The 144,179-nt window shown below is 43.6% G+C and overlaps 1 protein-coding gene across 2 annotated transcripts; it reads left to right on the top strand.

Annotated features, from left to right (window-relative positions):
• The first annotated feature begins 28,277 nt into the window (after positions 1 to 28,277).
• On the top strand, positions 28,278 to 118,921 carry zeb2b (zinc finger E-box binding homeobox 2b). Of its 2 annotated transcripts, none has more exons than XM_073462390.1 (10): positions 28,278 to 28,506; positions 29,776 to 29,915; positions 95,730 to 95,981; positions 101,473 to 101,541; positions 104,475 to 104,663; positions 106,236 to 106,450; positions 109,434 to 109,542; positions 110,277 to 112,288; positions 114,795 to 114,897; positions 116,739 to 118,921. In XM_073462390.1, exons 2-10 carry the CDS (start codon positions 29,843 to 29,845, stop codon positions 117,308 to 117,310), a joined length of 3,594 nt encoding a protein of 1,197 aa, XP_073318491.1. In that variant the 5' UTR covers positions 28,278 to 28,506; positions 29,776 to 29,842; the 3' UTR covers positions 117,311 to 118,921. The 2 variants fall into 2 exon arrangements, with proteins under 2 accessions (XP_073318491.1, XP_073318490.1); XM_073462389.1 differs by having other exon boundaries at positions 114,795 to 114,975.
• Positions 118,922 to 144,179: the final 25,258 nt, after the last annotated feature.

Genomic DNA, 144,179 nt, shown 5'->3' with positions numbered 1-144,179 from the left:
CCATTTTTGTTCAAAAAACTAAAGATGCTTAATTTTCGACTGGTTTCTCCTTCCTTAAACTGTAGACGACAACTTATAGGAAATCATTCTTTCTAATGAAGTGGAAGACAGAAGCATATCCCTGTTGATGTGATGATGAGTTACCTTTCAGGCCTGGGTTAAGTTCACACATCTCAGCGCTCGCTCTGGCTGAGTGCCACGCACACTGCTTAGCGGGAATCTCAAATTGAACCTAATCGCTTCTCCAGTCACCGTGTTTAAATGGTCTTTTCGCCAGGTTAATGGGATTTCCGTTGAAAGGTCTGCGCTCGACGTCTAAAGTGTTTCAGACAATCGCAATGAGCTCCGAGTCAAGTGTGATTAACCCGCTGACCCGCCTGTAGCCATCGCGCCTCCGCTCCCTCTCAGCTCCACTGGAGCTGTGTTCGAGTCAGGTCAGATTTACGTATCCGGATGTAAACAAGGACGAGGTGAAACAAAGAGGAATGAGAGCAACGGATAGAGAAAGTACACCCCAGATTTCAGGGAACAGGGCCACAGCTAATGTTGAGCTTACAACAGTCTTTCTGCTGCTGTTAGTGGGGAGTTAAAGGATCATTCTGCATTATTACAAGTAAAGCAGGGTGTCTGCAGGTCCTTTATAAGTCTTAACATGTCCTAAATTCAATACCACCGTATGGGATCACATTTACACTACTTACCTTCATGATTACCCGCAATTTGAGAATAAGAAAACATGATTTGTCCAAAAACATGGTCAGATTTGGTTAAAAATGGTAATGAAAAGCATTAAATGTAACTGTCTGATACCTGTAGACACCCTGTAAAGTCTTATTTTCAATGTTTTGGAAATTACTCAGAAATAGTAACGTTGCACCTGTCGGTTTAATTGCAGGAGTCAAACGCAGTGGAAAGTACAAGCAGTCAGGCAGTCAGAGGGGTTGTTACCATACAAACATAATCCCCATGTAGCCAAAGAGACAGTACGACAGAGGTGAAGAGGAAAATTAATATGAAAAGAGTCTGCTGTTTTCCTGATTTACTGGCTCAACTTTGACTCCAAAAACTAAAGTCTCAAAAATGATTTGTATGATGTTTTAAATCCTTAATTACTAAAAGAGGTTGGCAGGAAAATATTGTTTGATCAGTCTAAAAATACAAACTGTGTTATTCTTAAAACATTTAAAGTCACTCTTAATTCATTCTTGTTGGTTCTGGGCACATTTTTCCTGAACAATACGTAACTTTTACCAACATTTACCAACTTGCACTCCCCTTCTGTTTGTTCTGTTAGCTGATTATGATAAACAAAATGTCCAGAACTGAAAATAACCCAGAATCATCCATCGTCAGAGTCAGAGTTAACTCCTGATTCCTCCACACTGAAGCCAGTTTATTCATGTTTCTGTGATGGTCTGTGATATTTCTCTCTCTGGCACCAACTGCCACAATCTTGTTACTTAACTCAGAGTATGTTGTCTAACTACCCAACCCTGATAATGGAGCGAATTGTTCCGCATCGATCCACGCAGCGCCGTCGTGGTGGTGGTAATCATCCGTTTGTGTGGGTCAGTGTCTGTAATGATTTCTCTCTTCTTCTGCCCTCTGACCTTCATGTACTGTATAAATGTGTGTGTGAAGTGGTGTGTTATTGTTGAGCATTAGCCAGTGAACCGTCTTTTTCACATGTCATGGAGGCAGAAATGAACGGTGTTATCACCTCTGATGGCTTCCTCTGCCTGAGTGTTCACTTCTTTCTGATTCGGTCTGTCAGTGAGGCTTTGCTGCTGCTTCTTTTACCTTCATTTATCCAGTGAAGACTTCCCGGATGTGACAGCGTTGTTTTCTGTTGGCTACAGAGAGAGAGGCCTTCAGTATTCCAGTAAAACCAAACAAGTCATTCATCTGGTTGAATAAATTCCCTTACAGGAACAAATCTTGCTTCTTGAAACGTGGCTACTGTCCAAAGCAAAAAAACAACTGTAGGAAACCCAATTTGACCCAGAAACCCTGAACTCTGGTGCTACGACAAGGCAAAGTAAAACGGTCGGTTGTATTAAAAACCAGGCAGGTTTTGTTACTTACTGATCCCGTATAAAGAAGGCCGGTTTTTGAAGTCCTTGTGATGAGAGGAAACCGACTTCCACCGACACTGGAGCGCTGTCCATCCAGTGAATACCCGTCTGCTCACTCTTGTTTTACCTCGGTTTCTATCACTCTCCCTCTTCACCTTCTTTGCCTCCTCCATCAGTGAGTTTCCACAGTTATGCCAGGGACCAGGGAAAACAGTGCCTCTTCCTGTTGCAACGTAGATGTGTTTCCTTCGTGCCGTACTTTGACTTTTCATTTTGGCCGGGTAAAATCCTTCCCGGCTGTCGACCAAAAACTTGTAGGGAACCAATCTATATGCGGATGGTGTCATTTCTCTACACTCTTACACTGTGCAATCAGTATTTACTTCAGAATAACACAGAAAAGTTGTCTATTGCCAGTCCAAATTGGACCCTAGTCCCCGAAGTGGAAATGCACCGAGTACCTCCAGAGATTCCTAGTTCCTGCTGTTGAAATACCTCCTTTGTGTTGCTGCATCCACTGAGCATGAATCATACAATTCTTCTAAGACCTTATTATCACACAGTTATCATAAAGTAATGATCAAGAGAGTTGGTGCAACATTTCTCTACAGTTCTGCACAGGCCGACATCTGAGATGCAAACCCAGCTCATTTCCACATTTCCTAAGGACCCACTTGACTTTGACCTCTGCAGGTCAGTTCTAAACTAACTATGTGCAACAAATGACTCACATGGATGCAGATTATAATCACAATCAGACAGACAAAAGGAAGAAAATGTATAATCATATTTGAAAATAACCAGACCTAACAAAAGGCCGAACCTTATTCACATCAACCGTCCTGAGTCAAACCCAATGGGTCCAAACAAAAGATCGTGTTTCGGGGTCTGTTTTGTTGCGCTTAGCTTCTTGGCTTTGGCAGAACTCTTCAACACATACTTACTCTTGTGGTGATTGTACTTGACCAAAGTGTAGAAATACTCCTTTTCTCCCACGGTCCATAACTGCTCGGATGAAGGCCGGTTAGCCAGAGGTCACTGCTAATGAAAGCTTGCATACAAAGTGTTGCTCCTATTTCCAGTGAAATCACTTTGAGTTTTATCTAACAAGACTTTTTTAGTAACATCTCACTTTGTATACATACCAGCCGGAGTGGAAGATATCAGGTAATATCTCTGAAGCCTAAAGCGTGTCAGCCAAAGAGTTAAGACACACCTACTTCCCATGGAAAATTGCCATCATTTGTTTTAATTTGGTACTTTTTGATGTTGCCTCAGTTGTCAGTGGATATCTCGTTTGGGAGGAAATCTTCACATGTTCACTTCAAACGCTCCAGGCAAAGGATTTCTCCTCCCTTTTTGTCAAAAGTAGCTTGCTTTGGAAATTAGGGTTGATTCTGTGACAGCTACGGCACACATGTGAGAACTAGGTCACATAGTATTTAGATTACTTACTTACCACTGCTTAAAGACGTTACTCATGCCCACCTAGTGTGTTAGGAGCATCTGAGTTATTCCATCAACTCCTGTAACTGAAGGGTTTTAGAAAAATCAAACACAACATGATGATTTTCTAGTGAAGTCATCTTAAATGAACCAATTTAGGAATGAAGCCCCCTCGCAACGAAACTCTACTCATCAAAATCCTTTCAAAACTGATATTTAATGGAGTGAATTTAATAATTGATTGTGGACTAAAATATCTGAGAACAACTTTGACATGATTGTTGAAGAGGATTAATGAAAGCAGCAGAACTTCAGTATGTATGTAACTGTCATTTTTACCATCAAAACAAAACAAATCCATCTCGTTGGTTGGGTTTCCGGGTGTAATGTATCTGTTATCTGTTATAAAGTTGTGTGACAGGATTTTTGGGGGGTTGGCAGTGAACCCCGATTTCAGGAAAGTCTTTTTGGCGGCCATGTTGGAGGCTTTTAGCTTAGCGAAGTGTGAATTGTGTTTTCAATCAAAACAAAACTCACCCATCTTGTTTGTTGGGCTGGGTTTATCCATGATCAGTAGAAGGTTGTCGAACCGAATTTTATTTTTGGGTCGCAGTGAGCTCCTCCTTCAGGAAAGTCTTTTTGGCGGCCATGTTGGAGGTGTGTAGCTCAATGACATGCTAGTTCTACTTCAATCTAAACGGAGCGCATCCATCTTGTTTGTTGGGTTTTCAGCTTTAATTTCAAAGTAATCTTCAGCAGTTGCGTTAATGTTTTTGGTCGGCAGTCGACTCCTACGACAGGAAGTGTTTTAGGCGGCCATGTTGGAGGTTTTTTTTAGCTCACTGAGTGGCTAGTTGTGTCCAAAACTGATCCAACCGTTTAGGTTGTACGCATTATTTGCCCAAATATATCACTGATGTTCTATTAGCATCAAAGCCTTATTGTAGAAGCTAGTGTAGAAGCTTGTAAATATTATGTATTACTTGTTTACCTCAATTAGCTTGCTAATCATTCTTTCATCATACCAAACTGTTTAAGTTAGGCATCACTTTCAAGAAAATCACTGTCATGAAAACTTAAATGCTTTCTGTTATTTGCTTTGCAGGAGGTGATTAGCTTTTTCAAATGGTGGCTCGTGTTACTTAGAGAAAAATGTTAAACCGCTGAACTATTTACATTACAAAAGTCAGATTTGGGGGGAAACAGTGAGGGCATGAGGATCAGTTTCTAGATTTTCTGTGAATTTCATGTTATGTTATTTTTAGCCATGTTATGCTGCGTTCATGTGCCGGTGGGAAAGTCTTACATTCAGGACTTCCATGCTGGGGCGTCGGTGTGAGTTTGTACTGCTGCTGTACTGTAGCTCTGGACTGAATCTGTTTAATTCTCTACAGCTGAAGTCAGCCGAGCAGCTTAAGTATAGAAAAGGATTTCAGATACGACTCCCGAGCCAAGTCTGCTGTATTCAGTTACTAATGTTTGCGTTAACGGTCCTGGCTCGGAGCGGGTGACATAATATTTGACATGAGATGCCAAGTGTGAGAAAGTCTGTGTGTAAAGTGTGTGTGTGTGTGTTTTGTTCTCCTCAGGGTGTGAAGGTATTAAACCAACTGGCAGGATCAGTTGAGAGCCCGTCGACTGATGTGCCAGAACAGATGCACAGGTAGAAACACACACACAGGAACACACATTCACACAAGTGTTCACATGGATATTATATTATATTGTCTTTTGTTTTCTTTCCCTTTGATTTATTCATTTTTTTTCTTGCATTTCCCTCTTCAAAGGTTTTTTGTAGCCTTCTCTGTCCTTCCCTCATGGGCTGTGTTTTCAGAATAAGAGGAAATGTTAATGCATTTCATCAACACACACAAAAACATAGTGAAAAGGTACAGAAGCCAGTTAATGACAATGTGATGGGAAATAAAAAACATGATCCTGTTAGTCCTTTATGAACAGAAACTTTGTCAAAGTAATAACTTGATAATAATAACAATAATGACTTAGTATCACAAGGTAATGATTTAGCATCTTGAAATAATGACTTAGTATCTAAAAAAAATGACTTGGTATCTTAAAAAAATACTTAATATCTCAAAATAAGGACTTAATATGGCAAATTAATGACTTAGTATCACAAAGTAATGACTTATATCACAAAGTAATGACTTAGTATCACAAAGTAAAGACTTAGTATCACAAATAATGAGTTAGTATCTCAGAATAATGACGTAATATCTTGAAATAATGACTATGTTTCTCAAATAATGACGTAATATGCCAAAAATAATGACTTAGTATCTCAAAATAATGACTTAGTATCTCTAGTATCTCGAAATAATGACAAAATAATGAGTATCTCGAAATAATGACATATGACACAATAATGACTTAATATCTCGAAATAATGACTTAGTATCTCGAAATAATGACATGATATGACACAATAATGACTTAGTATCTTGAAATAATGACAAAATATGACACAATAATGACTTAGTATCTCGAAATAATGACATGATATGACACAATAATGACTTAGTATCTCGAAATAATGACATGATATGACACAATAATGACTTAGTATCTCGAAATAATGACATGATATGACACAATAATGACTTAGTATCTTGAAATAATGACAAAATAATGAGTAAGTATTTCGAAATAATGACAAAATAATGAGTAAGTATTTCGAAATAATGACATCATATGACACAATAATGACTTAGTATCTTGAAATAATGACAAAATATGACACAATAATGACTTAGTATCTCGAAATAATGACAAAAAAGTATTTTGAAATAATGACATGATATGACAAAATAATGAGTAAGTATTTCGAAATAATGACATGATATGACACAATAATGACTTAGTATCTCGAAATAATGACATGATATGACACAATAATGACTTAGTATCTCGAAATAATGACATGATATGACACAATAATGACTTAGTATCTCGAAATAATGACATGATATGACACAATAATGACTTAGTATCTTGAAATAATGACATGATATGACACAATAATGACTTAGTATCTTGAAATAATGACAAAATAATGAGTAAGTATTTCGAAATAATGACATCATATGACACAATAATGACTTAGTATCTTGAAATAATGACAAAATATGACACAATAATGACTTAGTATCTCGAAATAATGACATGATATGACACAATAATGACTTAGTATCTTGAAATAATGACAAAATATGACACAATAATGACTTAGTATCTCGAAATAATGACATGATATGACACAATAATGACTTAGTATCTCGAAATAATGACATGATATGACACAATAATGACTTAGTATCTCGAAATAATGACATGATATGACACAATAATGACTTAGTATCTTGAAATAATGACAAAATAATGAGTAAGTATTTCGAAATAATGACAAAATAATGAGTAAGTATTTCGAAATAATGACATCATATGACACAATAATGACTTAGTATCTTGAAATAATGACAAAATATGACACAATAATGACTTAGTATCTCGAAATAATGACAAAAAAAGTATTTTGAAATAATGACATGATATGACAAAATAATGAGTAAGTATTTCGAAATAATGACATGATATGACACAATAATGACTTAGTATCTTGAAATAATGACAAAATAATGAGTAAGTATTTTGAAATAATGACATGATATGACACAATAATGACTTAGTATCTTGAAATAATGACTTATCTCGAAATAATGAGTTTCATGATGCTAAAATAATGACGTTGTGTCTCAAAAAAGTATAACCCTTCCCAAAATAATCACTTAGTATGTGAAAATAATAAGTTTATTATTAAACTATCTCAGTTTTAAATAATAATGATGACACTAACTCACTTCTTTGACAAAGTTTCTCATCTCGTGCGTCCTTTTCTTCATCGTAGTGTCAGACATGTGCTTCCCTAAAAGGTGACGACATTTTCATTGCTGTCATTTTACTGTTAACACGAGACTTTAATTTGAGAGGCGGCAGCTGTTATTTAAAAACTATACTTGTGAGGACATTAAACTGATAGCATTCATCCTGCAACTCAAGCCTGAAGTTGTACGCTTAAAGTGAGAATGAGCCAAAATGTCATCACTTACAGCGATTGTCCTTAAAATTCCTGAGGGCAAGAACACACACTCCTACACACACACACACACACACACACACAATCGTCCACACTACACACACTATTTCCCAACAGGTGCAGAAGGAGATCAAGTTGCAACACTTTTCTTCCTCCCCCCCGTCCTCTTCTTCTTCCCGCCTCTCTCTTTCTCAAATTAATGCCAGCGAGAGCGGCTTTAGAGACATTTCTGACGTGTGTGTGTGTGTGTGTGAGGGGGTGAGCAGGGAGGAGGGGGGGTCGCTAATAACCAGGCAAGGTACACTAATCTCCGATGGCAACATTTGGTTTACCTTAAGCTGGAGGGACAGCTGTATTAAAAGCAGGAATTATCCTAATCAGTTCAAACTCCATCCTCCTCCCTCCCCTCCTCCCTGCTTCACCTCTTTGCATATAAAACTTCCACATTAGGCTTAAGAGTACAACGGCTTAGCTGCTGTTCGCCCTACATCTGTCTTCTCCCCGTGACGACCAATCAGAAAGGTGGAGGGTTGGAGGATGGAGGGATGAGGGAGGAAGGAAAAAAAAAACAGGAAGGTGGTTCAAGACGGAAGAGGGAGAGGGGTGAGGTGACAGAAGAAGAGTGAGGGTTGAGAGTGATGGAGGTATTTTCATTTCAGCTCCGGGGGAGACATTTGTGAACAGTTTTTAATGGGTCATTGAGGAAGTAGCCTGAGACATGTTAGAGCACACTTCACAGGGTAATACTCTGCTTTTACTCACTGTACAGTTATCTGAGCTGCACCAGTGATTCAGATGTTGCACACAAAAACAAAATCAGCTTATATCTACGACGGGTTGTTGCAGATTAAACTACCCGACACTTTAAATTAGCTCCAATTCGTCTGCTACAACAAGAAAATGCTGGAAATCTGTAAATGCATCCATAACAAAAGTATCATACCACCATACATAACACATATACTGAAGAAAATGATGCATTTATAGTTAATTCAGCTTTAGTTAATACTTATTTCACTGTTCACAAACAATGAAGTGCTTTATAAACAAAATAACTAAATAAAATTGTAAAGTTTATTGATGCTTTTCATAAAATGTTACCGAGTAAACAGGTGGTTGGTAGTTTGTAGCTGGACGGGTGTGTCAGTCAGTTGCGATGAACAGATAAATGGGTCAATAATGTAATAATGTGATATAATATAAGTAAGTATTTCATGATAAGGACAGAGGAGCCTGTTAGCTGTAGCTTCACCAAACTCCCAGCTTCATACTAATGGAGGACAGAAGTGTCTTGTAGTTTTTGTTTATATAAAAAACCTGTTCTGCAAATATTTCTCTTAGTCTTGTGATCAGAAACATTGATCTGAAGCTCACTTCTGAGGCTGTTCTGCAAATAGTTTTTGAATAAATGATAAATATAGAAACTTCTGATCATCCAGCTTCAGCTTCAGGCTTAAACGAACAGATATGGATACTGATAATTCAGTTTGTTGATGGTGTACTCGCTCGTCCCTGATATTCAAGTTGTGCCATGAAGAAATCATCGTATCTCTCCGACTCAGGATCATGGATGTGTGCTTTTTCTGGCATCCCATAATCTAAAATGTTCAATACTTATAATACTATTTCCTTTTCATGACAGTTATCAGTTTCTCCTTTTTTTTTAAAAGGTTTAATTCATTTCTTGACCGGTCTCATGCTGTCAGTGCAGGTGGCCTAGCTGGGTATTCATGTAACTGTAATGTAATTACTATGAATAGATGCGTATGCTTGTGCACATACAACATGTCAGGTTTGAATTTTGACATGAAGTGGCTTCCAGGTGTGGATGATTTCCCAGAAAGTATTAAAACGTATTATGTTATTAATCCAGTGCAGCGAGGTGTCACTACGAGTGAGATCTTGAACCTGTTTTTCTGTGTATGAGGTATGTGTACTCCAGACCTGTTCCGGCTGCACTGCAAACAGCTTCTATCTGGCTTTTTCTTTTTTCTTTTTTTGCCTCTCTCCGAGGCCCTCGGCACCATAAATCCGACTGATTACTCCGCACCCCTTTTGCTTGACTGAACCTTCACAATCAGCCGTGGCCGCCAACAATGAGGCCCTGATGAATCAAACATCCATGGCATTAGTTTCACCTTGCTGCCCCTTTCCCATGCGCCGCCGCCTCTTTGTCAGGCCCCGGTTTGATGAGAAGGACTACTGACACTGGCTGCACCTATTGATAGACAATTCTGTAAAGACGGACCCCAACAACCCTACCAAACCCCGGACGCTCCTCCCTCTTCTTCCCCCAGCTTTGCCCCCAAAAATAGGCGACAAAATTTGATTGGAGCACGGCGCTGAAACCCCTGCTGTCTGGTTTGCAGGAGGCTTTGTGTTTAGTTTTTGTCTGTAGGGGAGCTTTATCACAATTCCTCAATATTTTCCAAAGAGACTGAACTTTTAGGGAATAACCCATCAACACACATCACCCCCTCTTCGAGATGTAAACGCATCCAGACCAGGTCTCATGAATGAGGTCGTAAAATGCAAACACGTACGTGTCCTCATTAGATAGAGGACATGTGACAAGAGACAGGAAGCAGTATGTCGTGTGACAGTTAAGGGGGGCGGGAGGGACGAGTGTGGATGGACGAATACATTTACCTTCATCACCAGCAGCACGAGTTCAGTCCTGAACTCATAACTCGTTTCTACTGAGAGAAAAGGGAAAACTAGAAATTAAAAACGTTTTAATTGTCCAATTCTCTCCAAATATTTTACTTAAAAGTTAAATTCAACAACACAATGGAAGAGAAAGCGTCCCATAATCTGCATTTTACCTGAAAGTGTAGAGATATTTAAAATCAAAGTGCTTTATTATGAAAAGTAAAAGTACTGCAGTATCTTTCCTTTCACTTTACTGATGAAAAAGTCACATAAGATGCACTTTTGCATGCAGCTGCCCCGTTTTTTGCAGGTATTTTCTTCAAACCTTCACATTTTAGAGCTCATTTTATGTGCATTCACAGTTAATCGTGTCTTTTCACAGGCTGTCAGATAAATTGAGTAAGTACTTAAGTACTTCACATGAGTAAGTGTATAATATTCTTAAATAGTTTGACATGACGTCATCACAAAGATTCAATTCATACTTTTATAAAATGATCCTTTACTGATACAGAAACATCAGCTGATTTTTAAAGCTGCAATAAGTAAGAATTCATCCTCAAAAAAACAAATAGGGGGGAGTAACCGCTAATTGTTGCTAACTGTGGCTGCCAATAGCTAGTTAGCTCAGTTAGCCGTGCAACTTGCAGTCCAGAATGCACAGGAGCTTTGAACCAGGACGGGTCACAGCTAGCTGGTTAGCATGCTAACATAAGTAGGTATCTCTTCAAAATAATACATAAGCACAACGACGTCATATCAAAACTGTTATTTCTTCAAATTCTGCGGATTTTTTTAATGTTTGCAAATAAAAGTCTTACATGTTGCACCTTTAAGACAAGATTCATCATCCATTTAACTTTTTATCCCTTTTTATTCGAGTGTTTTTCTGTTTGAACCTTTTCCTCTCTTCTGCCGGTAGATGTAGAAGTTTGACAGTCCAGTACTACGACCAGTTTTGGAGTTATGCGCATGTAATTTCACCAGATTAGACTTAAAAAACACGCTGTTGTAACAATAATCCAAGCAGAATGCATGGCAGAATATAAAACCTCAAATATATGGTTCCCCTCGTGCCTTAAAGAAGTCTAACTGTCCTAAAAATGTGCTGATCCTCGGAAACTTTACGTGCAAATTCATCACCAAGTGTCACTAAGTTCTTTATTAGCCTCTGCAGCCAGTCCGGAGGTGAAGAAGTGGTCTTCTGTCTTCTCTAACCATAGTTTCTGCTTCTGCAGTGTGGAGCAGGCAGGCAGCCTCGGCCACGCTGCGCCATCAAATCACTAGCAGAAGATCAAACCCTAAATGTACTGTGAAACTGTTTGGGGCCACTAACAACTCGTACAGAGAGAGAGATTGGCAAACATGAGTGTGTGTGGGGAGAGAGAGAGAGAGAGAGAGAGAGAGAGAGAGAGAGAGAGAGAGAGAGAGAGTTGCTATAATGCTCAAGGCTGCTTATAATGAGAGAGCGAGAGAGAAACCCCAAACACTGCACACTCTCAGCAGTGAAAGCTCATCCAACGTGCGACCCACAATGTTTTATTCATTGAGATATATTTGATTATATTTGAATTTAATTGACATTTGGAGATAAATGAAGAGTTTCATTCCAAAAATGAGACATCCACTATTTAACAAAATTAACACCTTCCTCTTAGAAAAAGTGATGACGGGCATGAAACTAAAAAAAAAAATCACATTCAGCTCCGTGTTGAAGTCAGACGCGTCGTTACTATTGTTTAACACCAAAAATAAGCTTTAGGCGTAAAATATGTGAATGCTGGGAAGAGGTCAGGCATATTTTTTTTAAGTCAGTGTGTACTTTATGCCTCTATTCTACAATAATTGTCCTGTTTGCTCCACTGACACCTTTAGTTACTAGTTACTTTGCATAGTTAGATTATTTTAGCTACAGCACAATCATGAATCAACCATTTAAATCTAATATTATAATATGTAATATTCTGAAATACCATTTTACTTTAGGTACTTAGTAAGTATTTGTAATAAGTATATTTATGATGCTAGTACTTTTGTGTTTATTTGCTGCCATCTGTGCCCATGAAAGACAGACAGCTAACGCTATTTGTTAGCTTTGTTCTCTGTATTTTTTTTAAGGAATACTGACTGTGCAGGAGGTTGACAACAAGTTCACGGTGTTGAAAAAACAGGAAAGAAACATTCATGTCAGAAGTTAGAAGTCGGAGTCAGAAAAACCTGGTTCTGGCTTGGTTCGCCATTGTTAGCTAAACCAGTTGATAACACGTTACGCGGTTTCATACGCGTACGAACACCGTAGCAAGGTGTCCACAGATAGAAGTTGGACTGTACTGTGTGTACAACTGACTTAACACGACGACGACTTTCACTGATGTTGACACTCGTGGCTGCCATCTTGGATTTTGAGGTCAGGCTCGGTGAGGTTCTTCCAACTTTCCGAGTCAGAAATCTGACTTCAGGAGGCGTTACAGTTAAAATTTGGACTGGGAACTCGGAAATTCTGACTTCCCGGTTCTGTCTTCCCCTTTCCGAGTTGTTAGCTAGTTAGCCTAGCTTGCTAGCTCCTCCTAGATGTGAAATGTATGTAATGTAGTATTCAACTTAACCAACACCCACCCATGTGTCAAAAAATGGAAAAATGTGCACAACAACTAGCTGTTTCCACCTTTATGCTAAGCTAGGCTAATCTCAATCATTTCTAAGAAAGCAATCGATCTGGAGCTGGTATATATGCAGAAGGAAGGTCAGCGGGTAGCCTGCGCTGCTGCGAGGTTGGACTGATATCTAAAGCCTCCTCTCAGCTGTTATGAATTTATTTTCACTCTTCGTCAGGTGAGTCGTGTCCAGGCGACATCATTATTCATTTGTCAGTATTTATCCGCCAATTCATTCTCTGTTAATTGTGCTGAACGTTAAGTCGTCAGAATTTGTAATTCATTCCTGCTCAGACGCTCCAACTGGAGGTGTGTAGGCTGGTCTCTGCAGGGGGTTGTGTGTTTGTGTGATGTGGGCTGATGGCTAACAGAAGGTCCATAGCTCTCCATATACAGTATGAGAGAGTGTAGGTCGGTTATAGTAAAACTACTACTAGCAAAAAAACGATGTCACCGTGGTTCTGTGGAGAACGTTTTACGTGTTAAGCACCGTAAATGTCTTCGAAGCCTCTTGTGAAATGGTACTTTGGATCGCCCAGGCTTACATTCGAGCTTACACGCGGCAGAACCGTTGTTGTAGCACACACACGGACGTTTGGAGTACTTCCACGGGATAAAAAATCCCTCTTTGTTCGGGATGATGGCTTCCCTTCAGTCTCAACATGTGTCCGGCCCAGTGAGGTTTTAAATCTGCCCACCTGTCCACACGCTAATCCTCCCCAGCCTTATTACAAAACTGCGCAATTAATTAAGGGCTCAATCGTTGGGATTAGTAACCTACATTCAATTTGATACTCATATCAGTAACTCAAGTATCCACTAAAAGTATGTTTTCCAGGATTTAGGGGGGGAAAAAAAACCATTGGCTGCAAACTGCCTCAAATATCATAAAACTCCACTTTGAATCGGCGCCAGGAGAAGGAAAACAAAACGACGAGAGGTGGGTTCTGAACAACAGCAGTGCTATTCTCGTTTACAGTGGCATTACGGAGATTAAGATTATCTCGGCTGTATGTTTACGGCATAATGAAACAGGCCTGATATAATGACCATCAAATCTGGATTAGGTCATTCACAGCAGAGGAGGGGGGGGGGAGTTTATTCCGATGATTATTGTGAGCAGGCTGCGCCGCAACACAATCCCCGCCTTGGCTGACGTATGCCTGAACACCTCACACACACACACACACCTATACAAACACACACACACACGTAGCTTTTAAAACACACCAACTTTTGTCTGATAAATTCATTTCTCACCCTGCAGCTCTTCTTACTCGCTTGTATTGTCGTCTATCACGCTGCTGTAAAAATGAAATAGCAGCGCAAAGTAACTGCCGTCTAAAGGTGTGTGTGTTTACGTGTGTGTGTGCGTGTGTGTGTGTGTGTGTGTGTGTGTGTGTACAGGGCCGTTACAAAAGCAGGTTACGGCGGCACAGAAATGACACGGTGCAACAGATGATGGGCATTATCCCATCAACCTGCTGTTTCTGTACACACTCTGTCCCCTCTATGTTCTCTTTGAAAGGACAGCAGGAGTGTGTGTGTGTGTGTGTGTGTGTGTGTGTGTGTGTGTGTGTGAGTGAGATGGGTGAAGGAAGGGGGAGGGGGGGGTCCTTTCACACACCCAAACACACACAGCCTCATGCACGCACACACTCTGCACCTGTCACAAACAGCCTGTCAGAGCAGGAGAAAAGAAACTTCAGCCACGAGGACGAAGAGCCGAGGGAAGGATCGTCTGTTTGAGCCCCGGACCAGATCTGTAAGAGCCGTGACTGATTCAACTCAACTGATTAAAGTGTTTCGTACTAAAAAAACGTGTTGTTTTGAAAGATTTAAACACGTATTACATCCTCCGACGTGACGTCACAGTTACACTCAGACAAAAATCTTGTCAGCTTCAGTTTTCAGAGCGAGGTTTTAGTCGGGGAAGCAGCACCGTGGCTTTATTATCACCTCAGATTTATGAAGAAAGTCATATTTGGTGGTGGTAGTTTGGGGAGGAAAGATCCGACAGAGCTTCCTTGTTTTTAAGTTGCCAGAATATAGTCGGACCATCTCCAAGCAAAACTGCAACAACAGCCTGAGATCTACGATGATGACTAGTTGGTTTATATGTATATTTTATGGTTTATGTCACAGTGGTTGGCTAAACTTCTGGGTTTGTAGCTCCAGACCTTTTTTTTTTGTGTGTCGTGCCGTCTAGACTTGATGTAAGGGATTCTCCTTCGAGTTGTGGTTCAGTTTTGCAGTTTGCGTCCAAGCCAGGCGAACATGAGCTTTATGAACAATGTTTACACGTTGCCTGGCTTCAATCCTCTACCGTCGCTGTGATCCCGTCTTCCAAGAAGTTTAGGCCTTTAAGCTTCGGGTTAGAGGATTTGTAGCTCACAGGTGTGCTAGTTACAGATTCTTAGCTTGGGCTTGTTTTTTATCCTCTGCATCTTTTATGAATCGAGCATAAGCACACCTTTGGAAAGGTCAAGTATAAATCTAAGAACATTTTCACAAATGAGGCCGCAGTTAGCAAGAAATTGGAGGTAGGGACGGGGCTTATTTTGGCTGAAGTAACACTTGAGCTGACGCTGGAAATATGAAGCATGCTTGATATCAGATCCGGACGTCCCAGATGAAGTCAGGACCGTGTGGAGGCAGTTAAATTCAGTCGTTCAACCCCGTCACAGCAGGTGTGGAGACGAGGCTCCATCACAGACAGATATCCAGCTTTTGATAAAAGGACAATCAGCAAACTGGAGAAGACGTGCAAATATACAGGTGTAAACCTCGCGTGTAATGTACCTCGCCAGAAGGTTAACTTCCCTGCCTGTAAATTGCCCACCGCCTCCCCCCTCCTCCCCCCTCCGCCACCTCCGCCGGACAATAGGCTCAGCAGTGGCCTGGTGATTGCCTCCTTTCAAATGGAAATGCCGGTCGCCTCTCTTCTGCCAGGTTCCCCTAAGCAGTGTACAAATTACAGTTTACAAGGCATGGAGGAATAAAAAAAAAACAAAAAAAAACGAGCAGATAGACAGAAAACGAGAAGGTGGGAGGGAGGGCGAGCAAAAAAAAGCAGAATATCTTTTCTCTCGCTGTTTTTTTTTTCTTCTTTTTTTAATTCGACAAAGTGACATGTAAATTAGCCTTTAAGTGCTCCACTCGGGGACCGTGATCGTGCCCTAATTGTCACAGTCAATTGTGGCCAACAGTCTCTTCAATCCAGGCAGCTTTTGACAACAAGCACGCCAGGATCAAAAGACGAATCATCGACTCCCCTCCCGACACACACACCGACACACACCGACACACAAACGCTCTCTTGTCTGTGTTTTTTAGGCGGCTACAAAGAAAAAAATGGTCAAAAGTGCGAGGTGAGAGTGATAGCTTTACCGAGTAAGGATAGAAAGATGGCAGGAAGTGGTGAACACAACAGCAATTTGCTTCCTACACCAGCTTGTATCAACACTCCCCCCCCCCTCCGAATCCTTTCAGCGTCAAGATAACAAACGCCACGGATGACAATGCAGGAAAGGATGGTATGTCTAAAAATGAGCGGTGGAGGTATACAGCGCATCCAGCAGACCGTGAACCGACTTTTCTCCAAGTCCTACAGGGGCCATAAACTTTAGCGGAGGATGAAACAGATATTGTTTGTCTGAGGCGCGCCGCTGAAAAATAATGCAAACATTTGAGGGCGCAAACAAGCAGCAAAAACCCCTGCAAACTCCCGGAGTCTTATCGAAGAGGCCAAGGGGTTCAAAGCTGACTTTTCTCTGCAAAGTTCTGCCACAGCAGGTGAAAAAAAAACATTAGTTTGCTGCCTCCTAGTTTAAAGTAAGTGATCGTTTGGTTCAGACACACAAACACGCTCGCACACTTCTTTTAGCCGTGTTTGGAGGCAGTGCATCGAGTGATAGTTAGTCTGGACGATCGTAGGCGAAGTCTTGGAAGTCTTAAAAGTTTGTTTTACTGCACTGTGTGGTGGTTATTATATGTATCATACATTTAGTTTGGTAACACTTTATTTGAAGGAGTGGCACGGAGTCTTTTCTGATTGTTTACGTGTTTGAAATGTCCTTATAATGATAATTTGACAATTACCATCTCCTCTGGGAAGGCTTGCAAGGTAGCAGAACCTGGTTGTGGGGATTTGGACCCATGTTGTGAGGTCGGACACTGATTTTGGATACGGTATGGGTCATTGTCGGTGTTCCAGTTCATCTGCAGGGAGTTGAGGTCAGGATTTTTCCAGTTCTCTCCCATCAAACTGGGAAAACCATTTCTATATGGAGCTGTCTTTGTGCATGGAGCATCATATTGTTATTGTTAATCTGTGGATCATTTTCTTAATTAGATGTCGATAAGATTAGATGTCCACAACTCAAAGATTTTTAAGTTTACTGTCATGGAGGAGTCAAAAAACTATAAAAAAATATACATCTGAGGAGCTGAAATCAGAAATTTCAGACATGTTTTCTCAAAAAATGACTCAAAACAAGTAATTTATTGTCAGAATAGTTAGCAATGAGTTTAATAGTAGGCAACAATTTGATTCTTCAACTAACTGTTGCACCTCTAGCTTAGATCAAACCATGAAAAATGGGGGTTAGGTCGCTGCAACGGTCATGTTGCTCTGGAAAGAGTGATAGATGTCATTTTTGGGAGTCAGTCACAATCAACCTATTCAGTCCTTGTTAGTATGACGATGTGTTGTTCTAAACAACCCCGAAGATCAATCTGCAAATGTTATTATCAATGCGAATGACGCATTCAGCGAATTATGTTTCTTAATGACCAATTTGCTCCGCCAAATATATCTTGAAAGGGAACGTAATTGCTTCTTGGATGTTCAATGGAAACTTTTTTCCAAGTCCAGGATTTAGTTTTTTTGTTTAACTGCACATCAGGAGGAGGTTTCAGGCTCGTCCTGCAGAGACTCTGACAGCGGAGACGAGGCTTTTCTGACCTGTGGCCCGTGTTTTCTTAGATATAGTTTAATGAAACACTTGGTTAAGTTTGGGGAAAGATTGTGGTTGTGGTTAAATGTTGAAAAAGTCGGTCCTGGCAAAGTGCATCGACTTTTTCCAATATTTAACCGCAACTGTAATCTTTCCCTACATTCAGCTGAGTGCTTTGAGTTCTTCCCAGCAAAGCCATAAAAACATGGATCATGTTGTTGTTGCCAGGGGCTGATATTGTAGGATTATTGTTCATGCAGCGTATTAACAGAGAGGATTTTGAAGGTATTTTCATTATAAATTTATATGAAAAAAGACAAAATAACATTTCTTACATAACATATTTGTAAACAGAAAATAGTTGTGAACTAAAGGACACAAAGTTGCTGAAAGAAAAGCTTTAAATGAATATTTTTAACATGTTTTTAAGTGTTAATGACGTGAGTGTTCATAAGCACACACGTACGTACGTATGCATGTAGGTAACATTACGTTACGTACATGTAGTAACTTATCTACGTAAGTATGTTAAAATAACTCACTGTCGACAGCCCTGAGCTTGATGGACTCTTATACGACTTCACCTGACTTCCTCCTTTGCAGCCGTGATAATTACTATGTCCACTGGAGGTCGCCGCCTAACAAGAATAAGCTTTCACAGTCTAATGAAGACGGACTGCTTTCCAACCAGGCTGCCTTCACACCTGTTGGACGATGCTGCACCTCCAGTGTCTCAGCTCTTCACTTGGTGAGTAAGATGTTATCATAGCTGATAGAAATGGATGCTAAGCTACAAAAGTAAGTGAATGTGAATGTTTTTTCATTCAGTTTTAGTCTTGTGAATTAATCTGCCTTCATTTAAAGGCACACTATGCGAGATTTGTCGGTCGCTGTCTGTAAAGAAACCACCTAAAGTTGACTGTTGAGTCCTGAACACAGCAAACAACAGGTACTGGTTTTAAGTGATGACTACGATTGTTTTTGTTCCTGCATACTATCCCTTTAAATAAATCCTGGGTTTAAAATGGAAAATGTTTGTTTTTTTTCCTTTTCCTAAATCTGGATTTCATGAAAATTCCCCTTTGAATTGAATCACGAGGTTTGGTCGCAAAACATGAAATCAAATCATCATTGTGCCTTTCTGACTTTATAAGTAAGCTCTTCCTTGCTGCTTGTTCACGTATCTGCATGTGTGTGTGTGTGTAGTTGCACTCCTACTTGTGATTGCCGGTCTTGTTTTTCTAACCTTTATTTAAACGCAGTCAGTTTACGAGCCCTTCTCCTCTCGTCGCAGCGCATCAGACCGGCCTCAGAGCGGTTCATGTCGAGAGATCTGAGTGGAAAAATCTGTGAGAGCCGGACAAGGCTCGAGCAGATGTGAGTTAGATCTTTTTAATTCTATCTTTGTGTCCTGAGAGGATGTAAACTCATATACAGTGGCAGATATTAAGAGCACGCCGATATGCAAATGTCTGTCGAGATTAGAGCTACAACAATTATTCAAATGTTTGATTAATTATTCATCGGAGACGCCGTCAATTATTCATTTCAGCGAGCGATAAGTCGTCTTTTTCTTCCTCCTTCTTCTTCTTCGTCTTCTCGGAGTGAAAAGTTTTCTTGTGGGATCAATCAGAATCCCAATCAAAACCATTTTATTTGTCAAGTACAGTAAATGTGCAGGATTTGTTTTTGGTGGCGCTGTGAACAGAGACTGCAACCGGATCAAGCATCAGACAGTCGGACTGTGGAGATCACGTTACGTGTGTGTGTGTGTGTGTGTGTGTGTGCTCTCTGTCTCGTTACAAGATGTTTGGACCATTTCTACTAATGATTAGTTCAAGTACTCGCAGTTTTCAGGGCTGTAACTTGTGTTTAAGCAGCCGATAATTCAAGCGGTGTCTTGGTTTGCATGCATATCATCTGTCATCTTCCTCCCCATCTCTGCCCCTCGCCTCTCTACTGTCGACTGTCAAATAAATGCAAAAAAATAGTCTTCTTAAAGGAGCAGTTCACCCCAGAATGAAAATGATCTCCTCACCCCATCTCGATTTAAAGTCAGGTGAAGTTTAGTAGTTCGCAAAACATTTCTGGAGCTTCACAGAAGCACAACAGAGATGCACGACCTCTGTTAACTATACTGTACGTTAGACGAGGGTTATTCAGCTGGTAGCAATTTGCAATCTCAACACTAGATGCCACTAGATCCTAAACATGGGACCTTAAAGCCTCAATTTACAGTATGCAGCTGCGAAGCTACAAGTGTTAGCATACAGCTAACTGCCTGACCGTGCATCAAGGGTATAGATAAGGTAGCTGCAGGCCGAGCTGTACGGAGCCGTTTTATGTTATTTCCAGCTACTTCAGTTGTTCAGGAGAAGCTGCAGAAATGTTTTGTGGACTACGTAACTTCACCTGAGTTGTACATTTTGGGGTGAACTGTTCCTTTAACAGAGACTTAACAGCATAAACACATCAGCTGTAAGAGATTATTGAAAGTTATTAGATGAAAAAAGCTCCCCTGTTGAAATAATTAAGTTAAATTAAGTCTATCTGAATTCTTCTAAATGTGGTGGACAACATGTAGAGTGAAGTTGAATCAGCACCTCGCTGCATGCTTCAGACTGCGTTAGCTTTAGCTAGGTGTCCTTAATAAACCGGCAGCTGAGGCAACATTCAGCCCTGAGAAGACTTCATGTTGTGGTTGAATGTGTCGAGAAACAAACTTTAATACTGACACATCAGGAGCTTCACTCTCAGGCCAGCGATCAATACGAGGGAGAGACGCGGAGGGAGAGAGTGATGTTAACTCCTCCGATCCTTCTCGCATCATGATTAAAGTCTCTGAAAGTGGAGTCATCAGTCTGGTGATAGCTGCGAACACATAATTACATCTGTTCAAGTGTAATTTACTGCAGGACATGTTATACGTTCACATATGTTCGCTGAAAACCCAAAATATCTTCACTCAGGGTTCACTTACTGTGTTTTTTAAGCTTTTAGAGTGGAGTTCTTCGTGTACAGATAGCTCAGATGTATTAATAATAATTAATTTGATTACATTTTGTCATTTTAAATGTTATATTTGTTAAAAGTCGAACATTTGAGTCGAAATCACTCCAGTCGAAATCAAAAGAATAATTGTGTAAGGTGAAATAAAAGGTGCCTGATGACACTGAAAAGAAAAAGTTAGATTTTATTCAGCCGTCTTTCCCAACTTGTTGTTTTTTGGGAGCCACAAAGCTTCTGACCTCTTTCTACAGAAACAGAAGAGAGAAAAACCACGAAGCCGAACACATGATATGTTTGTCTTTTTCTTCTAAGTGTCTCGGTCGAATAAGTGGTCATTTGTAGAAGCCTCTGCGCCGTCTTCAGCTAACAAGAGCAACATAAAAAAATCAATACTTTTTTGGTGTAAGCATTTGTTTCTGCAGCAATCTGCTATGCAGCCGTCTTGTTCTCTCTCCGCTAGCCTCCTCGTCCGACTGAGAGATCAGAAATGCTCAGAAAAGAGGAGTTTTTTCTTCCCTCCTCTCTCTCTCTTGTTTCTTGCTCGTGGCGAATGTAAACTAAATTCATTTTGCATGTTTGAGGAGCTCCTCGCAGATCACACGCTCCCAGCCTTCGCCTCTCGCTCTTTAATTGTCCGTCAATCTCTGGGAGTTGTTGTGGTGTCGAGGCTCTGGCGGTGGCTATCACAGAGCCAAACCCCGGCGAGAGATTGTCGAGTTTGATGTTGCAGCGCTGGGAAAGAGCCACAAACAGGCGCAGAGGAGATGTGATCTAGGATACTCCGGCTCCTCTGTCATGCATTCAAAAAAACCTCTGAAAACGCCAACAACAACCACCGTTATTTTAATTAAAAAGAGGCGAAACTCGCTTTCAGGGGCCGAAGCACAAACTGTACGCTGAGGGTTTTACACTCGAGAGGCCGAGCTGCAGTCACTTGACAGCTGTTTTCAATTGCAGAAGTGAATTTTCAAAAAATGTCCAAACGCTTTCTGGTCAGAGCAGCTTTGTTTGATTCTCTACATCACATGAAGTGGTTGTAATTGTATTTACACCGACTCCTCCAGCTCAGGGCTACAAACAGAAGTTGTTCTCCTCCATACACTCGCTAATACAACATAAACATGTCAGTTTATGAAGTTACTTCACATCTACTGGACGAACCAGAAGGAAACATTATTATTTCTTGGTGTTAATTGCATTTCCACCAAATGATCTGTGCAGAGGCGATATCTGAATCATGGTGACGTGTTTCACCCCCCAAAAATGCCCTCTTACTTCACGTCTGAGAGACGTCATATGTCAGAAGCCATGCGTGATGCAACTGCTGAGAAAAGCAAAAGCCATGAGGACGAGGTGCTGTGGACACGAGTCTGTATTGTTTACGGCTGCGTGATGGTGAAGAAAAAATATATCATGTGATTATTTTGACAGATATTGCAGTTGAGATGATTCATGATTTGCGGGAACGATCAGTTTTGCATCACAATTTAAATGATCTGAAAAAACAACTATTGAAATTATGATGATGTGACATTTGTTGGGGTCTGGAGAACAAGATCTGTAGGTAGAAATAGAGATTTAAAAAAGGCTCTTTACTCCAGTAAAAGTAATAGAGTACAGGCTCTGAAATGTACTCAGAGCGTCACAGTAAAAAGGACATGTGGGGTCAAAGCTACCTGAAGCTCATATATAATTAATTCAAAGACATTTAAAGTTAAAGGTAGAATCAGTAGGATTTGTCCCAGCTGTTCCTGAACAGAAATAATCCATAATTCCCCTCAAATGCATCAAACTAAAGTAGTGAGCCTGTTTTGAAAATGAAAGAGGAGTGAAGAAGCTGTCAGAAAAATAAATACTCAAGTAGAACAGACACCTGAGAAATCCACTGAAGTACAGTAACAAATCATTTGTAATCTGTTACTTTCACATAAAATTACAGCTGCTGGGATTTGGATATTGCACCGGGCCATATTGCAATTTTGATAATATTTTGATTATCATGCAGATATATGAAGTTTTCCAGGCTTGAGAATAAGTTCATGTTATTCAGTGAGGCTGTAGATCCAACACTGCATGTCTCTGTGTTCTGATCAGATCTGATCGAGTGTTCGGGACATGAGGTCTCAGGAAAATAACTAAAATAACTTTAATTTAAGACGATGTAATGTGCAGATTGTATGAGATCAGGAGAAAGATGCATAATTGTGCATCAAAATTCATTTAATCTCATTTACTAGTTAACATTTCTTGGTGCAAGCTACTTTTTCAGCTCATTTTTAAGTAACTATGTTTCACAAAGAGGTACAAGAGTAAATGACACCTGTGGGTCCGATACAACACAGAACTCAATATGTTTTACTACATTTTAATAGAGTCACAGCTCTGTTGAGCCTTGTGTTCATACGACACTCAGCAGTGACACTCAGACGGCCTCTTTCATGATCACATTTTACTTATCAGAGAGAAAATTCATCACGCTCTGACCTCAGCTGAAATAAATCCACATCACTTCTCTTCATCTAAACTGGAGGCGTCACGTTAGACCGATACTAACTGTGATATTTTAAAAATGAAATATTGATACTGCGTTTACAATACACACATGAATATATTGTGTAAATAATGGCTTTATTTATTACCTTTCACATTGTTTTTTTGTGCTATAAAACAAAACCTTTTGCACAGTTATGTTTTCATCTCCACCTTGTTTTTTGAGTTTTAATTTTGATATAGATATCACAATAATATTATCGTCATGGTGAAAATCTGATTCTGTCAGATTTTTCTAATCTAAACCTTTAACGCGTCTCCTAAACCCGATCCTAAATAAGCTGCTTAAAGAAGTTCTACCTCTGATGAGCACTTTTCTACTAGATATCCCTGTTACCTCATCTCAAATCTACAGCTGTGGTTTATCAGAAAGAGTAAACTGACTTTAAACTAACGTGGCATTTTAATCAGATTCAGTTTAAAGGTACAGAAGTGTACGAGTGTACGAGACAAAGCTCTGCGTCTTCATTCCCCCCCCCCCCCCCCCCCCCCCCGATAAGAATGGAGCTGTGGAGGAGAAGCTGAATCACTGTTTTGTTTGGAGAAGTGTCAGATTTGTTTGTGCCAACAATTAAAGTATGAACTGTTGGCTCGATGCATCAGCTGCTGGCAGCTCTGAGCCCAAGACATCAGCGTAAGTATCGTATAACTCCAGTCACATCATCGGTGCGGCTCCGTGTTACGCTGACCTTTGACCTCCCTCGCTGCTGGTTATTATGTGTGACGTTATGTGAATCTCTAAAATCAAAATGTAAATAAAATGACGCTTCTCTGTGTAATTTCAGACCCTGGAAACATCAAAACCTGATGTTAAATCCTTGAAAATCCTTGACCACCTCTCGATGACGACCTGCAGCACCAGACCTGGTAGAGAAAAGTCACGTTTTTAGACTAAATACACTTCTTTGAATTCAGCATCCTAAATCATCAAGATTATTAATTCCTCACGTCGTAACAGGTTCGGTGGAGCTGCTGGCTGTTTCTCTCAGAGCTCAGACTGGGCATAGATTCATCTCTGGATGCACCACGACGTCATGTGACTCTCACAGATCTAAATTAGGCCAATAATCAGGGACGCCTGGCGGCTGAGTTGTTGAATGCACAAACGTATACATGCAACTGTGTTTCAGTCCCGAGGCGTGTTCTGCCGCTGTGGCGTCTCTCTCGCTCTCTCTCTCTGTGTGTGTGTGTGTGTGTGTGTGTGTGTGTGCTTTATTCTACTGTACACCAGCGACGGCAACAACAACAGGACAAAAACATTTATTATGTGTTAATACAGGATGTCTTTTTTAGATGAGTTATTAAAAATCAGACACGAGATGGTCGGTCATGTTTGATTTGACCTGATTTAAGAAACCTGCTGTCAGATTTCAGTTTTAATGAATTTTTTTTGTGAATTTCATACTTTTGCAGGATAATATAAAAAATCTCAGCTTTATTTTACCTGGAAATGTTAAAATTTGTCAAATTCACCTCAAGAATTTCAACCAAGCTGCAAAAAAAGCCTCTCCAGTGGTGCTGCGGTGACCTCTGACCTCCTTACTTTATGCTTTTTCCTGCCCGTGATGTACATCCTGAATTTTAAAAAGCCTGTGCATGAACAGGATGGACTGTGAGAAACGGAGACATTCAGTCAGGACCGAGCAGCTGACAGTGTAGCAGCGAGCGTACGTGTCTGTTCTGTAACTTGACGTACAAACAGAAGTCGTAATTCGACTCACATTCTCTAAATGCTCGGAAACATTCCTGCAGCCCTCGCTGCACCGCTTGTGTTTGTGTTTACGCTGTCAGAAAAACTAGAAGTGGGCCTCTTTTCTCTTCTTTTCTCTTCTTTTTCTCCTCACACACACTCACAACGCACACACACACATTGAGGCAGAGAGGGAGAGAAAATTAGGATTATAATCTTGGTAATCAGCAGTCACGCCTGAGGCGGACAGCTGCAGAACTGCAGAGCTCCAATTTAGGTGTTGGACATTAAAAACCATTAAACCCAAGTGAATTTCCACTTATTGATTTTTGCGGGGCAACATTTCAACTTGAGGAAAAATAAAAAGCACGGCGGCGGATGTGAGGGGCTGCGAAGAGCTGCAATATTTTATTTGGAGAGAAAAAAATAAAAACACAAACATACAGATAAAAATAAAACACAATTCATTAGAAATTATTTGTGATTATTACAAATGTGTGTTTTCAGACTCTTCGACTCATAAATTACAATTCTCTAAAAAACATTCTACACAATCAGTTTTCCCTCATGATTAATTAATTTAATCACACTGACATCTGAGCGTCAACACGTTCAATCTGAAATCAAGAAATCAAAAAATATATATATTATATATTCATGCATAAGCTGTTTCTGTTCCCACCCTCAACTCATTTAAATCAATATATTCATTAAGCACAAGGTCCCCCTATAGGTCACACACCGACTGTAATCCGTTTTCACGGTGAATATGCGGCCCCCTGTGCGCGTAGAGGTGCCACTCCAGGCGCGCACGGATGAATGGGACACAGAGCTGGAGCTACGGTGCTAGTGTGTGTGTGTGTGTGTGTGTGGAGAGAGAGAGAGTGTGTGTGTGTGGAGAGAGAGAGAGAGAGAGAAAAGGAGAGAGAGTGAGAGAGAGTGCTGGACTGCTTCGTTTACATGCAGGCACCGTGGCAGTAAATTACGCATGACAATAATTCACCCAGGACTGGATCCACTCTCGACCCCCGAGAAAAATGGGGAGGCAGAGCGGCCTCACCCGGCTCCTGCACCTCCACCACCACCTCCACCTTCTTGTTGATCAATAAGAAGAAGAAGGAGAAGAAATAAGTGACGTGAAAGAGAAGAAACTAAAAGAGAAACTTACCAAAAAATACTTAATTTGGCGTTTGAGTCCTTCCCGTCCAAGAGTTGGAAAGACAAACAAAAGTTTACGATATTTATATAATTGTAATAATATAATTAGCATATTATTAATAAAATAATTATAGAAGTATTATAAAACAAAGTATTCCTCAAAAAAACACCAGAGCAAGCGACAAAAATCCAATGAAAAAGCTTAAAACGATTTAGTTGTGATTTCTTTTTGCTGCATCTGATTGTTTTTTTTGGGAGGATGGGGGGGGGGAGGAGGAGGAGGAGGGTGGAGGTGGGGGTGTAAGGAAGGGAAGAAGGGGGGGGGGGGTGCATAAACCAGTTCAGCCCCTTGATTGATGATTTAATTAGCCATACAGTGGCGAACTGCAGGAGGACAGGACACAAAATAATACTTTATTTACATAACCAATCACGGCGCTGCAAAGGTGGAGCTTCCTCTCTCTCTCTCTCTCTCTCCTCTCTCTCTCTCTCTCCGTGTGTGTGCGCGCGTGTGTGTGTGTGTGTGTGTCAGACATGGCCGAGATGGTTGACTTCTTTAATAAATGCGAGATTCATCCTGTTAAGTGGCGTCCAGCACGAAGAATCACTCTAATAATCCCGGAATATCCCCGTTGATGTTCCTACAATACTCCTGCGGGGACCCGCTGTGTGTCTCTCTGTAGTGACTTTACACTCACTTTATTGTACTTTACGGCTCCTTTAGTGTCATCTGAATATTCCTACAGAGGCTGCAGCTCCTCTCTGTCACTGCTGGATTACAGTGTGTGCAGACAGAGGTGCGTAATATCCCGCATTTTTTGATTTTGGAGTCATTTTCTGTTGTTTTTTTTTTGGTGCGTTTTCGCTTGAAAATGACTTGTGCAAATAAGCAGAAGCAGCGAGAATGTATTTTCCCTCCAGAGTGTGACTGTGTGTGTGGAGTTTACGCGCATTCCTTATTATGATGTACCTGCAAGCACGCGCTCACGCTGCAGGTACATCACAGGTAATAAAACAGCAATAATTTGGCGTTACGCAGCAGATGTTTTTAGCTTATTTTTCGCACAAAAATCAAAATATAAATTATTGTACAGGAGCTGAGGGAACATGTTCAGTTTTGATGAATTCTTTAAAACAAGTTAAATCACAGCAGAGCAAATGGAATCACTCACATGCAGGAAATTACGCACAGGACAGCAGAATTTCTCCTGGAAACAAGCGGAATTGTCCCAAAACACAGCACATTTTTACGCACAAAAAAAGAAAGAAAAGAAACAACATTTTTGCACTAAATGACAGCGTCCTGACAGACATTTTTTGCAGCGTAGATAAAAAGCCCAACGTCCCCAAACCTTTTGCAGTCGCAGCCAATTACAATAATGAAGAATATGTGGAGTCGCCTCCCCACCCCGGCTCCCTGCATCCCGCCGTATCAACCGTGCCATTTCTGCAAATTAAACGGAGTGGAAATAAGAAATAAAAGAAAAAAATCCTTACATGATTGCGGTCGGCGTGGACGCGCTCCAAGTTTCTCTCCCCCCATCCACTAACACTAACACACGACACACACACACACACACACACACACACACACACACTGATGCGAGGAGAAAGAGGGGGAAAAACACACACTGTCGCCTGTTTCTTTGCTCCGCGTCGAAGCCCGACATAGTTGGTTTCACTCAAAAAGAGAAGAGATGGAGGAAGAGAGAGGAGAGTGAGGGAAAGAAAAGAAGAGAGAGGGGGGAGAAAGAGAAGGAGGAAGGGAGGGGAGAGAAAGAGAGAGAGAGAGAGAGAGGAAAAAAAAAAAAACTTCAACCCAGAAGATGCTCACGTTTGGCTCTCCTCAATTATCCCCTCCCGTGAAGATAGGTGGCGTGCGTTTCAGGGGGCTTCTCCTCTGTGTTACACGGCAAAGAAAAGGAGGTGGAAAGAAAAAAAATGTCATTAGAAGAGGCGTAACACGTCAGTCCCTACCCAGGTTTGTTTCCTGGAGTGGGTGTAAGACATCAGTTGTAAACCTGCCCTAGCAGGAATAGCGGTCCCTCCCTCCTCCCAACTATTTCTAAGGCTTTATTTCTAAGGCTTTATTATCACCGGTGGAAAAGGATCCGCTCACCGACGCGCTCCGGTATCATCCTTTCCTCGCAACTCCTATATCCACGAGACACCTCTTTACACCCCCCCACAAAAAAAACAGGTATGTGCCTCCTTCACTTTTTTCCATTTCTCGCATTTTTCACAAGGTTTGGACGGTAAACTTCTTTCCCCCCCGTGCCAGAGTTGGAGCTCAACTTTTTGTCTTACCTGCACAGGTGGAGATAGGTGCGTTTGTTTTCATTTTTCTTCCCCCCCACACCTTCTTTTTTTATTCCAACTCCGCGGTGTAGAGGCGTCCTGGAAGCCGGGGAAAGTGGGCTTTTTGCGGGGCGTTTGGCGCTGCGTTCATCGCTGTATCCTTGGGAGGAGAAACAGCCGATATGCATCCCCGTTTTCTCCCCTCAGCTTGTGTTATATTAGCGTCTGTTTGTGTGCCCACAACAAACAAAACCTCTTGTCAATATTCACTTCTCCTAATAACGGTATTTGCGCTGATAAATTAGCAGGGCGAGCCGAGCGATTTGAGTCTTATCCGCTTTTGTTTTACGCGCGATTTGCGCCTTAAAGATTTTTATTTCTCGCAGTCCGGACTCATTTGGCACGCTCAGACAATTATTCCACATGTGTTATTTATTAGCTGCTGACAAGAAAGGGCTCGGGTTTTAGTTTATTAAACCTTGAAGTGCAATTTTCTCAGGCGAACCCAAGTGTTTATTGAAGTTCTCTGACTTTTAATCAGACCACAGAGTAGAGGGGGGCTCAGTCCAGGCTTGGGGCTCAGTCTCGCTGTTGCCGTCTCCAAACGCGGTGAGCTCTCTTGGATCTGACCCTAAAAATCTGACAGAAATTTGATTTATTAGCCTGTTTCGCGTTCTGTGCCAAAGCCGGGCTGAAGGGCGCAACAAAACAACGTGGCAGTTTTTAATTAAAATAAGTAAAATGATTTAATTCTGTTAAAAGTGGAGAAAAATACGAACCGGACTGTGAAACTTTCCTGAATGAATTAACAGTAAGTAGATTGTTTTTCCTCCTCGACGGGATGAATTGTGGTTTTTCCTTGTAAGAGAAAATATTATTCCCTTCTTCTTCTTCTTCCTCTTCTTCTTCCTCCTGCTGCTCACAGAGCTGAGAGCCGATCAGCTGAAAATCTAAATTAGATGGACACGGATCTCCCTCGCCGCTCCTTCTCATACTTTCACCCACGGCTCCTTTTTCCTTTTTTTTAAAAAAACAATCCGTCCCTCCATCTCCAACTTACATTTGCAGTTTCTTGTCGCGCGTCCGGCGCAAGTGGACCTCCACGCTAATATTGTTGGTGCTGCTCTCTCTCTCTCTCTCTCCCTGTGTGTGTGTGTGTGTTTCCCGTCAGATATCAAGCTGAAAATCAAGGAATCGAGTCCATGCGAGCTGCCATCTGATCCCACACACACTTATCAATGAAGCAAGAGATCATGGCGGATGGCCCGAGGTGTAAGAGGCGAAAACAAGCCAACCCGAGACGGAAAAACGGTAAGAAAACCCACAAACGAAGCAGTCGAGGAGGTGGAGGGGGGGTTGTGTTTTGGATGTAAGCCCGGGTTGAAGGTTTCCACTGCGGGTTCGGGGGTGTGTGAGGGTCCGCGGCTGGTGCTGGTGCGCATTGCTGCCTTCTCCCCTCTTTTTACGCAGGGATAAAGGGACCGCTATCCGGCAGAGAAACTGTGCGTAAATGCGTCCGTGTCGCAGCCTCACACGAGCCTTTGGATTGTGTGTAAAAACACAAAAAAGAGAGAAATTAAAATGTGTGTTTATTTCGCTGAGGTTGCGGAGAGGTTAGTTGGAAACTTGTGGATGTGGGGGGAAAGTTGTTGGTGCCGGTGGCTCGTTTTTCTCGCCGGGACAAGATCCGCCATGGGGGGACTGTGCAGCGCTCACTCAGAGCGACGCTGGCTGAGGGGCAGCACTCACGCTGCTCGGTGTAAAAGTCCAATCTTGTGACTTGAGTTGTGGTTTGCTTTTTAATCCTGGCATGCGTTAGCCGTGGTGTTTTTTTGTCTTTACGTGTGGGCCTTTACATCACCTCCACATGAGGCACATTTCAGCTGATTCACCCCCCAACAGTGTGGCTGTTTTCCGGGTGGAATAATTCACAGGGAGATGGCATGTTGGTTGTTTGCTTTAGTGCGTTTTTTTTGTTTACCTCTCATGTGTCAGTTTATTACAGTGGATGCATCATATATATATAAATCGGATGACACGTCCCGATAAATGCTGGACATTAATTGGGTCTGGACTTGGAGCGCTGGAGAGATTTGTTGCTTTTCTTTCTCCATTTGACTGCACAGTTTCCCACAAGAGGCAAATCTGCAGTGACATTTCCTGGCCCCGTTATTCCTGATTATTCCATATAGGCTCCAAAAGCTGAAGCAATGTGTGTGTGAGAGAGTGTGTGTGTGTGTGTGAGTGTGTGTGTGTGTGTGTGTGTAAAACATCGAGGCTGTGATTCAGCTGCTCACATTATTTGCTTTCTCCACAACAGTTTTTTTTAAATCTCTGCCCCCACAGGTTATTTATCTAGATCAGATTTCATTTATTGATCGCACAACCAATCGATGGCAGACAAGCATTTTGTTCCACATTAAATAGCACAGGAGCAGAACAGTGGAAGCTGCAGATCTCCAATAAATATATATATGTGTATGTATGTATATGTACATTTGCAGTTGAGGAGGAATAGAATAATAGCACACATTTGGAGACATGACAGCCTGTTCAGAAGCAGCCACCTGTTTTCAGCAGGGAGAGAAACCGGTGTTGGCTTTTGTACCAAATGTAGCATTTGATAAAATAATATTAGCAAAGCAAATATAATTTTCACACCCTTAAAAACCTGACAAGAGACGGCGAGCTTTGGCAGAGTGTGTAAAGAATATTTTTACCTCGTATAAAAAAAAAGAAACGTCTCCCAATCCAGGAGAGTGTACATTAAAAAAAAATAAAAAAAGATTTAATATCTTTTATTTTTTCTACCCCTGTCTGATGAAACCCCTCCTCCCCCTCCTCCTCCTGCCTCTTCCCCACTCCTTTCCCTCCCCTCCTCACCCCCTATCCTCCCCCCTGGGAATGCAGAGGCTTATTGAGGCTTGGCCACTCTCTCCTCTCTCCTCTCTCTGTCTCCCTGCCTGTCTCTCTGTCCTCTTCCTGCCTGGCTCTGTGGAGGGATGGCAGGGCAGGGCAGAAAAAGAGAAAAGCGTGTGTGTGACGGGCCCCGGCAGGAAACTAACACAAAAAAAACACACAAAAAACGCCTCGAAATGCACCAAGAAATGCACACACACACAGAGAAAAGGCTTTTTTTTTTCTTAATTCTGTCCTCCAGATGGACTCCAGACTCGTCCGTCTCTTAAGTAACGAATCAGATGAATATACACAAATGTGAAATGTGAACAATTAGAGCTAATTCCTCTGTTGGTGCTGGTGTGTGAGCAGAGCATGTTTTGATGTAAATTATAATTTGCGTGCCACCTGTAATTATTTTCCTTTAGTTTTTGATGCTCTCTGATTAAATTCCTCGTCCCCTCGCAGAAAGAATACCTCGAATTGTTGGGATTATTATTATTTTTATTTTTTTTCAATATGGAAGAGGGCATTGCAGCATTCTTGCCAATTAGTATTAATGAGGCGTTTGCTCACTAAGTTGTCTAACCAATGACATTCTCATCCAGATGACTGTTGGCCTTCAGGGTTGGAGGTGCTACAGTAGCTTCGCTCGCTCACTGCCCGGCCTGTCATGTGGTATTTAACCACAGTTCATGACTTATCCCCCTCCTCGTCCAAAGCCTTCCTGCACGCCGCTGCGAAAAGCCTCTGTCTTCCAGCTGATGCGCTCTGAAATGGCAGCAAATACTTAAAACCTGAGAAATTACATTTTTTCTCTCCCCCCCCCCCCCCCCCTCCTTCCCTACTGTTACACCGCTACAAAAACCCCTTCTCCTCTCCTGGTGTGAAACTTGATCTCGGCAGCGTGAAGTGTTTGAGAGTTTTTGGCCCTCGCCAGGTGTTGCTTGTCACATCCAGCTGTGGGCGCCCAACAGAAAAGGCGCTCGCACACCTGTCCTTTATTTTCTTATTACCCAACCGGCGCGAGCATCAAAAAAAATAAAAGACGCAGCCTGTTTAGAAAACAAATGGTTGTTGATCGTGTTGTTGTTTGATGCCGACTCTTTTGTCTGAGAAAAAAAAGATGAAAGAGAAGATACAGATGTTGCGTAATTTTTTTTCTTAGAGTGTTTTCCGTAAACTCGGCGTCAACCAGTTTTTGAAGAAGCTTCTTTTTTTTTATTTTCCTCGGCACCCCAGGTGACATTTCGGTGTCGGGACATACCCTCGGAAACGCTCCGATTACATAATCTGAAGAAGAAGAAGAGGCAGAAAGACGAGGCCAATCTCCTTCTCCCTCCCTCCTCTCTCTCACGCTCTTCCTCTCTCTGGCTGCTGGAGTTTGATATAATAGTCTGAATGTGGTTATCACAGATTCACGCTTAAGGTGGAGGAAAAATAGGGGGGGGTAGCCTCGCTTTCAGTCCCAGACAATGCCACATTTCTGCCAGTCTAAACAATTCGTCCATCTCTATTATTCCTCTGCCTTTTTTTAAAGTTGTGTTCGCAGCTCCCGCGGTAGAAAACAGGGAGGAGGGTGGTTGAGGGGGGGAGGCAGGACAAGGTGCTGCCTTTCTTCCTCTTCTTCTCTCGCCCCCCCCTCCTTCCTCTTTCCTGCCTTGTCCCATCCACCAGCCTCCCTCCCTCCCTCCCTCCCTCCCTCCCTTCCTCAAGGTAGGGGCAGCTTTCTGCCACCGTCATGAGTAAAAAAAGGGGGTGGTGGAGGGGGGACGGAGAAGAAAAAGAGGGGAGGAGGAGGGCAGGTTTCGCAGGGCGCTCGCGGACAATTGATTGTCAGTGGTAATGTGTTTCATTTACATGTTTATACCGTCAATAGTGGCAGGGGGTTGTCCACCGCGCCATTCACTCGCTGCCATTCCCATACGGGTTGGCAATTCAGCCAAAGCAAGACACCTTCCACTCCTGATGGCTTCCTTTTTATTTATTTCTCTTTGGTAGGAAAAGAAGCAGAGAAAAGTGTTCTGCGGTGCATTCATGTTGAGGGAAATAAGGGATTATTTTGTTTAAGCAAGTGAAATAATTACTGTGAGATATTACAGGGGCCGGCAGGATGTCGCTGTGCAGCAGGGGGGCCTGTTGTGCTCAGAGTGTCGTGGTGTGCAGGACCGGCAGATAGCCGGGGATGGAGTATTTTTATAACGTCGGGCCTCGTGGTCGAATCAAAATAGACACGTTCCAATTACCCCATGTAAAACGGCTAGCAGGTTTCCCTCAACGCAGGCTAATAAGGAGGCATATTTGTCCTGTCACAACTACACATTGCACTTTGGCGTGCTGCGTGAGGCCTTATTATTTTTTCCGGAGCGTACGGTAGCTTTTTTTTTTTGCATCACTTGATTTTTTCTTCTTCTTCTTCTTCGTCTTCTTCTTCCCTCTCCCTCGGCTGCAGTCGTCACGAGCTAAATATATCCATCTGCTCAAAGTGTGTGAGTCAAGTGTATATAGCCAAGCACATAAAAATGAATGGACTTCCCCCCCTCTTACAAGATCATTGTGATTTCAAGCATGGCGTCGGTGTATATAGGAGCAGGAGGATGTGTTCCCTTTGGGTAACAGTGTCATTTCTGAAAAGGGAAATATTTCTTGTCAGGAGGTGCCTGGAGTATTTACACTTATTGTAATTATTTTATTTTATTATATTGTGCGTGTGTGTGTTGAGAGAGAGACAGTGCAGATACAGTCGTCGCAGTGTGATATCTTCGGCTTTTTCAAGCTGATATGTTATTCAACAAATCCTCTAATATGTGCTTTCCACAAGGAATTAAATCAGGAATGTAGCTCAGCAACAGCAGCTTCGCTCCCCACACACACACACAACAGCAACACACATGCACAGTTTTTTTCACGCTTTGATAAGGCAGATAAAAGCAAATAGCATGGCTTGTGGCTGTACACCCCCCCCACCCCCTCCTCCAATACTCTCCAACACACACACACACACACACACACACACAAACTAATGATCATCTCAACTCCATCCTGGACACTGGACAGAAAACTTCCATCCCTCCTCCTCTTCCCCCCCCAAAAAAAAAATCTCCCAAAAAACATTTTTGACACATTTCCTCCTTTTTTTTTTTTTTTTTTTTTAATTCTTCCTTTTTTTTTCCTCGTTCTTCCTCCGTCGACCGCCCTGCTTGTGTGAAGATATTTTTCGCCTGGCGGCCAGAGAACACACACTTGCAGAGGCACCGCGAGCCCGGACCCCTGACACCGCGGGTCTTTGGAATGCCTTAGGTACGATTTCACTTTCGCTCACATCAATGCTGACCTGAATGCCTTTCATATCTGATCCGCCGTGTCTCTCCTGGTAAACATCCCCCGGGGGGAGAACAAAGAAAGGAGCTCCTCTTCTTCTTCTTCTTCCCTCTTAATCACAATTCAGCCCCCTTTCGCCGCCAGCAGCAGGGCTACACATTTGCATTCAGCATCAGAAAAAGGGCCTGAGATGAAAAGGGGGGCGAGGAAAGAAAAAAAAAAAAAAAAAGGAGAGCGAGAGAGGAGAGGAGGAAAAAAAAAGAAGAAGAAGAGGAAGGGAAAAAAATAGGGAAAGGGTGGTGGTGGTGGTGGGTGGGTGGTGGAGAGAAATAACTAGGGTGTTTGTGGTTGTTTGTTGGTCGTCCCCTGGTTACAAGCCTTTTATAGCCCTCCCTACTCTAGCAGGGACCCAGGCCCCTCCTGACAGACAGATAGTGTTACGAGATGGCATGCCCACACTATTCGTGGCGACTCACACTTAAGAAGAAGAAGAAGAAGAAGAAGAGAAAAAATCCTCGCTACGACCGACTGGATTGTGTCTTAAAGAAAAGGCGAGAGAGGAGTTTGGGAGCAGGTGTCTTCGCGATGCGCTCCGAAAAACTTCTTCGAAAAAATGTAAAAATGTCGGCGCACTTTCCCCCGAATTCCTTTAATGCACCACGATGATTTTTGTAAACACACACAATACGGTTTTTACGTGTTATCAGAGTGATTAGCAGGATATCTTTATCATCTGATTCCCACGATGGATGTATGCAAATCTTAAGCAAAGATGGGGAGATGGAGGAGGGGAGGTGTGGGTGGGGGGGTACCTCATGTGATATGGATTCCAGTTTTCTTTCTTCCCCTTTCTCTTTTCTTTTCCTCACCCAGAACTTTTTTTTTTTCTCCTTTTTGGTTAAGAAGAAGGATTATCGGTACACCTTCCCTCCCTCCTCCTCCTGGCCAAGCTGCGCAAGGATTTAGGCAGATTTACTTCAGCAAACACCTTTGGACACTGGGGGGAAAGTAGGAGTCTGTTTGCAAAAGGGGCCTTTTGTTCCGAGAGGTTCTGGATAATGCCTTACCAGGCAGCCATGATATTAACCCGTGCTTTGGAGGAATCGGGGTTGAGGTGGCGGTTGCAGGAGGAGGGAGGGGGGGTTAACTCTTTGTATGACAACTCTTTGCTGTCCGTGGCCATCCATCCCTCCTTTGTAAAAAAAATCTCTCTAAGCTGCCTTGCTTGTGCTTGTTTTGGTAAAAAAAAAGAAAGAAAATTCCTGTGATTTTTCTGATGGGACCGCTCGGTTTTTGGAAAAGCTGCAGAAGTTACAGTGTATTTAGGGGTGATGCACACTCACACACACAAACACACACACAAAACACACACACACACACATACACAGAGAGAACTGCCACTGCCAAGAACGATGAAAGCGAGAGCGGTGGCTGGGATCCGTTGCCTGACTAACACCGAGGCATGAATCAGCCAATAGTGAGCCAACTCTGCCCCTGTGACTTCCCTTTATGTTTAAACGGCAATAATGATGCATCGTCCAAAACAATGTGGTGACACAGGCGGCGACGACGTGGCATTCCCCGCGTGCTTTTGGCCTTAATCTTTTTGTTTTTTTTGCATTTTGTTTATGCATCGTAGAAATAGAAGGAGAAGGCAGTCGTACATGTAAACCAGTGCTGAAGTTTTTTTTCCTGCATGGCAGCTGAACTGTTGCTGAACTCCTTCTTCTTCCCCCAGAAGGAATTGCCTCAGAAAAAAAAAAAATCAGGCTTTTGCTCGCCTTTTAGCCACTTGAAACTATAGCGAGCGCTCGGCTGTATCCACTCGAGATGTTAAAAGTTAAATTACGCCCTGATGAGCTTCAGTGTTTGGGTCTGCTGCTGCTGATTGTCTGGAGGTGGACGAGTCAGGACGGTGTGAAAGAGGCAGGGATGGAGAGTGATGGAGCAAAGGTGACAGACTTCAAGGTGGCGGCGGCGTTCTGCCTGTCGAGCCCTGACCCGCCTCCCTCCATCCATCCCTTGTTTTTTCTCAGGATTTGACAGGTCGCATCAACTCCCCCCCTCTTTTTTTACGCCTGTTCTGCGACACGCCAGTCTAAGTAAAGTTGCAATGCAGTCAGATGTCTTTCTCCTGCTTCCCTGACTTTATTTCATGCCTTCTTGCTTGTTTTCTCCTTTTTTTTCCTCCTCCCCTCTCATCCTCTTGTTTTCTCCTTTCACTCTCTGCGATTTTGACAAAAAAAAGGCAAACACAGAAATTGAAACTTCAGTGGTCCGGCAAATAATTGCATGCATTTTAGACTTTTTCATTTTACGTGTGTACACTCTTTACCCCTAAGCCGACATGTTTTATGCATTGCGTAGGAGGGGGAATGCATTTTTGAAATATCATGCCTCATTTGAGTCTTTCTCGAGTGAAAATGCAAAGTCTTTATTTGGCCCATCCGTTCCGTCTCGTCCTGCTGTTTGCACTTATTCAGTTGCTGCGCCGCAGTCTCGCCTGTGATTTTTCGACATTTTTCCACGCGTTCGACTTTTTTTTCTCCCATTTGCGAGGGAGTCTGGGCGCGACAGACGACAGGTTGCTGAGCAGGTGTAAACTAACATTCGGATTTCATAATCAAATGGCAGGGGGGCGAGAAACAACTTTAAAAACACCTTCGGTTGCCGAAACAATGGTATATGTGTGCATGTGCATCCGTCTGGATGGCAACTGCTCCACCGAATGAAATGCAGTTTTTAATATCCCTTTAATCCACGTATACCTTTCAGATTTACACTTTTTGGAATGATATTTTGCTGATTTTACGGTGTTTACTTCGGGTTATTTGATTAGTGTAAAGTCTCCCACCGTCTTCCTGTAGATATCGCTCGTGTTTGGTCGTATTCAGGACAGGTCGGGTCAAATGTTTTGCCTTTAACAAACTGGATTGTGTCGTAATAGAGCAACAGAAGAAACAGATATAGATTAAATCAAAAGGAGGCTCGCATCACAGCTGGTTGGTGCTTGTGTGTGAATGCAGTCCTGCTCTGTGTGTGTGTGTGTGTGTTATCGCTGCTGTCAAGCGTAAAACAGGCCACAGCTTCATGACGTTTCCAAGGAAGAAGGAGCAAAAAAAAAAAAAGTAATCACCTCAATCGCCCATTAAAATGATTTTCCCCCTCCATTTTCCCCCTCTGTGCGGCAGCTGCTTCAGAGATGACACCTTTGTGCAAACAAGTGTTGAAAGCAGCCTCCAGTTTTTCTGCTCTGATGTCGGCACCGCTGATCTGCAAGCGCCGCTCGCTGCCACATGTGCACACACACACATTTAGGGAAACGCTCACACACGCGCACACACACACGTGCACGCTCTTTGATGTATGTTTGATTGTCGGGTGGAAGAGCTCTTCTGGCAAGGTCACGGCCGCGTGGAACAATCAATAACAGATCACCAGATTAAGGCACGGTGACATCTGGAAATCTAGGCCCTCTTTCCACATACGACTCCACACATCTCGCAGCGCACCGTGCTACCTTTAATTCAGGATAATAGAACATGCTATTTGATCAGGGCTCGCTTTCTTACTTTGGTTCATTATTCAGGAGGTGTCCCGCTTCCCCTCGCCACCTAAGTGCACCCCTCTCGCTACCTCTTTCTTTCTTTTTTTTTTATTTAACGAGGGCTTGTCTGCTTTCGTTTGTGCTCCGGTTTCCCCACCGTCTCGCGTGGAAGTAAATTCAGATGTGTTATCTCAATTTAATTGCAGCCGATTGCCAAGCGAGATTAGGACGAAAATTAGGTCATTTTGCGGTTGCACAAATTTCACTCACTTCCACGCTTTTCATCTCGCCGTTGATCAAGCACCTTCTTAAGCGGAGGTTGCAGGGAAAAGAAGAGGAAATGGTCAGAAATTACGCTCTGGTCCTCTTGTTATTCAAACATACATTTAACCTTTGGCAAGAGTGAGTCAAGGAGAGCTGAAACATGGAAGGAGGAGGAGGTGGAGGGAGGGGGGAGCGCATCTTCCCCGTTAAATGTCATCTGTGGTGCAGTCAGTGGACATGTGTAGCAAAGTCGACCCTGTTAAAAACTCTGAGAGGTGAATTCACGTGTTAATGAGTTGTGACTGGAGAGGGAGCCCCCTCTCGTGTCCCGCCGCTGTCAAACGCGAATGTCAAACAAACACCTCCTCAGGTAGCGGGGGGATAATCACACCGACAGGCCTGTCCTCAGCCTTTCTGACACGCAGGACAAACAGGGGCTGAGGCTGCAGCACGGAGGAGCTTTTCCGTGGTTTCAGGGCTGCAGCTCGGCTCTGGGTTTTGGGGCAAGGTGGTCAAGCAGGAGGTCAGGGATTTACGGGGGAAGTGTGTTTAATACGTGACAGTAAATTAAACACTGGGAGGTTTTGAGTCCTGACAGGGCCGAGCTCTTTGGGGTTGCGGTTGTAGCTTTGGTTTGGGTGACAAAGCAAGAATCTAGGATTTGGTTTGGACGAGGCACTGGAGCAGAATTTCAGGGATGGATGCTTTGTGATTATTTTCATTATCGACTTCTTAAAGTCATGATGAAGTGATAAAACTGAGGTTTGAGCGGTTGTGGTTATAATTTGATATTGACGCCTCAGTTTTTTGGCTCAAAGGCGACTGATTGACGACTGAATTTGAAGCTGGCTGCAGAGGGCTGGATGGGTATTTCCTGACCTAGAAACCTTGTGGGAGATTGGGTCAGATATGGAGACTGGAGCTCAGATTAGGCCTTGTGACTCAGCCTGATCTTTAGTTTAGGTCAAGGCTTTATGACTCGAGGGCCTGAGGTTGTTTTTTGGTTTAAATGTTTTGTACATTCTGAGTGGTTTCGCCTGTGGGGATTGGTTTTGAAGTCAAGGATGCGACTCTGCTTCTTTCTGTCTTTTTCTTTCCTGCATTGCTGTATTTTAAAACTTGCAGAATTTGTTCTGTTGCACCGTGAAGTCATTAGTTAGACGCCTTAAATGTGAATAACGAGAAGGAGATCTTGTCTAGTTTAGCCAGAAGTCCATTTTAGTTCATTCTCGGACCTTTTCTGCCTTCAAACTTTGCCTTCCGTCTGGGCCTCCCGTGCATTTCCCCCCCACCTCTGCTTTCATCTGTCCCACCAGCCAGCCAGTCAGTCAGTCATCTAACCAGTCAGCCCACTCTAATTACTTCTCCCCCACCCAAGGGAAGCTACTTCCTTATCGCCCGGCCGTCTTGCTACAGCATTCCTGAGATAAATTCCCCACCACTTTGTTATTCTTACTACTTAGGGGTATTGGAATTAGCATGTCCATCAAAGCGGACCTTGTACTCTGCCTTTTTTCTCACACCCCCCCCTCACGACCTTATCAGTGGTCATACATTATAGCCGGGCACGGGACGTGCCCACGGGCTGCAGAGGTGAATAACGGACAGAGGTATCGAGCCGTGTGTCTGACATCAAAGACTGAGGGATGACGGAGCGATGCAAATGTGCCGCTCGTGGCGCTTTTGCTGCAGCCTGGCCTTTTGGAAGCGCAGGTACTTGAGGGCTGCGTGGTTAAAGGATTCGTCAGATTGCACTCTGCGGTCCAGGTAGCTGCAGCGCATGTGTCCTTTCATATCCTGTGTTTGTATTCAAGGGAAAAACGGTGCATTAAAGAGCTCCCCGCGTTGCCAAAAAGCTGTCATTTTACACACCGAGTGAGTCTCGCAACCTTTTAGCCCCTTCATACCTGTTTAAACCTCCACTTGGCAATTTCAAACACGCACAAGCATCCCTGGGTAAATAATCAGAGCTCCATTCATCCCTGCAAACCCCACTTTTTTTTTGCAGATGTGCGGGTTTGATGGAGCTTCCTTCCTTCCTTCCTTCCTTCCGCTCCTCGCCGTATGTTTCCCAACATGGTTTATACCTCAACAGCAAGCAGACGCCGCCTTATAAACTGGCAATCACAGTATCCCTAATGTTATTACTTTTCATAATTAGTTACAGCAACACTCATTCCACGACTGGCGGAAAGGAGTATTCCTTAGTAATTAAGGTAATGAAATATTCATTTATGCTACCTTTTCAGCAGTCTCACAAATGAGCCAGCCATGCTTAATGTCCGCCCTGCCTCTGATTTTATTATGATGGCAGACTGGCACATCTGCAATTAGTACTCGCACTGACAGTTAGCGTTTTTTGCGCGGGGCGGTAAGCAGAGGGAGGTGAGGTGAAGCGGCAGAGGGGTGGGTGCACCCTGGTGTGATAACACGCCCCCTCCGCCACCTCCCTAGACCCCACCCTCCTCCTCTGGCAGCCTACTCCACTAACCTTTTTTTTTTGCTTTTTTTTTTTACCTTTATCACCCATCGTCTCCTCCCCGACGGAGAGGTTACCTTTTCCCAGCGGTGCGAAATCGACTTGACATAACTGTTCATCAGTTTCAGTCCCCCTTCCCTCCCTCCCTCCCTCACTCCCTCCCTGCGACTCCCCACCCTCACCCCGAGGTAGTTTGCATCAAATCAGGCCCAGTCAAGCTTCAAGTGGAAATTGGCAGGCCAGAACCTGACAGTGGAGGAGGGATAAAAGAGGGGAGGGAGAGCTGAGAGCAGGCGGATCGCACCAGTGGAAGCCTGAACTACATCCAAGATGGTGATCGTAGGGTCAAGTTTTGGGGTTAAGTGCTAATAAGTCAGTTTAAAATCAAGGCTAATTGAGCTAAAGGCGACGCTGTTTGCTTTTATGACTGAATTACACGAGCGTAGTTTGGATTTCTTGACCATTTTTTTGCAATTCAGTGGCCACAAATCCCCACATTTCTCTGAAATACTCCGCTGTGTGACTTTTATTATGAAAATTTCCATGAATATTAATCACCGGCGTTTTATTTTGAAGTTTGCATCATATTTTTTGAGGGCCTTTCAATTTTTTAAGAGGGACGCACTGAACATTTTTTGAAAATGGCTGACACTTGCAAATAATCACACATGTTCGCCAGGCAAGTGCACATCTGCACACACACACACACATAATGACACATGTCTGCACGCACACATCCAGATCTGCATATTTGGACACATACTCAGACACACACACACACACGCATAACCCTACTATATATATATCACACGCAGATGTACACAGGCGACACACACACTCACACACGCACACACACACACACACACACACACACACATGCTAATTGGCAGGCAGACAGGTCGCAGCAGACGCAGATGTGCCGTTTTTCGTTCGTTTTTTTTTTTTTTCCGAGGCTCACCGTGGCCCTCGGAGGGAAGCAGATAAGGACTTTGTGATGAAACTTTTAGTGAATCTCGCTGCTCCAGTTCTGTCGGCGCCACGTCACAGAGCTCAAAACGCCGCCGATCCTCCCCCCACCACCCCTCACAGCTGCTATATATTCTTATTAAGTGGGAGAGCGTGAGGATTATCGTGTTTTTATTCATTTCTTTCTCCCTCCTGACCGTCCACATGCACATATTCCAACTGTTTTTGCCCCTTTGACGCTTTTTCACTTCACTTTCGCACCTTTTTCTCTCTTTTAACTTCTCTTTCTCTGCCTCCACCCTCTTCATACCTCCTGGCACTTTTCTTTGCCACCTTCTCCCTTTTTCCCTCCTTCTGTCTTAATCTTTCTCTTCCCTCCCACCTTCTCCCCACCCCTCATATTTTCCTCCCTCCCCTCTCCTCGCTCCCCGCCTGTCCTGAGCTTTGCATGTGCTCTGATGGGCTGATGGCCGTTTTCGACAGGGCAGCATTGAGGTAAAACGGTGTGACGGCAGAGTTTTGTTAAGCCGAGAACAAAGGCTCAGAGATGCCGGGCCAAGCCATTGTCCCGCGCCCGTATTGGCCTTGCCACAGTTTTGCAGGATTTAATGCTCTGTTTACCTCCAGCCAATCGCCACTAATATTCAAAGAGGGGGCTTCTTCCTTTTAGACGCACCTCAGGATGATTTAAGATAGACCCATAAAAAGATGGCAGCTTTGACAAAGAGCAGAAATTCTGACCTTGTAGTCCAGAATCTTTGAGATATAATGTCAACAGAGGCCTGAAGTGTGTTATCGTAGGTTTATTTTAATTCTACAACATCTTTTTTTTTATCAAATTTGAATCTGCAAACTGCAAACACTTCAGTAAAACCTCCTCTGACACACTTATGTTAAAGATGACCGCACCAATTTTAGCCTGCGAAGCCTCCTCGCTAAGTGTGTGTCACTGTGACCGGGAGAGAGATATGAAGCAAAGAGTGTGTGTGTGTGTGTGTGTGTGTGTGTGTGTGTGTGTGTGAGAGAGAGAGAGAGAGCCAGTGTGTGTGTCTGGTCCGTTGGAGTTCCCCTGCATGGTCTTTGGGCAAACTGAAAGCAGCGCTCAGTGGGATTAGAGAATGAGTGTTGCTGGGGGTGGCTGAGGGCGGAGGACACAGCACAGGAGGATTCTGGGAGTTTTTTTTGTTTTTTTTTATCTGGCCCTATAGCAGGAACTTTGCAGGGATCACTATAGGTCTTCTATAGAGGAAAATACTGTTTCTAAAACAGTGCATCCTGAACAATCCTGAGAGAACAACTCTTGAAATAAAACCAAAAAACAACCAACGAACATTTAAACTTTTGTTTGGCCTCAGTATTCCCAGTCCGTCCGACATGTTTCGAAGTTGAACGTTACGAATAAACTTTTATTTGAAGGAAATTCTGCTGAACGTCAGCTTCAACAACCACGCTCAATCTCCAAATTAACAGGCTCGCGCTCCGAGTAAAACTTCCCGACTCGAAGCTAACGTAAGCTTTTTTTTTTTTGTGCGGCAAACGGCGTCTTCCATTACCAGCCGAAGAAGCGGGGCGTGTGTTTTTGTTTTTTTTACTGCGACAGTCACTCTGACATTAACATAAAAGCGAAGTTTCAGAGAACAAGGGGCAATAAACGCGGTCGAAAGCGCCGTCATCGAACCCAATGATATTTTCACGAGCACATAAAGATTATGAGTCCATTCCAGTAGCACCCATCTGTGCTTTCATTTGCGACTATATGCTCAGTAGTTAAAGGGGAAGGCTGAGGAAAGTGAAGGGGGGGGTGACTTTCATTTGGTTAAATAGTTTGTTAAGGTCAAAAGAGAAGAGTGTAATCCCCCCTCCGGATGATTGACAGGCGAGGAGGTTGGCGGCAGTTGTTTTTGGGGAGGGGGGAAGCAAAGAAGACACTTCCTGACAAATCCTCTCCGTGCTGCTCCGGCGATTAACGGGTTAACTAAATGAAACAATTTGTCAACACACAAACTCAGTGTTTCCAAACCTTCCTTCTCTTTCTGCTGCTGCTTTTTTTTTTTTTTTGCAAAACAATTACAAAATTACAGTAGATAAAAATTGAACGGCGCCAGTATTTATGCAATCAACATAACGAAGAAACAAAACAATTTAATGTGGAAAAATCATCATTCATCTGCATTATAATTGCTTCTCTTTCACATCTACGGGGATGGTTAATTAAAATTGTGATTAAATGCGCCTGCACTGCCTAAGATGTCTTCCCCCTAAACAGGTGCTACAGAATTTAAAAGTAAAGAGAAAAAGCTAATTAGCATTGGAAATTGAGAAATTGCCTGCAAGAATCAGTGTTAATTTCAGTCACTGATGAGGTAATTTATAAAGGGGGAGCGCCGAGGAGTCTGTGCAACACGAGAGATTGCAACACCGACTCCCCCGCCTCCCCCCCAACCCCTCCACATCCCTGCTTTCCCAGCGTGCAGGTGAAGCTGTTTGGAAAATATTGGAGCTGTTTGCTATTCCGTCTTCGTTAGCGTCGGAGTTCATCTGTGGCCTAGAATAAACACCCAAGACTAAATAATGATATGTAAGGGCATTACACTACACATCAACACACACACCTTTCCCTTAGAGGAGATAACAAAAAAAACAGGCAGGAAAAGTGCCAAGACGTGGAATAAGGAAATGCACGAGGAAGCAGAGGTTTATCCAGGTGGTAAAATAAACAGCCGGGTCCAAAAGTCTGAGACCAGATCGTCTCATAAACCTGGAAATAATCAGAAGATTCAGAAAGTCAGTGTCAGAAGTTTTTAGGGCATCAAATCATGTCTAAACTAAAGGTTTCTAAGAGGCAGTGTAGGAGCTCGAACACGCTTTTTGGAAACTTCATCCAAAGCACGATCCGGCAGACCCAGAGTGACCACACCCTGAGGAGATCAATACATCGAGCTTAAAAGAAACTTAATCACCGATACAGGATCTGCGAAATAAAGAACACTGATTACTGTCAAATCATGCTGGAACAACATCAGGTTTTGCAGTAACTTGTGGAATCCATGCCGGCTCGATTACATGCTGTCATTAAAGCAAAAGGGAGATTTTATTCAAAGATGCAACTTTTTACTCAAACCAATAAGCTGATATTATCATTTGTAATGAAAAAAATTCTATTACACTGAAAACGAGTCGTATTTCGGCACCAGTGGTCCGTACTGTACCTCCCCACATCTGCTGCTGCCACACATCTGTGAAAGAGAAAAGATACTTCCTCATTGACAACCTTTAAGTTTTTAATTGTAGCTTTCAGGGGTAGCTGTAATGTCTTCAATACAAGTTAGGGAAAACACAACATCAAAAATTGCGGTGGTTTTTCCTATTGGACGCCGCCGGCGCTGCTCAGGATGTTGGCCGCCGTCCCCTGTCCCGCTTCAGAGTTTCCAGAAACTCCACAGATACTGCTGATCTCCAGCTCCCCCCTAGTAATTACCTGTCATTGTCCATCATTATAGTTGGCCTCGGAGAAATGTCAGGGCCTGGAACGAGCCAAACTGTTCCATCATGTTCAGAACTTGGCCACAACTGGGTCGCAAACTCTCTCTGCATTCCCCGTTATCTTGTCTATCTGGAAATACGAGTTTACGAGCGTCTGTCGATGCTTCTCTGGTGACAAAGACCGGCTCAAAAGGTTCATTTGATGGTTGACCTGATTTGTCACTACAGTTGATTTTGGAAGAACTTAAGTGGAGATGACACCGACAGCCGAAGTTCTCACAGAAAATTGGTGCTCCTGATCCACGGGGGGGTTCTGGACAGGTGGGAGAACGGGTTGAGCTAGCAGGCCGTAGGTCATTAGGCTTCCACGGCGGTGAAGCTTCAGGCAGCACGAGGCTTAAAAAAAAAGGGGAAAGCCAATTTGCTGAGACATACTCTGTCGACCTTTCATCATAACTGGGGCCTTTTTCTTTTAGATTAAGTCCAGTGAGCAGGACTCAGCTGCCTGTCAGCCCCTTAAGCCCAACCCCCACCTCCTCCTCCTCCACCTCCTCCACCTCCTCCTCCTCTTCACTTTTTAACAATCGCTCTCACTCAGCCTCAAAGCTCCACCAACTTTCTACGGCTGCTATGTGACAAATCGTCTACTTTACGCCCCTCCTGCCCCCCTCGGATTCTGACATCCAAGCTGCTTGTCGCTGAATTCTCTCATCCCCAAAAACTTGAGGTGTTTCGGGTTGTTTTACAAAGACAGGCATAGTTCACATGCAGCAGAGGTCGGAGTAGGGTTCTGGTTAGGACTGCAACCGACATTTGTTTTCATTGTCAACCAATTTGTTGATGTGTTGGTCGATAAAATGCCCAAGGTGACGTCCTCGAGTGTCTCGTTTTGTCCACGACCCTGACGATATTCAGTTTTCTGTCACAGAGTCCTAAAACTTGTACATTTTTCCAGAAAGAAATCGATGAGAGTCGTCCCAGAAATGAAGGGTCAGGTGGGGATATCAAACCCAGCCTCCTCCGTGGATTTGAAAACAAAGAAAACAGGTTTTACGTTTGACGCTAACTGCACCGGACTTAACTCAACACACAATAACTTCATGAACTCCAACGACCTGTCAGTGGGTTAGCCGTTATGAACTCCTGCTGCCGAGCCAAACATTGTTCAAACCCACGAGAAAGAGTCCAAGGATACCAAATATGTCAGGGTGGATTTTTGGGGGAGATGTGTGGAGCTGTACGGTGAAGTCTTGGATCGTACTTTATTGATAATACAGAATATATATGAAAACTAGGGTTACACTCGTTCGTGCCGCCAAACAAGCCTGAGAACATAAAGGAATGTATCTGAACTCTTTCCCTCGCAGCAGAGCTCCTTCATGATTATTTTATTTTATGATTTCTCCCCCTCCTCTCTCCTCTCTCCCCTACATCCTTCCCCCTTCGTCCTCCTCTCCTCTCTCCTCCGCCCGAGTCACTCGGCTGAACAGGTCAGGCAGTAAGTGACAAGGTATTTCGTCGTTTTGTGAACCTTTGCCAGACTGATTGTTCGGTGCAAGTGTAGTGTAACTGAGCCGCTTGTAGCTCGCCGGAGTGTGGAAAATAAGATCGAGGACTGATTTTTTTTTCTTCTCCTCTCCCTCCTCCCTCCCTCCCTCCCTCCCTCTCTGTCTCTCACTTGGTTTTACAACAATGTGAGATAGTAAAATAGATATCCACTGGCTCGGCGAGGGGCTCCCGTGCGCCGCCGTTGCTGTCGCTCTTCATACATTTCCGTTCCACCTGACAGCCCGCTGCATTGCTCCAACATTTACACTCGCACCAGTTTGACCCGTGACCACTTGTATGCTATTACCGCTGAGGCTCGAGCAGCACCGACTCCTCCTGTGTTCACCCGGGTTATGAATGTGAAACCATCCCCGCGCTGCCAGCACCGGTCGGGGGAACCTCTTGTCGACACGTTTCTGCACCAGTGACACCAAGACAAATTCTAGTTCTGTTTCTGGTTAACCGACTGGTGATTCTGGGCATTTTTTATAGACTCAGGCTGAGAGTATCTATGCCTCGTCTCAAGTATTTTTCCTAAAGTTAAATTGTTTTTGATTTTATTGCGCTGCAGCACAGATTCTCCGGTCCGGAAACAGTTTAAAGATTTAAAAATTTCCTCCTTGTTTTAAGACAATTGTGCAATTTTTAGGACTCATTTCTAAACAGAAACGACTTCAGCAGATGGAAACGTTTTATTAACTCACTCTTTTCTCAGTATTTTACAGTAATTCTCAGACTTTCAGATGAGATTTAAATCTGAATATATCATTATGTCACTCAGTTTTGAAATTTGCTTGTAATTTGATGTTTTTGTCTTCACATGTTCGTGCTCGGAATAGTTCCTCTAGCCTTAAAGTGGATGTTTTACAGACGTGTCTCTTGTATCTAGTGACATTTACTTGTATCAAGTAAATGATCATCCTTTGAAAGCACTAGATTATCCATTTATACTAATCTAAATTTCAGATTATAACACTCGCTTGGATCTTCAGTTTTTTGCAGTGTCCAGCTTCTTAATGTGAATATTTGTCTGGTTTCTCTCCTCCTCTGTGACGGTAAACAAGATATCTGAAGACGTCATCTTGTAGCTTTTGGAAAACACTGATTGGCTTTTTTTTTTAGCATTTTGTGACATTTTATGTAGCAAAAAAATCGAGAATCAAGGAAATAACCAGCGGATTAATAGAAAATGAAAATAATTGTGAGTTACAGCCCTAATTTTTAGGTTTCTAACTTTATTCCAATGAAAAAACAACTAAGAAAGTTTTTAAAAGTATTTTCTAAAATGTGGATACCTGCTTTTAGAAATTCATGTTTTTAAGTTTCTGGTGATTTTTGTGCATTTTCTAGGAAGTGCTAGAAGAGTGAGTGTTGTTTCAGTATTTATCTTGTGGCAGATGAGCTAAACCATCTTGTGTGTCGTCCTGCGTTGTTTATTACTTAAGGCACAGTTTGGAGACGAGGCTGTGTTTGTCAGAGAAATTGATCCTTCAGCTCGTCTCTGTTTTTGTGATTTAAGAGGTAGAAAGGATCTAAAATCATGCTGCTGCTGCCGGATGCTTATGGAGGCTTTTAACAGGGATCTCATGTGATGTTTGTGTGGATGTAGCGGTGGCAGGGTCGCACTTTAAAAGGGGATTTCTACAAGTTCAAGAGAGAAACAGAGGAAAGACCTCCCTACAGCTCCTCCGGGAGAGACTCGTACGACGACACCGAGGGGAAACAATCGCTAATATTAGGAGGAGGAGGACGAGGAGGAGGAGGAGGAGGAGGAGGAGGAGGAGGAGGAGGAGGGAGAAGTCACACACACAAACAAAAGAAAAAAAAAAAAAAAACCTTCAGTTTGTTTATGTGCACATAATGCGAGTCTGTGCGCCCGGTGAAGCGCCGCAAATGGGAGAAGTATGCGTGGGTTTCTCAGGTAACAGGATTACGTGGGCACATAATTGATCCATTTGGGGGAAAAATGACAGGGCTCTAAAGAGGCCTCGGCTTTGGAAATGGAGTTTATGAAACAGGCATTCGTAAATTCAAAGGAATCAATATGTCAATTTTATTACATCTCCGGGCCAGATGGGCATTAAAGGCACAGCTCATCCCTCTGCCTCTCAACCTCTCGCTCTCTCTCTGCTCTGTCAGCTCGTGCCAGAGGTCTCTCTGTCACTGTCGTACTCTCTCTCGCTTTTTTCTGCGTTTTCTCTCTCTATCTGTGAGCGTTTGCACCTCCCTCCACCCCTCTCTGCTTCATCCTCTCCCTGACTGTGTTAGACTCCATCCACACTGAGTCACCTGAGTATAATCTGCACGTAAAATGACCCGGAAACAAACGACTGCAGCTGAAGATCGTTGTGTCGATTGTTTTCTTGGTTCTCGAATTTCTTGATTTGAGTCGAAACGTATCCACATTTTAGGAAATGCATGAAAAAAGTTGATAAATCATCAGAATCAGATTAAAGTCTTAACAATCATGGCTGCAGCTAAAGATTATTTGTATAAATGATTAGTTATCACCTGATAAAATGTCAAAAATAATGCAGAAAAGCGTCAATGTGTGTTTCCTAAAGCCCGAGACGACGTCCTCGTGTCTCAATAGTCACATTTAAGAAGCTGGATTTAGAGAATTTTGACTTTTTTCCTTTAAAAATAATAATTGATCATCACAACAGTTAACAGTTTCCTAACTTTGCTGCCACGCAGATCCAAACCAGGCTTACGTCATTATCAGTTTTCACTGAAACATGAGGTCAGCGTTCCAGGATTCAGCCAATCTGGAGACAGTTTTCATAAAAGCCGTCGTCTCGCTTCCTCCTCTCCTCCTTCCTTTCCTTTTTCTCTCCCTATCTACAAATGTATTTCTGACAACCTCCCCCCTCCTCCCCTCTTATCTCTCTGTCTCTTCCTCCCTAATTCCTCGTCTCCCCTCCTTCCTCTCTCTCTCTCTTGCTATCTTCTCCTATGATGTGTACATTATCAAGGTCTCTGTTAGTGAGTCAAAGGTCCTCAGTGGCCATTTTGTGGCCGAGATTTTTTGCTCGGTGTGTGTTTCCATCCATGCGTGTGCACGTGGAGGAGGAAGCTGTGTGTGTGTGTGTGTGTGGTATCAAATATCCCTGTCCAGGCAAATGCATCAGCTGAAATATGTTTGTCAATGCGGCTGTTGACTCAACACTATTATTCTTAAGAAGAAGCCGTTTACAACGGGCGGCGAGCACAATAAACTGTTTCAAAGCTCGGCCAATAATCGAGCTTTAAAAAGGCGAGAACGGGGAGAGAGAGAGTGGGTGGTGGTGGTGGTGGTGGTGAGGGGGGGCAGATTAAGCATTCTGCATTTCCCTCGCTAAAATATTCACGTTTCATTTAAATACAACGGCATCCCAGGCAAGATTTAATTACCATCCAGAGCTATAATGCAAATGAATAATGCAGCAAAGACTGATGCAAACGGATAGAAATATAAGACTGCAGCGTTGAGGTACGTCCAGGGGAACGAGAGGGAGGAAGAGAGGAGAAGGGGTAAAGGTTAAAAAATACTTACTGGTGCTCAGTTAGAGAGAGAGAGAGATGGACAGGAAGGAGGAGAGAGGAGGAAGAGGAGGAGGAAGTAGAGGAGGGAGGGCGGCGGCACAATTACGAGGCCCGGCTTCCCAAACGTTTGCCAGGATTTTCCCCTTCTCCCATTCCAGTAGTTCATTTTTTGGAGTAAGTAAATAATAAGAAGTTGGTGATGCTTGCATTTTTAATTCCACCCCCTCCCCTCGCCGCACTTTTTTTTTTTTTTCTGTGTTCAGTTCACTGACTGACATCTGCTATCAATGCTAAGCAGGTGTTCCCGTGCAAACAGACGTGCCCCTGTTTGTGTTTCGCCATCCCCGCCACCGTGCACCCAAATGAGCAACGTGATTAAGAATCCTGTAAATTTTTGAAAGGAAACGGATGGCTGCCCGGCTAGAACGTAATTACACCGCCGCCGACATCCGCAGCTCACCGCTGCAGCAGCCAGAGCCAAAGCAACAGCAGAGAATTAATAATATATAATGGCATCTTTCCTTGTAATTCATAAATGAAATAAAATGAAGGAGGAGTAACCGCTGATAAGTTTTTTTTTCTTCTTTCTTTCCCCTCTCTCTCTCTCTCTGGGGGGGTGCAGGGGGGGTTACAGCAGCAGTGGCAATTTTCAGAAATTGAGTCGAGACGATCATCTTCCACGATGCGTTAACTCGACTCGGGGTGTGTTAGGGGAGCAGCGAAGACCGATTTCTTTCTTTTACTTTCTTCTGCTCCTTTTTAGCTCATTTATTTACTAAATGAGGCCTCGGCGTATGTTCCCCTCACTCTTTCACTCTCCCTGTTTTGTCATTATCCGCTTTCACTTCTTGCTGTATGATCATACATGCCTTCGCAATGGACAATTAGCTACGATATCTCAAGTGGCAGCTAACTTCCTTCCCTTGAACTTCAAAGGCAGTCGGCACATTAAGTTTTGCAGTTTCTCCCATTTTTTTTTTCTTTCTCGTGGGCACAGTATGTGTCTTCTTACCTCCGCTGATATAAGAGTTGGGAAGATGGTACATTTAATCGACAAACGAATCAGAAAAAACAAAAGAAATTTCAGTGGATGAGCACAAAATACAAGATGAGGCCGAGGAGGAGGGGGGGGGGTGCAGACGGTAACCTCCAGGGAGGAGAAACGAGGTGAAGCAGGAGCAGGAGAAGAGGAAGGTAGCGTGACACAGGCCAACTAAAAAACCTCTGACGAGACCCGTTTTGACAGAAACCGTTTTTTCCGTCCTAGCGTGAGAGAAAGATGATTATTTTTCTGTTACATCCGTCCAAAGATTATAATCACCCGGGCTGCCAGGTACGACATCATCTCGCTTTATAGAGTGTGACATACATGATAGAAACCTGGTGTAAGTGCAGAAGGGACGTTGTAAGACATGTTATGGGACGATGGCCGCCACGCTCCACCTCCAACGCAGGGGGGATTTGTGGAGTTACCGGAGCCTCGTAATGCACTTTTCACCCAATTTATATCCATTTCTCAGTGTGTATGACGGTCCAGGCACCTTGGCTACTGTTTCCTCCCACGGCAGCTATTGATAGCGGGCTGACAGACATTGTTTGGACAGTGAAAGGTGCGCCTCCCTGTAAACGCTGGCTTGCAGAAGGGAGGCGACACTCCTCTCCTGTCCCCTCTAATCAGAGCCAGAGATGGTTGCATCCTCCCTTTCGGATACACGATAATTACCCTTCTCTGTGAACGCTGGGGCTTCACTCTGAGACGGGGAGGGACAGACTCTGACAATTATATTAGGGATGTGTGTGTTTGTTTCTGTGTGTGTGTGTGTGTGTGTGAATCCCTGTTCGCTGCCTTGTAGCTATGTTTCCCCTTGCCACAGCTGAAAGAGTTAGTCCCGAGCTCATGATATGAAATAATAAGGTGTAGTTATGTGTGCGGCTCCCGACTGTAGCGGGACAAACATTGTTTTTGTCTGTTTGCTATCTCTATGAAGAGCTGCTGTGGCAGAGATCAGTGGGTTTACTGTATGTGTTGCGCAGTGGGAAGAACAAGGCGCTGACACAGCTGGGGTGAGAGGGTTCAGGTCTATTTGGGAGAACAATGCTGGAGATGTGAACATTTCTACATAAATTTAGTGCAGAAAAGTGACGATATCTGTCCATTAGAAGTCGCAGCTCTCTGTACTGCCAGGGTGTAGTCGCACCGTGTACTGAGACCCGATGGACTCGGAGTCTATTATGACACTTGTGCCGTGAAGCTGGAGAAAGTTTGGCTGCAGCCAGCGACTCTGTGGTTCGGACGGCTTCACCAGTGAACATTAGCCGCTAACATGTAGCTTTGTTTTTATGTTGACCTGCAGGATGACGCCTCGCACAGTGATTAATTGATTTTAATATCTGTTCTTTAATATTATGTGCTATTATGACTATTATTGTCACAATCAAGTCTGATATAGTCTGATATATATAGTATATAGTAGTGTGGCAAGACATAGTATAAAGATTATGGTTTATTTCAGCATACAGTAGCATAGTATAGCATAGCATGCTATAGTAAAGTATGTTATAATGTATAGAAGTGCGTAGTGTAGGATAAGATAGTATAGTACAACATTTATTATAGCACAGCATGTTGTTAGCATAGCATGATATACTGTATAGCTGTATAGTATTGCATGACATAACTGAAGCACAGTAGCATAGCATAGTACAGTGTTATATTGTGTATTAAAGCCTCATGTATTGCCATGCATGGTATAATATGGTATTTTACAGTATTATATCTAAAAATATACAAGTATTGTGCAGGATAGGTTAGCATAGCAGAGTACAGAATAGTATAATGCAGTGTTTTCTTGTATGTCAAAGCCACAGTGTGAATTAACCCAGTGTTGTATGGTTGTAACCTCATAGTACATCTTGTACTTCAGTATCTTCCCTGTGTTGTCGTGTTGCCTGTGAGTGTGGTGTGTGGCAGCAGTGTTAGCGGGGGAACAGGGCTCCTTCAGAGATGATACAGCAGCACACAGAGTACTGTTGTAACCTATAGAGCGCCTGTATAATAGTAGCGACTGTCATTGAAGGAGAAAGACAGCACAACTCTGTCTCAACTATCTCCCTCTGCGCTCGTCATCGTGTGCACACGGTGTTTTTTCCTCCTCCAGCTGCTGGGAGATGATTCGGGTCACCGCGGGCTGCCGGGTGGAGGAGGGGCTGGGGGGGGCAAACTGACGAATCAAGGGGGCAATTGTGTCTGGTGCCAGTCAGTCGTAATTAAGAGCAGGATCAGGGGGTGGACGCACCGAGACACATGCACACTGATGGACCTCGGGACATAAAAATCACATAAATACACGCATGCACGTAGACATATACGTGGACGTGCACGCACATGCTTAAGCCCAGGCCCCTCTATACAGAGCAGCTCACCTGAAAATAATCGCTGCGAGGGGCAGCAGGGGATGCAAATGAGGCCGGAGGTTAGCGTGGGAAAAGTGGAGCAGCGTAGCCTGGGACTAGGTGATCCTCCGGGCAGGGGGCCGGCCTCAGGAGGGGCCTTTGTTTCCAGCCTCCGTTTAAAAATGCCCAGCGTGCACCTCCTCCTCCTCCTCATCCCCCACTCCTCTATCACCTCCCCGGCCCTCCCTGTCCGGGGCCAAGCAGATAGAGAAAAGCAGTGATATATGGCTTGTTTAACAAAGGGAGGTGTGTGTGTGTGTGAGAGAGAGAGAGACTCAACATTCATTCAGGTTATTTTCATCTGAAGTGACAGATTGGTTTTATCAGTCAGATGTGGAATTATGGAGACAGATACGCACATTTTTAGAGTCAAACTGCAGATGGGTGATATTTTTGTGCTGATGCTAAATATTTGTGTTTCGACATAGTGAAGAATGAGAATTATTCAGTGTTTTATCAGGATTTTTTTTTTTTTTTGTCTTGTCAGCATTGAGAAAAACCCACTGTTGGACATCACGGGAGGTTAATTTTGGTGCATTTAGCAGAATTACTCACAACAGAAAGCAGAGTAATGTAAGCTAGCTGAGATGTGCATGAGCAGAATCAGGAACCTTCAAAGGGGTCGAAAGATGATTGACAAGTCAGAGAAGAAGAAAAATAATGTTAGTTTTTTAAGATTTTGCCTAAAATTCACATGTATTTCCTTTTCTCTTTCTCTTTCCGGTACCGATCCACCTCCACCTGTTCCTCTTCGCTCCAAAGCAGGTAAGCACTTCAACTCCCAGCTCCTCATGCATGCCACATTACGTAAACAGCACCTGTATCGCCTCCTTACACGCACCAATCATCGCACAAAACCATCATTTCACATAACACACGCACGCGGATGGCGGGCGGCATGAACCTGGCCATCTAGCCCGGGCTCGCCGATGAATTCCTGAGCTATAACGAAGAGGGGAAATATTGCTTTGCGAAACAACACGTTCTCATCAATATTCAAGGAGTTGAATACGAGTGGAGCTGTAAAAACGTGTGTACGAGGGGAGAAAAAAACTCTCCAAACAAGATGCTCAGCGGCGGCGTGAATGTAAGAGCGCTGGTTGCAACCTGTTTGACGGCGCCGCGGTGGATGCTGCTCGCACCGTCCTCCAGACGCCCGGCCCGCTGTAATACCTCTCTCTCTTAATTATTATTTATTGGCACTACCTCTGGCTTCTCCTCGCCTCTCCTCTCGCCTCCCTCTGTCCCCTTTATCGCCTTTCTAAATAATTTCTACAAATGAGGAGGTTCTTCTCCGCTGCATGCATGCGCGCACGCATCGCATCGCATAGACGCAGCGCTCAGCTTTCACTCATCAAAGTTTAATCGAAGCCCGCGTTTTGGTTTTTTCGAATAAAGCACACTTAAAAAATTTAGATGCAAATTATTTTGCATTATTCATGCGTTCTCCCAGTCCTTGTAGATTTAAACATTTCCGAGGCCACCTTGATTCAAGTAATTACCTATGCCTCGGCAGGCTCCGTCATGAATAAGGTATTTCCTACAAGCAGACTATGCGCCTGATGAGCTTTTAAAGTGGCTGTACACCGAACTTGTGTATTGCTTCTCCTGCATGAGTGACTAGAACATGCACCGCAATCGCTCTCAGGTGGGGCGGGGTTGGGCCCGGGTGGAGGAGGAGGAGGGCGGGTTGGGGGCAGGGCCGGCGGGGGCAGCCGAGAGTGACAGCGCTCTCACTTTTCGTGCACCGGGGGCCTTCAAGTGTCTATCTGTCGTCTCCTTTGTCTCCATCCCCTCGCTCTGCTTCTCCTCGTGTCACTGCCCTCACGCTCTCCGGCTGCATTCACAGGGTCATTTTCTTCCTCCAGTCTCGGAAAAAGTGCTTTTTAGCCAAAATTTGGACGTCAGCTTGAGTCGAGGAAATCAAGACAATGATACTAAACTCAAAACAGGTTGACTTTCTTTCACTTTATGAGGAAAATACAATCGCCAGGAGTCAATAACAGACAAAAATGGCTTTGTTTTCTGCAGTGAATATCCAGTTTACAGCACTCGTGAGTGAGTCGAGGCAACAGTTGGAGTTTCTGCAGTGCACCGACTCCACATTGATGCTTTCATGCCACTTTTAGGGAAACCTGTTCATATCAAATATAGGATGCAAATTAAAATAACTACTAACCATAAATAAACCCTTTAATAATGACGGTTATCATAAAGTGTTTCCATAACCTGCAACTTATTTCACCTTTCTGCCGTTCGGATCAGATCTGCATCACATCAGCCCTTTGCTTCATGTCTTCGCCTCCCTCTCTATCCCTTCCTCTCCCCTCCCTCCTCCCTCCTCCTTCTCCCTCCTCCCTCCTCCCTGCCCTCGGCTCTTTGTATCTTCATCCATTTCAGTCTGAAGGATCCCAAAGTGTTTCAGATCTGAGCAGTCTAATACCCACCTTTAAGCCGGCGGCTTTGAAATCTCTTTTTGACATAACAAGGGGAACTTCGCTTTTCCCCCCACTTTACCTGAGTGCCGGTGAAGATCCTCCTAAATCGCACCTGGCTTTGTTGGGCAAACACTCTCCCCTCCCTCCTCCCTCCTCCTCTCCTTTCTCCTCAGTAACACCCTGTAAGCACTTCTTGATGTATGAGGAGTTTCATTTCATCCCTTTTATTGCAAATTGCTGCATGGAAGCAGGAGTTATCAGCAATCTTGGGCCATTTACATAAGACATATTAACATTTTGCAGAATGTTATCTCAAGAATGTAGAAATGAGCATCAGGTGATAATTACTTTCTGAAATTTATTCATAGTGTTGTTGGAGTGAAACCTCTTCATGACAGTCACCTTGACAGAAAGCACTTTTTAGCTGCATCTCAATAGGAGGCTTTTACATCAAGTGCATGTTGTTATACCTTTAACTGTCAGCTGCTTGAAATCTGACCTCACCTTCAGTCAAGACAAAGACACGGAGTATTGATTCTCCGATCAAAGCCGGTCAGATGACCCATTACACCCCCGCGGATCCTTCCTGTTATATCACATGTTTCGTTTAAACATCAAAAATTAACATGTTAAACTGCGATGAGACTCTGAGGAGTGACCCTGAGTGCAAAGAGGGTTTTTTATTTCCTGCAGGAAGAAGGGAACAGAGTGAGGTTAGATGGGAAAATATAATGCAGCTGTGGCCTACAAGCAGGGGGAGGAAAAACAAAGTAGTTGACTCGGCGACTCCATCATCTTTACTACCCAGCAGAAGAATTAATATTTAAACATTCTAATAATGTAGCTCGCCTTGCATGCACTTTTAAGCAAAGCAACAATATTTTTCACCTGGGGTAACACAATGATTTTTCTTCCCGCTGTGCACAATTTCCCTTTCTGATGATCTCCTCCAAGCTTCCCACCTCCACTGGCTGCTGCCGCTGCTGCTGCTGCTGCTGCTGCAGCCGGGCGCACATCCCCCCCAAACCCGTTCTCACCCCAACGAAAAGAAAAAATATTCATGGAGATAAATATTGAAATGAATTTTTCCCTGTATATGAGCAGAGACGGTCGAGGCCGCGGCTCGAGGAATGCACAATGCGTTTCCCTCGAGGAGCGAGCGGTGATTCATAAAATCGAACCTGTTTGAAGGAGAGAACAGAGAAGCTGCAAAACAGGAAGGCAAACTTGTGGCTTCCAGATGTTTTGTTTATTTTCTTTACATCTGCTGTTGCCCTTTTCATACTTCAGCTTTTTTTATGTTGCTGTAACTGTAAGCTTCAGCTAATTCAGCTCCTGGTATTAATCTGCAAACGCTTCCTCTGGATTCCTCATCTTTTTTGAAAAGGATGAATCTCTTCTCAGGCCGTCGTTGAGCTGAAACAGAGCTAAGACGGTGATAGTGACTGCAGCCTCCTCAAGAGGCGGACGACTACCTGATATGTGATATCTAATAAATTTAATAAGATGTCACTGAGGGACTCGTATATCAGCTCAAGTGCCACATCAAACAAAAAGGGTCAAAGGGAGGTCCAGAGGTGAAAGGTCAGGATTTGGAAAAGCCATTAAATCTGACACCGACGGAGGAAACGTTGACTTTTTTCATCTGAGCTATAATTTTGTCATCGATTATTGATTAGTTTTCCCGTCTGTTGTGCTTTCCTTTATCATTCCACTGCCATAAATATTGGTTATCTGACTTATTTTGATTGTTTTACCCATGATAATATTCTTAGAGTAAGAATTTTGTTCTCATGTTTTCCCTGGAGTGAAATTTACCATTTTATTAAGCAGAGTTTAAAGGGTAACTCAGAGGCTAAGTTGCATTGTGGGTAATGTAGGCACTACAGTACTCCTACAACACAGTTGGACTCATTAAAGACAAATGATTAAAACTGGATTAGAACCAGAGATGTCATTCTTTTTATTACATGCACTCTTCTTCCTTTTCAAAACCTGGTGCCTACATTACCCACAATGCAATTTATAGGCTTTATACTACTTTTTTCCCACATATGCAGTAATATTCCCCAAGACTAATGTGTCAAATTGGTGGACTCGCCCTTTAAATCTCAGATAGTTAACTCCCCAAATACAAAAACACGTTCCTCAGCTTCTCTTCCCCGCCTGCATCTCCAGCTCTCCACCACAAATTACCATCTTTGCAGCCTGTTTCATCGTCTTGTTCGACATGAGCGCAGTCAGCTGCAGACACACCTTCACACAACACAACACAACACAACACAACACAAAGCCTGCTATTAGCATCAAAGGTGTAGGTAACTGCTGAGTCCCGCGGGACAAATACAAACAAATACACACTGAAAAAGGAGGAAAATTAGCCAATTCTCAAAGGCGCCGGGGTTGAATATTTTTACAGCGGAGTCTGTGAACGCGCCTGTCAAAGCCAAATGCATTACAGATGCCTTAAGGTTTTGTAATTGATCATGAAAATGAATTGCCGAGCGGCCGGGGCTAAATTGAATGACATAAATAAGAGTTATGCGTCTAAGCCTCGCTCGCTCGGATTTGTTTATGTGTATCTGAGCGCTGACGGCTTGTGATCAGGAGGTGAGGAGGATGTTCATCTTTCATACATCACAATGGCATTTCTCTGCACGGTGCACACACCTTGTCTGCGACCTGCACACAAGAGCGAGCTTTCTTAAAAGATCATGTCGTAAGCTGATTTCGACATCTTATGCAAGGTGCCTTCGCCGGGGAAAGAATAGTTTGCCTGGCGCCTCGGGGCGCAGATTAAAGTCGATGCTAAGGTGTAGAAGCACCTTTGTGCTGGTAAAGACTCATTCCCTTTGATACATGGTGTAACCGAGTGAAATCCAACAAGCTCGCTGCTAAACGGTGCAGAACGAGGCTAAAACCCCCTTCCCACCCTTTCCCACAGGTTTGGAAGTTTCGGTGACGAGTGATGGAGTGATATCAGATGCGAGTTTTAATGAACGCAACGCAGTCGGAGAGAGGACCACAGGGCAATTTGGAAAGCGGCTAGTGGTTTTAAATGGAGGGTGACAGGGTGATCCAGAGTTCATCAGGACTCCGAGTGGAAGAACTGAGTAGAAAGTAGTGGTTTTAGCACCAGAGAAGGGCCGAGCCAAATCAACTCAGCTGTTTTGAGTTTTAGATCTCAATTATCTCTGCTTTTCAAAAATCAGGGCTCGTGTCTTCTCCTAGAGCCACTTTCTGTTCAAAGAGAGCGGTGTCAGGAGTTCAGAAACACGCAGGAAAGTAGTCGTCATGTTTTTTAAGGCACTGTGTTTTACTCATGTTTGGCGAGTCGCGAGAGAGAAAGGCTTCGGCACATCCAGAAAACAATGTTGAGGGAGGTAGGAGAGGGAATAAAGAGCAGAAAGAGGAGGAGGAGGAGGAGGGAGAGAAATTATACTTTCAACGGGTTTCAAGGGTCCAAGAGTCAATCGACACTAAAACAACCATGTAAACTTTCAAATCAGGCAAGACGGCACCGCCAAATCTGCAGTTATGTGGTTTGCTTACGACAATGGTGCCATTGAGGTGTGTGATTATGTGTGTGTGTGGTTTCTCTTTAACCCCCATGGGATCTCCCCTCCCCTCCCCCCTTGCTCTCCCCCCCAGCCTCCCTCTTCCCTCCCAGGAATAAAGCCAGACACTGCGTCCAGGAATCACCTTTTTAAACCTTAATTGATTCCCTTAAAAAAGAGGCCCGCGCTGCCACCCCGCATTAAAGCCCGGGAGACGGGCCTCATGTCAGATTGGCCTGCCGCTCTGCATTTGTCCCGCCGCCACTGCTGCTGCCGCTGCAGCCGCCCGCCGCCGCCGGCCCGGGACATTAAGCGCAGGACCGTCAAGAATTCAGTCTAGACTGGAGAGCAGAGGGGGGATTTAGCGCGGTGAAGGTTGGAGCAGATGACTTTCACCAATTAGATTAAATCCCCGGCTAATTTAAGGTACCTCTCCGGCCACCTCCATCCCCCCGCCGTGTGAAGTAACTTGTTATTTTGGTGCACACGCTCAGTGGAACTCAGTCGAGAGCGTTTTTCACGCTGGTCAGCACAATCATAGATGTTGATTTACCTCTGAGAAAGTATGTAAATCAGTCTCAGTCGGTGAGGAATCCCTAGCTCATGCTAACAGAAAACTTTCCCATAGTTTTTTGTACTCTTGTTTGTCCACTGACGTGTCTGTAGGCAGGTGATAAATGACTTCTGATGGACGTACAATGAATTATTGTTGACTTTTCCTATCTGGGAATGAAACCTCCTCCTCTTAATATCTGTTGATCTAAGCGTCTGACTCCTCGTCCAACTCCGATAAGCTGGCAGCGTGAATATTAAACGCTGGATTTAAAGGTTCTCCTGGATGTTCCCTCTCTGCCCGTGAAGTGCACAGTGTGTTCCTGAGGAATGCAGCGAGACGGCGTGGAGCTATTTCGGTCGCGGCGCAGCAACGTGTTGGGACGCCCATCTGGTCTGAATCAATCAGACTCGTCCCCACGCCAGCGTCTCCCCGGGTCTCCCAGCTGTAATAATACGTCCCGGGCTTCATCAAGAGCCCACCTCGGACACGGGTCAGAGTCGCGGCAGATGACCCCGAAGAGAAGGAGTCCGCTTTCTCTTTCTTTTTTAACTCGTTTAACGGGGATCCACAAAGGAAATAATCAAAAGTTAGACCGCTTTAACGTCACTGACACCCTTTGAGTGAATACTACACCCATGACTTCACAGCCAGTCAAAATAGCGAAGCGTGACAGTGATTTGAGACTGAAATGAGAGCACGCAGTCTCACCCAGTTTACCAACAAGCTAAAAATAAAACCCCGTTTGATGTTGAAACTAGATCAATGCATCAGCTGGCCTTAAGGAGCTGCTAACTTCTCTTTAGTCTGGCTCTCAGTCCAGACGCTTAATGCTTTTTTATTCAACCTGAATAGAATAAAACGTTGAACTTTTTGGCGTGAAAAGACACAAAAATCGGTCAAACTTCTGTGAAGCTGGGAGAGCAGAGAGTCGACCTGCTCGGTGACCGTCACGGCGGCGACTCGAGGGCAGCGACTTATTTTTTCAGAGGTGTTGGAGGCAGCAGGGGCAGGTTGTTTTCTCTCCTCTCTCTGGGTGAGGGAGGAGGAGGAGGAGGAGGACGAGGAAAGACGGGGAGAAGGAGGAGGGAGGGCGACACTCTGCATGACAATACCTACATCTGTCTGCCGTTTTGTTCTTTGTCATATCAGGGGCTGTCTTTGTGGCAGAGCGCTGTCGTGGTAACAGGAGGTTAGAGGTACGGGGTGGTGGGGTTGGGGGGAGAGAGAGGTGGGTGGCGGAGGAGGAAAGGGGCTGTCGAAGGGAGACTTGTGACTCAAACGCCCCTGTGACACAGCTTTTGTTGTGCTTCGATATTTGATCCTCTTAGCAGTTTGCCATGCCTCCGCCCACTTACTACCCTCCGCTATTACTACTACCATTAACACACACACACACACACACACTCTCCCACTTTCATTTGCTGTTTGTCCACCTCTGTCCCGCCACTGTAATCTCTTTTGTCACCCGTCTAAAAATCATTCAGGGTGGTTGAAGTTAAAATCTGAAATCTTTCTCTCTTTTCTCCGTCTCGTAAATCGTAACTCGTCGCACCCTTATTGGCGTCGACTAAAGAGCAGCAAAAGTTTATAACCTGAGCCTTTTTTTTTTTTTTTTTTTTTCTGCCTTCTTCCCCTCTTCTCACACATTCAGGAGAAACAAAGTTGAGGCAGCAGGCCTCTGGAGAGACCATTACAGGCCCTTTATTGTTTCAAAGCTGAGGTCATCCTTCTGCGCGGCGTAGTCGAAACAAAGGCCGAGGGTTTATTGCAGGCTCAACTGTGTGAAAGGAAACGCACTCCAACATTGTTTGATTCTCAGAGATAGTAGACAGACATCCCTGCTGTTTCCTGTGGATGGTATATGAGCAGATTAGTCCTATGGAGGCAGGTTGCATCTGAGCTGAAGGATGGTTGTTGGTCGGTTTGTTTTTCTTTCTTTTTTCGAGATTTTCCGTTCAAACAGCTTCGTGCCCGCGAGCGCTCCGGCCGAGGTGTCGGCCGTGACAGTTCGCTCATGTTGGGATGTCATCCCCGTTTTCTCTGACACGTTGACGGGCATCAGAGGCAGGGAGGGGAGAAGGAAGGGTGGGTGAAGGGCAGCAGGAGTCAAAGTCATACAGGAGGAGGTGTCACGTCTTTTTTGGTACTTTTTCTGCACAGGATTTTGAGCTCTGTCTTGAGTTTGTTCGCAGCACTGTTCATGGTCCATGGTCAAATAAAACCCGACCTTTTATCTGCATCCATCACTTTAATATTTAACTGTATTGCCGCACTAAATGATAAAGGCTCATCAGGCTCTGGTCACAATGTCAGCCCCCTTTTTGTTTTTGATGCGGTGACCTTGATAATTGTGATGGTAATTACAATAAGTGGCCATTATATTTCAAGGTGCAGCGACCTTCATTATCCAAATCAATTTGAGTCACTATCAATTTGATAATACCCTAAATGCGTGGCTGCATGGAAGATGCACACTCGGCACGGCTGTCGTCTGCCATATAATGGAATGCTGTTATTGAGATTGAGCCGCCCCGCTCTCGTCCGCGGTGGCAATCAATATTAACAGCTTGTAAAAAAAAAAAAAAGAAAAGGAAAGTATGGCGAAGGATTAGACTCCCCTCAACAAATGGAAAGAGATACTTAAACAAAGTGCAGCAGATCGGGACCTCAGATAGAAACACACATTCCTGTTAATGTTCGAGGACTGTGGGAGTTGAACTGGTGGTTTGAGGGAAGCAGAGCTGAAACTGATGTGTTTGCATCGGGTCAGATATCAGTATTCAAGTGTTACAAGCTTAATTTTATTCATATCTGGAGTCTAGACCAACAAATATTAGTATATGTAACTCCATCTTAACAAGTATCTGCCATATATCGGGATCATGAAGTGAAAGTAGCTGCAAAACAAACTGAGAAATTCCCCCTATCATGTTTCAATTGTGCTCTCGCTTCTGTAAAAGTCTTTCTGAAGACTTCAGGAGTTGTTGAAAAACCCGTCCTCTGTCTCAACAGATCGCAGCCCTGACAGATTAGGACATTTTTACAAGCCTCTTTATGCTACAGGAAAAACACTCCCCGACAACTACAGGGCTGTTAAATTCTGCACCTGTATTGTGTTGCAGGAAAAGTGCAAGCCCGGCACTTCTCCTGGCCTTGTCCAGCAGCAATATTCAGAGCTTATTAATAAAAAAACAGACAATTGTTTGGCAGTTCTTTTGATGTATGTGCCTATTCGCCGGGTAACCCCCCACCTCCTCCTCGTCTGACAATGCAGGAGAGAGATTGTTTTCCTGAAACAGACCTCTCCCCCCCTCACTGCCATCTTCCAGCTGAAGCAACTCGGCCGGCCCGAGGCGTGATTTGCGAGGTACCTGACATAATTTACTGTCCGGGCGGGTCATATTTCAAAAAATGAGGACAAACAGTATTGAATGAACCGCCAATATAATTAATGGCAATCATGATCATGCGGAAATTGTTTGCCCCCTTTACCCCATCCATGATGTAAAATAGAGATCTGGCTCTGTGTGCAGGAGGAATTACACTCTTAAAAATGTCCTAAATGAGACCTTGTAGTCCTATTTTAATGATTAAAGTAACAGTTCACAGTAAAATCATAAATACATATTTTACCAATTACATTTAGAGCTATTTAACCATCGAGGTTGTTTTGGCGTGAGCTGCAGAGTTTTGGAGATATTGACCAGAAATCATGATCTGGTTACAGGCTGCAGAAGGAGGCGTGCATCTACTCATGGACGAGAGGCTCACTAACTAAGCTAACTAGCTAGCTTACGTTAGCAAACTCTTTTCCCACTAGTAGAACACAAAACTGCTCACAACAAGACCGGTGGATTATCTTGAGTAACCGAGTCATGATACTGTAAAGACACATCGCTGTTAGCATCACAAGAAAATGGCTAATATCTCCAAATCTCTGCGACTCACACCAAAACAATCTAGATGGATAAATAGCTCTTAATATAAAGGGAAAAAATATGTATTTTTGATTTTGGGGTGAAGTGCCCCTTTAAAATAAGTGTTTTAGGCCTCAGTCTGAGACTTGCTGCAGATAACAGCTGTGCAAAGCTGAGCAGAGGAATGTGAACAGTAGTGCTGCTGCTTGAGAACAGAACTGGCCGCCACGATCAGGACTTTGAAAGACACATCAGGTGAAACATGTTGTCCTTTAACGGAGCGCCTTTGTTAATTTGTCGACATTATTTTGGATAAACTGCGTGTTCAGAGAGGGAAAACAGCAGCAGAGCAGCATCCTGTCGTTCTCACTGAGTCTACGGCGTGGAGTCGAGAAAAAAAAACAGCAATTATTTCAGTGACCTCATTGTCATCCGCTGGAAAATGTGTAATTAGCGCGTGTTTACAAGTCTGGCACACCTGCAGCTCATCTTTTCGCTGTAATGTTTGCCTTCAAGAAGCCGGGCGGCTGCCAGCCACTGTCACTGGCTGTCACCGAGACGGGAAAAAAAAAAAAAAAAGGGAGAGAGGGAGGGAGAAAAGAAAAAGGCAGGGAGAGAGAGGGGTGAAGTAGAAAAAAGAGCACCACTGTGTGTGCCATTCTTCCAGAAATCTCTGACTGGCTTAATGCCGTCGTTGCTGTGCATGTGAAGAAATGGGCATTTACATGGGTATACAATAGAGACTACATTACTTACACAGTAGCCTCATTATATCCCCGACGCCTACCTTCTGCCCCGCACTGGTTTACTCACTCCTAGCTCTTATTGTTGGGGTATAATGGCGCTTGGGCATTTCTGAAATTCCCTCATTATTCAGCTTATTAAGGCTGCACCAACTCGATAATCGTGCCGCATTTCGTGTCAAAGGGGGCGACTGTGCTGATTTGCCACATTTGAAGGCTAGACAAGGCTCCGAGCTCAATCCTCCACGCATTGCAGGCGGGATGAAATTGCTCTGTAAATACAGGCGACGTGTAATGCTTTTTTTTTTGTGGCCCCGGCCAACACAATGCAACGCTCCTCCCGGGGAGTCAAACCCAAGGCGAAGTGCACCTGACAGATAACCCTGCCGATTTGGATGTCATTACAACGGGGGCCGGGAACGCACGCCCGCAATCCGTCAGCACGAGATATAAAACACAACAAACACAACATGCAGCTGTTAGGCACCGCGGCGAGAAAAAGCAACAAGACTTACCATTTGCGTCCCTTCTCTGACGCCGTAGTTTCCAGGCTCCAACCTGAGAGGCAGCCCGCAGAAGAGATGCGAGTGGATGTCTGTCGAGCTGTCACTTGTGTTTTTTTTACGGGAGGTTTTTTTGTGCGATCGGGGGGCGATTGTCCTACATTTACGTTTGAGGCGAAATAGGTGTGTCACTTCTGCTAATGGCTCTGACAGTGACTGCGAGCAGCAAACAGGCGTGTTTTAGAAAAAAGGGATAAAAACTGCCACCGTGACTCGTCAAAGCCGCTGTACATTAAAAAAAAAAAGGGAACGTACACTCTGAGAGCTTTGTGGCCTCCGAAACAGGAAAAATGGGTCACAAAGAAACAATTGCCAGTTGTCGCACAAAGAATGTTTTTCTCCTTCTTCTTCTTCTTCTTTTTGAGTTTAATTATTGTGCGAGGCGCTTAAGCTTCTCTTTGGGTTGAAGCATCCTGTCTCTCCTTTTTTTTTTTTGAAGAATATTCAGAGGCGGTTCAGGATGCCAAGAATATGCGGCCGCCTAGGGCTGGCCGAGGCTGCATTTTGCTATGTGACATGTTGTCATATACAGGGGGGGAGAAAAATCAATTGGCAATTAAATGATACACCTTGTGAAGATGACAAGAGGCATTTGGTTGCACAGGAAGAAGTGGGTAGTGAGGGGCTTTGTAATGAAGGCCTAATGACTATTCATAAGCGATTTTCAGTCCGCTGATCCACTCGACTGGGAAGCTCTGCCCTGGAGAGTCGGCGCTGTCACTTTCCCTCACCTCAAAAAGGCGCCGCGATCGACGGTGTAGGATGTGAGAGAGAAATTACCCAGAATTCTGCCCCGGGCCTGTCTCAGGTCACATGCAGGAGGATGGGAGTCAGGGAGGGAGGAGGGGAGGGGGGTACACACACATCTGGCACACTATAGGTGCCACCGCGGGACAAAAAACTCTGAATCAGGAAGCTGCGAATGCACAGGATTGACAGCGGCGGATACCTTTTCACACGAGAGCCAGTTCGGGGGCTTTGTTCCTCTCCTCTGCCTGTATCCTGTTCGTATTATCGAGCTGACAGAGCTTTGAGGTGGCCATCTGCGGGGGCCGGAGAGTGGATTTATGACCTCGCCACGAACTATGGTCAATAGGTGATAAATTTGAGAGGCCCCTTCTTCTGCTTTAAATGCGAGATCTCCAGGGAAGGATGCAGCGGGCCAGCTGAAGTAAAAGGGACTCATTGATGACCTTTTACCCCCAGCGTCAGATCATCTGGTCACTTCCTGCTGCAGCGCCTAATCGCCGCCCTCCCCCCGCCATCCTGCTTTGCCACAACTGGAAATATCATTTGGCAATTAGAGGCAGGGCGTCTGAAAACTCACTGACCCCTCCTTTGATTACTGACGCTTGGTTTTGTCCACATTCACATCAGAGTTTCTCTGATTTGTGGCTCCCGTCTGATCCTCTGGTGTCACATTCCTCGTTCGACCAGCTGACAAATACCATAAGACCCCGGCGAATGTATACCTCCGCTGTTTAAACACGGCCCTTATCTTCCTGTTATCGCCTCGTGCAGCTCACCTTATCTAAGGTAAATACAATAATGTGCTCATTAGGCTCTGCTTCATGGCTACTTGGCAGGCATGTTTGCTCAGTAATAAGAGCTTGTCAGAGGCAGGCCAGGTCAGTGGGGGAGTGTGTGTGTGTGTGTGTGTGTGTGTGTGTGTGTGTGTGTGTAAGTGGAGGAGGCTAAAACCCAGAAATTATGCTTCCAGTGCAGCTCTGCGGCGTAGTAATTGAATAAGTCCCGAGTACCTGAGCAAGTCCTCGTGGCTTTTTACCCCAAGCCAAGAGTCTATAGCTTCTCCTCTTTTTTTCCCTCCCCTCCGCTGCACATGGCGCCCGGCCAAAACGACTATTACATAATTAATCTGCATTGATCATCTGGTTAGCACATGAATCAAATGGCGCAATAATTGAGTCATGAAGTTTTGAGGTCCGCCCGGCTCGCTCCGCGCGCCTCCCAAGTTCACCGGACAATGGTTTTAACATTTTGAACTCGAGGTGAGAAGTCAAGTCTCGGGGCTTTAACGAGATTAAAAAAGTGGACTCTTTTAAATTAAGGGAAGCTCAGAAGAATCAGCCCAGCGTCCAGAATAGAGGCGCTCCCCACGGCGTCGTAAAAGATTTAACTTTTCTACGTCTATTTTGTCTCAAGACCCCGTGTGCCAAACCTAGGCCAGGTTTCCTCTCTTTATTTTGAGTGTTAGGAGCTTTCACCACGCGCCATAAAAGTTTAAAAACAGCAACATATATTGTCTCATTCCCCTTTTATTAGAATAACTCGCTCGGTGGAAACATTCGGGTCAAGAGTGAGAGATTTCCTCCCTGTGTCACCCTGTGGTTGAAGCAGTTGGACCCTGGATGGCACGTTTAGTGAGTGAATCACCGCTCAAATAGTGCTTGGCAAAGCAAGTCCGGCGCGGCATCAGCAGAAAAAACAACTGGAGCTGCGTTCACTGCTGCAAAATTTAGCAGGAAATTTAGCAAATAGGTGCAGCGGAGTATATACAGGAGGTAGTTCAGTGTAATCGAGGGGGAGAGAGGAGAGAGGGAAACTGAGACGTGTAAATCAATGCCTGGACTATCTCATCCAGAGAGAGAGAGAGAGTGTGTGTGTGTGTGTGTGTGTGTGTGTGTGTGTGTGTGAAACAGAGGCAGCACTGCAAACAACGTCCATCTAATCATGTATATTCTTCTTCTAACCCTAAAAAAGACCAGAAACTGACTAAATTTAAGACATCCTCACTTGTTTCTGGAAAAATGATCAGACAAAATTCCCAAAACTCAAATTCTGTCCAAATCAGTAAGAATTTTATAGGATCAAATGAAAACTCTTGGGACAATATGATTTATATTGGGAAATACAAAAGATTGTCTTACTTGTTCTCAGAAGAATGAGATGTACGGGACTCGATTCAGGCAAAAAAAATGAGGGTTTTTCCAGGGAAAGAGGGAGATGGTGCGCTTACTTACGTACTTAATTGTGTTACTGACTCAGTCGAGGTCAGAGAGGGTTCAGAACAGTCAACTTCTGCTCTTATTGTTGAAGAGAAAATAAACTTTAAGACGTCAGTTAAAGACAAAAGTGACTCACAGTGACAGCGAGAAACAAAACTCTCCATCTTATGAAGGAATTGTGCTTCGTTTTGAGCCCTGAAACTCAAATATTTCTTAAAAAGTAAGGAATAAAATCCTGCTTTGAGTCCAAATCAAGAGTTTTATCAAATCAAGTGTTATTTATTGAGATACTGACACTAATTTTTAGCTAGTTTAGCCGCAATACAACCTGATTCAAGAAGACTTTCCAAACAATATGATTCATTTAGCAAACAGGATTCAAGAAAATGAGACTTGATTTATATATTTTTCCAGTGAGGACGCTGCACTTAGCTTCAGCTGCACTCTTGCCGGTTCAGTCGAGGTCAATGCGAGTGCAGTCAGACAGATTTTGTTCTTGTTCGATAAAGAAAATCAACTTTTAGAGCTGAAAGATAGAAAAGATGACAGCGAGGAAGACATTTTACCTCTAAAACTTCCTGTTTTCAATCCAAATCAATTAGTTTCAGTAATTCTCTTGAATCAAGTTACATTCATCTTGATCAAGCGGCGCTGTAACCTGATTCCCAAACACCTGATTAAAGTAAACTCTTGATTCATGTTGAAAACAGGAGCATTGAGACTCATTTTAGACAGAAACGACCTGATGAAAGGAGGATTTTAACAGTGAACGAGGGAGACGCAGCACTCAGCTCGCTCTCAGTCGGGGTCAGTGCGGCGGCGGCGGCAGCTGTAGTAGCTGAGTAGTTTTAATTGAAGTAGCAGTGCCATCATTAACATTGCTATCATTATTACAAAGCGAGCGGTTCGGATGATACTTCTGTCCCCAGCCGCCGCCATCGCTGCTGCTGCTGCTGCTGCTGCCTCCCATCCCCACCCCCAGACACCCGCACATCATTATGCAGTGGCATCTATCAGATACTGGCTTAATTAGGGCCTGTACAGCACATTAAGCAAGGGGAGTAGCCAAGCTCAAATATTTATAAGGTTGAGTATATTTATGATCTGTGTCATAATCCCTTATTGGAAGATTAGGTTGTACAAAGCAGACCCTCCTCCTCCTCCTCCTCCTCCTCCTCGTCTTCCTCCTCTGTGTTCCTGTTTTACATTTAATGTAAAGACCAGAACGAGAAGCTTTACTCCCTGAACCAGCAGCTCTTTAAAGCTGGCGATCGTGTCGAGGAAAAGTACTTGAGAGATGCAACAAACGTCCCTGAACACAAGATTAGGATGTTCAGCTAATCAGCAGAGGGACAGAAAGTTTTGGTTTCCTGGAAGCTGAACTTGTACCTGTTGAACTCTGATTGTTATTTAGTGTGATATCAGCGGGCACACTGTGCTCCTCCGCTTGAGTTTAACTCTTAAATGCGAGCGACACAACACACAGTCCAGATTAAGGCTTTTATTTTCTTAATTTCTCATCGGCCGAGCGTCACGAGGCTCGCTTCCTGCTATTTTTAGTCCTAGCGGAGAGTGCAGGTCTGAGTGGATGGCACTTCTACCTCCGACCCCTCCAGCCTCCTCTCGTCTCTTTGTGTCCGGGCGAAGGTATCGTTGTTGTTGAGAGCCCTTCCCTTTCTCTCGCTCAGGCATCTCCTCTTTTTTTTATACGCCTCGCCTTGGGAGAAACCACAAGGGTCATGTTTATTTAAAAACACAAAAACACACGTCTGTCCTTGTCCTCAACCACCACCACCACCACCCGCCTCACCCGCCTCCCTCCCTGCCTCTCCTCTGTGTGAGGGGGGAGGCAGGTAAGAGGTTGAGGGGATGCAATTAGGGATCGTGCTTGACTTTTCTCTCTCTTTAGTGGTTGCCAGTTTGAGGTGCGGGGGGTGTAATGAGGACAAATTTCACTAATGATTATTACACGATGCACTTATGACTCAAGAAGAGTGAAAATGTGAAAGTAGGAACATTTACTGGACTGGATTGAGAGTTTTAGAGACCCTTTAGAGACGGGGATACATTCAGACGTGAAAAATCGCAAGAAAACTTATTTTTTTAAACAATTAAAATGACTTAATTGTCATGACATTACATTTTAAGGTCTAACATGACCACGCTATCACTAAAAGTTATTATAATTGTTTTAAAAATTGATTTTCTTTTCGTTTTCAACATCTTGTGATGTGCCATTCATTATGAAACAGCTTTTATTTTCAGTGTGCTGTTGTTAGACAGTTTAATAAACAAGTGCACACTCTGCAAAAACATATGAGATTTTTTTGTTTTAAAACTTATTTGCTGTTTTCTATCTTTGAATATTCTTAAATTTCATGTCTTTTATGCCTTAATTAGGCAGTAATTCTTTAAATTGAGTAATTTAGCTGGTAAAACAAGACACATACTATTCATAATTAGTAGTATTATGTAATTTTTCACTTAAATTAGTGATTTTTTCTGGTCTTTTGCCGATATGATGATCTAAAATAACTTGTAGGCCTACTTTTCTCAACTGAACCAACTTATTTCCAATGTCTTGTCAAGTAAAAGTATCTTGATTCATGGACAGCTTTCCTTTTTTGCAGTGTGCTCCACGAAAAGCTAAAAATTCTCAAATTACAGGTTAGCGCAGCAGACTTTAAGGTTTGAAACCAAAGATTTTTTTTTTTGCTTGTATCTTCAAAGAAGAAAAACAGGGCGAGTCGACGCTCTACAATCGCCAACATGATGTAGGAAAAAAGCCAAACACACCAGAGTCTCCTCCACCGTCTCCTCCACCTTTTCTCTCCGCTCACAAAAGAGCCCCGGAAAAAGTATCACGTCGAGGTCTCCAGCTCAACCTCCACCTACATCGTTACAACAAACCCTCCCCGTGCTGCGGCGAGGTCGAGGGCAGCAGCTGTGACCCCTATACCAGCCGGTCGTGATGAGGTCTCGGCGTGGGCGGGCTGTAACACGGCAGCATCCGAGGGATCCTCTCATTGCGGGCATAGATTATCCAGAGCCAAAACTCAGTGGGGGGAAGGAAAAATACTCCTCGGTCACTAAAGCCCTTCCTTTAAGACGCTCTAATACAGATTGCGAGGCGGGAATGAATCGTGAGGCTTCAGCCGCAGTTTTCTGCTGACCTCAACCGCAAAAAAAAATACTCCTTCCCCTCGCGGGGTAAGTGGAGTGGAGGAGTGCAGAACAGCGCTGCTCTTAAGAGTTCAGCTCGCCGTTGTCGGCCAATCACTCAGGTGGGGAAGTGAATCGGCGTTTCACCTCTGGGTGTAATTGAGATTAAGTCGCCCTCGTATTGTGTGGGAGGAAACAAGTGCTCTCTTTACAGGGTGCAGCAGCGTTTTTAAGGCGAGCCACAGTTGGAGTGAATTAGGGTTTTTTTTATGTTGTTTTGCCATATGTTGCCAGAACAGTGTGTCAGAGTGTGTGTGTGTGTGAGAGGGAGCGTTGAGTCATATTTTCATTTTAGTCATTCAGCTGATGTTGTTCATAAATGATGTCAGAGAGGGATACACTGAAAAAATCCTGTTTTCTTTGGGGAACCATGCGAGATACAAGCGAGGAGTAAAGAGGCTGTTGATGGAAAAGTGCAGCGAGAAACAGAACGAGGAAGCAAATTATCTAAAGATTTCATAAAACACTGACGGGCCTTTAAAGCAGAAACATAATCAGCAAAGAAACTTCAGAAGTTCAAGAGAAGTTCTGAGTGAATTCTGCTTTTTTTTAAAAGTTACGACAACAGAGAGAATATGCAAGAGTTTCTCGCTGATATTTAGAAAATAAAAACGTACTTTATTGTACTTCACTGCCTCCTCATCTGTTTTAAGCTCAAAGTGCGGAGATCACAACCTTCGTTCTCTTGATATTTTAGTGATTCATTGTTCAGAAAAGGTCAGAAAACGATGGATGGAACAATCTTTGGACTGATCTTACACTTCAGAATATGATTTTAAAGCTTTTTGTGATCTCAAATCTCTGTTTTCTTGTTAATTTTCTCTGTTGCTGCCATTCTTGGCCAGGTCCTCCCTGTAAAATAGATTTCATTGATCTCGGCGGGACCAAACCTGGCGAAATAAATCTAGTATTTGACTGATATTTTCACTTCAAGCACCAATTTTTTCTGCTGGGTCCTTTTAAAAAGTTTGTTATAGCAGAGCTCAAGTAAAAAAAAAAAAAAGCTAGACATTCGGTTGTTGATATGCGAGTAAAACCCTCACTAAACTCTCCTTCGCCTCACCCACCTTTCATTTTTGCAGAATGGAGTTCACACAGCACCACCCACACGATTAGATTGCCAAGTGATCTCAGGGAAATGCAGAAAAAATACCTCAGTGATGACCGACGATGGAAAGAAAAGGAGTATTTCCACACTTGAAATCTTAACTGTAGGTAGTTGTAGAGGTTGGTAATAGTGGCCGACTGCTCCGTGGCCTCTGTGCCCTCGTACACCTGAGCAAGGCAGCCAGCCCACGGGTAACACTGTGGGAGGAGCCCCAGCTGCTCCACAGGCCTCCTGCGTGGCCCCCCTCCCGGCCTCCTACTCCCTGCTCAGGCTAGCGTAGGAAGGAAAAACCTAGGAGGGAAAAAGGAGCGCGTATGAGCAGCGCGAGCCTTTGGCCAGGTGGTTGGTGGTGGGGTCTCGCTTTTATTGATTTTCGTTACTTTTTCTGACAAGCTCTCCTCCTCTTTGTTTGGCCACCGAGGGCAGCGCTGAGGAGCAGGCAGCGTGGGGTGTTTGGAAGACGAGAAAAACCGACAGCGTTTGCCTGGCCCGGGAAACCTTTGCCTCTTTATCCTGCTCTCTCCGTTTTTCCTCGCGCTCCCACTGGAGAGCTAACACATTATTATGCATTTTGCTTTATTTTACTGCATCGATTTAAAGTAATTTGAAGGGTTCTGCAGGGACCCGGTACCTGGGTTTATCTCGGCGTGTGCGTTGAAACAGCAAGGGCCTCTGCTGTTTTATCCCAGAGGGAAATTTAAGTGTCAGGACACAATAAATACCTGTTATATCTCTGACATGCAGAGGAATCAGGCAGTTTAAACGATACGTACTACCTTTATTTCTGTTTATTAATCGCTCATTGCTCAAATTAGGGGTTAGGGTTTGTTGGGTCGGAGGGACATTGTGGTCTTCAGATTCCTCACATCCTGTGTTGAATGTACCCGGCATCATACGTTCACCCCTTTCATATATGCTCAGGAGTTGCCACTTCAGGAAACCCACCAAGGTGTCCGTTCGCTCACGGTTCCAGCCCTTCAACCTGTCAGACACACTTTTGTGACGGCAAATCCCTCTATTCATTTTTCTCCTCTTCGGCACAAATATATTTTTCCTTTTTTTCTCCTCTTTTATCAAGGGCAAACCTGAACTCCATGGATAAAAAACGCAGCACGCACACACACACATCCAGGGCAGGGAGATCTCCAGGGCCTGTCATTTTACATTTACATTTTAGCCATTTAGCTGACGCTCTTATCCAGAGTGACTTGCAAAGAGTGCAGCGGCAGACTGAACCTGAATGTTTGGGATGTAGGTGAAAACACGAGTGTGAGCGCGAAGAGGAAGAAGGTCAGGTTTGTGTTTATAACGATTGAGCGAGTGAGTTTCGTGACCTTCTGATCTCTGAAATCAAATTTAAATTTTTTGCACAGGCGTCAAAAGGGAGGATGCATCATTTCGGACAACCCACGCTTTTTTTGTTTATCTCTCCTGGCCCCTATCTTAACACCTATTTTAATCATTCATGAAGCCATTTTGAATAAGAACCCAGCTCGTTTTACTTTCCGGGAAAAAAAAAAAGAGATAGCAAGTATTCTGAGACTCCTCCACCTGGTCGTCTGAATTATTCAAACGTGCAGGAAGTGAAGCCCACCCCTGCGCTCGCAAGGTTGTAAAGGCCAAAATTGCTTCATCATGCCCAAGTTGAAAGTATGCATACATTATTCAGTTAAACCTGAGAAAAAGCAGACGTCTCCCTTGGTATTTGTGCGGGGAAAGAAAGAAGAGAAACGCCCGCTCTTGAATTTCTCCGTGGTGTTTTCGTCCTCCCCGCCCCTCTTCTTCTGCGTCTTCATTGCTACATCCATTTATTGATGGAGCATTTTCAAAATACTACCTTAAAATCATGGAAAAAAGAGAAAGTTTGCAGGCATGAAACGATCAATTTTCCGCTTTTTGCGTCTTCAAAGTCGGAGCTTAGGCAATCATCTGCAGCTCGCCTCTTTGATATAACCTGTAGTAACAGTTTTATGGCCTCTCTCCATATCTAGCACACATGCACACACACACACACACACCTAAAGCAGCACCTCCACAATCTATACTCAGTCCTGGATGCTTTTCTCTAATTGTTTCTCTCTTCTATCGACCGCCTTATTCATCCACTGCTCCCCCATAATGAGAGATAAGTCGCTTCACACCGTCAAGCACCTTTCTCATTTGTCTTGCACGCTAACACTCATATATATCTGTGTACAAACACACATCCTCCCCCCACTCTCTGACACATCCATACGCACACACGGCGTCGGGCCTAGGGCCGTACTGTATGGCGCTCTTATCTCCAACACACAGACTTAGCATTATGCCATCAACAAGCTGGTGTCTCCCAGACGTCACCGTCGCGCTGATCTCCTTCTCAGGTTGGACTTTCTTGCTCCTCTTTTTTCCTAAATTGTCGCTAATGTAGCATCGCTAATCTAATAGGACGGTGTCTTTTTTAAACACATCGCCCAGATTCGTTCGATGTCAGAGGTCCTTTTCCACACTGGCAATATTGTCTCTCTTTTCCCTTTTTAATTCGCTATTCATGTATGTTATGAATATCCCCACGCCGTGCATAATGTAATTAAGTATGGCCAATGCAGTGTGGGCAGCCGTCCCAGAGCCAGTCAGTTCACTAACTCAGAATATGAAACCTTATGAACCGCTTTGCTTTGCCATCATTCAGCTTCTTGTGGCAGTAATGCACCGAGGAACATTTGATAGAAAGAGCTGCGTTGCTCCAGGAGCTGCTGCAGTCGTGTAGTTTTGTTTGGAAAGACATTTAACATACATCTCATGTGTCTTTTCTTACATTTGAGATTAAGTATCTGTATGAATGTGCATGTGTTTTATATGAATATTCCAATTTAATTCAGCCAAAAGCTGATTTTCTACCTTTTGTGTACATTCAAGAGGCGCACTTCAACCTCGTTTTGTTTGGTTTTCAGTCCACAGATGTAAAGCTTTTTGTTTGCTCTTTCAAAGACGACAAAAAAACTGGCATATTTCTTTTACTGAAAGCCAACGGAGTTCAACAAAAACTGGCAGGCTGCCTAGTTAGCATGAGTTTGCTAACACATGGAATCCAGAGATCAACATTTTTTTCTCGTCTTGCTCAAGAACGAGAGAGTGTTCGGGTACACGTTTCAAAACAGGGGACAAGGAAGATAAAGTTCATTAGGAGACCGTCCAAAGAAAACTGAAGTTCAGACAGAAAAGAAAAGGTGCAGATAAACCACACACGATCACAGCTTTTTATCTGGTAGCTTCCTGTTCACTTGAGTTATGTAAGCTGTGCTGGGAAGAAGAATTTACTAAATATCTTGGATGTTTTCTCTGCAAATGACTTCCATCATCGAGTAACTTTTTAGTTTCGCGAACATATCGAAGTCCCAGAAGCAGAAGTTTCAGGCTGTTGGATGCCGTTTCATTCCAAGTGATTGTCTAACTGAGAAAGCAGAGAGAGTGTCACAGTGTAACAACTCAAGGAATCCCGAAAGGAAACAGCTGCATGGGCTGGCTACAGTGTGTGTGTGTGTGTGTGTGTGTGTGTGTTTGATACAGGCCTGCCTGCATGCATGTGTTTTCCCAGAGTTTCCCAAAGCTCCTGTGTGAGTTTGTATTTCTGGACGACATGTTCTGATGAGGCTAGAAAAACAGATTCTTACGCATGTTTCGGGGTTTGTCTTTTTTAAAAGCTGAGGTTTGGAGTTGAAAACGTGACATTAGGGTTGAGTTTATAAGGAGCAATCCTCACAGGTGTAGAAACAGAAACGTGTGTGTGTGTCAGGGGTTGGAAAGAGAGTCATTTCCAATCTTGTCAGCTGTTGTTCTATCGTTCCAAAACGGGGCTCAGGAGAGATTTGGGAGGGTGGGCGGGGGGAAGTTGATGGCCGAATGTAATTTCTTGCCATCCTGACAGCGCGGCGGAATAAAGTGGCGCTCTCTTCCCGGGTGATTGGAGGGAATTGCTTCTCGGGGTGACAAATGATTAGCTGTTATCTCGGACAGGATTTGATTCCCCGCAAGCAGACGGCAAGTCAGCCGCCCGCTCGGCCGCTGAGTCAGGTAACTTCACGGGAGGATACGAGGGGCGCATTCGCAGGAAATTAAGTCGCCAGTTGTGGTAACCCAGCTTCTTCCTCCTCCTCCTCCTCCTTCTCCTTCGTCCTACCCCCCCCTATGAGGCCCCCACCAGGACAAAGCCTAATCCGCTCTGTCAGGGGCAGATTACGACTTTGTTTAATTGGAGATGGGCCTCGCTGACAATCGGGCCTGTTGTCGCCCAGTGGTGCAGGTGTTTTGTTTGTGCTTTTCATCATGAAGATGCATCCAACAATATATCTGCAGCTTCTCTACGCGCTGGGCTATACTCAGACTCCTGTTCACTTTATCTTTGGGAATTTTACAGCCTAAACTCCATTTTAAGAGGTATTGTCAACAAGCTTTTGAGCCGTGGTGGCACAGAATAGAAAAGGTACAAGTTTCTCTGTAAAGCTACAGATTTGTTGATGATCCACACATTTATGGGGAGCCTACTGTAGCACCTCGCACTTGATAAAAGGATCAGGTAGATTTAACCCAATGAAAATGGTTCAATTTGGTTTAACAAGAAAAAGGAGCAGAGTGCACGCTGAGACGAACTGATGTTGGCAGTCTTCGACGAGCCCTAATGAAGAGGGTTGATTCCTGTGTGTGACACAAGGATTTTGACACATTAATCCCTGGGTAGACTTCAAGCCTTTGTCCGTCTAATGGCTCTTTGGCACCTTGGATTCCTGTTGGAAGCCAATTTGTAGCACTGACATCGAGGCGAAGGCGAAAGCAGCTCAGCGGCAGCGGCCACATTCAGAGAGAAGAGTCAAGGTGTTAAAGCCTGATTGGTTCCTCTCTGCGGTGCAACGGGCGGCTGGTTGTCACACCACGAACACATGCTCCTCAAATGGGAAAATGTGTAGACATTGGCCCCCTTCGCACCTTGCCGTGCCCTGCACAGATAAGAGAATTTGAGAGTTATAGTCACATTAGAGGAAGGCTTGAGAGGGAGGGAGAAAAATGTCTGAGCTGAAATACCCCTCTGTCGCAAGAGTAAATAAGTTCTCCCCATGCCAGCTGAAACCCCATGGGATCAATTAGCTGCCCATTACCATAGATACAGAGAGTTTCTTACGCAACAGCTTGCTTCAAAATTTGAGTGGAGGGAGGCAGAAGACAAGAGGAGGAGGAGGAGGAGGAGGGAGAATGTTTAAGGATCTTGTCAAACTTCACCTCTGGCTTGAACAAGCGTTGCGGGAGGCTCTGGCATGTCGTCCGGGTCACGAAAACAACATGAAAACGTCTCTGTCAGCCGCTCTGTTTTCATTACCTGAAACAACAAACAGTGGAGGAAAAAAAAGGAGACGAGGAAGGAAAGAGTGAGTGCTCCCCTGGGGCGCCATTTACTTCCTGTGCAGATGAGAAGATAGGTGAAAAAGGGCTACTTGGCTCCTGCGATTGAGTCAAGATTTTCCTTTTTTCCCCTTCTTTTTTCCTCATCGTGTGACATTTTTGAGCCCTTCAGCTCGATGTTAATGGCGACTTTGAACACAGGAACTGCTGTGGAGCTCAAGTGCTAACTCTGCCAGGGTTAAGAGCTATCATTAGCTAGTTAGCTCAGTTAGCCATGAAGCTAGGGGCCCCAGACCGGAAGCTCGGAGTGATATTATATGACAGAACGTGTTTGGGCTTGCTGGTTAGCATGCTAACTTCTGTAGATGTCTCTGCAAGACAATACATAGACGTCAGAACTGTTATTTAACTCTCGCATACTGCACTGTTAAAGATCCAGTTCCCCCCTCGGCAAGTCTGCCAGCCTTGTAGTGTGACTCCCACTGGGATCACCCATGCTAAAAATGTATGCAGCAACTTTGGATAAAAATGCCCACCAACTGGCTCAAGCTATGTTAACTACACTTGAGGGAATTGTCCCTCCACAGCCACCACCCACCAGAGGTTCTGCATGAATCCGTCTCTTCTCCTACCACAGGGAAGAGGCCATTGTTTGGCAGTCCCGCCCTCGCCGGCCCGAGGTTGCTGATATTTTAACTAAGGTGATGATAGCTGTGCTTGTTTGGCTCTGAGGGGCGTTTCACCCTTGTCTGCTACCTCTCTCCCTCCGTGGGAGCTCGACTTTTTCAACTTCTTCTCTGTGATTTATGACCTCTCCATCACACACATCCCATGGGTCCTCCCCCGGTGCACACACAGCCCTGCCACAGCGACTCCTGACTAAAATGGATTAGGTGCAGTTATCCACAAATGGATCCTCGACTACCTCTGCCCTGTTAGCTCGCGAGCTGAGACGTCGCCCCGGTTTTGATTGCAAAGGTGGAGTGGGTCTGAGCGGCTCACTCTGATCCGTGGCGTCTCTGTTTGCCCTCCGTAATTACCTGTTTTGAATGAGTTAATAGCCATAGGAAACCGGCTTGCCGGGGATAAAAGGGACAGTATCTGGTGTTCAAAGCGATGAGAGGGTTTTAACTGCACTGGGATGTGTGTATATATGTGTGGGAGGGGGATACTTTTCCTTTATGCACTCTCGAAAGGGAAGAAAAAAAGTTTCCTTATCAGGTATGTACTTAAAAGGATCCCACTGCTGGAAGCGCACTGTCTTGGGGGAAAGCGGAGAGAAAGATGAAAGGCTTTTGTTAAAAGTGACGCTTGGCCCAGGTTTCCTGTGCCTTGCCTAGACTCCCCTGTCCCTCCCCGCCTGAGTGCTCGGCTCTCTTCCTCCCACTTTTGCCTTCTCCGCCTCGCAAAGCTGTCTTTGAGGGGGGAAAAGTAAACCCTTCTTGCCGCCTGCCGGTGTTAGATTAAATACCGAGATGGCGACAGGAAAAAGGCAGGGAGGAAAAACAAAAAAAAAAAGTGCCTGCCTGCCTGCCTGCCTGCCTCGCTGGCTGGCTTGCCGGCTGGGCTGGGGTGAGGGATGTTGGAGCAGAGTTATCAGGTTGGCGACGGAAACTGCCAGTTAGTCAGCAAGACTCCCAATCTGGAGTAGTCCAAACATGCCGCCCCGGGTTTTCGATGACACGGTAATCTGTCCCAGGGAGTTCAGGGTTGATCTCAAATAGAGAGCTCATCTTTTCTCCCCCTTATCATACCGACATAGCAAACTGGAGGTGCCTAAGGCCACTAACACAATAACAAGAGTATAAAATGATCTTCTTCGGGGAGCTTGTATTGAGCGCATTTTTCATGACTGAACTATGTCACCGGTAAACACAGAGTTAACAGCGGTGTTGGACATCTTGCAGAGCACATTTCCTTTCATTTACACTGTGCAAATCATTTGCCCCCTTACACGGGAAAATAGCAGTGATATGACTTCCGGGAGCTGTGAAAATTGGAGACCTGTGAAGCCATTCGGAGGCTTCTCGGGCCGCTGGGACGAGGTTTCTGAGGGATGTGAAGGAAGTATCAAGAAAACAATGAGAGTACGACTTTATGTCTTGGCTCAGCTCCCCTATCTCTCTCCTTCTCTGCTCTCTCTCTGCCCTCCCTGCCTGACTAATCAGGACTGCTAAGAAAAATGGTAATAGCCTGCATGCAGTGACAGTGCCCTGGCAGGTTTGTAAGCGCTCCACCAGGGAGAGAAAAAAGGCAGCCGGCGCTTTGCATCCTAGAAATGAGACTCAATAAGCACAATAATGTGTTTAACTTGTAAACTAGTGTGGGTGACAGATTACGGGCGGTCCAGCAGTGTGGCAAGGCGCCGACGTCTCAGCCGTTCACCTTTTGCCTCTACATCTGTCCTGCTAATGGGCTCCACTTCCACTTCTCTGCCAGCGCGATAGAAACCCAGCTCCCTAAAATCCTCAGGCGAAGCTCTCATTCCTCCCCTCATTCTATTTCCCAATTAGACGAGAGGGCATGATTAGTTTATTAGCAGTAGCAAAAGCTCCGGCGAATGTGTTTGCGGATTCTTAGCCGTTAATGAGCAAATTCAAACCCTATTGAACGGACGCGGGTGGGAGGGGGAGGTTATTCGCGTGCGCGCTCGGCTAATAATAGCGTCCCAAAGACAAAAGATGGAGGAAATAGCATTATAGGAGAAGGGGGGGGGGGAGAACAATGGAAGCCTACCGGCGCTCTTAATGGCATGCTCTTTCATTTTTTAAATTGTTTCCCTTTTGGAATTATGTATGCTCGCCATCCTCTCCTTCAGGGTTTGGCAAAGCGTATACACACATACTCTTCTTCCACAGCCAGCCTCGCTAGCACCAGGGAATAGACGCAGGTCTTGAAGCACAGGAGACAGTAGTTCCACCTGTGGGAAATGAACTCCAGCGCAACCCGCTCTTTGTTTTCCCTCTGCCTTGGCAGGCTTAACCACCTCCTTTACAAGCCAGGTAAATTGTTCATTAGGGCTGAGGTAAAAGGGGGGGTGGGAGGTGCTGGCGAGAAGGATTTTTTTTTTTCTCTTCCTCCCCTCGCGAAGGGCTGAGAAGTGCGAAGAACAAACAAGTCGGAGCATTTGTTCAACGGTGTAATCTACACATCAATTATCCTGCCGAGCTAATTAGCACCTCGGCATACCCCAGGTACCTGAGCACTCACACATGCTCGACTCTTTCAAGCCACTGATCAAAAAAAGGAGAGGATTGACAGAAACACGGGGAGGCAGAACCCAAGGGTAGGTGGGGGGGGGAAAGCCTTAGATCAAAATTTCCTTTTTACTTACAGTATATGGAGACTACAGAGTGTGTGAATGTGTGTGTGTGCGCGTATGTTGCAGCCATTCACGTCATGCCAATGGAGTCACTCAATTATGTAAGCCATATATATGTATATATATATATATATATATATATATACGTGCATGCATGCACACATATGACTGAGGTTATGCCATCTACGCTGATGGTAAGAAAGAAGTTTTTACTTTTATCTGTGAGCCAGGTTACTTATCTTGTTAAATCTCATCCAAACAAAAGTAAAAATGTATTTGCGCGCATCTTGTGCTCAACATCCTCATTAGAGTATCTGCTACACCTAGCTGCTACATCCCTGACCCTTATTATTACATTTTCATACATTGTCATTCTGGGAATTTAAGCTAATTATCTTACTCATTGTTCACCTAATAGGAACCTTATGCATCTGAAACGGAGAGTATACAGCTTGAGTGGCATAAACCGTGTTAATTTTGCAGTTAAAGACGAAACTAATCACATAAGCGTCGACATTAAAGGTTGCACCTGTAAACATGGAGGTGGCTGCCGGTTTGAACTTTCCAGCTAAGGTCTCAGCTTTCTTATTAAGGTGTAGCACAGTATGTGAAAGAGCCCTAGGTATCCGCATCCCCCACTGCCGCTTCCACCCTCAACTCCCACCATGTAATTAAAAGTGTAGTTTTCGCCCTCCTGCGGCTAGATAAGAAAGACAGGTACAACATGAAAAAAGATGCAACTGGCAAGAGGGAAAAAAGGAAACAAAATGCCTCAGTCTGCTCCTGTTTACTCCCACCCACATCATGTATAAGTCATGGGCTCTGGGGCCTCCGACTGCAGCGCTGCCTGTTTGTGCCGTTTACCGAGATCGAGGGAGAGGTTAAGTTGTGTCATCTCGCTGCTGTCTTACACCTGGCGTACCTTGCCGCTAGCGCTGTCTAACACACACACGCAGATGGACGGTGTGGTAAATAGGAAGGTGTTGCAAAAAATCTCGCATCCAGTCGGCGATCACGGGAAAATCGATTGAGAAAAAGCATTAATATGTGTTTACATCCTTAAAATACACTCAATTCTTATAGCTCACAGCACAATGATGTACGCTTTATCCACCACGTAAAGATTATTTACCTACAAAAGTGCGCTGACGTGACCTTAAGCAACTGTTTGTTCTGAGACTGAACTCGATAACAAATATTTGATGTTTTTCTGCAGTTTCTGTAGCACAGACTTATATTATTCACTATATAATTAATTTAATACATGTTGGTCTCTATATAAAACTTGGTAGTTAAGATATAAACTTTTATTTACTTAACTGACGCTCATATGAAGCTAGCTTGTCATGCTCAAGGGCACTGTGGCAACTTGGATTGCAGATAAGAGACATTTTTTTTAAATCAGTTTATTTTATCAGCAGTTGGGTTAAAAAATACTTTGAGAAAGATTCGGATAATCATAAAAAATGGTGAATATTATATCCGATACTGAAAGTGAAGGCATTTTTTTTCATTAGTGGACAATAAAATTCATCTTTTAAGACAAAGAAGTCAAAATAATCTGATTTCAGTGTCTTAAATTTGAATTTAAGGATGTCATCTTGGGCATTTTTCACCATTTTTTTGACATTTTATCAACCAACCTAGTGCGCTAGGGCAGCTTGACTTGTTGCTACTGAACACAAACTAGCTTCTGTTGGGGGTCTGAACATGTGACGTTCGGGTTGTAACAGCAGCTTCACTCCTGGTGCTAAGCTGTCGCAATCTCACTGAAAAAAATCAAGTCCAATGTGAAAGAAAAGAGCTTTGAGTAGATGGTTTTGGTCACTCAGGTCGTCGCCGTGACAATAAGCTATGCCCCCCTGTCTGTCCAGACTCCTCCTCCTCCTCCTCCTCCTCCCCTCTTCTCCCCCGCCTCCCCCCTCTGGCTGGCTGGTAGCTAATTGGGAACTTGGTAACAGTGTCAGAGCGAGTCGCCTTTCTCCAGAGGGCTCTCCCTCTCTGCGAGGGCCCAGGCCACCTCTCTAGTGTGTCTGTGTATGTGTGTGTTTGTGTGTGTGTGTGTGTCATTTACTGATTGGAGAGCCCAGTTTGCCGGTTGCCTGCTGGGGTCGACGCACACACACACACACACACACACACACTCCCCCATTTCCTGGTGCTTGTTTGATACCTGGTGGGGATGCTATTCAGGTGACAAAGATCTTCCCAGTGCATGTGTGTGTGTGTGTGTGTGTGTGTGTGTCTGTCGGTGTGTGTGTGTGTGTGTGTGTTGTTGGGGGTAACAGATGTGATTTTACACTCTCATTACCATGTGAATGAGGCCCCGGGCCCCCAGATTGGCTCGGACCAGAGAGGAAGAAGAAGAGGACTCAAACCTCCTCCTCACCCTCCTGTGGCCCCTCACCTGGACCCCCCCTCCCCCAACCCCCCCGGTTCATCCTGTCTGATCTCTTTAGTCCATCTGAGGTCCCCGCTTGACTCCCCCCTCCTCACCTCCCTCCCTTCATTCCCCCTGAACACACACACACACACACACACACACAGATCGACCTTTAAACAGCTGGTGACTGGCAGAGTTTTATGACAGCGAGAGGTCTCACTCTGACCTGTTTTTCCTTGTCATTGTCACAGTTCAAGACCCTTTTTTACTGCGCCAGGACAGAATAAGAAACACAAGTGGTCATCGTTTGATCACACTGGGTCGTAATGAGCCCGACGCTTCTTCAGGAATCAGGCAAAACTCTCCTGTGTTGCTTTAGAAAGTGGTTGTGTTCAGCTCTCAGGTGCTGTTTTGTGGAGATAAAGGCGGCCGTGGCGCCGTCGCAGCGCACAAGAATGCAGAACAACCTTGGCCGGATCAAACCGGTTGTTTTTTCGCTGCTTGACTGGTGTCTGAGGAAAAAAGGTGAAAAAGTCTGGAAGAAAGAAAGAAAGACGTGAAAGTTCTCAGGTATCTCAAGTGGGAATTCAACCCCTAACCCTGGCAGCGTCGATGCCTTGCTCAACCCACAGACCAAACGAGGACGCTTTTTAATTCACGTCCTCAGCTCTAGAAATGAAATCTTCCAGCTCGGGATGAAAGATGAACTTCAAGCGGTGATTAATTCTTCCTCTTTTTTTCCAAAATAGATGCATTTGAGAAAAAGAAGAAGCCTTCATTTGTTTCTTTTTTTCACCGGCTCGATCTCATTCTCTCTCCTCCCGGTGTAGGAAATCAGCATCAAAAAGCTTCTGTTCGCCGGTAATTACAGCTCAGGTTCTGCTTAACTGTTATTAACAAAAAAGTACAGTAATCTGGCCTGGCAGTGCAATATGTTACCGTAGCTTTCTAATTAATCTTACAGGGAGCGTAATAAATTTACAATATCAGATTGGCGCAATACTGTATATAGATTTATTAAAGCTTTTAATCAGTTCTGGCAAAATTAATTTTGCAATGATTGCTTACATTTGAATTTGCATATACTTAGTGCAAGTAATTTATTTTTATAGATTCTTTTTTATTAAAACGAGGCACGTGGGGGCCGTCAGGGATGAAAAATTACTGGATTTTTGCCTCTCTGTGCTGCGAGGGAAGGAGTTTCCTCATAGGTGCAGAGGAAGGAAAGGTGACACAGCACCTGTCGTGACAGCAGGTGACCTGTGACGTAGCTTTTGGGTTCCTTTGCTGGCGTTTCTCTTGGTTCGTTAGATGCAAAGTCAGAGCTGTTCGCTCTTTCGTCCTCATTTCTCAGTGTTTGTGATCAAAGACCTCAAGATTCAAAATGTTTAAAATCTTCTGAATAGTCAGTCGAGTTTTGGAAAGTTGTTGCATGCTTCACCATACTGGCACTTTGTAGTTTTTATCAGGAGAAAGTGACGAAAACCCACCTGAAAAACAGCCAACTCTTTTCAGTGGGAACTTAACTTGAAAAACGGATCATTTTAAATCAAGTATTGTCAACACCTCTGGCAATCTTCCATCATACTAACCAGATATTTACATCTTTATTGGAGCTTCACACATTACAAAACTTTCAGTTGAGATTTTTGGTGACATTAGAAAATATTCAGAGTGTCAGCCCCGAACTGCCGGCCTGTATTGCAGCTACTTCAAAAAACGTCAAAATCTAAATGGAGTCTGGTATGCGTTGTGATTTGTTTCCGTCCTCCCTCCCTCCTCGTCTCCCTGTTTTCCTCCTCTTGTAAATACTCACAATGACACAAGCCAACAGAGAAACACACACACTGAGGAACACAGGAACACAGATGCACACTCCCACACGCTGGCACTTAAACACACACACTTGTGCACACACACACACACACACACACACACACACTCAGGAGCGGTGTAGCACTTCCAGGGCAGATAAGAGTGATTCATAAACAGATGAACCCAAAGCAGATGTGTTATCGTGGTGGCGAAGTACTGCAAGGCCACACCGGCTCTCATGGGGCTTTCCAACACACACACACAGACACACACACTCACACACAAACACACACAAAGCCAGGTTCCAGTATTAAACAGTCAGACCTGATAACAAAAGGCTGCGACTATCAATTTGGCGCCCCCCCTCCTCGCTCCACCTCAAAATCTGACCTGATACGAGTCGGTGTCAGCAGTTTCCAACACCTGAGTGTGTGTGTGTGTGTGTTTTTATGCGTGTGTGCGAGTGTGTTCTTTACATGTGTGAAAGCGTGTGTTGCTATTTATAAAAATGTTCCGCGTGCCGCTTCGTCATGTGTGTTTGCGCGTCTATTTTCATGAATGCATGTTGCTGCCGCGTCCCACATGTAAGTGTGTGTGTGTGTGTGTTCATGTGTGTGTGTGTTCATGTGTGTGTGTGTGTGTGTGTAGGCCGGGGCGTGGACTCATGGCATTGAGCCATGGTGTCCCTTTGAGACTGGGCAGCAGCAGCAGGAGGAGGAGGAGGAGGAGAAAACGAAGAGAGGCCGTAGAGAAAGAGGAACGATTTAGATAACAGTCTCAGCTTTTGGCATGCACGCACACACACACTCACACACACTCACACACACTCGCTGCTATCGGAAACACATTATTATTGGAGAGAGCTGACCACAGGAGAACCCTGGCAAGCACCCTGAGATAGGCTCTTATATTTTTCTCCCTCCCCAGGGATGAATTCATGAATTAAATCTTTCTATTAAAGGTAACCCGTCCCTCCTCCCACAAGAATACACGCCAGAGGAGAGAAATGTTTTCATCTGACGGCTGCAGCTCGTGATTATCATGACTGTGTTTTATTGTTTTGTGATTAATTGATCAATTATTTATTCTGTAAGGTGAAAAACGCTGATTTAAAAGCTTTTAAAGTCTTTAAAAACACTCAAACAATCAAAGATATTCAAAACTTAATGATGAAAAACGGGAAAAAATCTTCAAAAAAAGTATTCAAACGATCAATCGAATTTGTTGTCTGATTGATTGATTGTTAAATTATGAAATAGAAGTATAGAAATTATGTCCGCCTGTGTTTTGTCTGTGTTTGGGCTGCAACTAGTGATTATCTTCATTATTCATGCGTCTGTTTATTAGTTTTTGCTTAATTGATCAATTATTAAGTTTATAAAACATAAGAAAACAGTGAAAAATGCAGATTTTAAGCTTCCAAAGCCTTTAAATTGCCTTTAAAGACGGTTAAAAGATGATTTTAAACAGAGAAAAGCAGCAAATTCTCACATTTGAGAAACTTGAATGATTAAAGCTTGTTTGTCTCAAAAACTTGAGACTTAAATGATCAAAATAATTAGCTGCCGATCATTTTCTGTTGATCAACTGACTGATTAAGTGTTAAATTATGAAATAGAAGTGCTCAAATTATGTCTGTTTGTGTTTTTTATTATTTTTTGATTAATTGACAAATTATTTGGTTTATGAAACATCAGAAAATCGTAGGAATGTTGATCATAAGCTCCCAGAATCAGTCAAAACAGTCAGAAATTCAAATATATTGAATTTGCAATAGCAGATTCTCACATCTGGGAAGCTGATGGAGGTTTAAAACTTTTGAATATTTCATTATTTGATTATCTTCATTACTTATGACTCTCTATTAATTGAACCACCGTTATAATGCTCTAAAAACATCCGAAAATAGTGAGAAATGCAGATTTTTGAGCTCCAAAAGTCTTTAAATTGTCTTTAAAAACAGTCAGAATTTCAATGCTGGTGATATAAAACAGCAAAGTATCACATTTGAGAAGCTGATGAAGGTTTAAAACATGATATCTATGATTTTTGCACAAAAAATGAGTTAAAACATTAATTAAAGAGCCCAAAAACTTCAACAGCAATCAAAAATCTGTCACTCTTCAACATTTTTTGCATTTTTCTACAAACGATCCCACATCTTTTTTGATAAATTTTCATTTTAGCCTCAAGTGTTGCGACTTAATCCCTCTGGTGTTAATATATGCATGTTTGTGGCATTAGTATTCAGCTGCAAACACACATGTAAACACGTGTCCGTCCTCCTTTTATTACAGCGAGACCGATTCCGCACATCTGCGCTATTAGCTGAGCTTTCTCCTCGATATTAACGTGCAGGTGCTCTTGTCTTCTTCTTCTTCTTCTTCTTCTTTACAATTTACACTTACACACACACACACACACACACACACACACATACACACACACACACACACACAAAGCCCTGCAAATTTCAAATAGTTTAAACTACTTGCTGCATTCATTCAGCTCGGAGCTTAAAAAGGGCCTTTATAGTGGAGGGGAAATTAGCGATGGTCTCTCTTTGCCTGCGACGACGACTCCAAAACTGGAAACCAAGCAAACGTTTTCTCTTTTTTTTTTCTTTCTCCCTTCAGTGTGTGTGTGTGTGTGTGTGTGTGTGTGTGTGTATTTGGTTAGTTACAGTAATTACGGCCCAATAACTGACAGCCAAAACCAGGCAGGAGAAAGTAGAAGGGGGCTGTTTTTCCTCAGCCTGCGCGCAGCCTTGCTGCCGAACATCTGCTGAGAGATTTGCATATTAATTAACCCATATTAACTCTAATTATTCTGGGAAATTATCAAATAAATTAAATTTTCTAATTTTAACCGTTTTTTTCCCCCCTCTTCGCGTTGCTTGACGTGTGTCAGGGTAACATCAGGAGGCGAAGGGGAAGCTCACCTGAGCCGGGATGAAAAATATATCCTCTCTAACCTCCCCCCTTCCCTCCCAACATCTCCCTCCTCTGTTCTTCTTCTCTGAATTCTCCCTCCCACTCCCCTGGCCTGGGAGTCCTGAGGGCAGCCAGGGGAAGCTTTTGTGTGTCTTTTTTATTCTTCTTCTTTGGCTTGTGTGACGAGGAGGAGGAGGAGGAGGAGGAGGAGGAGGAGGAGGGGGGGAGGTTTACTTCGAACATTTGTTGGAGGCAGGAACATGTGTGAACTGGGGGAGGAGGTGGAGGAGGAGGTGGGGGAGGAGGGGGGGCACAGATGGTGAATCCATGCAGGACCCGGCAAAGGTGGGACCTCTGAGCTGTTGAGCAAACCTTGAAGCTTTCTGTGCCTCCCTCGCCCTCCCCAGCCTGTTGCTCCGGCCTCCTCGGCAAATAAATGGGACTTTAATTGAATTAGAGGCAGCGCTGCAGAGAGAGGGGGTCTCCTCGCGGACAAAACCCAGCGGCGATTTTGACGGATGCGCGGCGACGAGCTGGAAGTTGCAAACCCAGACGATCGCTGAATGTTTTCTCCATCTGATATCTTTTATTTTAGACACTTCGAGATACATTTCAGTCGTAAATATGAGCTTGTGACTATTAATGTGTTTGCTGCCTGAGGTGGAAACACTAGATTCAGACCAATATCAGACAATAACAACAAAAAATATGTTTTTTATGGGTTTGTAAAGGTTTAAAATGGGAGTTTTAATGCCATATGGTGAATGAGAAATATACATTTGGAGGTGCAGACTAAATTAGATCAGTTTTTGAGTTTTTCCAACCGGATTGGAACTAAAATCCTGGAAAAAAGTCAGTTATTGTGTATTTTTTGAGTTTTTTTGTTGCAGTTTCACTATATTTACTACGTTTAACGTGATTTCTTGTTACTGTTGAACTTACTGGTGGTTTATCACGTTAATGCTGCTGGAAGAACTTTAAATTAGCAGGTTGTATTTTTCTTTTAGAGGTTTTTGACAATCCGACTAGAGAAATACCTGGAAAAATGTGTATTTTTCAGATTTTTCAAACAATTTCACCATATTTACTGATAGTTACATGGTTTTGGGTTGTTCATGTTGGATTAACTGGCTGTTATATTATACTACAGGTATATTTTTACTCTCTAACATAAGAAAGGTGACATTTTTAGTACTTTTTTTACTCTATAATAACCATTACTTATAAACGGTTCATTTACAGTCAATCAGACAAACTTTACAATTGCTTAATAACAGTAAAAAACTAAGGTTAAATGAACCATAACTACTTATTAACGATGGTTATTATAAAGTGTGATCTGTCCTCTCACCGTGTCCGTGCTGTTAAACTTTCACTTTCTCCTTTAAAGCGTCTCTTAAACAGCGAGATTGTAAAACCGTTGTTGTTCTTCAACGACTCATATCAGTCAAACACTCACTCACTTCGTCTGTCAGCGACACCCCTCCCCCTCTCTGCACACACACACACACACACACACACACACACACACACACACACACAGCACCCAGACAGACACACATACACTCCCAGGTTGCGTTTACACTTCACTGAGTTTTCACCATTCATCGTCTCTCCCAAGTCGCCTCCCCCCCTCCCCCTCTCTCCCCTGGCCCTCACCCCTCACTCTCTCTCTGTCTCCTTTCAGAGCTTTTGTTTGCCCTCTGCCACCGTCCTTTCACCGACTTGGCCCTGATTTGCCCCTTGTGCTCGATCGCACCATTATACTGAGACAAGATAGCACAAAATATCCAAACATGTCTGCGATTCTTTTGTGCGGCGCGACTCGGGTTTTGAGTTCGACCCCCGAGCGGCAATAACGTGCCCCCCGCCCCCCTCGCCCATCTGAAAGGAAAGTCATCACCTGAGGGTTCAATGAAAAGCCTGAAAAATGAAGTTTGTTTTAATTTAGTGATTTTAACTTTAAGTTTTATTCCGCTACTTGATGGCTCTGTTTTGGATGAGCATCTGTCAAGTTAATTTTTTTTAAAAACTACACCAGAAGACAATCCAGACTCCTTCATAACATGTGAAATAATTAGCGGTTAATGTAAAAACACTGACAGACCGTTGGTGTGAGGTTTTCCATCAGGCAGCAGTAAGACTCACCCGGGGAAGTGCTTAAACTGTAGACGGGAACGAGGGCAGACAAAAGGTCACCGCGAGAATCCGCGACCGCTGGCCGTAGCCACGAGGCAGCGACCTCGCTTCCACCTTAATGCCCTCCTCCTCCCCCACCACCACACATACTAGAGCACCTCCTGCTTCCCCATCTCCCTCGCAGCCATCCAGGTGATCCGCCCGGCTCACATTCATGAGACAGGGAGCGAGCGTGAGCAGTTATCGTCCAATAGGGAGAATGTCCCGGCTCATTATCGGCGTAGGAGGCCGAGCGTGTCACCTGGAGCTAAGCCTCGACACTCGACTAAAAAAGTCAGCCGGGGTTAGCGTTGAGAGCGCGAATGTGGGTGTTAGTCATTCTCCCCGCAGCGATCACCTCCACCGTTGGCCTGCTGAACAGAAGGAGCTCTCTTTTCTCTCTGGCGCCGAGACTTTGAGCAGGAAGGGCTTTTAGTGCAGCCTCCTCTGGGCACTGGACGACTACTTTGGGATCGTTAAATAAATGTGATTATGCTTGTTAGCATCGTGAGACGGTTTTCCTCGGCAGAGTGCAGGTGTAGCACCTCTGAACTTTGCATTCGCGGCTGCTGAAGGGAAGTAGAGAAGAGATTCAACCCTTCTTGCACGAATCAGGTCCAGGTGCTGTCGAGAAAGCTCGTTCTGAAACTCGTCTTTACTTTCCAGTCGAGCTGCCACGAACTGGATGTTGAGTTTAATGATGTCGTATCCGTTGCAGTTAAGTGAAATAAGGATATTTTCCAACACATCTGACCGGATTCTGCTATTTAAAGAGGCACTTAACATTTCAGAAGTTTGTCCAAAAAGACTTCCACTAAAAAAAGAAAATCAAAGACTCACGAAAAACAGGACCACAAGCTCATTTATTTGATATTTTGTTTTTTTGCGTCTCTCAGCTTGAGGTTAATTCCTCGCATACGAAACCATACATCCAAAGTTTTTTTGACAAACACATCCATGGCGTCACGATCAAAGGCGCAAGTCGGTGTTGCGCTGTGACTTTGGGAGTCTTTGAATGCAGCATGTGGTCAGGCAACTGTTGTCAGACGCACACACACACACCAAGTGAGTTATCTCTGGCTTTTTTTTTGTTGCAGGAGTCGATTATGACTCCGACATTAAAGGCGTTTTTGATCACTGGAGCCATTTGTTCACTGTCAAACCTGACGCTTTGTAAATATAATCATTTTAGATTTGGAGTTTGTTTCCCGGGCACTAAATTAATTCCACTGGCTCCTCAGTATCTGCAGAATACAACTGTCACCGCTGAAGTATTGCCTGCGCCATTGTTTTTTTCCACCCTTTTATTTATCTTCATCAAAGAAATGATGAGATTTTAATAAGACTTTCTCCCCTTGCTCTCTGGTTCTCTCTCAGGCTGTCACCGCTGATGCTTCTAGCCATCCTAATCAATATACAATATTCCCTCTCCTCTCTGTACTTTTTTGCGTGAGTGACAGAATAATGCCAGGCCCGTGAAAGGGTTATGTCAGATAGTTTAAAACCCGATATTAAACAAGAATTGCGCTGTTACATGTGTCATTTTAATTATCTGGGAAAAAAAAGTCAAAGACGCTCCTTTTATTTACCTCAAAGCAAAATCAAACAGGTAGTAAGAGTTTGTATAAACGTCAGCCGTAATTGCTTTTGTCGAGGATGACACTCAAGGTATAAAAAAAAAAGAAAGGAGAGCAGAGAAGAGGCATCGGAGAAGTAAACATTATCTTTTCTTTGTCTTTCTCTCTCCTCGGCAGCACAAAAGGCTGATTAAGAGTGAGGTTTGAGGAGGGAGGGGGGGCGAAATAACTGCCTGGAAAATATTAGTAGGTTAGAATTACTTTGTTGCGTGACACAATACCAATAGATGCTTCATGCTCGGAGAGGGAGAGGCTCTTGTCATGCGGTGGCACCTAAACAATGGCGGCTTTCTCTACGTTAATGCTACGCGTTTGACTTGACGAGCACCCCACTGTCATTTTGCCTTCTTGGAGGTATACGTTGACAGCTGACGTTCGGGGAAGATTGCGTCTTTACTGTAGCTCTCCGAGACAGTTCGACGCCCCCGCGCTTAAATTTGTTCAGAAAACTCGAGAGCAAGACGTCACGGGAGATAAGAGAAAACAGCAGGGAGGCAGAAAAATGGCTCAAACTGGTGACAAAAATATAAAAATGAAAGCCCCACTTTGCCTCTCCAGGATTTACTTTTTAATTCTCAATCACAGCCTTGAAGAGTTTGTCGCAGGACCGTTCCCTCTTTTTTTCCTCCGCGTGGGAAGTCAGAAACGGTGTGCGTTGCTGCCGTGGATGTGTTGCTAAACAAAAAGAAGCTCCCTCGCTCCTTTTATTAGGGAAGAATGGGCCCTTTAAAACCTGTCCAGCCTTAGATAATTTCATTCAGGCGGCCCCTGCTCCGCCGTCATTGAATCTGCATCCAGAGATCAGGTTCACAGCGACGGGTTGATAGCTTCCCAAGCCTCTTGGCCTTTTGTTCTACCAGCCCCGTGCGGCTGCCCACCTCCTCCTCCCCTCTGGAAGTTTTGGGGGGACACAGAGCTGATGGGACGTTGCTGGGAAAAGTTCAAAACCTCAAGGGTGAAGGGGCGCCGAGAGGTGAAAACCAAAAAATGATCTTTTTGTTGTCTGGAAGGGTCGTCGGTGCGTGAGAGAGCTGTCTTTACGTCATCCTCTAGGTGTTCATTTAACAGGTAATGGTTTTCTCTCTGGTAAAATAAGTATGTAGCTTATTAAACAAATCAATTGTACCAAAGGTAGACCACCCAGGAATTTCCTAACGTCTCTGCTCCACTCCTGGGTCTCCAGCCTCGGTTGCCTTTTTTGTCATCTCCAAGGAGCATTACTGAGTCTGAACTTGCCTAAACCCTTGTGATCACACCTCTTGAAAAGGTTTTGTTTCTTCCGTCGATTGGTATTCGAGGCAGGTCACCGCACTCCCACCCTCCTCCTCCGCCTCCCCCTCGTCCTCCTCCCCCCCTCGTGCCTGCCTGCCTGCCTGCCTGCCACCACCCTCCCTCCCCCCCTCCGCCTCCCCTCCCACGTTTGAAAGCCCTGTTTTCATTTTAATTTGCACCTGTTGTGCAGTTGTTCGCTGAAGGCAAGTGCAGACCAGTCAATCGTAGGGAGACGTGTTAGGAGGAGATGTGGGGAGGCTTATCTTTTGATATGTATAATGTCTTCAGAAATGTCGTGCGTGGACTTCGTCTGGCTGCCGCTCTTGATTCTGGGAAAAAAGTTCGAGAGGCAGCGACACTTTCAGGCCTCAGTAGGCAAAATATGGCACATAAAACCGCCGTCATTAAGCTTGTTGATTCTTTACAGGGCCACGATGTGAGGCGTTTCAGCGCTATTTATGAACAAAATGGCACCTCAAAGCTATTAGATATAAATCTGCTGATTTTCACCCAAGACTTACGAGCTCGCTGCAGCTTTTTTACGACTCCGAAACATAAATTCAACTAAAGCGCATTAAAAAAAAAAAAAAAAAAGCCTCCACCTCTTCGCTATGGTGGCTCAAACTCGGGGGCCCTCCCATGATTGGCTCTTACCGCAGAACATTCTTGCACAGGCTGCCAATGAGGTGTGTCCCCGATGTGATGCCATGCTTCTGGCTCGCCTAGCGCTCCATCTGCACTCCTCCAATAAGTCTTCTCATGTCCTTTCCTGCCACGATTTACGCCGCGGCGAGCGTGCGCTGAGAACCTGCCGATGGTGGTGACTAATTTGCACGTGAGCCACCTTTGATTGAGTTCACAGCCCTTATTTACAGGCCGTCTATTTTAAGAAAAGCAGGCATATGTCTGGGACTTGAGTGTTGTGGAAGCGGGCGGGCCCGGCTGATGCTGCTCTGGAGTTTTGAGAGTGTGTGTGAGGGTGTGTGTGTGTGTGTGGTAGCTCCCCTGAATGTGTGCACTCGATAGGCCTCGAGGCCCCGTCGTGTGTCTCATATGTTCAAAAACATTTATATTTATGTTCATGGTTCACTGGCGATGCAAATGTGAAGACATCCGAGGGGTACACGCAATGAATAATCTAAATTACTATAGGTTAAGCCTTTTGTATGCATAGCAACGACATTTATAATATTGCGTGTGCTATGCGGAGCATCTCAAACGTGGCGGGTATGCTCCGGAGCAGAGCCGTCCTGAAAGGTGCAGCTCGTTGGCATCCGAGGCATGTGAGCAGGACTGAAAATTAGTGGCTATTTTGGCTCGCATCTCCTCGACAGCTGTCTGCCCACCGCTGCGGTTCAGTCACAGATTCCAGTCGCGGATGCTGTAATTGGGGTGTAACCCACAAAAAAAAAAGCGCCTACGCCTTGGACCGAGCAGTGATGTGGGGTGACCTTTTTAATCTGGGAATAAACCGCAATTTCCAAAACAAGTCGATCCCTTCTCAGATTCCTCTGTCATTTATGTCTCAGTCTGATCACTTAGTGCTCATATCCAAAGTCGTACACGCCTACATTCCTCACTCCATATCATTTTAAATAGTTGATAATCCTTTCATAAACTCTCCTGTACTGACCGGACTCTCTCTCTCTGTGTCACAGCTCTGAACTACGAGAATGTGGTGGAGACGGGCTCAGAGACGGAGGAGGAGGACAAGCTGCCGGTGTCCGAGGAAGACCCCCTGATCAACGGCACCGGCAGCCCGGCCAGCCTCACCAACCCGGAGGCCTCGCCGCGCGCCGAGAGCCACGGCCTGCTGACCAAGGAGGAAGAGGACGACGAGATGCGGGACAGCGGCGTGGAGCACATCTGGCCCGACAACGACATGCTGAGTGCCTCGGTCGACGGTACTGGTGAGTGTCTCGGATCAGATGTTTGAGGTGAACCTCAGCGGGAAGAGTCACAGATCTACGAACTGACTGAAGAGCAAACGGATGATTTTTTTTCTTTTTCTAAATTTGGGTTTTAGTGTATGTTTTGAGTGTTGTGGCTCTGCCCAGTGATCTTCCCAACCAGGCAGATTATTTTTGCCTCCATGAAAATGTTTGTGAAACCCAATCTGCAATCTGTCGTCCAGATTTTTTGAGAAACACGACCTTCAATTGTGGGCGAAACACACAAAATTAAGGGGTGAATAACGAAGCCGAGGTCTCATAAAATCATAAAAATCAATGATTAAGTGTCCAAATAACCTTATTTTCCCATATTTTACACACATCTGGCACAAGACATACATAAAAAAAACAGCTGTTGCTCTATCAGTATTACCAGATGTGGGGGTTCAGGTGAGCTGTCAATCAAAAACACTACCCCTAAGCTGACTTTAAGATACTTTATAGGGAATGTGTGCACATCCTGCCACTTGTAGTATCGTCTTATGCCGTAAACCCCACCCATCTGGTGCCCGAGTAGACTTAAACAAACCCCACGAAGCGTCTCGCAAACACTGCTTGAGCCAGGTCTGACGCTGGAGCCCCGATGATGCTCCCTCAGCAGACAGACACGATAAACAGTTTCTTTGTGAGCGACGGAGACCATTTGGTTCACGCTTAGAGAAAAGTCCCGCTCTGAGCCAAACAACAAAAAATATTTACAGTAATGTATAAAACCTCACAAGGAAAAAAAAAAAAAAAAGCAGGCGAGCTGCAGAAAATGAAAAAGAAAAGGGAGGAGGAGAATGTGGTCGAAATGAGTCAATGTTTCATTCTGCCGGTTACTTTTTTACTCAAACTGTATCAGTGTTTATTTCATCAACCTCCAGCAGTGACTGATGCCGGCTCAAACCTCCTCCCCCAGCAGGCTGCTTAATCCCAGGCAGGTGATGCCTTCCCCAAACTTGACTGACTTATCGTCTTTTGTTGAGCAACTCCGATCGCGGGGGCCCCCAGTCACGGATGCTTGAAAGATAAATACTTTTAATTAGGGGGCAGGGTATAATCATTAAAGGAAGCCAGACTGCTGCAAAAAAGTCATTAACAATCTTAAATGAAATTTTTATTTTTATGATAGCCATTTACATGTATAATAAGAGTCAATGATTCTTGGAAGCATGTGACAGGAACAGAGTATGGCGAGAAGTCATGTAAGACAGCCAATTTAAATGAGCTGGGCTTTCGCTATTCATTTCTGCTAATGAACTAGCTGTGCACAGTGCCGAAAAACGGAGGAACATTCAGCAGTCTTAAATTTTAATATGGGGGAAAATTGCACATTTATTAGGGGGTGAAAAAAAAAAAAAAACTTAGTGGGTATCAACACCCGCTTCTCCTAAATAACAGCTCATATTGGCTCCTTAAGGGGAGGGGAGAGGGAGAAAAGACAGTTTGGTAAATAAATCAAGATAAAGGATAAACAAGCTGTCGTTGCATACGGTAATTGTTTATTTGATAAAGACCTGCGGTGCCATAATGTCTGTAATTCAACTATGTTGCAATTCCCAGATAATATGCTTCTCGTGTGATAAAGTGTCTGACATATTTCGGAGAGCAAGTCAAGTTCATTAGAGCGTTTGGGAGTCTCTTTCCCAATCTTGCGGGTGCTGTGTTTCCCAGCCTGTTTTTTTTTTGTTTTTTTCTCCTCGGTGCCTAAGTGTCTACAGTGATACCTCAGCACATAACTTAGGACTGAGATAAGTTCGCACCCCCACCCCCCCTCAAACTCCCCTCCTTCCTCCTCGGACTGATTTGGTCGTCACTCCCTTATCAAGAGTTTTGAACACAGGTCTTGGAAGTACGTGCGAATGCAAAGCGATCGTAGGGGATTGCAGGGAAAGTGTGAACAAATGTCACAAAAAAAGACGCTCGGAGGACTCGTTCCTGTGCTTTAAAAGCACACAGAAAACACAGCCGGGGTGATTTTCTGAGACATGCATGTAAGAAAGAAAGAAAGAAAATGAAAAAAAAAAAAGTTTTATCGTCGGGCCTCTTCTGATTCCAGGGCACAATCAGAGTCTTGTGTCTGGCGTTGTCCTTGACATTCCTTCATCCCACAGCGAGGCTGGACGCGATGTGCTGGAAAGCATGACATCATTATCACTGACAGACATTTTCAAATAAATCACCTGCGTTCTCCCTTTGCCCTTTTTAAACTCCTCTCCGGGGCGTCAGGAGGATTTCTGACTTAACATTGCAGCAATCACACACGTTAAGAATCCCACTTTTTTCTCTCGTGTTCGCCGAAGAGAGAGAAATGTTCTGTTTTGTGACATTTTTCTGCCAAATTTGGCCTTCTGTTTTTGATAAAACAGTGGTTCTTGTTTTCTTTGCACATTTATCAAGTTTGGGGGTTATTAATTTGTCGTTTAAACACCTAGCGCGTCCAGGAGTTTCCTGTGTTTTTTCAATAAGTGCAGTGTTTCAGATGCTTCTCCACCCTGCCAAGAATACAATTCAGGATGGAAAACACTGTGTTCTTTGGCTGGAAAACGCTCAAATCTGAATAGATGGAACGCTGTCACGAAAATATCTGCTATTGACAACTTCAGTCCAAAAATATCAGGGGATGGCATCAGCTTATAAAAAAAAACCCTGTTTGAATCGAACGGAGTAGCTCTGAAGCTATTGTGTGCACGCTAGACAGACTCGGGATAAATGAGGCCTGAGGCAGAACTTTAAAGCGACTGTGGTGACCGGCCATAAAAATAGGAATGTTTTCAAAATAAACAGCATCAGAGCTGCTATGAAAATAGGTGGAATTATGGTCGGGCAAAGGTATTCTGGACTCCTCCTGGGTCTCAAAACCTCAACATCGCTCTTCAAGGAGGTGTGTACCTTACCGCCTCAGGTCTTCTGTGATTTACTACTGAAACAACACAGTTAGTGGACAGTTTGATCCAAAATGCTTTCCACTACCAAAAATAGGCACACATTTGTGGCATTAACGACTCCAGAAGAAATCAAATCCGTCTTTTTCTGCCTCGTTTTTTAACATGAAATCGGTCGTGTCTTGTTAAATCTGTGTATAAAGGAGCAACATGAGTTCCTCTTCTCACCGGGCACCGCAAGTCACCACAATGACACTTTGTCCCATTTGAATGTAGCTCAAGCCTGGCATGGATTTCTGCATGTATGTGTGCCAGAGGCCGTAGCAGTGAGGTGTTCGTGGTATTAGCCTACCTCCTACTGGAAGCAGCCGTCCCTCCCTTTCAGACCACAGATAACAAAAGTTTTCCAAGGTAAATAGGGGAAGAGTGGAGGGCCAGTAAATCCCACCGGTCATCCCCTTGCGTCAGACCAAAACTATGCAGCCAAATTTGATTACCCAAAGCAAACACGGTGCCTACGAGGACACAGAAATGTGAGGGAGTTTTGACTGTGTTCGGTGCAAAAAGCAAGGGGGGGAGGTTTTCATACATGCTGATATCTGATCCTTGTGGGTATATTTTAATCTGCGGTGGAGTGTTTTGTTTTGTCATAGCTTAATTTATGTTGTTTAAAACCCATTTATTCTCATGCTGCAGTTGTGGTTTTGATGCTGTCTAGCAGACGTGCAATCAAATGTACAGGAGAGGGGGGAAAAGAAATCCTAGCGAGGGGGAAAGTTAAACTAGGACATACGCATCCAGAGGACTCTGTCATTATTCTCTGAAGGCATTGACAGAGGTATTTATCATCTCACCGCAGAAGACAAATCTTTAATTTCAAGCAAACCCTGCCTTACAAAGCATTCCACAACTATTAAGCCCATTGTTTTCAGCTAAAAAAAAATGTAACCAGGATAGCTTTATTATCAACAATACACCCACCACCTTTCCTGTAATATCGCAGCCAGGTTTCTCTAATGTAGGCGCTCATCCTGGTTTAATAGCCATGGGAGAGTCAGATGCATCAGATCCTGCTGTGGACTGGCAAAAAAACACACAAATCTTCACAATGCAACGCTTGTAACGTCCTTGCAGGAGCAGCAGAGCAAGAACAGATGCGTGCGAGGCACACAATGCAGGTTTTTTTGTTCATTTTTTTCAAAAACACAAAGCCCCCGTGTTCTCGGAAGCACCTTGATTTAATTTTTACCGACGAGGCAGGAAGGAGGGACCGGGGACTCCTTAAGCTGATTGTCCAGTCGGTGTCCTCCCGTCGACCGTGGTGGGATTAATTTGTCAGAAGGGGGTTTGTTTATGAGCCTGTCAATCCACCGGTTATTTACAGCCGCCTCACCTGTGCCAGGACTATATCTGCCCGTCTGCACAGACCAGGGGCCATTATCCTGATGGGCAGTAAGAACCGGTTCTGTTTGAACCAATGCTCCTGGAGGGTTAGTTATTCAAACATTTCTCTGAGGCAGAGTTCTTACACCTGATTGGCTGATATAAATCTCAGCGGGTGAAACCAGAGATTAAAGTACAGTGTGAAGGATGGGTTAGGGTTAGTCTCAGCCTGAGGAGTGAAGCTGCTGTCTGATGGTACAGCAGCGGATACTTCTGTATCTTTCGGCAGGCGGTGGCAGGGTGGTTTTTGTCTTTTCATATCCTTTGGGCTCTGTGCAGACACCTCACCTCTCTGATATCACTGAGTGATGTTCTGGGCGGTTTTAAACACCGCTGCAGAGCCACGACAGTTCAAACAAGAATTTCCATCTTATTACGTGTTCGTACGAGCATAAGGCTTTGGAGTAAAGCTGCCTACTGTTTAAATGTTATCACTGGGCTTCGTTTTAACATACTGTACCAAAGAACAGTATTTCTTTGTCCCCACCCACCTGAGGTTTACCCCAACCAATGAGGTTATTTCTGCCCCTCAGTAATGTTTCTGCAACCAGAACTCTTAATTTGTGGTTAAGGCTTGTATTCTTTTTAGTAGCGAGGCACTAACTCTCTGCTAGGGGGCTGTGTGGCAAATCAAAAAAACCTGTGCGCTCCACAATACTCCGAGCAGCGTCGGATAAAAGCATCCAGCAAATGACATATGATAAAAAAAAAATAAAAAAAACAACAAGCGTGATCCTGCATGCAGAGGATTGCAGCAGCGTCACAGCCAGGGAGTAATAAGCTCAGCCTGCGTGTTGGCTGGAGCTCTATGATTGCTCAGGTGGATGTGCTCCGTGTTGTATTTAATCGCTCTGTTTGGCGATTGAAGCTTTCTTCGCCTCCCCCGCCGCTTGTTGTCATGTTAAAGGTAAATAAGTCACTGTCTGGCCCCGATGATAGCATTCATTAAGCATGCCGAACAAAGCCGCGGCGCGCTGCGATGCACAGCAGTGCCTTTATTGCTTTCTCCATACCTTCTTCTTAGAGGCCTCATTGTCAGCGTTTGTTGGTTTGGATGGTACATTGAGGTACTCACCCCCTCCTCTCCCTCTCTCTCCCCCCCTCACCCCCTCTTTTTCTTCTCCTATGTTTCTGTGCAGATGAAATAAAGGATGATTTTGACACCCTGGGGCCTGATGCCACTTTGCAGGCAGTTGGAAACGGTACAGGTGAGTTGACTCATGATGTGTTTGTTTTTTTGTGTGTGTTGCTCGCAGTGTGCTTGAGTTTCTGTCCCTTTAACCTACATTGCAACATGCTTTAAAACAGTCTGTCCCAATCTTTTTGGCTCAAGAGCCCTACAGACGAAGCAATGTCTACTTGCAACCTCTCGTCACAGGTTGCCTAAGTTTTCCAGTTTGTTGCTAATCCAATTTTTTTTTCCTTTTGGGATTGTTAGTGCAATGGATAGATAAAAATGTGTAATACATGAATTTATAAGACTCTTGTCTTTCAGAAACCTTAAAGAAATTTAACAAAAACCTTAAAAATAGTCAGAGCAGTAAATCTTTAAATACTTTGCATCCAAATTCATTTTAAAGGGGCTAATGCTCAGCTACCTTCACCTCCAATCTTAGTAATAACACTGCTTTTTCATTCTTAAGTTAGTTACTTCATTTTTTTTTTATTTTTTGTAGCATTTTGATCATTTTGTTGTCTTTGATCACTGTTAGCATTGTTAGCTAGTCAAATGTTGCTCATAGCCAGCTAGGCTAGTTGACCTCGCTACTGAGGTGATAAGCAAAATGATAAAAACAATATTTTGATTTTGGCAGCTCTTGCAAGCACTGAGAGTAAAGAGCAATAGCGACCTAATGTCAGCTGAGCTCCTAAAATCAGGTACGTCAGGTACGTTGGTTTGTTTACAGTATATACTGTTTACAAAATGTGCAAAGATCACTGTCGAAGGTGAAGACTGAGCCTGAGGATGAAAAAGCTGTGTGATCCTGAAAGTCGGTGCTGCAGCTAACCTAACTGCTACTTTGTGCAAGTTCATAATTAATCATCTCGTGATTCAGTTTATTTTGTGGCCCCAAGTTGCCAACCACTTCTTCAAAAAAAAACAACAACAAACAATTACATAGCTCTAATTAAATCTTCTCCCGCTGACTCCAAGACAAATCCCTGTATGTTTATAGCAGCTGAAGTGATTCTAAATTTTAGGACCTTTGATTACACGTTGGCCGGTTTTGGTTAGCTAAGTGAGTCTTAGTGTGTTTGTGTCCCGTTGCCGACTCCTGGTGGAACCGATCCCTACCTGCCATTTTTCATTAAGCCACCGACGCTGATCTGCAGCCACACACCCCTCCCTTCCATGATATCATCCTGGCCACCCCGACAATTGGCCCCGGACTCTGTTATGGTAAACCAAACTCACCCCACAGACTGCCACACAGCCCTTCCCTCAAAAACCCTCCTTTCAGCTTTAATTAATCTAACTTTCTGCTCCTCCAGAGTGTTTTCTTCTTCACATTTTTCTCTGTGTTATGCAGCAAATGTTTTTTTTTCCATTTTGACTTTGCAGAAAGCATTTTTTTTTTCTTTTCTTTTTGGGAAACAATGCTGTGGCACCGCTGTGGAAGCTCCCCACCACTGGATCACATGTGATTTCATTTAAAGACATGAGCAGTTTGATCACGTCCCGGTGCCAAAGCACACTTTGATCCAGGTGATTTCCTCCTCCGCTGGAAGGAAAGTCATTTGTTTCTCCTTTAAAGGAACATTTTACATTTCTATTTTTCATCCTGAAAGAATAAGCACTCGTTTTTTTTTTTGTCCAGAAGATTGGTAGGTTGGGTTGATTGAAAGTAAAACATAAAATAAACATTACCCTGAAGGTTTTTAGGTTGCGGTCCAGAAACTGATTGCACCGAGCCGCACCCTGGTCAATCATCAGTCGATCTTAAATAACGGCTTAAAAAACCACCATTATCACAACACTCAGTCTCTCACAATTAGCTTAGCCGTCTTCAAAAGAAGCATCTAATGAGAATGCTGTATATTATGCTATCACGGTACTCAAAAGTGATCCATTGGCACCGATGACATTTGGGTGCCATTTTTGACAACCAAATATCTACTACCTTGACCTTTCGCAAATTGGACCGCAAAGTCATCACGGCCGAACAAATCGCTCTTTAAACCTCACCTTGGCTCACAGACTAAAAGCCTAATTAACAGGGGATGAAGTCTGATGAGACGTCACTCGCTTTTTTTCGGTTCGACGTAGCCAAACAGCCTCCAGAATTTCCTCAGGTTGTAAACAGTGTGTGAATGCGTGTGTGTGAATGTGTGTGTGTGTTTTGAAAGTCGGCCATCCCCTTGACTAATGAAGGCTGCTGATTTCTTTTTAGCTCCGGTTTGTTTTTGGAGGCAGCTATCTCCACACTGCAGCTTAAGAGTTTCCCTGAAGAGAAGGGACTGGGAAATAATTTGAGAAAACGCATTGTGTGGCCTCAGCACTTTGGCTGGCTTAAGATACATTCTGCTCAGCTATGGCAAAGCATGTCTCTCTCTCTTTCTCTTTCCCTTTTTTTTATTTTTTTTTGCACTGGTTTGTGGTTTGGCCTCGGTAATCTGTTCAACACAGAATCAACAAAAGCCACGGTCTCTTGATTGACCTTATATGTGAAAGTCGATACAAAGAAACGTGGCTCTGTTGCTGATTAAGCCGGGCTTGTGTATCTGTGAATGTATATATGAGTGTGTTTTCCTTTCTTTTTTTATATCACAGGCCTTAAACTTGAAATCTGATTTCACGTCATGAGTAAATTCAGTCAGTGAAGTTGTTTTACACGTCGTTCCTCAGCAGCTCATGGTAGCGCGTTTATCTCTGACTTTTGGCCGGATTAGGTTACAATTCTTATTTTAGCCGGCATGGCGTGACAAGCAAACCCAGTAATTTAGATGTATTCTCCCCAAAGCACGGCTGTAATGTTTTAGGGTGGCTGTCCTCATCACATTTCCACCAAGATGTTCCCAATATCCTCCTGTAAGACATTTCTCTGGGGAAGAAATGAATCCAATTTATTCCTCCCCCTCTTTCTCTGTTGGTCTCCTCCTTCACCGTCTCCCTCTCTCTCTCTCTCTTCCTCCCCTTCAGTTAAGAGCGTGGATTGCACTTCAGAGTTCGAGGACTTCTTCGCCAAGCGGAAGCTGGACGACGGCGACAGTCACGTGGTGAGCATCGCCGAGTACCTGCAGCGAGGCGACACCGCCATCATCTACCCGGAGGCTCCAGAGGAGCTGTCCCGCCTGGGCACGCCGGAGGCCACCGGACCAGAGGAGAACGGTAGGAATCCTGTCAGGGGTTGATAGGAGGGGCCAAAGGTGTCGAGGGAGACTTGTGATCGAACTACTTACTCACAAACCAAAGATAAGTTAGGGAAGAGCAAGGCACTAAACATTCAGCTGTTGTGGTTTGATGTTGAAGTCGATAACTCTTTGTAAGATAAGACACTAAATATCTTTGAGGTTAAAGATCAAAGACTGGGTGTTGAACCCTTAAACTTTATGAGCACCAACCGAAATATGTCAACGAACACATTAGGGTTAGCATTGCGCTAACACATTAGCATTGAGGTAGCAAATTTTATGTTTACATATTTTTTCATCAGACACTTCCTCATCTTAGTCAGGAAATCAGAAAAACTACAGACTTTATTTTACTTTAAAGACAGGTTTTTCCTGGCTGTTAGCTTTAGCTAGCTTTAAACAGTGTCGATGCAACAATCTGAAGCACTGTCGCCAAGTAAAGGGTAATGGTGAATGGTTATATGTAGTGTAACAATAGTAGAGAAATAGAAAGTCAGAAAATTTAGCAAACTGACTCAGAAATCTATCTAAAGTTAGCTAACGTTAGCTAACATTAGCCATCATAAGCTACTGGTGATACCAGACTTTGAAAGGCTGTAGCAGCAAAACCCCTTAATGTGTTGAATTGAGACTCATCACATTTTAATACTTAATAATTAAACTAAAATTATTCCTGTTTAAAAGGTTACACAATCTGCTTTTAAAGCATTTGATTAAAGAATTAAAGTTACTCTTTTGACGGTAGTATTCACAGTTTTAAAACAATAAACAAGCTCTAAGCAGATTATGATTTAGTACAAATGTGGCCTCCTCTTGTGGCCTGAAAGTTTCAGTAACAGTCATGCTGGCTCAGCTAACCTCCCTTTGCTCCAGCAAAGGTTGGAAAAAAAAGAAATAAAGAACAGGAGTCTGGACAGAGCAGCAGCTCTTCTCGCTGACACGACCGGGCAGCTGTTGGTCCCACAGATTCACCGGATGCCTTGGTGTTTACCTACAGTCTTAAGCAACAGCTGGGCAGGGGCTTGAAATCAGATAGCGCACCTCTGAAGCTCCCCGGAGGGTGAAAAAAGAAATGTGTGTTGGGGGGGGGGGTTGAATTGGAATGAGCTCATGATTCATGCTGCAGACGTGATGAACGTGTCAGCGGGAACGGCATTAAAAAGTCTTTAGAGCAATTAGGGAGGTATGGGGAATTATGTGTGTGTCAGTGAGTTATGATTTTTTTGCATGTGTGTACATACAGTATCATGTTGGCTGTTTGTTACTGTGTCAAGGAGTGTGTGTGTGTGTGTGTGTGTGTGTGTGTGTGTGTGTGTGTGTGTGTGTGTGTGTGTGTGTGTGTGCGGGAGGAGGTCGTAGTGCAGCGGATGCCAGCCTGACACTGTGGCTCTCATGTGGAGCAGATTGCAGAGATAACTCCCATACCACTCCTGGGCAGCCCGCCCGTTAGCTGCCATTGATTCGCTGACCTTTTGGCCCGCTTTCCCTTCCCCTTCCTCCGCCTTCCCCTCCCTCCTCCCCCTCCTCCTCCCCGCTGTCTCCCGTGCAGACCTGCCACCTGGAACGCCAGATGCCTTCGCCCAACTGTTGACCTGCCCCTACTGCGACCGGGGCTACAAGCGTTTGACATCGCTGAAGGAGCACATCAAGTACCGCCATGAGAAGAACGAGGAGAACTTCGCCTGCCCCCTGTGCAACTACACGTTTGCTTACCGCACTCAGCTTGAGCGGCATATGGCCACACACAAGCCTGCGAGGGATCAGGTTAGAGGGATTTAAACATTTTCTTCTTCTCTTCTCTCTCTTTCTGTCCCCCCTATCTCATTTCTAATGTGCTCTGATCCCTCCGAGAGGAGAGATCATTTTTTCTGATTGGCAATCATTATTAATTTTTCATGGCATTTTGAAGATGCAGATCCTTTAATGGTAATAACTTTAATTGAGGCCCTAAATGGTTTTTTGATGGCCCTCCCTGATATGATTTTCCAGTCTCGTGTTCACGATCGAATGATTGTGTGAATTTCCAATTTGGAAATTTTTATCAGCTCCTTAACTTCACTTCACTCCTGGCCTTTAATGTTCTTCTGCCTGAGCCCCGCAGTACTCCATCAAACCCTCCCCCCGCTTCTAATTTCATGCACTGCATAAACATCTGTGTATACTTGAATTTTTCTCGAGCGATTTATATGCTATATGTCTGAGATATAATGTGAATCCGCTGGCAGTTAGCATGAATCACCTTAAAGTCCTGTGAGGTGAAAACACATCCAGCAGTCACGGGTGTTTAACTCGCTTGTCAGCTTTAAGTTGAAGATGTGGCGGGCGAGATAGATCGTGGCGAGGAAAAAAAAAAAAATTGCACGCTTTCAGAGTTTTCACACATTGGGGGATAATTATAACTTCTCAGTGAACTAAAATTAGAGCAGTAAATTTTAAAGTAGATGGAGTCTGTGTTTGTGCTTCGAAAGGATGATTATGAGTGAGGAATTTGTTTTTTTTGAAAGAGACCACAAGTTCATCTCTCAAATATAATGGGTGTGCTTTTCTGATTTAGATACACTGCTAAGAAGCCCTAAAGCGAAGAAGTACACAGTCGGTTTTAGAAATGTAAGAATTAATTGGAAAAAAGGTCAAAAAGTGATCAAGATGGACTCTTTTTTTTTTGTTTGCAATACAGAACTAGCTTTAAAAAAGGAAGGATTTAATTTATGTCACTTCCTTGACATCTTTTTCCTTCATGAACTTCCTCCACTTGAGCCACCTTGTAAAAGAAAAAAAAAACAAAACTCGATGATATCATGTACCCTGATGCTCGGCGGTGTTCAGTTCCCAGGTCGTGGGTGTTGTGTTGTGCTCTCTGAAGCGAGAATGACAGGCTCAGACTGTGGCTGATTTGATCAGATGTCAGCAGCCAGCACTTTCACCTGATCTACCAGCTGGGCGTAAACGTGAGCAGATGGGCCGGCCGAGTGAGCCGCTGTCCCAATCCTCATATTACAATGCTGCTGCTGCTCCCCTCCAGAGTCGAGTCAATGGCCAAAGACTCCTTATTCAGGCGCCGCTCGGGCTCCTTCCACAAAGCCGCCTATCTTGATTTGTAAATTAGCTGAATTGTTTAAGTGGTAATCCTCGGGATCAGATCGAGGTGATGTCTTACTCTTTTGATTTTTCTCGCTTGATATTCTGTAGGTGGCGCTCTCTCTTTTCTTTGCCTCCTCAGTCTTTTTCTGTTTATTCAAGAATAAACAGCGAGCGTGAAATATATCACTTCCTCTCAGACGAAAATCAAAATGAGCATGTATTCATGTGAATCTGGCAATTAACAACTAACTCAGGAGGACTCAGGAGCAATCAGATTAACATAAAGAATAATGTCCTGATAGGTAAACATGTGCTCTGCTGTTCTGTCTCGTATGTTTACAAGCCTTAATACTCCTCCTCCTCTTAACCAATTAGCCGAAATATGACTAATTAGAGGTTATACATATGCAAACATCCAGTCGGGTCCCCGCCCACAACCAGCAGTGGTGCCGTTCACATCGAGAACGAGCCATGAAGGAGAGATGGAGCATTTTGCCGGTGCCATTCACAATTAAGAGCGCCAAGCGATTGTGCCTTATTAGCAGTGGTGGCGAGACTAAACTTTACCGGGCAGGGGTCCTCAAGGGGGAAGTAAGGGGATGGTGGCGGCGGAGGTGGGGGGCGGAGGCACTGAAGCAGCTGTTGCTGTTTGTTTATGCAACTCAGCAACATACGAGCGGTGGGGTCCCTCTCCGGCGCTTGGCGGGGCCCCCGACTCTCCCTGCTTGATCTTTGAAGGTTGGGGCTGTTTGAACAATTCCTCCCAGTCCTCCCAGTGTCCTGCGCGCCACCATCTGTCTCCCCAGGAATGTGGGTAGAGTCAGCACACACCCCAGCATTTGTCAAGGCTGAACTGGGAGGAGGGAGTCGCTGTGTTTTCTCCCCCCAGCGAGCTCGGAGAAAATGTGTCCTTTTTTTTTATTTACCAACCGTTTAACGTCCTCAACTCCCACTTGGAATTAATTGTTGCGAGAGTGACGAGCCAGGTTTACACACCCAGTGTTGTTGTTGTCGCTGGGTATTATATTTTGATTTCTTTCTTTTCAGAGAACAGGCCTTGTTTGAATTGCAAATTTGATGGATTGCAACTGATGTTTACCTTTGAACAGCGAATCAAGGCTGGGCCTATACGCTCTGTTCTGTATCCTAAGATTATTAAAGAGACGTTCAAGGTTTCAGAAAAAAGACCTAATTACTTTAAGACATTTGAAACTGTTCAGAAGTACAAAGTGTGATTCAAATGAATGCAGGTATGCAGGGTGAAAGAGCTCACAGATGATTCTGAATACCTTTCAGACTGATTAGGCCCAAATTAATGAAAAGTAGATCAAATCGGTGCTTCTAATGAAGGGGAAACGCTCTAAAAAAAGACTCTTTTCATTTATTCTATTTTCTGGGCTGCCAAATTCTAAAGGCATGCCTCCTTTGGCTGAGGAGCCAGGAAATTAAAAGGTATGTGATTCTCTCTGTTATCGCCGCCGCTGCCTGTAGTCGTTCAACGGCGGTGGGAGTAGAAAGCCAAGATGCTTCGTTGGCGACGGGAGCCGCTTGGCTTGCTGCTTGTTGTCGCGCCGTCCAATTGTGATTATTTACTGAACTCTCAGCCCCACGATGTTTGTGCATTTGTTTCAACGTGAATCTCCCTCTTTCTCTCCCTCTCTCGCAGCACCAACTGCTCAACCAAGCGGCCGGCAACCGCAAGTTCAAATGCACCGAGTGTGGCAAGGCCTTCAAATACAAGCACCATCTGAAGGAACACCTCCGGATTCATAGCGGTGAGTAGCGGGAGGAACGCTGGCCTCGCTCTTTGAATATTCATAACCGTGATTTAAGAACAGCATGAATCTGCAGAAATTCCTTTCGGTTTATTTTGGACCCTCCCTGCTGTTGATGGACACTGAACTCTGCTGTGTAGAGAATCGGTCCACTTGCCAAGTACAATATTTGCTTAGAAATGTGTACGTGTGTGAAGCATTTCAGGAAATTTTGTTTAATTTATTAGTTTATTTGTCAGGGACAATGTCCATTGATCAACAGAGAAGCTAAAAGAGGCAGAGGTGCTCAAAAGGCTAATTTTTATCGGCTCCTCGTGTCCAGATGTTAAAAGACAACTTAGAGAAATTAATTAAAATTATATTGTTTGAAGACAAGACACCTCACAAATCATTTACGTAAAGACATGCAACAACAAGCCCTTTAGGAACATTATGTGACTGCACTGTTTTAGTTTTGCTTGACTTATGTTTTAAACTTTTACTTCCTGTGCAGGGCAATTCATCACCTTGCTGCAACTCTTCTGCATTTCTTGGATATTTTTCAGTTTTATTTTGTTTTACCTTCCTTTACCTAATGTAAAGCACTTTAATTGTATTCACTTAACCCTTACACTTTTTCCATTAATAATACAATTTGATTAATGTTTAGTATCCTCTATAGTAACAAAATTAACAGTAAAAAGCTCCTAATTTGATGATATTTTTCATCTTACGCTGTATATTTTTCATTTCAGGTGAAAAACCCTACGAGTGCCCCAACTGCAAGAAGCGCTTCTCCCACTCCGGCTCCTACAGCTCCCACATAAGCAGCAAGAAGTGCATCGGTCTGATCGCTGTCAACGGCAGGATGCGCAGCAACATGAAGACGGGCTCCTCCCCGACCTCCGCCTCCTCCTCGCCCACCAACACTGCCATCACCCAGCTGCGGCAGAAGCTGGAGAACGGCAAGCCGCTTGGCCTCCCCGAGCACAACAACCACTTGAACATCAAAACCGAGCCGCTCGACTTCAACGACTACAAGCTGATGATGGCGTCTCATGGATTTGCTGCTCCTGCATCGTTCATGAACGGGGGCATGGGAGGGAACAGCCCGCTGGGGATCCACCACAACTCGACGGGCCAGAGCCCCTTGCAGCACCTTGGGATGAGTGGGCTAGAACAGCAGCTCATGTGCTATCCAGGGCCACTGGGGAACAACCTGAGCGAGGTGCAGAAGGTCCTCCAGATTGTGGACAACACTGTGTGCAGGCAGAAAATGGACTGCAAGCCAGAGGAGCTGTCCAAGCTCAAGGCCTACATGAAGGAGCTGGGGTCCCAGGTTGAAGAGCAGAAGCAGGTGCTGGCACAATCGGGAGGTCAGGTCGGTCTTCCACTTGTCAATCACAACGGCGCCACCAAAAGCATCATCGACTACACATTAGAAAAAGTGAACGAAGCCAAAGCCTGCCTCCAGAGCTTGACAACAGACTCAAAGAGACAGATTAGCAATATCAAACGAGAGAAATCCAACCACATGCTTGAAGGAGGTGTGGATGAGAAGGTGCAGGAAAATCACATGTTTACACCTTATGCTTGCCAATTTTGCAAAGAAACCTTCACCGGGCCAATACCTTTGCATCAGCACGAACGCTACCTGTGTAAAATGAACGAGGAGATCAAAGCCGTGCTGCAGCCCAGTGAGAATCTGATGCCCAGCAAACCAGTGATGTTCATGGAGAAGAACGCCCACTTATCCCCCTCCATGTTGTCTGACAAGGGACTCACTGGGCCCATCAACCCTTACAGGGACCACATGTCTGTGCTAAAGGCGTATTTCGCCATGAACATGGAGCCCAACTCGGAGGAGCTGCTCAAGATTTCCATAGCGGTCGGCCTTCCTCAGGAATTCGTCAAGGAGTGGTTCGAGCAGCGGAAGATGTACCATTACGGCACTACTAGAACCCCACCACTAGAGCACAGGAACAACTCGGATATGGTTCTCGGAACAAATAACCACCACACTCCACAAAAAGACTCTATGGCAGCTAGGTCACCTGTGTCTCTACTCAAACCTACTGACCGCATCACGTCCCCCTCCATAGCAGAGCTCCATAACAACGTGAACAACTGTGACAACTCGCTCAGACATTTGAAAAACCACCAGTTCAGCGGCAGCGCCAAACCCACAGGTGAAAAGTTGGACCACTCCCGCAGCAACACCCCCTCCCCGCTAAATCTGTCCTCCACATCTTCCAAAAACTCCCACAGCAGCTCCTACACTCCAAACAGCTTGACTTCAGAAGACCTGCAGGCTGAGCCGCTGGACCTCTCTCTGCCGAGACTAATGAAGGAACCCAAGCATGCACTGACTGTCAAAAGCAGACCTAAAGTCAACAGCATTACCATCGACCATAACAGCATACCCTCTCCTCGAGAGCACTTCGAAGAGCCTTTGAACTTGGCCTATCTCAAGAAGGAATTCTCAGGCTCTACCAACAACGGAAACCTTGAAAAAAGCACTAGCCCCATCTTCGGCATTAACCCGTTTGCTGCCAAACCCCTGTACACATCACTTCCACCTCAGAGCGCTTTCCCACCTGCCACATTCATGCCCCCGATGCAGGCCAGCATACCAGGTCTTAGGCCCTACCCGGGCATGGATCAAATGGGCTTCCTACCGCACATGGCCTACACTTACGCAGCAGGGGCAGCTACCTTTGCCGAGATGCAGCAGAGGAGAAAGTACCAGCGGAAACCAGGTTTCCAGGTAAATAAGCCACCTGTGGTTTTGTCAAAGCCCCAGGCTCACTCAGATTCTCCTAAAATGATCTGAACTCATTTCTGTACTAATTAAAAAACGACATTCGGCTCAGGAGAGAGAAACGCTCACCTGAGGTAGAGTGAACTGGCAAAGGGCGATGGAGATAAACAGCTGTGACACGACCCCGGGGCGGAAAAAAAGTGAAGCGTAGTGGTGTCATGGAGTCAAGGGCGTAATTTAGAGGTTCAGATGTTTACAGAGCAGTTTAATGATAAACTGCAATCAGCCAATAACGGAGGAGAAAAGGTTTTTTTTTTTTTTTTTTACTGTTTCCAGCTTCTCAAATGTGAACATTTGCAAATTTTCTGATTTATACCATTTCAACGACGACTAAACAATCATTTATTGCAATAGATTGATCTTCTTGTTCACCAAGGATGAAAATAATCATTAGTTGCAGTCCTATTTTTATTTTTTACAGCTGTCGGACTGTAAAAAACTTTAATCGAACCTGCCTCTGCCTCCCTCCGTAATGAGCCTCTAACCCTCCAGTTTCATTTGTAGATTTTTATAATTGTCCAATAATGGTCTAAAAACTGCTGCAAGGGTTCTTCCACCCTGAACCATAACCATGAATATCTTCAGTTTTTGAGTGCTTTAATTTTTACTCTCAAAAAGGTCCAATTTAAGCATTAAAAAAAAATCAAACAGCATCAGGTTCAAATAAATAACAGGAACGATATTGGCCCTAAAATCTCATCTCGGTAAAGCCATAATTGTTACCACTCTCCGCTGTAAATTTTACCCTCAGCTGTGGGTGGAATACATTAATGCTCCTGACTCCAGTCCTCTTCCAGCGCCGGCCTGAACTCAGATATTTTGTTATTAAATATGGGTGAAAGGCCTTTGTAAAAATGACAAAGGTGAGCCCCGGAGCTGTGCACTTCTCTGAAATTTCCCATCGCAACTTTGCTGCATTTTAAAGAGAGAGCCACAGCCAAAATGAGCTTCTACATGTGGATTAATAATGCACAGTCTCCATGTTCATTACCACTGAATGCTGAAGGCTGTTTAACATAGAGGGAACCATTTTGATGAAAAAAAGTATTAATAATGTTTCCTATTCTAAGTTATTAAATTAGATTTTAAAAATACAGCTACAGGCGTTTAGTTCAAATTGATTGCAGAGTGATAGTGGTCCCTTCTTAAAACACAGTGCAGAGCTGTCCTCACATTATCACACACATATTCATTAAAGAAAGCGTGGGTCGGCCATTAAGGTGCACCTTCTGATTTTAATCATTATATGAGTTTGCAATTTCAAGAATGGTGCTCAGTGCCTCCTCTAATGTTGTAATATTGTTCCCCATCAATTCATGTTTAAGACTAATCTTCATCATAAAAGAGAATTTTTAAAAAAGAAATGTGCGGAATTAACACTCCTGTACAAAATTAGACCACACTGAATACACCATTATGGCCGGGGTTTCATAATGGGCGAGCATGTCAGTTATAGATGGGTGATATTACTCCGGAGCTGAAAATTTTATAAGAAATCAACGCTGGTATGTGCTGGTAATTAAAAATGCATGAGCGTATGTAGCATAGTGTGATTGTTTGGGAGGTAAGGCTCTGGTTTATGGCTTTATCTGGTGATATGAAGTGGCTAAAAACTTAATTTACTTTTCGTTAAGTAGCTTTTATTTAAATAAAAACAATATGTGCAAACTTACACATTATACAATTGCGATATTATGACATTTATTCCTAAATTACTTGCATTGTTTTTACAGTTTTCAGATTTTTAAAGGCTACGTGTTTAGCAGTTAGCACATGAACACAGGATGTTAGCTTTTTTAAACAAAGTAATGTCCCAGAAATTTAAAGAAATTCCATCTAGAATGATATCAACAACAAACTATTAGCATCTAAATGGAAACATTTTGAAGTATTATGACATTTTTCAGTAATTTATTCTTGAAAAACTTTTTTAAGAACTCATTGTGGCTGTGACAGTTTTTGACAGGCTACATGTTTTAGCAATTAGCGAAAGCTTAAGCTGGAGCTACAATACTTTAATAGACAAATAACTGCAATTTTTTGCCTGCATTTATTCCTGAAATGTTTTTGTTTTTGAAGAATTGTAAACTTCCTGGCTTTGTGCCAGTTTCTGATAGGCTTCCCTACATGTTTAGCAACTAGCTTCCTGTTTAACGTGGCTATAAATGGCCTTCCTGTAGGCTGTAAGTCATATCAAGAGGTTATATAGCTTTCTGGACAAAACAAAGAAAAAAGAAATGTAACATTAGCCTTTACATCGAGTTAGCTCAAGCTAAACCTGCAGCTACAAATGGACATTAAACTTGCTCTTCTTCAATTCACTCCAGCTAACCGGCAAACTTCTTCTCGCAGTCAGTAAATAAACTGCAACCCCCTTTTATCACGCCCCAAATTCATTATTATTTTTTTGTCTTCTCTTCTTTTCTTTTCTTTTTGTTTGTGGTTTTTTAAGGGGGACCTGCTCGACGGTACACCAGATTACATGTCAGGGCTGGACGACATGACAGACCCCGACTCCTGTCTGTCGCGGAAGAAGATTAAGAAGACCGAAAGTGGTATGTACGCGTGTGACTTGTGCGACAAAACATTCCAGAAGAGCAGTTCCCTTCTAAGACACAAATATGAACACACAGGTATATACTGTTCTAGACCCTTATTTTAAACCCCATGCTTTTTTTTTATGTTTTAAATGTTTGTGTTTCCAAATCCTATCAGTATGAATATATACATTTTATGTTCCCCCCTCTTTTCTCTTTCTTTCTTCTCTGTTTAACCCCTAAGTTGTTATATGTAAACCAACACCTAACTTGCTTCTTCATTGACAGGGTTGAGATGCCAACGAATGAGTAAATTGCATTTAAAGTTTCGAAGCTTTGTGTGTTCTGATTTGAGATTTTGAAACAATATAGCGGCTCTTTTGGATAACAAATCTGTAATTAATGCAGGTGGGCAAGTAAAGGGAGGCTTCAGCTATCTTTTCAAGTGATTGTGCTCTTTATTTTCCAATCATATCCTGCTATATTAACCATTTTGCTATCTTTAAAAGACACACATCAATTCACCTAGATATATAAAGCCAGCAAAAGGCCCCTAATGCCTTTATCGGCCCCATTATTGGCGATAGATCACATCAGCGGAGTAGTGCTCAGAAGCTTCAGAGCACCGATAACAAGTCTTTCATTATAGTTATTATACAGAGATCCTCTTTCACTAGGTTGCATCATTTATTTTATCCGCTATCAGTAGCCGAGCGCTCAGTGCTTTATGCAGCCTTCATGTTATCTGGTCGGACATAAAAGGGAGGGAGGGTGCACCGTCAGAACAGTGCGCTGAACTCTTAAAAAAAAAAAAAAGGGTGCGTTATCTCCACAACGCCCCTCCATCTCGCTCAGGACCGCGACGCTTTCATGTTCGCGTCGCTGTGTCTTGTTTTTAAAACAATATTACGAGGCTCAGAAGTGCAGTAAAGTGCAGTTGAACCGGCCAGATGTTGGACAGAAGTGCACTTTGAAAAGCCTGTTGGCGGGCGGACTGGAGTGTCAGAGGGGAGTCATGTGATTTGTGTGAGGCAGGCAGCCATATTTCCACACGTGCTGAGCAGCAGTGAATGAGCAAAAAAAAGAAGCAGAAAATTAGGAGTTTAAAAAGTCGTTAAGAAGATTCAGGTAACTTTAGGTCCTAGAAGAAGTGTTTTGGAATAAAGTGTAAGTGTAACAGCAGCCGTGTGGCCACATGACAAGTCGGAGGACATTTATTTAGCCAGACAGTTTATGGCCCTGTGTCATAAAACTATCTCACCCTGCCCTTGTGGCCAGCTTGGGTTTCTCATTTCTGCCTTGGCATCCGAAGCGTCCCGTCAGATTTTGGTAGACGGAGGAGCCCCAGCCCAAAACCTAATGTAGGGCCAGGCGTCACCATGAACTTGAATTGTGTTCGGAGATAAGCAGAGCAACCCCCTCGGAGCCTCCCCCTTACCCTCCAAAACCCAATCTCGGATTTGTTTACTCCTTTGTCGCGCCTTCTTCTGTTTGTTTGCTTTGCAGTAGTTTATTTATGTTGCATTCATGAGTGTGGCACGCAGGCCTAAAATAAGTAGTTGTGGTTGAGTTTCTCCATGCTTTAACCACGGGAGGGAATTTCCATAATGTAGGCCCATGAATGCGAGCGCACTTTCTCATCGTGCTCGCAATTTGAATAAACAAATATCCCTAAGTCGTATGTCAAAGTTGGATTTAATGCTCCGTGATGTCATTTTACTCCATGCCATCCAATTCATCAGAGTTTTTCCTCAACGTTTTGCTTTTCTTCTGACTTGTGTGATTTGTTGTTGTGGCAGCAGGACGAGCGAAGCAAGCCGACTCACGTCTCCTCGTTCTGTGTTTTGTTGTGTCCGCAGGCAAGAGGCCGCACCAGTGCCAGATCTGCAAGAAAGCCTTCAAACACAAACACCATCTCATCGAGCACTCCAGACTGCACTCGGGGGAGAAGCCTTACCAGTGCGACAAGTGCGGGAAGAGGTTCTCCCACTCGGGCTCCTACTCGCAGCACATGAACCACCGCTACTCCTACTGCAAGCGGGAGGCTGAGGAGCGGGAGGCGGCTGAGAGGGAGGCCCGCGAGAAGGGCCACCTGGAGCCCACGGAGCTGCTCATGAGCCGGGCGTACTTGCAGGGCATGACTCCTCAGGGTTACCCGGAGCTGGCGGAGCGCGAGGCCATCCTGAGGCACGATGCCGTGAACGGAGGGATCAGAGAGGGACGGAAGGAAGTGGAAGGAACGTATGCGAAGATCGGACGGAGGGACGACGAGTTCGAGGAGGAGGAGGAGGAAAGCAAGAGCATGGACACGGACCCGGACACGTTGAGGGACGAGGAGGAGAACGGAGAGCACTCGATGGACGATAGCTCGCTGGACGGCAAAACGGAAACCAAATCGGATCACGAGGACACGATGGAGGACGGCATGTAATCATCGGCAGCGGCGGCGTTTCAAAAGCTTCCCATCTTAAAGAGTTTTAAGTTTCTCTCTCTTTCGGTTCAGTATTCTTACCTGCTCGGTTTAAAACACCGTGTTTTAAGCTGTACGTGCACGTGCCTGAAGCTTCCGGGAAGCTTTCTTTGACAGACTCCTCGAGGGGGAAGATGTCTGCCGAAACAAGACATGGACTCAAAAATCAATCTGGAGGAGGCGTTTGAGGGGAAGGGAAGGCATGGGTTTGTGAAATAAGCTGCATTATGCAAACCGAACAATGAATAAATGAATACATTTCAAAAAATGTACAGTACTAAGGCCTAAAAATATGTGTGGTGCTAACCTCCTCAAATAAACCCCCTGTGTTCCATAGTATTTATAGCACAACTAGTGACTTGTACAAATTGCACTCCGCTTCTATAATCATGAACAAAAATAATAAAAAGTATTGCCTATGTATATATTTATACAGTGTTGGAAAAAGAGCAGTAGTGTCTGCACTACAGTCCTTCGATATTACCTTTGTTATCACCTACCTACCTACAGTGTCGTCTTTAGTTTTTTGCCATCGTTGCCCGGCCACGAACATCTCCAGCCACACTATTTTAGGCCTCTTGAATCAAACTTCACGTGAAGGAATTTTAAAAACAGAAGAACTGTATGAAGGAGCTTTTTTTTTTTTTTTAAGAGGATGAAGTTTTAAAGAGACCTTCGTTTTAAGGGAAAATACAGTTTATGGACAGATGGTGTGGGAGGGAAAAAAAAAAAATGAAGGACGAAGCCTTTGTAAGGTGTTTTTGATAAGAAAAAAGAAGCCTTATATGCAAACCTTTTAACCTGTGTGTTTTCTGCAAGTGCCACCCTCGTATTGTGTAAAAGGAAGGTTAATTTTTTTCACCAGCTTCAGTATTATGAAATGGTTCACCGTTGTTCTTTGAAGCATCCGTGTCAGTATTAAGACGTATAGGCAACAGTTCCTTAGTTTACATTATGTTGTGCAATGTTTTCTCAGTTTCTTTTTTTCTTTTTGAACTTTGTCAGTATTACACCAAACCATTTTTTTTTTCTTTTTCTTTTTTGGAAACAAACAAATTGCATTCATTTTATTTGTAGGTTGAAAAAAAAAAACATTATTTATGTGGCCCATTTTATATTTCCTAATTTTATTTATTTCATACTGTTGTGTACAGTACTATAGTTCTTCAATATATAGATATATTTTAGTAAAAAGGAACATGGTGTCGATCATAGGGGCAAATTTTACGTAAAGAGAGCATTTATTGTGTTTTGAAACATTGTGAAATGCGAAGTTTAATCTTATTTTATTTTATTTTCCTTTTTATTTTCCAGTTACTGGAAAATTCCAAATTTGGGAACTTTTATACAATTGTGAAAACACTGTATTTTCGACTGAAAAAAATTCCACTTTCTTCATCTTTGTTTCTTTTTTTAAGCTAAAAAAAATGAAGAGGGACTGTTAAATACTATGTATGATATCATGACTGAAGAAGAATCTTTCCTGAAATGTCTTTGTAAAAGTATTATTGAATTCTTAATTTGTAATTTCTCTTGAAAATGACCCTGCTCGAATAAAAAGTAGCCAAATTACAGAGTACCAAACCCTCAGCGCTTCATGTTTATTCACAGAGAACACAAACTGTGAGGTTTTGCTTGGCAGCGCCGCGATCCAGTCACTTTAAATTCCCTCCAAAGAGAGAAAAAAAAAACTGGAAATCTTTTTTCTCTCCTCATATCCAGTTCATACAAAGTCTCTGCCTCTCATTATTATGTTAATGACATACAGTTTAGATTCACATGTTCGGATGGATCAGAGTGAGTTGACCCCTGGCCCTGCTGCCTGATTACGTCTCATTTAGATGATAAAGTCAAAACCAAACATATATTCAACGTCTTCTCACCTGGATCCATCAAACCACCACAATGAAGAACAAGTATTAGACGAATACGAGAATAGAAATGTTGTGTTTTTACATGTTTTGCATACATCATCCGTCCACCACAAATACTGACCACAGCACAAAATGTGTGTTCATCCACCGCTGAAAATAGTCCCAAGCGGAAGCCGCATTTCCTCCTTTCTTGCTAAAAACTACAGTGACCAGCTGCTGAAGGAAATAGCTGAGCTTGTTTTAGAAATGGGGCTTTACATCTGGGGCCCATTTTTTAGCATTTTTATGGGATTTGTTGCCTGAGAAACATTATTTTTCATACACTAGTTTTCTTCCTTCAGACAAAAACCAAAATACACATTCTGGTGTTTACTTTAGTTCAGATTTCTGTCCTCGACATTTGCACAAATAAGTGCATATTTAACGAGATAGCGTAGATACGACAACATATAGCATTATGTTATAGCTACTGTTAAATCACCTTCAGTTCGTGGACGGCTGATATAAAGAGAAATCAGCAACAATTTTAATAACCAAAGTTAATTTATGAAGAAAAAATGCTAAAAATCAGCTCTTTACATCTTGTTAAATATGAGGATTTGCTACTTTTCACTTTAAAGTGAATATCTTTGGGTTTCAGACAGAACGAGACACTGAATGCATCACTTTGGACTCTCGGCAGGCACTTTCCACTCTTTCGTACATGTCAATGATTTAAATGAAAGAAAACAAATCTGCAGCAATTTCTAATAATCGATAACGTCATTTAAATACCAAAATATAGCTGCTCACATGAGAGGTTTTGCTGTTTTCTTTATTTTATATCATCTCAAACTGAATATATTTGGGTTTTGGACTACTGGTCAGACAAAATAAGACATTTGAATGCATCACTTTGGACTTGACTTGACGGCATTTTTCACTATTTTCGGACATTTTTATAGATGAAATGAAAGAAATTTAATGTGCAACGGTTTTACTGATTGTTTAAGTCAATTATGACGCAAAAATACGCAACATACGCTGGTTTTAGCCTCTCAAATGCGAGGATTTGACGCTTTCATATCGTTCTAAACTGATTATCTTTGGGTTTTGGACTGTTGGTCGGACAAAACAACACATACGAACACAGCACTCACATTTTAAACACCCAGTGAAGAATCAAACACTGAGGAATATCAGGACCAGCAGCAGCCCTGCCTCCTCACTGAACTACCCAGGATGTCCTCATCCCTCCAGTTTATTAACAACACTTTTCTTTCTCCAAATCTCATGCTGAAACTTCTGCTCGGCCCTGACAGGTGGACTCCAGCAGCGGAGTCCTCCCCGCTGAAGGAGACGATGCTCGACTCCATTAGCCACTCACACTGCGTTATGCAGATTAAAAGCAACATCAAAAGGCCGAGATGAAAGCGCCAAAGGTTGAGCGATGCCAAACATCAGAACGCGCTTTGCATATTCCGATTTTCCTATCGATCGGCGTGCCATCGGATCATTCGCAGACCATCTCGCAGATAAAAGAGGGGGTCTTAAATGATTAGCTGATGAATTTGATAATGCTGCCGTGAACCGCCTCAACAATTACACATGCGGGAAAAAAATGAGTGCGCGTGTCAAGACGAGCGAGGAGGGAATCCTCCGGAGGATACCGCGAAGAGAGGGAATTTCTACCGTCCTCTACTTTTTACATTTTACATCTATTAGACTCGCATAAAAGCTTGAATTCGCCAGACTTCACAAGCAACTAATAGGGAAGGTCAAAGGTCGGGACGGATGTGATGAAATATTCCTGCAACCCTGGAGTAGATGGAGGCGGAGAGGGAGCTGCTGAATTAGGAAACAGAGGGGAAAAGTTTATTAGATCAAGGAAAGGTGTGAAAGAAAGAAGAAATGGTTGAATGTTATTTACCTCTGAGGACTAAATAGGACCGAGAATAACTCTTATCTTTCTTCTTCCTTGTCTGTATGAATTCCAGTTGTCACTCTTTGAATATTGACTGATACTGATGTTGATCCAATCTAGTCTTACATTTACTGATCAATACTGTCTCAGGCTATTAGCGCGCGCTCAGACGAGGACGGCTTTTAATTGCAATCAGACGGCGCGGTGGTTCCCCGCATTGATTTTTTTGTGCACTTAATAATTTTAGTTTACACATAAACATGTTTTGACTGATATGCAGACAAGAAATGAACCTTTTCTCCACAAACACTGCATCAGAGAGCAGCTATGTGCTGCTGAAAACTGATTTCAGTCCTTTGAAGCAAGCTCCACCCATGTGGTAATCCCTACAGATTAAAACTAACATACTGAATGATCTGGTTCAGGCACATTAAAAACACATATTCCTTGACATATTTGCATGATATCTTTAAATTGCAACTTAAATGTTAAAACTTGTCAAGTCACTGTCATTTATTGTGTATTCAGTCAGAATGACAGCAATCAAAACGTTACTGAGAATTACAGAAATCAAGTTGCTACAAAATAAAAAGCACAGTTAATAATTACATCCTGTAGAAAAACATAACCAACAATGTGCTGTAAAAAATCACAATAAGTGATAATATGCTGTATCTAATCACAGTAACCAACCATAAACTCTAAAAACAAACAATGAGTGATAACATACTGCATTAAATCACAGTAATCAATAATGTACTGTAAAAATCACAGAAACAGCAATATACTGTAGATATTTACAGTAATGTACTGTATAAAATCACAGTAACCAACAATATTGTTAATTAAATCAGAGTAAACAACAATGTACTGTAAAAAAAATCACAGTACTGATAATATATTGTAGAAAATGACAATAACGATAATGTCTTGTAAGAAATCACAGTAACCAATAATATACTGTAGAAAGTCACAATAATGTCCCATAAAAAATCACAGTAACCAACCATAAACTCTAAAAACACACTGTGAGTGATAATATACTGTATAAAATCACAGTAACCAATAATATAGTTAATCCCAGTATCCAACAATGTACTGTAAAAAAATCACATTAACCGATAATATAGTGTAAAAGTCACAATAAAAATAATGTACTGTGGATATTTACAGTAACATTAATATACTGTAGATATTTACAGTAACTGTTAATATACTGTAGTTATTTACAGTAACATTAATATACTGTAGATATTTACAGTAACTGTTAATATACTGTAGATATTTACAGAAACATTAATATACTGTGGATATTTACAGTATTTATTTACAATATTTACATGAAACTGCAGTAACCACCAGTGTACTGTAGAGTCACAGTAACCAATAACATCCTATAATCAGAATAATCTCTGCACAAAGCAAATATTATATTTTAATGCGACACATCGTACAACCAGCCCTTTAATAAAGCGTTTGAACCCGACTCTCCCTCCTGTGTTAAACCTGTTTCGTCTCTCAGGGCGTCAGCGCTGTGATTCTGATCCGCTCTGATGTAAAACGGTGTTGGGAGTGTTGCCCGGCTCATAGAACATTTAAAAAGGGAGGAAAAACAACAACACGAGTGTGTAGTAGTAATTCATACGAGTGTCATGCAGCCATATGCCTGGGCCAGATTGGTGGTGTATTTTGGACAGCTGAGCTCTAATGATTCACTGCTGGGCCTTGTATAGACCAAAGCTAAGTGTACATTTTGCCTCAGGCTACTCTGCTGCCTCCACAGATACACTTAGTAGTAAAATCGACTCGTTTGCATTGAAAACGCTCCTCCGTCTTGTTTTATTCATCCTCCACTTCAATCCTCTACCTGCAGTTCTCATCTTCTCGGCGCTGCGAGCTCTCTGTTGTCAACCGTACAGCACTTAAAGAAAAAAACACCAAGAAACAGGAGGGTTACAATGTGGAAAAAAGGAGGCAGAGCGTGGAACATCAGCAGCAAAATGAAGACGTAAGGGAAAAAAAGATCACGCTTTAATGCGCAGAATAAGAGCGATAGAGCATGACAGAACACGTCGGAGGCCAGCGAGCGAAATTAAGGTCTGAGGTTTGGTTTGCGACCGAGGATTTCAAGTGTGTTTTTTCCAAGTTGAAGTCGGTCGAAAGCCACGCTGGAGAACAGATCAGTCCCTGGATATGAAGAAAAAGTGAGTGAGTCGGTGGTAGTTTTACCTCTGATGAAGAGAGGACGCTGCAGGATGAACACAGGCTACGCTGTAGCAGGTCCACGCTCGCATACAGACGCTACAAACAACTTTAAACACACAAAAGTTGTAAAGAAATGTTTGATTTTCTTGCCACCGTCCATTTTGTTGGATGTTAGCAAGCACCTGACAGGTTTTATAGGAGCTTTTACCACACTATTTGTTTATTTTTTCCGTTTTTTCACATTATCCATGCTAGCCAAGAGCATTCTGGGAAAAAACAACAAAAAAACATCCATAACTGCTGTCCAGTGTGCTGATCCCGGAGCTGTCCAGGGTCCTTGTGATTAAAAACATGACCTTTCCGCCACATTTAACCAAATTTCATAGTCTCTTCTACACAGATGGAGTTTGTTCACTTGTCATGGAAACACATGAGACCATCAGGTCATGTAGGTCACACAGCGCCTCGCAGGTAAGATAGTTAAAAAAAAAAAAGAAGACTCACGAAACTACAGCGCGAGAAGAGACGAGGACGAGTCTGAAGAAATAAATCTTCAGCTGCTTCCTAGAGGCATCGACAGAGACCGTAAGTCTACAGGACGAGTGTTTGATGACAAGTTATTAAGTTTTATTAGTTGAAGAAATTAGTTTGGAAGTTATTTTCTGACCCACTTGCTTCACTTTTCTTTTGTTAATGTCCTGCTGAGTCTCCATCAGAATCCTGCGGACTCCATCGAGCTTCTCTGAGTTTTCTGAAGTTTGATTTTTTTGCTATCATTTAGCATCACAGACCGAGCTGAAGTTTTGAAATCTAGGCCAGTATTTGCCAATATTTCTGTCCTTTGAATAGTTCTGAGCTCAGCTCATCAGTGAAACCATTTACACTTGTAATGGGACAAAGAAGCATTATAGAAACTTAGATAAGTTTTGAGCACATGCAGCAGTTTTGTTTTTACCTTTGGGTCCAACTTTGTGCTAATCGTTTTACGCTGCAGAATGTATTTTGGTATTTTGGGTAAAATCCAGTCGCCTTCACTAGTTCAGGAGGTATTTCAGACATATTCTCACCAGATGTTACAAACCTGTGAATGCATTTGTCCAAACCAAAACTAAAAATGACAAAAACAAAACTCCCAATGCAAAATCCAAGTCATTAGATTTGATAAACGACTGTTGCCAGATACAGACCGCTAGCACAGTTCTTGTGTTTTTAGTCTCTCCGTGGTACAAAACCTGGCAACCTCACTGTGATGACAAACCTTGAAGATCCTGCAGTCACTACACCCCGCTGTTGTTTGCCCAGAATAGTTCATAACAACAAGAACTTCAGTCGTTTCTGAACTGTGGACAAAGCCAGGCTAGCTGTTTCCCCCGTTTCCAGTTGTTATGCTAAGCTAAGCTAATCACAACCCCGACTCCAGCTTGATTTTGTCAGTTTCAACAGGAAAACAACGTATACTGTTGGTCGTCTGTGAAAGCAGCTTATTACGACACATATTCATGTTTATTTTTTAGGCAGCGGCCTCCAGTGGGCGTCGTAATTATTAAGGCAGCAAAGGAGGTAGTCAGGTGAGGTGGTATGGAGATCGCAAGTCCACATGCTGCAGCGAGGAGCAACATATCAGAATTTGAAAAATGAAAAAAACAAATTGGACTTTCTTATGTATTTGTATTGGATTGCAGAGACATCTACTGAAGTTAGCATGCTAACCAGCTAGCCTCAGCTCAACCTGGACCAACTTTCCTATGCTAGTGGTTCAAACGTTAACAGGCCTCTGGTGCTCTGTGCTCCCAGTCTGGACCACTAACTGCGCAGCTAACTGAGCTAACTAACTAGCTAACTGCAGCTACAGATGGCTTGTGATTCGACAGGTGGCCAATTCTTACACGTTGCACCTTTAAGTTACATAAGAGTCATTTTCATGCGATGGTCACGTCTTTTGTTAGTTTTTAGCAATATTCAATCGTGTCAGTATAAGGATGTGTTTTACTCTGGGACTACAAATTGTCTCTGGGACTACAGATTGTCTCTGTCAGGTGGGCGACACAGGGTGATAGAGGTCAATATTGGACACATATATTGCTTGCATGAACATTATTTTATGATCCGTTGATGTCATGGACGGAGGGTTTGGACGAGGGTAGAGCAGAGGAGACTCTCACACTTTTGACCTCATTAAATTATTTACATATCCCCATATGCCACCCGGACCATTCGCGGGGCACATGAAGGACGGGGCCTGGGCAAAGACGAGAGGGAGGGAGAGGGGAGCACTCCTCGGACCTGGCATTCGGCGAGAGAAAGTTCAATGACATGCAGGGAGGAAAAGCGCAAGTGACCAGCAGGGATTAGCCAATCAGAGCGTCAGAAGAGAAGCCAGCTGTTCATTCTGGCCGCTGCGAAAAGAGCCCCGGAGCAGGTGGTGCAGCCCGGTGCCAGCGGTGCTACAGAGGAGGGGGAAAAAAAGGAAGGGAAGAAGAAGAAGATGACGATAAAAGAAACTCATCCTCGCCTAATGTTTGGACGTTACTGCATTACTTTTTTTTTTTCTCCCCCTCCTGCCTGGCACTTATTGCTTTGCCCAGCGTTATTATGCATAAATATTCCAGGGACACAAGAATAATCTGTGTTGAAAGAAGAACCTCGGTCTTTATTTAGGTGCCATTTTCCAGAAGAGATCCAAAAAATGCTTCACAGAGCTTTAAAAAGCTAATTAAGTGAAGGTAGGAAAGGTAAAAGCGAGGCGGCAATCACACAAAGACGCTCATAAATGAAGTAAAAGATCATTAAGTGAAAGCTAATTATCAAAATTGAGCACTATTCATCCTCAAATACTTTATTTTCTAATGAATTATGTAATTTTACAGTCTGACGCTTCTGTTTCCTCTCAGCCTCAGTTAGTGATTTCCTACATTTCCCAGAATGCAAAGAAAATCTGACCCTACCCTACCCAGAAACCATACATTTTGAAACATAATCCTCCATATTTTCCATTTTATAACCTATTAATCTGATATTTTGTGCAGGCTGGCGTGTGAACCGGAGGTGACAGTGTGAGTGCGAGGGGACACGGTGCCATCGCTGCCTCTTCCAGTGAATACAGCAGCTGCAGAGCGTCACAAAGACAACAATGCTCTCGCCATCGGAGGGGGCTTCGGCGCACCGTGGAGATGTTGGACAGCTCTGCAAAGACCCCCGCGTGGAATTTTATTAATTTGCATTTATGGTTTCATGCTCTCGCTCCCACCGAAACACCAGGTTTGGCACGGCGGAGTCATGGTATGGTATGGTGGTGGTGAAGCTGGCTCCTGCAGAGATCTGGGGGAACAGAGCTCAGATCTACTCGAGTAAATGTTAAAGAGTAAAGTTACAGTGACACACAAAGTATGAGAAAAAGATGCAGTGGAGAATTTAATGTGAGAGAGTTTGAGATTAAGACCCATTTTTATTGTTTTGGTCAGAAGCCAAGAGGCCGCTCACCTCCTGTCCATGAGCCCCCTGTTGGCTGACACTTTGTCATCACACATCATCTGAATAAAGTTTTTTTCAATGGATTCAATTCCAGTTTGTCAACATGATCAGTGGTGGACACATCCACTGACATCTGTGCTGCTGAACCGCATGGAAAGCACAACTCCTGTGAGTACAAAGAACACAACAGCACCGACAACACGAGGTTAACATTGGAGAAGAGCTGAAGTGTTTAGAGGAGTTAGTTTCACCACAGCGTCGTCACACATGTCACATGATTGAGAAGAAAGTCACCGATAACAACAGTTAATGCTCCAACATCTCCTTCGTCTGTGTTTTAAGGATATAATAAAGCTGTTGAAGGCCAGGAAATGCTTTTGTAAAGTAAAACTGGATTACAAACTGCAACCTGTGTTATGAAAACTGCTTCCTGAGCAGCTGAACCTCCCTCAGTGTTTTTGCAGCTTCCTCCTTCGCTCTGTTCGTCTTCAACATCTTGAGTTCACCAAGTAACTCGACAGATAGGTGACTGAAATCTGTCTGTGTGCAAACTGCTGCTGGAAGGAGGTTTGATGGAAGCACTAAACATGACTAGAAACCCTTTCAAAATAAAATATATGACTAAAACCAAGTAAAAATACATAAAAATGTCAAAGTAAAATGTCACAGCAGTGCACAGAGGTTGATGAGCCTCAATAACATCTACTGTATTGATAAGCAGTGATGGAATGTAACATAGTACATTTACTCATGTACTGCACAGAGGTATTATAGTTTTCTGCTACTGTGTATTTCCACTCCACTACTACACTTTTTACTCCACTACATTCATTTGCAGACTTTAGTTACTAGTCTCTGTTGATGAGTCATGTTTCAAATCCCCACTGCATGTTAGCTGCATGTGGAGAAAGATGTTAAATTCATTTACATTCTTAAGCGAAGATATTCTTTAGTCGACTCTTAATTTGTTGTAAAACTGGTTTTAGAAGGCTTAAATTACCTCTAATATTTTGGCTTGTTTCACGTATTTCCCTCCAATTTTTCTGGAGGCGAACTGTGCGTTCGTGTGGAGTGTCAAGTCAGAAGGACTCTGGTCAGAGTCGGGGAACATTTTGGACCACGAGTTGACGGGTTGACGTCACATGACGCTGAAATATGGCGGGTGAACGTAAACATTGGGTTGATGGTGACAGTCATATTTGTAAAATATGTTTCATGGCTCACATGATCCGTTTCCTTCGTCACTCAAATACTGGAAACAGCTGACGACGTGTCAAGCTGTAAAATATAAAACAACTTTCAAACACATTCAGACATGATGCTCGTGAACACACTGAAGTCAGAAGAACGACTAATTGTTTCATTTCAGCCTCCTTTTAAGCAAAAAAGTTGAACATTTGTTGGTTCCAGCTTCTTAAATATGAGGATTTGCTGCTTTTTTAGTCATTCATGACAGCAAATGAAGAGTCTTTGGGTTTTGGACTGTTGGTTGGACAAGAGAAGCGATCTGAAGTCACTTTGGGCTCTGTGATGACTAAATTATTAATCACTCATCGATAATGAGAACAATCCTTGTTGCCGCCCTGTTGAATGCAAACCTTCCCCGACCCTTTCAGTGTGTTAGGAGAGCAGAGGATATAATCTACACGTTTCTTCTTCGTGCACTTTGCTAATATCAGGTGAAAACTGTGTAACTGTTAATGAGCGTTTTTTGTAATTCCACAACTTCATAAACTCAGCGGTCATTTTTATTTATTTTTTGGTAGGAACATCACAGCCCCGAACTTCATGTTTTCAATCTTATTTTGATCATTTCTTTGCTTTTTGAGTCGGTCGAGTCTGACTTTCCCTCACAGAGGAGCATCGAGCTCCTTCAATTAAACAGCAGCACTACTAGTTGCAAGCCGGTCACGTGACGACAGTGATTTCCTTCGGCACTCAAAGGAAATGATCTCTGTCAGTCTGTCCGTCGCTCATCCAGCCTCCCCCTTCTCCTCTCCCTCTGAGGGGTAAGTGATTATGTGTTTTGCCAATGTGTTTGTGGAAATCTTTTGATATGCACAAACACAGATTCTAATGCGCCGGCAACAGCAGCTTTTTTGGCTGACGGCTGATTAGGATGCCGGCTCATGGCTGAGTCCGCGGGGCCCCAGCTGGGTGCAGGGAACATCGCTCATTACACATTTTCTAGAGGGGTGGTGGGGGGGGGAGGCTAATTCACACCGCAGCGCAGCATGCCGGTGTAGGTGTAATCATATCATTCTAAATCACCGGTCAGTTACGCGCCCGGCGAAGCCTCGGCTCGTGCCAGAGGGCCGGCTGGAGCCTGATTAAAGCTCGGCCAAAGACAAAGTGACACGTCCTTAACCTCATCAGAGGAGACGTTAAGCAAACCATCACTTACCCGTCAAGGTGCGAGGCTCACCCCGCCGAGACCCCTCAGCCCTGAATGAATTTTCAACCTCTTCCTCTCCTTTTTTTGTAAATTAGAGCTTTCTTCTCGGGGAGCTGCATGCATTTTTTATGAAGGCATCATGGCCGATGGTGGATGGCTGCCTGGGCGTTCCCATCCCTAATACGCCACTGTCCTCTTGATTTAATTAGCCGTTGGCCCCCACTATATTTCGACAAGGAAATATCTGCTCTAATTAAGCAGTATACTTCACCAGAGGACGAACAGACAGTGCAATTCAACGCAGGGTTAATGTGGTCATAAAAAATCCATGATTTCTTGCCCTTTGCCCTCCTTTTTTTGGGCATTTTTCTCCTAAATTCTCAAGAAAATGAACTTCAGATGTGTCCTTTCTCTCTCTGTGTATTTTTGTCTTCTGAACAGGCCAATTAGTTTTTTTGGGGGGGGGTTGGTTTATGATTATTCATGCTAGAGAGACTCCCAGCCGTTAATGGACTTAGCACTGTTTTGTACTCCCTCACTGGAAATAGATAATTACTCCATTGAGGAGGCGAACCTTTTGCAGTCCAACCTTCCTGTTGAAAAGGAATGAATGTAGCGTTACATGTATGTAATTTCTTAAAGGAAGCATTGCCTCTGTAGCCTGCAGGGATTAGGCCTAATGACAGAAGTTAATTATATTAAGAGTAATTTTCAAAAACAGTTCATGAACTGCAAATTATACTTAAAATTGCTCCTTAATGCTCTTAACTGTAATTAAATTGCCTAATATCTTAAGAAAATGAACATGTGGGACAGGAGTGATGGGTCGGGGGAACTTTTAGCGAGTTCAGCGGTTAATGGTCCGAGGGCGAGATCACTGATGTGATAATCACGTGGTGTTTTTCTTTTCTTTTGTGAAGAATTCAGAAACGTTTGCTGTGGTTTTGTTTGACCAACATTTAATTCAAGAGTCGCACAGGTGAGTGAGGAGATGAGGAAGCAATTTAGCTTGAAATGCTACAACTCCTGCTCCAGTATCTGACTACAGATCTCATTTCTAGTTCAGTATAAAATAGGTTTACTGTCGTGGATGTTGAAAGTAGCAGAGCGCAGTGGGTTTTTTGTATGAATTAACGGGTCAACTGTCAGAAAACGGATAAAAGATAACCTTTCCTATCGATGTAACACAAAATATAGCTCCTCTTGTGCGTGAGCTTGTCGTCAACTCTGAGAACAATGACAGTGTTAGAGGAGATGAGACATATTGCAATGACAAACGCAGGCTACTAGCTAACAGTTAGCAAATGTTACGCACACAAACAACTCACTGCGTACCAAGGACTGCCATTTTAACTGTTCATTAGACACTAAATGTTCACATTAAGCATTATTTAGCTAACATTCGGCTGCAGATTAGCTTATTATACATATCGTGTTATTTACCGTAAGTTACGGTACGGTTACCTACATAACCTAACTGGTAATTTACCTGTGATGCTAATGTTAAGGAGTTTAGCCTTGTGTTTAGTGGGCCTACAGCATTTGTTTCCCATCCAACTCACCATTAAAACAATATTTTGAAACTGAAACTAGCTCTTTTTTGGGCCTCTTGGTGGCAAAACTGACACGTTATATGTCACATTTGTTGGCTAACAGCTGCAACACATCAGAGCAACTTTATCATTTATTCTCGAGTTTCTGGTCGAGTTTCTGGTCACCTGGCGGGTGTAGGTCGGATATTCACTCTCCTTTTACCTCTGTTTTGGTCTCCCCCAACTCCTTGGAGAAGTATTTCTCTCTTTAGCAGCACAACACTGCACAATGCTAGCTAAGTTAGTCGCCATCTATTGAAGTCACACCCTAGACGAGGTGCGCCTAGCTTTGAAGCAAATTTGACATGTAGCGGCGTACTTGAAAGCTAATAAAACAATTTTGTATTGTCCATCGAACTTTTTGGGCTTCACAGACCCCTGATCAGCTTTCAAAGGAATGACTGGAGCCCTGCATCCAACACAGTATCCAGTTCTCATCACAACTCCACGATCTTTGAGCTTTCGAGAGCTACTGACCTGAAATCAGCTGCCTGTGTTGGCCAAAATAACGGGTTCAAAATGCTAAAAAGAGAAAATAAACAAGTTCAGAAGTCGAGAGAGACAAAACGGTAAAGTTCTGATGATGGAAGTACCAGCTCACTTCTGGAGGCTACCTCCTGCCTGTGAACCCGACTCTCCTCCTCCTCCTCTCTCGCAGTTTTCTGTGACAGCATGTACCCATAATGACACACCAGTAGTAAATTCATAAATGCATGAGGAGATGAGTCGACGGCGCCACACTGCAGCGAGTCTCACCGTCTGTGTCGCCACTTTCTCCGAACGCCTCCACGCGCTCGACTACAACTCCTGTCCTCCGCGGAATTAGTTGTCGTCATTTTTTTTTCTCTTTTCTCTCCTCGTCAAGCCGGCGAAAACCTCGACACGTGAAGTGAAAAGTGCTTGAGCTGTTGTACGTTTTTAATCCTCCAAACGGTTGACGACGTGCATTTTTTTTAACATTTCTGAGCTCTCCAGGAGAGAGGGTGGGGGGAAAAAACAGGAGAATTATGTGCGTTTGTCTGCTCGTAATTAGGTGTATTTCTTCCCTGAGTTTTTTATTTAATGATTGGCTCTTTACAGCGAGGGCCCAGTACTTTTGAAGTGTAATGATTCTCCTCTCAGGCGACTTAAAAGTTGGAGGGGGGAAAGAAAAAAAAAAAAGAAAGAAACTGCCGTCATTCTGCGGCTTTGAACAACCCTTAATCTGTACAAAATTTAGGTTCGCCGTTGCTTTTTTTGAGATCAAAGACTCACGAGAAAGTATTATTCAATCATAACTGGTATGTTAAACCAGCAAAATGCCATTGTTAAAGTACTTACAGGAGGTTTTTCACCTCCGAACGAGAGGGATGGAAGCTTTCCGAGTCATGCCATTTGTGCAACTGTGCATATTAAATCTACTTGGAATTTCATGTTGCTGGGGACTGTATGTTCGGTGTGGCTGAAGTGTGTGTGTGTGTGTGTGTGTGTGTGTGTGGAGGTCTTTTTCTCTCTCTCACACACACACACATGCAAAACTATGCATGCACAAAAACACACACTCGCGGTGTCTTCCATCTCCGCTGTGAAGCCAGACCCCCCTCGGCTTTTCTCACTTGTAATCATGTCCAAATTTGCACAGGAAGGCAGGGGGAAGGGGAGAGCCATGTGAACTTGTGTGGGTGTTTTCTGTTTTGTTGTGTGTGTGTGTGTGTGTGTGTGTGTGTGTGTGTGTGTGTGTGTGTGTGTCCATGTGTGTGTTTTTTTTACTCTTGCACAAAAAAAAAAAAACCCGCTTCTGATTACCGCCGATCTCCGACACCCGAGATCCAAATCACCTTCTGAAGCCTTTCAAAAAACGCCGGGCTCGAAAAACATTTTTTACTCTCCGTCCTCTTTCAACTAAAAGTGAAAATTTGGCTCGGGGAGGGCAGAGAGACTTTATCTGCCAAGTAACAAGTACATACAATATAAATGTAAAGAATGCAGAGAGAAGTCCTTGCCGCTGGAAAGCCTCGAAGGTAATTGGTGAACAACAAGTTGAACGACTCGCAGGACCTTGTGGTCGCACGAAAGCGCGAGAGAAAGCCGGTTTAACTTCAGTTTCTCAAGGTGTACGAATCAAACGTTCCACATTTATGATGTTTGAAGAACTTCATGAGGCAGAAAAACTGCATTTCAAGCTTCCACCATCAAAACGTCCACTTTTTCATCTTTCACCTCCTTTCATTGTCCGTTTTATCTCCATTTCCTGGTTTTAAATTTGATCTCTGTGGACCAATTACACCGTTATGTTCTCTCTTAAAGATTAATCACCTTGTATCGAGTTGCTTTGGATCTATTTGTTCTTTTTTATACCCACTGTGCTTGTAAAGCTTATTAGACCTGAGCTGATTATTACATTTTCTTGAAAAACCTGTGAAAAAACTGGCACCAGAATCGACTCGTGTGCCAAAAAAACGCTTCAGTGCCGGCACGTTTTAGTGAAATTGACCGTTATATGTTGTAAATCTCGTATAATTTAAATGTTAATACTACTTTTTTTACCGTGACGTGACATCAGATTTTAATGTTCTCGTTAGGGTCGACATGTACTTGGCGTCCTCCTGCACGTCTCCATTCAGTCCTTGTGCTCTCGGGCAGCTTGGAGGAGTTTGTGGCACTCTGTAAGTGTGTGTTAATGTGTGTGTGTGTGTGTGTGTGTGTGTGTGTGTGTGTGTGTTTGTGCGTTCGAGCCCACCTTGGCAGTGGCACTAGCTATCAGCAGGGCCCAGCCGGCGTGCTAGCAGCGAGAGCGTAGTGTTTGTAACAAAGCCGGTCTGACTGCAACGATTCACATTTGTCCCCTGGGCGAAGCGAGGTGGAACCTTCCAGGAAAGAGGCTCTGAATGGAGGGCGGCGGCGGCGAAGGGGCGAGGGTGGCTGCGAAAACCTTCGCCCACCATGTGTGCCGAGGAAAGTCTGCGCACCACTCGGACCTTGCTCGCCACACGCAGCCAGGAAAGGCTCGCCAACGGGAAGATTTCACCTCATTCACAGCAGTTTGTCTCCGATTTCATTTTCAAATCTTTCTTGAGTCCACTACCTTTCTTTCTTTCTTTCTTTTCCTAGCCCCAGTCTTGATCCTGATCTACTTCCTGTCTCCTCCTCAATTAAACCCCACACAGAAACGGAGACATTAATCGCAGCTGATGCTCGCTGCTGACCATCTTGCCCCGAAACACATGCCCATTCTCCACCGAGAAGTTTGTCAGAGAAGTTTTACCGTGATCTCTTCCTCATAAACACCCCGCCGCCCTCATTTGCGTGATCTCGCCGAGCATCAATCTGCTGTCGGTGACGATGTCGGTGGAAAAGGCCCCGCTGCCTCTGATCGAGTATGAAGGCTTTAAATAGCTGCGTGGCTCAGATTGCAGGGTGTCAGGGCCTATTGGCTGAGGCAGGGAGGAGGAGGATGATGATGATGGTGGTGATGGTGGTTGGACTGGGTGAAGTGGGTCAGGTCCGAAGTGAGCGGACATGCGAGTGACACCGGCGTGTGATGTGACCCGTTAGCGGTGGGGTGGATGGACTCGGGGCAGCTCTCGTCCTGTCTGTCTCGGCCGATGCAGGACGCCGGTAGCCACGGGGCAAACAAATCAGAGGAAGTCAGAGTGACGCTGGCTGAGAAGTTTACTGCCCCGCACTTCACGTCCACCCTCAGCTGCAGCTTCAGACTCTTCACAGGGTCAGAGCGGCTTCTAACCAGAATCAGAACCATTTCTTCATCTCATTGGACCGGCTTTCTGTTCTTTCTCACCATATTAGACACCAGCAGATGTTGATTTAAGGCTTCTCTCATGTTATCAAGTTCATTTAAGCTTCTTTCTTTCTTTCTTTAAGATTCTGTTTACTTCCTTCCTTCAATACTTCTTTCTTTCTTCCTTTTAACATTCATTTTTCTTTCTTTTTCCATCTTTCCTTCCTTCCTTCTGTCCTTCCAGCCTTAAAATCCTTTTTTTGGGGGTCTCTTTCCTTTTATCCACCTTCCTTCCTTTTTTCCTTCCTTTCTTCTTTACTTCCTTAAAGGTCCTTTTTTTCACTTCCTGACTCCCTATAAGGCTTCTTTCTTTCTTCCTTTTAACATTATTTTTATTCTTTTTTCATCTTTCCCTCCTTCCTTTCATCCTTCCAGCCTTAAAATCCTTTTATTTTGGGGTCTCTTTTCTTTTATCCTTCCTTCCTTCCTTCCTTCCGTCTTTCCAGTCTTTATTTAAGGGTCTTTCTTTCGCCCTCCTTCCTTCCTTCCTTCCTTTCCTTTTCCCCTTCCTTTAAGACTCTTTCTTCCTTCCTTCCTTCCTTCCTCCCTTCCAGACTTTCTTTCAGGTTCTGTTTTTCTTTTTCCTTCCTTCCTTAAAAGTTGTTTCTGTCTTTTTTCTACCCTCCTGCCTCCTTTTTTATTTTAACTTTCTCTTCTTTCCTTCTTTCTTTCTGCTTGGAAAAATTCACTCTCTCTTTAAAATAAGACCTTGTGTAACAAAAAAAAATAAAAAAAACTCCACTCAAGGTTCACTCCCTGGGTTTTTTTCCAGTTACATCTAATTACTATTAATTCCTTCCTGTTCATCAGATCAGAAGATGTATGAGATCCCTCATTCAGAAACGTGTTTATTTTCCTCTGCAGCAGCATCCATCATGTTCCACTTCTACTTTTTACATTTATAAAACAGAAACACAACAAATTATAAAAGACGCGTCTGATTCAGTTCAGAATGAGTTCGTTCCGAATCAAATTGCGTGTTGGCTTCGCCAGAGAAACTACAGAGCTGCGAGTCTTTGACCATGATATAAGCTGGTGTCTTCTTGTTCTGCCTAAACAGGACATTGGTAGCCACGGGGCAGCAGCATATCAGAGGTGATCAGCATGATGCAGGCTGAGAGGACACACGTACACACTCACAGCTCCACTTTGTGTTTGTTGCAGGGTCGAAGTCAAATCCTGTTAAAATTCCTCCAAAAATCCACAACCTCAGGAAACAGTGGAGGCACCTCCGTCTAATGTTTAATTTAAACACATGTTGAGAGTGAATACTCTGCTGATATCACACAGAAGGGTGTTTATACTTCAGCTTAGTCACATTCAACAGTGATATATTTATTTGCTTCACGATGTCATGATATTATTTATTCCTCAGATGAATTCACTGTCCGTCCACGTGTGTGGTAGTCTTCCAACATTTCCCAGAATGTCTGTTCGTGCCTACGCAAAGTTAAATTTTCAGCTGGACTGCTTGGATTTAGGTACACTTGGGTGCATGATGCTGTTGATACTCCTTCGGTGTCATTTCTGGAGACGCCGCTCAAGTGTAGTCGTATAAAGAGCGAGAAAAGTCTGAGTTAGGGTCGGTCGGGGTGGTTGGATGGGTCATGCACTGGACTTTCCTCAACGAGACGAGGGTTCAACTCCCGTGTGTCAAGGTGGACTTGTTTTTTGAGTTATTTATGAAAATACAATAACTTACATGAAGTGACTGAACTTGCGTAAGTATTGTTGGTGTTTCACCCAAAGTAGGATCCTTCCCTAAACCTAACCAAGTAGTTTTCATGTTAGCCAACTCATTTAACTCAACGTTTCTTTATGTTGCAACTTTACATTTCTTTAGGTTGAATTTTCGATTTCTCTCTTGTCCCAACGCAGTGCTTTTGCTCTGGTTAGCTTCAAGCACAAAAACCACTTGGTTAGGGTTAGGAAAACATGACGGTTTGGCTTAAAATACCTGTTTTTGGTCGCCACGGTCACAGATGGAGATGGTCCGGCTTCCCATGGAGAATAGCCGGTTTTGATCACCCTAAAAACAGCTGGAAATGTACTCGGGTGTCCTTTTAAAAATATCCACTGGTGTAAATCGGACTGTGGCCGGCTGTTTGGCAGCCTTGTTGGCTATAATAACGAGTAATGTAATATCAAGATTTATGTAATCTTTTTCCTTTTCAACAACCTGGTTGTCTTTCACTTTTTAAAAAGATTTCACGTCCAAAACTATGATAGAAAGATCAACATTGTAATGTTTTTATGCCGATTGGTTTCACAGACCTAAAACATGTCTTCAGTGGGAGTGTATGTCTTCAATGGGAGTATGGGAGGAATTAAGTTGTCAGAAACGCTGTGAAACATAAAGAAAATGGCACAACAGAGGCCGACGGCTCCCAGGAACAACCAACGGAGCTCCAACAAAAACCCAACAATAACAACTTGAAAAGATCTTCGCTAATTTGTGAACATTTTCTTCGCTGCTGTTGCGTCTCTGAAGACCGAACCCGAAAGACTTTGGGATTCCAGTCAGACTTGAGCGATGATTAGATTGCTTCACCCAATTCTTCTATCATCTGTCTCCCAGTGCCTTTAATATGCAAATTGTAGGTATGCAAAGCTCTGATGCTTTTATTTAAAAGACATGTCCTCAGGCGATAGCAGTGGGCTTCCAGGGAGAGCTCTGTTTTAGCATGAAATAAATAGTTGTTAAAGGGATCACACAAGTTCGCATCTTGGAAGATGAAAAGCTAATTGACATGAATAATTTATTTGTATTGCAGTATCTTAAAGATATCAAATAGTGGTGGATAAATAAAACTTGAGTTCAAACATGATAGCGTGCGTCGACAGGGCCTTCCGAATATTCAGAGGGAATTACATCTTTCACATTAGTCGTCATCCTTTAAACTCATAATGGCATTTGTCCTAAGGTCACTCCACTGCAATTATCAAATATTACCAGAATACTCAGAGGTATTGAGAATAATGATCTGAATATGAATCATTATGTTGCTCCTGCGATTCAGGATGGGAACGCTAGACTTTTTTGGAGGGGAGACGTGAACAGAGGGATTCAAGCTGGTCTTGTCATCAGGTATACAGTCGGTTCAGGTAGACGATGGACGACTGACAGTGGGATGGACTGTTGCATGTGACGTTATTGTCCTTTACCCTTTAAAAACTCTGAAAATGGGATTATATTTTGAAGATTTTCATTTGGTACTCTGATTTAGAAAGGTCAAAAGTCCAATATCAGATACATAACAGCACCCTGGGAAGTGTAAGGCATTCGCTGTCTTGCTTCAGGACTCTTCTTCAGGGCATGGAGGCTTTCAAGTTGATAGAAAACCTTTTGAAGACTTTATGTTCATACTTTTGGATGGTTTGGTCTAAAAAATAGTGAAAATCAACCATTACACATTCCTGAACCCCAAGATAATGTCTTTGAAATAACCTGTTTTGTAGTTTTGTACGACCAAATGGTCCCAACCCCCCCAAATTATCATTTTAATATCACATAATGTTGGTATTATGCTTGAAAAAAGGACTACCTAATCAAGCAGCACTCATTAGAAAACACCCATATGAAGAAAAATGAGGTAAAAGTGTTTCTAACATTTCCAAAAAGTAAATATTTTTAAGCATGTGATATTTTATTGCTCCTGTATGTGTACTAATTTTGAGTTGTAGCCTGTTTCCCAAGGATATGAGGCATGCAGTGTCATTAACAGTCATTCACCAAATCGTCCCGTGACTTGTAACTCTTACGACTTGCAGCTTTAAAAAAAATGTTGTTTATGGTTCTGTTTTTGCCGACCGAGCTGTCGCTGGAGAAGTTGCGTCACCGTTTGTCATTGTTTTTCAGAGTCCTGGCTGCTGTGGTGCTTCTGTTTTCACCAGTGGTTTTTACTTGTTTGCACTCGTGTCTGAAAATGAGCCCGGTGATGATTTATTAGTGTCGATAGGACACATGAAGCACATTTTTTGCAGCTTTGAATCGTGTGGCTTTTAGAGATCATCTTGTCTGGTTTTGGGAAGAAAAATGTGAGGGAGTTCAGTCCCAGATCCAATCAAATCGCTCTCTGTGATCGACTGACATTTAACCAAAAATGACGAAGCCTGCCCACCCGGCCCTCCGCCCAGGCTAAAAGCGAGCGCTCAAAGTGTTTTTTAAAATTGCAGTTTGACCCCGGCACAGAGGAGGTCCACACACTCCCGAGTTGAATCCTACTCCATATCTCTGTTGGCATAGTTAGAATTCAGAAGTGCTCGGCTCTAACTGGAAGGCCCTACTGATTAGAGCAAACCCACAATGCCCTCTATTGTTGTTGTGAACTTTTGACTGCGTGGGCCGGGTCTCAACAGTGGCGAGCTCGCGCTGAGGAGTCGGCAGCGGGGCGGAATACTTGACATTTCTCCGTGATGACAGCCTCGTTACTACTCTCGTTTTCATACTGTATGCATCCTCTCTGTGCGGACCCACGTCTCCCGTGGCAACACCAAATCTGATTTGGATGACAAATACTTTCCGGCTCCGGAGCGCGTTGGACTGTTTTGGCAAACTCCACCCTGCTTGTACTCAAATTGAGGCCTGAGGACTTGTTCGACATGAAGTCTTCAGGGACGCGGCGAACGCGGACAGGATGAGGCATCAGAAGCTCTTTTTCTGGTGGCGCAAGAACAACAAGACCTCAGAGAATAAAAGGCAGCTTATAAGCGTTTATTTCACTGGTGTCATGTGAATACCTCGCTCCAGTTTTGTCATTCGAAACCGCTTTAAATGACATCAGATGAAGTGCGAAATACTGAACGCCGTCCAACGACTCCGAAAGGGGGACATTTTTTGGAGATTTGGAGTTTTTATTTGAAAATGAAGTCAGTGCAGATTTGCAACAGTGTCATCATAAAGTGGGTTCAGTGTGCCATGTGGTAACTATATAAAACAAATTAGATGCAGGCAGTTGTGGAAGGAGAAGAAGAACTTTGACTCAAACATAATAAAAACACCAATTTTACTTCAGTAAAAGTGACAAAAGTAGTACAGTAGAAGGCCCATTTCAGAATAATATAGATGATGTTAGTGAAGTATAATACTGACGCATCATCGCTTTAAAGAAAAGAGCTTATTTAAACTATTGTAAAGTGTTTCAGGATCGTGCTGCGTGATGATTCTGCACTTTAAATGACGTTGACTGATTATATTTTGTATTATCATCTTCAAATCTACAATGTAATAACCTAAACGTAGATTTTATTTTAATTTGTGATGCACATATTTGTCAAAGACAGCAAAAGACTGACGATAGTGCCCCCTTTTCTATTAATTCAGCAAGACTGCTTCACCGCTATTTTTGTGCATATGACAACAAAAATAACTTGAAACATATTGAAACATATTACTGGTACCACTTCTACTGCTGCATGCTAGGTTACAGTACCACCAGTACTAGGACAGGTGCGCCAGGAATCAATGCTACTTATGTTTTATAAAATAAATTAATGAATCTGCATTAAATTGATGCTAACTCATGAATGCATCACTAATTATAATCCATCAGCTGAATACATATCATTCTGCATCATTAGTGTCTGTTACTTTTAGTACTCTATGTATATTTTGATGCTTGTTTGTGTAGTTTTAGTAAATGTGAATACTTCTGAGTACTTCCTCCACCCCTGCTCCGAATATATCTGATTATAACTGTTATTACTGGTACTGCTAGTAGTCAGAGTCCTCCTGTTCTGTCACCTCCACATATTTATTTTCTCAACTACACCTTTTCTTGTCAAGTGTTTTGAAAGGTGTGATTTCACTGAACTACTTTTGGTTTCAGATAGAGGAAGCGGTCCTTATCCAGCCTGTTGGAAGTACAGACGCCGCGACTCAATGAAACATCTCTAACATCCACTTTGTGTAACATCCAAGCTACGTTTCTGTACAGACGCTGACCCAGAGGACGTTTACATTGATTCATGTGGTTTCGGTCGGAGCTCCTTTATTGCTTTTTTACTTCAAAACAAGTGCGATCATACAACCTCTCTGCTGTTAAATCACACTCGGAGCCCTAAAATATCCTCTGTTTTGAAGTCACGCCATGCGCAAATGAAACCCAGTGTGGTAATGTGAAGCAGGATATGTAACCTCACAGCTCTTCTGGACCGAATAGCAAGTGTTAAATGAGAGGAGAGTGGAGTCTTTGAATAAAGAAATACATTCTTATTGGGGAGGTGAGGGGCTGACAATGAACCCCCTCGCTCCTAGTTGAGCCTGCGAGAGGCCGACTTGTTCATCCCTTGTTATGCCGCTAATGTGTATGATTTAAGGGGGAATTATGCACATCTCAATGTGCCTATAAATGACATTATTCATGCACAGGTGCTGCACTAAGCAGCTCCTGAATGATAATTAAGATAATCTTTCTCTTTTTTTCTTCCTTCACGCTCGCTCCCTCCCTTTTCTCACGGATCCACTTTGTTCAGGCAATATCTCCTGTGTCAATACCTCGCTAGACTGCAGCCCCTCTCCCCTCAGCCATTGTCTGATCCTTATTCAGCACTAAAACCCGCACTAACAAGTGAGACCACGTCTATGTTTCTCCCCCGAGCCCGACGGTATTTCTGAGAAATAACGTGCCAAGTTGAATTAAAGTGAGAGAATAAAAAAAAAAAAAGAAAAAAACTTTTGCAAGGCAGAAACTTGGCTGCGGCGTTCCCGGGGGAATTCACCGCGCAATGAATTTCTCAAACGAGAATATGAAGACATTGATGTCGAGCACTTTGCATATGATAAGCTCTTTTTCCATAAAGAGAAATGATTAGTTTTGGAATGGTTAGAAAATGTTGCTGGGGAAAAAGTGTTCCCGGCTCTCAGATATTAAGGGCATTTAGAATACATTAAAAAAAGAGGGAAATTTTGTCATAGTTAGGAGGTAAGTTATGCCAAAATTATGGTTTCAACTACGCTTTTTCTGATAAAAAAAAAAAAAAAAATGTACTAAAGCTAAACTTTCTGCCGTTTGCACAGAAAAAAGGACACATGATTCACATTTTTCCCGATGTGTTTGGACAGTAGCGAGACGCACGGTGCCAAATGTTGGTGTAGAAGTGCATCATCACAGAGACGGAGTTAGTGAATCCAGCTTCATTTTGTTATTGGGGAACCAGAGGCGATTGGGGGCTGGAACTCCTCTCCGCTGCGGTAAACAGTGAGTGATGATTATCGTCGCTTACCGAGAGGAAATCCAGCTGTATTGTTTTAGCACGGCCACTTGTTTACAAGAACCCCTCTCCGTTGGATGATTCAGTTTTCTTTTGTGTGCAAATCACTCGTTTTGTTTGTATTTTTTCCATTTTCTTGTTGTGTTATCCTCCGAGTCGGCCCTCTCTCCGGCCCATGTTGTTGAGGGAAGCCATCCAGTGTCTCTGCGGCCCTGCAGCTGGGTTTCATTACCCCGGCTTTTGCCACACCCTTTGATTTCAAATAAACACACTCGGTATGTATACCAGAGCGGGGACAAATAGGAGCTGCCAATAACTCAGAGCATTTGTATTTAAACCACTCCGGATGCCAGACGGGTGGAGTTTGTGTCAGGTGCGGTGCCAGCCACATATCAGACAAGGGGAAGTAACTAAGTACATTTCGTGATGACTCCACAGGGATCAGCACCAACTCTGCAACGCCCCTCATCTATATGGAGCAGTTTAGTGTTTTTCAGCTCATTGTTTTGGTTTTCTGACCCCAAAAACCTCAATTAGGTCTGCAAATATAAAATGGTTGTCATTTTGACAGCTGATCAATCAGTCTAAGTATTAAAAAGATGTGAAAAATGCTAATTGCAATTTCCCAAAGCCGGAAATATCGTCTTTGCCATGATTGACTGACTAATTATGAGGGTTACGGTTGTTATAATGAATCTACCTTCAAATGGGAAGAGATAATTAGCCTTTAGCTGGTTAGCATTTTGAAGCATTTAACAGGTACAGATATATTTTTGCAGGAGGTGGTGGAGACCAAAATGAAACTAAAAAACTAAGATGGCACCCAACAGTCCCCTTTTTTTACCCTCCCATATGAGCCACCTGAATATGCCTGATGTTTTCCATCAAGATTCTTGCATTATTTCCTGAGAAATTAACAAAAATGTCTTCTGTTCCTTTATCTGAATCTGCAACAAAAGTTAACAGGGTCTATTCTTGGCTCAGACTCATCCTCCATCCAAGTTTCGTGGAAGTCCGTTCAGCAGTTTTTGTGTAATTCTGCCGACAAACCAACCAACAAATGGACACTGGCACCAACGCTGGTCTGTGTCTGCACGGTATGTTATCGGCAGATGTTTGCTAATGTATCTGCCGTATCAAGTTATTTGGCTCGGTATGGTAAAATGATCATCAATCATCTTCTCAATGAATCGATTAGTTTTATAGTCAGAAAATGGTAAAACATGTCGATCACTGTTTCCCAAAGTCCAAGACGACGTCCTCGAATGTCTTGTTTTGTCCACAACACAAAGATATTCAGTTTCCTGTCACAGAGGAGAAAGAAACCAGAAAATATTCACATTAAACAAACTGGAATCAACACTAAGTTGCTCGTCTCTCCTTCGTGTGTATGTTCATGTAATCCTTATGTTTCTAAACTGATCATGCAATATGGTTAAACGTAGGCACAAAAACACTCTGTTACTCAACAATAGCGTTTTTTTTTTTCCAAGCCAAGTTTTAGGATTAGACATAATAAGAAAATCTAAATCAAGGGAATAATTTGAATTAAGTGCAGTTACACAGTAATTAGTGACACTTTACAGGCTCAACAGCAGCCCTCACAGTACAGTTAAAGAAAAACCTCGCACCGCAGACTTCATCTGTCATCGCCGCAGTCGCAAAAGGCAGAATTAACTTCCTCTAAAACCCAGATTTCCTCTGCAAATGACACTGAATCATATATATTTGAACCGTGCCTCCTGGCTACAGCGTGTCCTGAAATGTCTTTAATAAGGATGAGGATGTTAAGGGGGCCGGTATAGCTCCAGTTTTAAATTAGAAATAACCCGGCAGAACGCTTGACTTACAGAAAAGGTTAGGTTTAAACACAACACATTAATCTCTGTTTCTCGTTTGCACATTTATGGATCTGAGTAAGTGTGTGTGTTTCTCTCGGTGTGTGTTTTCTGGACAGAAACACCCACTGCCATTAACCAAAATATGAAAAAGCAATTATAGAAATGAGTGTGTGCAGGGAGAAGTGTCCACTGATATCCCGACTAAAAATATGAAACAGCAAGTTTTTTAAATCTGTTTCTGTGGAGGGAGGTTTGTCCGTGCTATCAGCTTAATCTAAATATGATAAGGCAAAGATGAAAATCAATAATTATTTGGATCATAATATACTCTGTGCAGCCCTGTCGTATATCAGCACTCACACAGCAGCAGGAATGTGTGCACAGGCCTCGCAATTTCCACCTGATTACAACGACACGGGCTCATATCTGTTTTCAGCGGCTGTGCGTCTTTTTTGTGGTAGAAATTGCAGCTTTTACTGATGACAGGCAATTTGAAAGTGCCCTTGTTGAATAGTCACAGGTGCCATGTTGTTTGAATCAAGCCGACTCGCTGCGAATA

The sequence above is a fragment of the Pagrus major genome, chromosome 24, assembly GCF_040436345.1.
Source record: "Pagrus major chromosome 24, Pma_NU_1.0".
NCBI lineage: Eukaryota > Metazoa > Chordata > Actinopteri > Spariformes > Sparidae > Pagrus > Pagrus major.
Note: the sequence above shows the minus strand (reverse complement) of the source record. Positions and strands in the feature narration are given on the sequence as shown.

Excerpts from the sequence above, each read along its gene's own strand:
- zeb2b (XM_073462389.1), top strand. The coding sequence starts at position 29,843 with ATGAAGCAAGAGATCATGGCGGATGGCCCGAGGTGTAAGAGGCGAAAA. Across the intron at positions 104,664-106,235 it reads CACCGGACCAGAGGAGAACG|ACCTGCCACCTGGAACGCCA; the intron begins GTAGGAATCCTG and ends TCTCCCGTGCAG. Across the intron at positions 109,543-110,276 it reads ACACCTCCGGATTCATAGCG|GTGAAAAACCCTACGAGTGC; the intron begins GTGAGTAGCGGG and ends TTTTCATTTCAG.